The 144,179-nt window shown below is 41.2% G+C and overlaps 1 protein-coding gene and 1 long non-coding RNA gene across 6 annotated transcripts; one reads left to right on the forward strand and one right to left on the reverse strand.

Moving 5' to 3' along the window:
- Nucleotides 1–50,755: 50,755 nt before the first annotated feature.
- Nucleotides 50,756–116,045, forward strand: GRAMD2B (GRAM domain containing 2B). Of its 5 annotated transcripts, none has more exons than XM_072141473.1 (15): nucleotides 83,591–83,928; nucleotides 104,370–104,486; nucleotides 104,686–104,765; nucleotides 105,688–105,772; nucleotides 106,047–106,116; nucleotides 106,317–106,420; nucleotides 106,511–106,606; nucleotides 106,994–107,065; nucleotides 108,700–108,777; nucleotides 108,908–109,019; nucleotides 109,901–110,008; nucleotides 110,090–110,168; nucleotides 111,423–111,527; nucleotides 113,991–114,081; nucleotides 114,609–116,045. In XM_072141473.1, exons 3-15 carry the CDS (start codon nucleotides 104,734–104,736, stop codon nucleotides 114,648–114,650), a joined length of 1,074 nt encoding a protein of 357 aa, XP_071997574.1. In that variant the 5' UTR covers nucleotides 83,591–83,928; nucleotides 104,370–104,486; nucleotides 104,686–104,733; the 3' UTR covers nucleotides 114,651–116,045. The 5 variants fall into 5 exon arrangements, with proteins under 5 accessions (XP_071997558.1, XP_071997574.1, XP_071997567.1 ...); XM_072141483.1 differs by lacking the exon at nucleotides 83,591–83,928 and adding an exon at nucleotides 103,415–103,520; XM_072141457.1 differs by lacking the exons at nucleotides 83,591–83,928; nucleotides 104,686–104,765 and adding an exon at nucleotides 50,756–50,960.
- Nucleotides 69,752–84,070, reverse strand: LOC140121648 (uncharacterized). The gene is made up of 3 exons (XR_011854147.1): nucleotides 83,835–84,070; nucleotides 71,144–71,258; nucleotides 69,752–69,954 (listed from the first exon to the last, which is right to left on the reverse strand). It is a non-coding gene; the product is annotated as an uncharacterized lncRNA (long non-coding RNA).
- Nucleotides 116,046–144,179: the final 28,134 nt, after the last annotated feature.

A 144,179-nucleotide genomic window follows, 5' to 3' on the forward strand; every position in this document is an offset into this window, starting at 1 on the left:
ACATTTTTCATGGCAGGGAATGCCACCTTCTTTAGGTGCTGATTTTTAGATTGTGTGTTGTTGTTGTATATTACTACTAAATAAATGATGTTTTTGATATTGGTCAATTGATGCATCACTTTTTTTTTTAATTTTTGTACTATTGTTTGATGCATGACCGTGGTAACTTCTAGCAGTGCCGGCCTTACATTAATTTAAGTATACTCTACAGAACTGCCGCATGGGCTCTGTAATAGAGATGACAGAGGATAAAGCTGGCAGACAACATTCGGGGCACTGGCCAAAATCTTTAGACCTAACAATGCCCTTGCCATAATGGAATAATGTAACTACTGTTTCCTCTGTTTAGACTAAGACTTGTGCACTGGAAGACAGGGAAAAGATAGGGGTGACTTTATTTTGTTTATATCACTGCCTCCTCTCCCTGATGTTCCCCATACAATATGTCATTAGCGGCGACACGACTGCATCATAGACGCATGGAAACGTCTCTGCCCGCTGTTGCGCGCATGCAAAGAGAAGAAAGAAGAGGCGCCACAGGGAGCATTGGGCAGCCGTGCGGAGCATCGAGAACAGTGGAAGGTGAGTATGTAAGTTTATTTTTTTATACACTTGAGTTGGGGGTTTTCAGCACATTTTTTGTGATGAAAAACTTGGCTTATACACAAGTATATACGGTAAGTACATTTAATTACAGACATGTCAAGATATATTTTCCAATTTTAAAGTTGTTGACACAGGTCCATGAAGTCCAACCTATAATCAGGTTAATTAAACGAAAAGAAAAATAAAAAAACAAAAGGGTGGTACCAACTGGAACATAGTGGGTAAAAAAAAAGTGACAGTCGAGATCTTTGCATCAACATCTCATAATAAAAATTCTAGTTGTGATATTTTTACTTTTAAAGTAGGGCATCTAGACAACTTCTTGTATTTATACAATGTATCAACCATCACAACATCCAGTAGTACCAAGTTGCATTATTTGCACAGATTTACACTGCTTCAAACAGAAGCTTCTGTCATTACCATAAGATTCTCCCCTTTAAGCTCAGCTTAACCTGGTAGAAATGCAGGACATGTCTTCTGGGGCACATGTAAGTTGTTGTGATTTGGTATGCCGCTGCTCTCACATGTTTGTTCCCTTATGTGCAGTTCCTGAAGTGAATGCTATATGTATAACTATGGTAACAACACTCCAGTCCCCCTACAGCACAGATCTCCTCTGGCATTTCGAGTGAGCTAGCTTTCAAATAAATTTATGCTTGATGTTTTCCCATACATTTTTGTATGGCTAACAGTGGAGAATTACATCAGTCTTAGCTGGCAGTCATTTCAGCTGACACTTGTCAGAATTGTGAGATTTGGAAATATGGAATATAAAACACTCATTAAATCCACAGAGAATCAAAATTGTGAAGAGAAGGAGCAGGATTTGTGATAATAAAACCTGGCAGCAGTTTAATGCTTGTCTGGCTGTGGAGTACACTATTCCGTTTCTGCCAAATACGCAGTTTCATAATATCTGTATTTTGTTCTTTGTGTGTTTTTTCTATATGTATACATTGCAGTAGTAGTCTTATAAATGGCGTATTAGTGCAGTAAACTATTGTAAACCTTTCTTCTTTATTTTGTCATTTAAAATATATAACTTGTACTAATATAGTTATTGTTATTAAGGGAAGCTATGAAGTTTTATTATGCAGCCTTATCTAATGGAATCCTGTTATATTGCTAAGAACTTTAATATATGGTTTTTGAGGGAAAGTTAACCAGAACTTCCTTAATATAAATCCCTTTCTATTCTTGGAAAAGGAAAGGTGTGGAGCGGCACCGTGTAAAGGCTGGTCGGGTGCAGGTCTTCGTCGGGGGTCCGACAAACCCCGTTGAGCATGCTTGAAAATGTCTTCATAAAGACGACGAAACGTCGCATCCATGGTGGAATAAAAGTTTTTCACTTTATCCTTATGGAGTGCTGCTTCATCTGTTGTTTGCTCTATTCTATTCTTGGGTGTCCATTAGGTGGTCCTATTTAGCGATAGTCAGATAAAAGTGACGTTCATTCCTAAAGGAAAGGCTATCAATCAAGAAACAGGGATTTTAATCCACTAAATTCAAGTTATACCAAATCTTTTTCCCACACAACTATATATATATGTGACAGGCTCATTCACACTTGCAAAATTCAGTTAATATTTGTATGTTGATTTGGATTATGCTGTATTACATTTGACAATAACCTTCTGGGTTCCCAAGTAATTAGATTTAACCAGATGTGGAATCTCATGTTAAACTCCAGCCCTTTCTCAACCCATCATACAGTTGTGGGACAGAGAGTAGAGCACAGTTTTTATCAGTCCCTATCGCTGTATGAGAGCTTGTTATTTGCAGGTTATAGACATAATTTCATGTACAAATAACTCACTAACTTTTATTGAACCTATCTTGAAGTAGAACAGCAAAAAAGCAAGTCTTTATTGCATTTTAAATGTAGTGCCATTCACATACTGAAATAAATAAAATAATAAAATCATAAATAATTCCTTTATTTATATAGCGCACACAGATTATGCAGCACCGCACAAAGCTTGCCAAATCAATCCCTGTTCCAAATGGGACTCACAAGCTAATCAACCTACTAGTATGTTTTGGAGTGTGGGAGGAAACCGGAGGACCTGGAGGACACCCATGAAAACACTGAGAGGACATACAAACTCTTTGCAGATGTTGACCCTGGTACTTGAACCCAGGTTCCAAAGTAATAAAATATTAATTTTGATCAGTAGATTAACCCCTTAGCATGATTTTTTCGTATTTTTTCTCACTCTCTTTTTAAAATTATGCTAATGAACTAAGACCTCCTGCGGTTGTTACTAGAGGCCCTCTGTGATGCAGCTTCACAAACTGTTACACTGTCTCCCCCTCTGCTCCTTCAGCACTTCATTCCTCCCTCTGTCTGATGTAATCTCACTGCAGCAGAGGAAGTTTCAGCACACTGAGGGAGGGGGAAGTGCTCCTGCACAGTGTAACAGTCTGTGAATCTGTAGAATGGAGGGGCTCTAGTAGCAACCCCAGGAACCCTTCAGGCTCACTAACAGAATTTTAAAAGTTGATTTTAGAAGGAATTATACCTTGGATAACAAATATAAGAGGTTTATTGCAGTTGTTGTGGATGGATCTATGAGTAAGTGTCCCTGGTTTATCAGGAAGATTTCCTTTAATATTAGGGTTTGCAAAATACTAAGCTCTACCTATGTAGTACATTATGATGTCTGTGAGGAAACAAGCAGGAAATACCCTAGGACTTGTGTGTCCCGAAGCTAGTTGTTGTAACCTCTATTGATTGTGCATCTAAAAGGCTGAATTCCAAGGGCCCTGCTCACAAGAGCTTACAGTCTATGAGGATGAGGGGTGACACAAGAGGTACAAGAGCTTGTATAATGTTCCAGCCATTCTTTATAACATTATAAAATAATTTAATTAAAAAAAATGCTGCTGCTAGAACCAGCCATCAGCCGCTATGTTATCTACAAGGTTAATGTGACTGCAGAGAAGCCTGGAGCTTTGTATATATCTGGTGATTGCCAGATAACAGACCGGAAGAGGACATAAGATGTGTTAGGAAAGAGAGTTGACATTTCACATTGCAGTTAGCAAGTGTGATAGGCTTGTCTTAAGAGATGGGTTGTAAGAACACGTTTGAAACTTTGAAGGTTGGGTATTAATCTGAAAGTCCGGGGAAGGGCATTCCAGAGAATTGGTGCAGCTCAGAGGAAATCCTGGAGACATTCGTGAGAGGTTCAAATTAAAGTAGAGATTCATCTAAGATCAATGGCAGATCAAAGAGCACAGTTGGTTGATAGACTGAAATGATAGAACAGAGAGGGAGGGGCAGCACTATGCAGAGCTTTGTGGATGAGGGTTATTATTTTGAACTGTATTTGGGAGACAGGAAAAGGTCTAAAAAGACAAGCCTGGCTTCTGCATGAAATAGATTGGAGAGGAGAGAGTTTAGTAGATGGAAGACATATAGTGTTGAGTTTACAAGTTTAGTTCAAAATCCCCTACCCATGACTCTGCTTCACAAAAAATGGCACATAATTGTTTTTCAAGAAATTGGGTTTGGTGAAATTAAGCAGCCAATTCATTGTAATCCAAGGTCCTTTGGAACAACATTTTACTCAATAAAAGTGACTTCTGCAGACATGAGAAATGATATATATTTTCCCACATTCTACCATTACATGGAAAAATAGGAAATAAACAGATATCCAATTAAAAAGCAGCATAGTGACTTCCAGTTTTACAACTGTTCAGCTGCCACTGGAAGCAAATAGAGCGTCTAAAAAGAAATGCAGAAATAAGCAATCACAAGTAAATTCTGCCTTTCCTTGGCAGTTATAGCTTTGTGGACTACAGCCAAATTTCAGATTGTTCTGCCAGCACAAACAGGCAAGTATTAAAAAGGAATACTAATTAGGAAAATTGACTAGCTCATGCTCACATTGTCCTTGGACAATTGCTTTTAGGGACTGAATGGTATTATCACATATAACAAAAGGCAATTTTATACTGATGAATACAAAGCTGTAAGGTAAAAGAAGCTCAACTATGAATTCAAATGTAAAAAATGCTATAATGTAAAAAGAAAGAAATTGCTGAGAAAATCACATAAAGCCACAAGTAATAAAAGAAAAATACGATTTTCTTGGTCCAATGTCCATTGATGCTCTATGCAGCCTTCAGGAAGATAAATATTAAGTGTTGCATAAAAGTGTATTTAATGTCAAAAATAGTACAAACTTCTGGTTATAGGGGATATTTGGTTAATAGAGGATATCTGAGAGGGTCATCAGTTCATGAAAGATAATATTACAAAATGCTGGGCTGCCATGGCGAATATGGAGCTTCCCCCTCCCCTGCACAAACTACACTTTACCATCCTACGCCATATTGTAGACATAACTATGATTATTGAGGCCAAAGACAGACGCCTTCCCCCATACAATATGGGTTCTAGGATTCCATAATCCAAACAATTTCTCATTATACTGCATCATGTCCTTCAGATTTGCAAATCTAAAGAAGTGCTTTCCACTCTGGTACCACCACCCTGGATATTAGGTAAGATACAGGATCTGCACATCTACACTGAAAATCATATAGACCAAAGAAAAGAAGTGTGTCATGAAAAGGCTACTATAATAAACACTGTAAATCTTTATTCAGTACATAAATGCAACACACAATGCAAGAGAATAATATCAAAAACAAGATCAATGTTGAAGTTGATTCACTCAATAATACCCTCAACTGCTACTTGGCAAATGGACATTCCTGAAGCCCATAGTAGGACACATGAAATCAAAGCAATGTGCTGTAAAGTTACTCAGTCATATGAGCAAAGGAAATAAGTCCTAAGTGCTGCAAAGATGAGTCAGGCATAAGGCAAGGTATACAAAGACCAAGTCTAAACAGTGTGTATATCATTGTCTAGAGAGAGATGATATAAGGAGTAAATTTAAAAGGGAAAGCATAGCACATGCTGGAGAGCGAGCAGTTGGGCTTTACCCTATTGGAGAGTGGGTCTGGCCATTCTCCTGGCCATTACTCATCACTGCCGAATTTGCAACCAGAAGTATTCATATATTTGTAGCACATCTCCATACTACAGCCCTTACAGTACCACCTACAGTATAAAAGGCCCCTGGATAACAACTGTGTCCCAGACTGTGGTTCTAAATAATATATACCCCTCACAAACAACTATGAAACAGTCTGACCCGGCTCCATACAGATCAGGTGTGTCAAGAATTATGCAGCCAATATATATATATATATATATATATATATATATATATATATATATATATATATACACACTCACCGGCCACTTTATTAGGTACACCTGTCCATCTGGTCGTTAACACTTAATTTCTAATCAGCCAATCACATGGCGGCAATTCAGTGCATTTAGGCATGTAGACATGGTCAAGACAATCTCCTGCAGTTCAAACCGAGCATCAGTATGGGGAAGAAAAGTGATTTGAGTGAACGTGGCATGGTTGTTGGTGCCAGAAGGGCTGGGCTGAGTATTTCAGAAACTGCTGATCTACTGGGATTTTCACGCACAACCATCTCTAGGGTTTACAGAGAATGGTCCGAAAAAGAAAAAACATCCAGTGAGCGGCAGTTCTGTGGGCGGAAATGCCTTGTTGATGCCAGAGGTCAGAGGAGAATGGGCAGACTGGTTCGAGCTGATAGAAAGGCAACAGTGACTCAAATCGCCACCCGTTACAACCAAGGTAGGCAGAAGAGCATCTCTGAACGCACAGTACGTCGAACTTTGAGGCAGATGGGCTACAGCAGCAGAAGACCACACCGGGTGCCACTCCTTTCAGCTAAGAACAGGAAACTGAGGCTACAATTTGCACAAGCTCATCGAAATTGGACAGTAGAAGATTGGAAAAACGTTGCCTGGTCTGATGAGTCTCGATTTCTGCTGCAACATTCGGATGGTAGGGTCAGAATTTGGCGTCAACAACATGAAAGCATGGATCCATCCTGCCTTGTATCAATGGTTCAGGCTGGTGGTGGTGGTGTCATGGTGTGGGGAATATTTTCTTGTCACTCTTTGGGCCTCTTGGTACCAATTGAGCATCGTTGCAACGCCACAGCCTACCTGAGTATTGTTGCTGACCATGTCCATCCCTTTACGACCACAATGTACCCAACATCTGATGGCTACTTTCAGCAGGATAATGCGCCATGTCATAAAGCTGGAATCATCTCAGACTGGTTTCTTGAACATGACAATGAGTTCACTGTACTCAAATGGCCTCCACAGTCACCAGATCTCAATCCCATAGAGCATCTTTGGGATGTGGTGGAACGGGAGATTCGCATCATGGATGTGCAGCCGACAAATCTGCGGCAACTGTGTGATGCCATCATGTCAATATGGACCAAAATCTCTGAGGAATGCTTCCAGCACCTTGTTGAATCTATGCCACGAATGAATTGAGGCAGTTCTGAAGGTAAAAGGGGGTCCAACCCGTTACTAGCATGGTGTACCTAATAAAGTGGCTACTAACCTGAAATAATAGTTAAAAATGTAAAAAAAAGTCTGACGTCCAAATCTAAGGCTCCATCTAAAACATGTTGATCGCTTTACATATGTTTTTAATGGATGGTGTAAGAAGAAATTGAAATAAAGTTTTCATGGAAGAAATACCCTGGTGAAGTCCCGGATGTTATTTTTTCATTTATGAACAAACCTTGACTTTTACATGCACCACAGGACTCTTCTGGTGGCAGATCATGTTTGAGCAGGTGTCTATGCCATAACAAGTAATGCAAACGTTTAATATGCAAGTGGACTTCATACTTGTTCTTATCATGTTTGGCTATAAAAGTCCATTTCTTTATCTATTTTATCTTTTATCTTTGCTATTACACATAAGTGATATATTTAATTACATTAATCTGCTGAGAATAAGCAGGGCAATTGATTATTTCTTAAAACTTATTGTTTTTACGAAACACAATGCTCATTTCTGCATGGATTGCTATATATTAGATTAGAAAAAAATGAAATTTTCGCTGTGTGAACTCTGCTATATAACTCACATGCTGTTGACAGGTTGTGAGATTTAAAATGCAGCCTGGTTTAATCTCTGAAATAAGTGTGACTTGAATAAGAGTGATAGTTATTTTGAGTTGTCATTAAAATGCTACACCAGGGGGTTGATTTGCATGTAGACTGATTACATTTAGTATCTTCTCATGTATCTCTGCTGAATCAATGTCACTTCATCAACACTTTGAAATTGCCTCTCCTGTTTCTATTAGAATAACCTCTTCTTTTGCATAGAGATGTCTAAGCAATCAAATACCCATGAAATAGGTCGAAACAACATCCCCTCTTTTGCCAACTCTCATTTGCATGCAATAAATTTGAATTTCTGCCAGGAAATGTCACTTAAGAATTAAAAAATATTTTAACACATGATTTGACCTTCATGTTTATGAAAGGGGAGTGCTACTAATTTGCCATATTATTTGCAGGAAAATACCTCATTTGAAGTTAGAATACATTGTTCAAAAATTGTTAATTTATACGAGTCTGAAAACACATACAAAATGTCACATTCGGAAATTGAAGAAATGTTTACCCGATAAATTATGCATGAACTGAAAGAAAGGTTTTGACTAACAAGTGACTGAACATGGCTGGTATTGTTATATTGCCTAACAACCAACCTATCAAATAACACACAACAACGGCAGACAGAGGAAATTAGTCCATGCATTAGCCATCAACTAACACATCTCTGCAAGTAATGGCCATGGCCAGAACAGAGCTAGGGAAAGGGCAGATGTACACACTCTGAAAATAGTGAAAATGTGCCATTATACTATAGTTTATGAACATCCAGGAAGAACAGATGCCAAACAGATGCAAGTCAGCCATGAAAAATGGAAGAACTTGTCTGGTTGAGGTTTGGTACATTCATCTGCATGTAGCTTAATGTTATACAAGTTGGCCATAAAGTTGGTGATATAAACATATGTGCAGGGTTTTATTATTTTTGATGAATGATGTTTCCTCAAATTTCTCCAAACAGAGCAGTCCTCAAAAGAGACACCTAGTATTGTTGTTACTACACTGTATATATCTCAAAACAAAACTGTATATACTCCAAAACATACTGGTAGGTTGGTTAGCATGTGAGCCTCATGGGGACAGTAACCGATTTGGCAAACTCTGTGTAATCTGTGTGCGCTATATAAATAAAGGAATTATTATTTATTAATTATTATTATTAACCTCTTAACGACGCATGACCTATTACTATGTCATGCAAGATTAATTCAGTGAATCAAGTTGCAAGATTAATTCAGTGAATCATGTCACACGTCAGTTGTGGGTGATTTGAGAGAGCTCACGGGCTGAGCACTCTCTATAGCCAGTGAGTGTTTGCTGCATATTTCAGCAAACACCCACTGGTAACCCTAGGATTGCCGACTAAGGAGGTTTTAATTTTTGTAAATGTTACATTACAAAAACATTACATAAGCTATACAAATTTGGTATCCCCGTTATCGTACCGACCCAAAGAAAAAAGGGGATGTGTCTTTTCTGGCACACAATGCCATAAAATCCAAGCCCACAAGAAAATGGTGCAAATGCATTTATTCCCCCAATCTAACTGCATTCGGAATTTTTTTCCCGCTTCACGGTACATGGTATTATATGTTGATTACTGTCATTTTGAAGTACATTTTGAAGTTTTTTACTCAGAAACAAGCTCTAACACAGCTCTTTACATGCAAAAATAAAAAGTTATGGATTTTTTAAGGTGGGAAGTGAAACATGAAAATGCAAAAATGAAAATGGCCTTGGTCATTTAGGGGTTAATTGTTATATTTCTTTTTGACATGGGAGTCACACTGCAAAAAGTTTGATGAGAAGCAATTGCCCAAGGCTCATTTGTCCCTCTATTTAGTTGATTCAGGTCTTAAAATTACCTAATAACATACTAATAACACAATTCTTGTACTTTTGCTTGACTTGTTTCTACTTATACTCCATTTTGGGACACTATGGACATTATAGTTTTTTTCATCTATGACATTCATGTTATATTCATATAGCATTAATCTGGGACCAGCATACATCTCATAAATGAAAGTAGGGGATTCTTGTCCTATAGTAAATGGAGATGTGATTGGATGTATATACTTCAACTGCTATAGGATGGGATCCTCAACATCCTTCCTTAAGGAAGATGCAGATCCCATTGTCACATTTAGTTATCATGAGGGTTGCAGATCATAAAAAACACACAACTTGTACTGTATGTAAAAACCAAGCCTTATTTTGGTGCACAGCCAGTAACTCACATACCTTGTTGTGTAACATGTATGGCTTAATGTCACAGGTAGCTATAATTTAACACCCTCCATTTTTCCTTATCAATTAAATACAGCATCAAGAAGGGTATGAAATGTCCCGAATTCCCTTCCTAAATTTCAACCAATTACCGATAAACACAATTCTTCCAATGTCATGTGAAAATAAGCATTAAAGAGTCATTTATTGCCTTGTGGCTCCGTGATCTATAGAAATGACGCCCACTGCCAGGCTCTTAAAGTGACTTATCTCAGTAGTTTCAGATCACATGGAACTTCCGGTTCTGTGATCTATAGATCTAACTGCTCGTCTCTTTAGTTCTTCTCTCCTCATTTTCCATTTTTCCATTCATTTTACAGATTCAGGGGAACATACTGAAATAAAATAAGAGTTATTACATAGTAATAACAGTCATATGATACAACGGGCAAGATTATCACCGAAAAGAGGAAAATCAAGAGAGGACATTTCAGACCCTACTTGAGGGTGCTAGATGTTCAATGGGGTAGGATATTTTCCATTTAAGGCACCTTAGTCCTTAATGAAGGGTCCCTTTCAATTTTACATCCCCTTTCATATTAGTTGGGTGGTCAATTGCTAAAAATGCCTAAAAGCTTTAAAGAACATCAATGCCAATAATGGGCTTTTTATATACATACAAATTTACACATAGACACTAAAATGTAACATCAGGCTTATTGGAAAAAATTAAGAACTAGGTCAACTTATCTCTCAAACATTCTGTTCTGTATCATGGGTGGGGAATCTTTTTCACGGATATACAGTGTTCCTTACATTCTCCCATTAGGGGTTACAAAGCCTCTTCTCTAGGTTTTCATTTTAGCAGTAGAACATCTTTACAAATGTATGCATGATTAGCCTTGAGTTCAAAATGAAGTCTAATCTTAATTATCTTTCTGTTTCTTGATTTTAATTAGCTCTCTGAGAGCTTTTCTGTAAAAGAAAAAAGCTGAATGCACATTTTATGAAACTGTGAAATGTGTATTTTTTCCTGATATTTCCTCATAGTAAAAAGAGCTTCACACTTCTAATTGCACTAGAAATGTGTTGATATATGAAAATGTGAAAGGAAAGCTGTCAAAAATAAGATAACCCACTGTTATACATCCAGTAGGAAGAATCCTATTTGTATGCAGATAATTCACTGTCTTCTCTACATTAACTACTTCTTAATATTTAATTATGTTTAAAGTAATCTAAATACGGAAATTGAAAATCTCACATTGTAAGAACCAACTGTTCGGATTTTGTAATATATGCATTGTTCAAAGCATAGGTTAATATAATTGGAACAAAATAATTTTGTATAAATATAATATCAGTATGTTTTTGCATTAACCCCATTTATGCCAAGCAACCATAAAATTAATAACATGACGTAAATAACATTAATTTTCTTATTAATTAGACAGGAAATAAAGAACTGTATAAAGGAATGACAAGCTTTGTCAAGGGTCAAACTGTTTGGGGACTAGGTTAGTCTTCACAAAAGATGGTGTTGTTGGTTGTTCCTGGTATGCAATTGTTCCTACAGTACCAAAAGTGTCTGAAGGAGGAACGAGTGAAACCGTAAAGGGATAGTGGGCATCCAAGGGTTACTGATGTGTGTCCTCTTGTGTAACCCAGTTTGGCCCGCGAACCGTTTTTAACCGCCCCCCGCCGCATCCAGCGCTTGGAGCGCCAGCGGCTCCTGCTGAGGCCCCCGGCAGGTCACGGCACGAGCACTATTATTACAGGTGGAGCGATGTGGGCGGAAGACAACCCCGGCGCTCCTTGAACCTGGGTGCGCGGCCGCGTGATGACGTCATCGCGCGGCCGCGCACCCCTTCCCGGCCGACAGCAGCCCGAAGATAGAAGACTCGGGAGCCGCTGCCAGAGGTGAGTAAAGGATTTTTTTTTTAAACCAGCAGCAAATATATTTTGGCGGCCGGGGGGCCCGGATATAAAAAAATAATTAATTATGGGGACATTAAGTAAAATGATTAATGATGGAGGAGCAGTATAGGGAATAATTAATGATGGAGGGGCAGTATAGGGAATAATTAATGATGGAGGGGCAGTATAGGAAATAATGATGGAGGGGCAGTATAGGGAATAATTAATGATGGAGGAGCAGTATAGGGAATAATTAATGACGGAGGAGCAGTATAGGGAATAATTAATGACGGAGGAGCAGTATAGGGAATAATTAATGATGGAGGAGCAGTATAGGGAATAATCAATGACGGAGGGGCAGTATAGGGAATAATTAATGATGGAGGAGCAGTATAGGGAATAATTAATGATGGAGGGGCAGTATAGGGAATAATTAATGATGGAGGGGCAGTATAGGGAATAATTAATGATGGAGGGGGCAGTATAGGGAATAATTAATGATGGAGGAGCAGTGTGAGAATTAAATAATGATGGAGGTGCAGTATAGGGGATAATTAATGATGGAGGAGCAGTATAGGGAATAATTAATGATGGAGGGGCAGTATAGGGAATAATTAATGATGGAGGGGCAGTATAGGGAATAATTAATGATGGAGGAGCAGTATAGGGAATAATTAATGATGGAGGAGCAGTATAGGGAATCATTAATGGTGGAGGGGCAGTATAGGGAATAATTAATGATGGAGGAGCAGTGTGAGAAATAAATAATGATGGAGGTGCAGTATAGGGAATAATTAATGATGGAGGAGCAGTATAGGGAATAATGATGGCGGTGCAGTACAGAAAATAATTAATGATAGATGGGCAGCATATGAAATAATAAGTGGTGGGGGGAAGCATAGGAAATAATCAATGATGAAGGAGCAGTATAGGATATGTGCAGTGTACAGAGGAATTTCTTATATTTTTTTTATTTTTTAACTTTAGTCCGGCCCTTCAACGGTCTGAGAGGGACCGTGAACGGCCCCCTATGTAAAAAGTTTGGGGACCCCTGCTCTAGAATACTTTGGTATATTGTAGAGTTCATGGTAAACTCATTGACTACAAAGTACCCAAATCATCTCCCTTCCAACATTATGCTTGACAGTTGGTATGAGGGATGTGTTGTTTTTGGTGGCCAAGCATCAACATTTTAGTCTCATATGTCCAAAGGACCTTTTTTCAGAAGTCTTTCAGTTTGTTCAAATGCAACTTTGCAAACTTAAGCAGAGCTAACATGTTCTTCTTATTAAAGAAAACCCGTCATGCAAAATAACCCTCCTAATCTAAATAGATTTTCATAAACTGCCATTAGAAATAATTGCCTCTATCCCTTCATTGTCCCTCTACATGCCTGTAAACTTAAGCAGTGAAGTCCAAAAGCTGTATGCAAATGGCCTGTGAAATGTCCAATACGCTCTTCTCTCAGACACTCCAAATTATTTGAGCATGTGTGCACTTTTAGTAAGAAGAGACAGAAGACTCAGGTTCTGTTTAGTCTTAGCTCATACTCTTAACTTGCTGTGCAGGAAAGAGAACTGAACTGTACTTTATTTCCTGATACATAACTTTTTATATTCATACAAAAAGGCGTGGTTACATACATTAAAATCATTATAATTGGTTATAGCTAAGCATATATGTCTGGCCTCTGACCCTTGCTGATTGGTCCTCGAAATTAGACCATGGTTGCTATGCTAGAGTAATCTCCTGTCACCGTTGGTTAGGAAATTGACCGTTGGTCCAGAAGCCGGTGCTATCTTTAGGTAACATCTGCTTTTCATCACAAGACTTGAGTTTCGCTGACAGTTGCATATCTGCATATCTGTATTAGCATATTCAAGCTGTCCAGCTTATTCATGAGTGGGAGGTACAGCCACACCCCCAGCGCATGACTGACAGCCTGTATAATGGTGTAATGGCTACTCCGTGTGCTTCCTGGTGCTGGCGATCATACCCCCTACAGCCTGTGTGTGCATGTGTACATATTTGTGAAAGATACAACAGCTCCAGGCAGCCATGATATAGCAGAACATGTCAGGTACTTGTGTAGCTGATGTCTGTGTCTCTGTGTATTAGAAGGATGCATCATGTCAGCAGATACACTAACTATTCTTTACTATACATTACACACAGACATGAGCAGGGGCAAGAGAGGGGGAGGGTAACAGGGGTGACATCACTACCTCTGACCATGTGACCAGCCTCATTTACATGATAAAGAATAGATGATTTTTATAATGATTAATGTATGAAATAACTAGATAAAGGCTGGGATGGGATCCTTGTGAGCTGCTCCAACAGGTAGTGGTGACAGGACTAGTGCCAGAGACCTGATGACAGGTGTCCTTTAAGAAGATGACTTCCTCTGGTAACCCTAAACTATTTGTTTAATCTTTTTCTAATTAAACTAATTATCCTGATTTCGCAGGCTAACTGAAAAATGTACGTGTTATGGGTGCTCTCCACCGGGTCCCAGCACTCCAGCAGCCTAACTTACCCATCCTTGCTCCTGCTCTGGTTCCGGCAGTCTGGCGTATGCATCCCCGTCTCCTAAGGCACGTGTGCTGCGGCTCCCAAAGATTTAAAGAACCAGCGCACCATTGATTGGTGCTGGTCTTTCCCAGAATCTATGATAAGCCAGCCTCTTCCTGCATATCCTGAAGGATCTTTATGTCTTCGTGACTCAGAGAAAGCTTGTTCTTTATGCTTAGTACTTGTCTTGAGAATTTCTGTTGTGACCCCGGTTCTGTCACTGACTACGCTCCTTTGCTGCTTGCCCTGACTTCCTGATTTGCCTTTGAGTTTGATCCTGTGCTGCCTGTCTCGACCTCCTGCCTGTCCCTGACTACAGTTCTGCCTCACGACTTTGTACCTCACCTTGGCCTTAGATTAGAGAAAGTAGTACATGATAAACAAAAAACGTACCACTAAAAGGTGCAGACATAGTTCTGATCCAGGAAGAAGTAGTGCCCTACTTCCAAGTACCACACTTTAAAAAAACACTCAAGTCCCCATATGTCTCTAAAATATATAACCAGTTACATTTTATGCCATTACAGCTACAAGTACAGCATAATTAGATTACTTAATTTCCCCCAGACAGTTTATATCCACAAGGCAAGTTACCAGGCAAATGCATGAAAGAAATTTTACATTACAAAACTGCCTGAGAATTAATGCAAACATTGGTATTTAATAGCTGTGGAATATATACAGTGGGTATGAAAAGTATTCAGACCCCTTTTAAGTTCACTCTATGCGTCATTGCAGCCAATTGTGACACTAACAGTTGACTCTCATGCTGTCCATTTCCTTTTGATCCGATGTTTCTACTCCTTCATTGGAATCCAGTTGTATTGAATTAAACTGATTGGACTTGATTTGGAAAGGCACACGCCTGTCTATAGAAAACCTCACAACTTACAGTGCATGTCAGAGCACATGAGAATCATGAGGTTTCAAGTTTGTACTAATTTTCTAGAACAAACGTATGTACACAACCCATGTTCACAGAGAAGATGCATGCAAACAGATAAAAGGCCTTATGAGCCTTATGACCCATGGTATGTTAATGAGCTTCATATAATTATTTCCTTTTTTTACCAAGTTTGTACAATACACATTTTCAAAAGCTTCTGTACCTGATCGACAAAGAAACAAAACAATAAAAACTCCTACTTTTCTTTCCTTGTACCTTTTTACTATTGCAAAGCCAACCAAATACTTTTTTTCTCATTCAACCCAGCACTCCACCTGCCTCTTGACTTTTTGCTGATGGCTTTGAAGTTTCTATGGAATTTGTCAATCTTATCTTTGAGGAAAGTGGAAACTGATACACTCCAGTGACCTGTCACAAATTACCCCTGGCATTTTTCTTAACGTGCTTCTCCTTCTCGCAGAACATAATCTGTCAATTACCTGGTACAGTTCTTAAATCTGTTTTTTCACAGACACTGCTCTCTACAACTTGGTCCATCAATATATTTCTTCATTGGTCACGTAATGCAATATTAGTTCACTTTGTTGACACTGTGCAGTTCTGACAAAGATTATAATACTTTTTAAAGCCCAAAACTTTAAAGTGGTCCTAAAAGGCCACTATCTATAGAGAAAATGGTTATGTGGACAGGTGAGCAAAGCCATTAGGTTTCGTACAAAGTTTTCCCTAAATGGTGACTGGGATGTGGCTGAGTGGGCAAATGAAAAGCCTGCAAACAATACATGACACATCAGAAAATGGAGCCAAACAGCTGTAACCCACCCCCTACAGTCACATACAGTCACATCTACTATAAATGCCTGATACCACTTGATCTCCACTATTTGCTTTCTGACTGAGCATAGGGAGAGGCACAGTGTGCAGGGACAGAGAAGGCTGTTGAGACAGTGTGGGAACATTTAGAGAAAGTACTGGGTGTGATTGATCACTTTTTGGGTTAAGACAGGCTGTTCATTTCTGCTGCACCGTGATTTTCGGGTCTATAAAACCTGCTGGCTTCTGCTGGGTCTTCTGGCCGGTGCCTGGTGCATTTCTTTCATCTGGTACCTATCTTTGTACCCATGTTTGTACTCATGCTATGGTTCTTCAAATTCTTCCTCTGTATCAATTGTCTTTTCAAAATGTATTCTGAATTTCAACATTTTGAGGGGTGGAAATACTCTTCTGGCCTATATGTAATTCTTCCATTATATTTATCAATTGTCTTTTCTAAAAAAAATTCTAACTCACCATATTTAGTGGTAAAAATACTCTTCTGGCCTGTATGTAATTCATCCATAAAATTTATCAATTGCCTTGTGAAAATATATTCTGAATTTCAAATTTTTTGAGGGGTAGTAATAAGCTCCTAGCCTGTATGTAATTGATGTAATTCATCCATACAATTTATCAATAGTCTTTTCAAATGTTATACTGAATTTTTTTTACACATTGAAATACGCCTTCTGTGGCCTCTATAACACAGTGATGGGAGCCCTTCAGGCTAATTAGTATACTTTTAAAAGTTGATGAAGACCGAAGGAGGCCATAGACATAGGCCAAATATAAGAAGATGTTCACAGTCAACAGTGCCTGGATCTAAGAGCAAGTGCTTCATCATGCTTATAGATGATAATCTGCTCCATCAGGAAGAGGATTTCATCATGACTTCTACCTGCCCTTACTACTGATTTTATCCCCAGTTCTCTTCAGCTCCATGCAACACATCTCTACACCGGGTAAGTATAAATACCACAGTCACTTACAATATTATGTCACCTGGATAACAACACTGTGCTGCTAAATATATATAATCCTCACAGCACGACCCCGCCACGTAAAATCATCTATTTGATGGTCCTGTATATTTAGTACCCTGGAATTAATTATAGCATGTGCAGTACCCCCGTTTATTGTATAAAGAGACCCCTGCAGTAATGTAATACAGAACCAGCTAATTATCATCGAGCCCCCATAATAAAGAGCATTTGTATTTTGTTTTGAAACCAAGTATAAGTGCATCAGGCAAAGCACTTTACCAAATGCATATGTTAACATTATTTATATAAGTACCAACGATAAGTAACAAGATCAACAATGTAAAATACAGGACATAACTGATATCACACCTTTGTGTTTGCTGATCTGTTTTCCCATTTCAAAACGCAAAGCAAACACATCAACCTCTAATAATTTTATATACAGCACCATCCTGATGAATATATAAAGGACCACCCATAATTAATACATAGGCTCCTTCTGACCCACTCCCAGATTAATAAATATCTCACCACTTATATAGACCCCCTCCCATTGAATAAATATCTTCCCACATTTATAGACCCCCTCCCTAATTTATTAAAATATCTGGCCACATGGAGATATCCCCCCTGCAGCTTAATACATTCTGAACCTTAAGCAGATCCCTTCCCCCCAGTTTAATAAATATGTGGCCCCATGTACAAGTCTACACCCCACACACACACACACACACAAACATACACACATACACACATAAACGTCTGTAGATTTAGTCAAGTAATTAATTAAAAAAATATCTGGCCAATTAAAAAAATAAATAAATAATACTTACCTCTATCCAGTCTATGCTTCGTGGTCGCTGCTGTCTTCCATGCGGTACTTCTTCCGCGGCGCAGACAATCGGGTAAGTGCTGGTCTGCTCTGTATATCAATTGCATCAGTGAGACAGTCATAGATGAGATTGATATTTCTGGTGGTAAATTCGGAAGGCCCCCGAATCATTCACTTTAAATTAGAATATTTTGCCGATTCAAAAAGGGCTCTAACATCTGCCACCTGAGGCAAGAAGATCATCTCGCCTCTTGGCAGATGTGGCCCTGCATATCCCTATTAAGTTTTAAGGAAAGTAAATATATAATCTACTCAATGATATTTGAGATTTTATTTTACAAATTGTTTACTTTCAACTGTATGTTATGTGTTTAACAATAAAAAAAATCAGTAAAATGGTTATTACAAAAGAGAGTGCAAATTTTGGTGACTACAACTGGTCAAAAGTCAAAGTCTTGATGGCTGAAAGCCCCCTATCATCTGAATGGTTTACATGATGACAAAGATCTACTGACAGCACTGATCACCATCCTGTCACACTGGTCAGCAAGAAAATGATGAATGGGTCAATTAGCAAAACAGTATTCTAGTGGACAAGGATATGCAGAACAATGTACATTTCCTTGTGCAGGTAAACAACCTTTAATCAAAGCCATAAGATGTGTAAAGGCTGTAGTTTTATGTTCATTACTTATAAGGGGGGAGACGCATGGTCCAGTATTAACCCCCTTTAACAACAAGGCCATTTTGCACCTTCCTGACATGGTCCATTTTTTCAAATGTGAAATGTGTCACTATAAGTGGTTGTAACTTTGGCATGCTTAAACATATACAGGTGAGTTTGAGATTGTTTTCTGGTGACATATTGCACTTCATGTCAGTTGAAACTTTTGGGTTATATATTTTGCATTTATGTATGAAAAAAATTAATATTTGGCAAAAATTTGGAAATATTCTAATTTTTCAAAATTCAAAATTTTCAACTTTTTCCGACAAATAATCATGATACCAAAATAACTTGATAATTAACAGTTACCTAATGTCTACTTTATGATGACATATTTTTTATGCACACTCTAATTTTTGTAAAATGTTATGAGGCTTACAACTTTAGGTGCGATTTTTTACATCTTTACAAAGAATGCAAAATCATAATTTTGAGAAACCTGCTCAGCCACTTCAAGTCACTTTGAGAGGCCTAAATAATAGTAAAAGCTCTTAAATTAACCCATTTTAGAAACTACAACTATCAAAGTATGTAAAACAACTTTTGTTTGTTAACCCTTTAACTGTTTTACAGTGGTTAAAACTAAATTTGGTGCAATTTTGACATTTTAATTTTTGGCTATTCAATAAATTTTTCAAAAAATTTACACTTATCAAAGGATAAAATACCAAAATGCTCCACAAAGTTTGATACCCAATATGTCTTGAGTATGCCAATACCCCATATGTGGTGCTAAACTGCTATATGGGCACACACCATGGCATTGAAGGGAAGGAGCACCATTTAGAGCAGATTTGCATTGTTACATTTTTTAGGCTTTACAGTCATTATTACTTTTTTTGGCCACATAAGGGAGATTCGATGCATACTTGATTTTAGAGGGTCTTTAGCTTTTTTGATGAGATTTAATTTCCTCTTTTGTATTAACTCTTATTAACTCCATGGAGCTTATTTACTAAGGGCCACGGATTGCACTTTCGTCAGACTGTTCATGGCTTTGCGCCGCTGGGACAAGTATTTAGCAGGGGATTGTGTCGCACTCACTGGATTGTGGCACAGCTGCGTTGGCTTTCATGCGACAGAAATGGGGGGGTTTGCCATCAGACGATCCGACGAGCCGAGAAGGTGTATCAGCTAGGAGTCAGCGGGTAGTGCCCAAACATACAAAGTGCTCACCAACACACAGATTGGAATGATTAAAACAGTAATACTTTATTATTGCAAATTACATGAAACCATATAATTATATCCTTATCACTTATTTCTTATAATCATGAGAAGCAAACATCAATATATTTACCGGATATTGTAGCATCACTTCCCTAGCGGGGGACCTTGACAGAGGAAGGCAGTTTCCCGGCTTGCATCATAGACAGAAGTGCGTCCACTTGTCATCTCTGGAAAGTCCATCAAAATCCCCTTGCTTTTATAACATTTAATAAACAAAGGCATTATCTTTATTAGATACTGCCGGATCGTATATGAACATGAAATGAATAAAGGCATTATTGGTATTAGATACTGTCACATCATCATTTTGTAACATTTTATCAAAAATCGCTTTTAATACTGCGTGATCGCATCATGGATGAGACAAAGTTCAAGGTTTTACTCCATTTTGTATATTCCTTATTAGAAACTTAATAGGCCACATTGTCACATTCTAATTTATGTACAGGTTTTCCCCTACTTAGGAACACCCAACTTTAATACGACCCCTAGTTACAAACGGACCTCTGGATGTTGATAACTTACTGTACTTTAGCCCTAGGCTACAATGATGTAGCAGTTATCAAAGCTGCATTGTTAATCCTGGTTCTTATGACAATCCAACATTTTTAAAATCCAATTCTCACATTGACCAAAAGAATTTTGTCTGGGGTTACAATTATAAAATATACAGTTCCAACTTACATACAAATTCAACTTAAGAACAAACCTACAGAACCTATGTTGTACGTACTCCGGGGATTGCCTCCGGGGATGTGTTTTTGGTTAAATCCCCTAACCTCCCCTAACCTAAGCCCAGAAGATGGGAATGGTGATCTTCCTTTAACAGGTGGATCCTCAAACCTAGGCTCATCAACTCCCTCCTGGAATGGAGAAACTGATTTTTTTTTCTAACCTTAGAGGCTATTTATTCGGAATCTGACCATGTAGTACGTGTGGGAACTCAACTCTTAACCATCCAGCAATGTGAGTGCTTGGCCAAGAAGTAATGCATGGTGTTCCACAAGCACTGTGTGGCATTAGTGCTCCCTCCATTTGCTACTTCCGAAGCAGAATCCATGTAACTTGGGGCTACAGATGGTAAGACCAAGAGAGAAAACAGCTTCAAAATCTCCACGTGTTGGTATTGCTATAAACCAAGCCACTTGCAGAACTGCCCCACTAGATTCAGCTCTTCATCTAAAAACTCCAGTTTAACCCCACTACCATTTAGGCAATCAGATCTTCCAAATCAATTACTAAAATTTTGCTGCTAGTTTCTTTGTGATCTGGGTCTATATCAATTTCTGAGCTGCCAATAACTTTATTGATTTTGCATTAGATTAAGTTTTTGTGTTGAAGTTAGCGGAGCTGGTCCATACTTTGGCAGGTAGGGGGGGAAATCTGTTTCAAAGCTCCTAAGTTATACTTGCAAGGTGGCTCAATTCATACATAGTTTGTAACATTTTGTGACTGGGATAGAGGGTAGTTGATTAAATAGAGCAATTATTGCTCCTCACATTATAGTTCATTATTTTGTCTAAATGTCAAACTGAGAAGACCAACTAGCCTAAGTATAACTCAGATTTTATCAATGCTTTAAATTTAAAAATTCTGCACAGTCCTTAGCTCTACATAAGCCTTTATTGTTGTTGATCTCCTTCCAGAGTCAAAAACCTCAAGGTAAGGTTCTTCGATTTATCTCCTCCATCCTTCGGAAGGTATATCCACACATCTGTGGGTTCCTGCTGGTTCTCTAAGATCAATTTGCGAGGGGCCTACATACTGAAGCCTGTGTCTGCACATATCCTCCCCCTCCCCTCTACATCACTCCACTCCTTCACAAATTCCCACCAATACTGTCCTCCACACGCCAACCAGAATCTCTCCCCCAAGACTGGCTTTGGTAAGTGTATATAATGTCTTCTGTTATGTGTAATATATGATTATACTCTTGTGCATACTCCCCTTCATATAGATTTCTAATGTAATTTTTTTTGTGTTTCTGTGAATAAAGGTATCCCTAACAGTACCTTCCTCCTCCCAACTATATGTTTCTATTAACATGTAGGATCTGAAGAAGAGTGAAGTTCTCCTTAGAAACTTATAATCCTTTGTTCAAAAAATAAATACATTCATGCATTTCTCCACTAAGCACCTATCTGTCCGATTTTTTGTCTTTTTGTCTCTGCCCTGATGTACACATACTGGACAAAGTGATTCTGGAATTTAGGACTCTCTGCTGCCTTTATAATAACATTACTACAGACTGTTTCTTAACCTAAATAAGGTAACCCCCACCCTTTGGGTATGGGGACATCAGCGGGCTATTATTATACTGATTTACTACTCTATGGGAGCGCGTTTTTTTTTTTTTGTATTCTGTTTTAGTACATTCTGAAGAGGGAGATGAGTAAAAGACTCTGTTTAATGACCCAAAGGGTGGGAGCTGTTTTGCCCCAGGGTCCTGAATCTCACCCTTCATCAACCAGTGGCCTTTTTCTCCAGGAAATTCTCCCCTTCTGAATGCAACTACAACATAGGTAATTGTGAACTTTTGTAGACACTTCCTTGAGGGGAGCAAACATCAGATTACTCTGATGACTGATCAGAAGAATTTGCTATATTTGGATAATGCTAAGCATCTTTCTCCTTGGCAAGCTCATATGACATTATTCTTTAACCGCTTCAATTGTCACGTCGTTCTGGCACTAAAAATGTAAAAGCAGATGCACTCTCTCATAGCTTTTGTATCCTCAGAGGTGGATTTAAAAAAAAAAATCTTGTCCTTTGGTGTTGTGATTGTAATCATTGATCATGGTCTCGCAACTTCCATTACTAACTGTCAAGATCTAGCACCCAGGAACACTCCTACTGATTTTTTGTACAGACCCAATTTGAGCTTCTGAATCCTAGAAGAAATTCATTGCTCTGTATTAGTGGGTCACCCTGGTGTTACTTGTACCTGTTATCTATTGTCTTATAGGTCTTACTGGCAGCCGTCATGGTCACATTATGTTGAGGTATGTGCAAGGCTAAATGTGCCCCGAAAGTTACCAGCTTCCTCTCAGTGGACCAATCTGTTGGATTTTATAACCAATTTGTCATATTTTCGGGGGAACAACAGTAATTTGGGTCATTTGTGAAAGGTTTTCTAAAATGTGCCATTTGGGGCCTCTCAAAAAACTTCCTAGTGCCAAACTGGGATCATAAACCAATCCTTGTTCATAAATCATATACTTCTCAGAAAATATTGTATATGATTGGGAGGTTAGATATCTCTCTGTTCAGTTAATCCATAAATTAATGGCCATACATAGAGACTCCGCCAAACACTAGAATGATTTCTTCCTCTTATTAGCAATGGAGTAAATTCCTCAACAAAAATATCACAGTTCTTCTGTAACTTTGGATTTAATCCTAAGTTCTCATCTTGCTGAGATGAAGAGTCCATTAATCCTACCACCAAACTAGCATTTCAAAAACTGTGCACAATATTGTCAACAACCTGGCTAAAGCCCATGGTAGACAGCAACATCAGGTTAATAGATGTTTTTGGAGAGCAGGTTAATGTTTTTGGAGAGCAGGTGTGGTTATCCATTTGGGAAACTTGTTCCATATTACATCAGTTCATAGAGCTGCAAGTCCCTTTAAAAAAGTAAATTCCATCTGTGTTCCCAGTGTCTTATTTGCCAGCTCCAATTGTTGTCTGGGTTGAGCTGAAATTTAAAGTTGAAAAACTTCTGGATTCCCATCTGGTCAAGAACTCTGTTCAGTATCTTTTATTTGGAAAGTTTATGATCCTAAAGAGCTGACGTGGGTCTCTAGGAACTACCTCCATGGTCCTTCTCTCCTCAAAATGTAACATCACCAGAACCCCACCAAACTTAATATACTCAATGAGGGTTTAGTGGCCCTTTCTAAAAGGGGAGCTTATGTAACATATGTGCCCAGGGCACTGCGTCATTCTCTGTCCATAAAAGTACAGCAGAAGATGCATTGCTGACTATGATTTTATACTTAGTTTGTATTTTGCCTTGCTCTAGTCTGAACTCTGCTCTATTTCACTTCTGGCTTATTAATTGGATTGCACCACACCTGTTTGTCTCCTGTTGACTTGTTTCTGGGCTGCAAACTGTTAAGCTAGCTGAGATAGACAGATGTATTCTCAATTTACATTCCTCCCATGCAAGTCTGTTGTCTAGTCTGGATGTCAGGGGATATTCCAATCACTTTCTAGAATGGGTTTCTGACATCCCATAAGAGAATTGTATGCCAACTTCCCATTGCTTGCTATAACTCTTCCTTTCAGCTTGCTAGCATTTTTGGACTTGTATAGTTTGGATTTCCTGACATTAGCTTCCTGACCTTCTTTGGCCTCTTATTTTGTACTAAGTGGTTCTCTTTGTATTTTCCCATATTTGACAGCTTGATAACTGTGATTTCATTTTGACTTATGAAGTGTTAATGCCTGGAGAGGAATATTTGTTGCATATTTAACAAAACTTGTTTCTTTATTTTTCTTACACCTGGAGGGGACTGGAGTGGAACTGTACATAAATTTGTTAGTTTTGTTCACATGATAAATCTAGAATAATTTGTCTAAAATGAAAAGTGGAGTTGGTGGGCAAATGTGTTGCACAACGGCAGATGCAACAATTATCAGACATTTTGAAGATACACCCCGCACTATGCAATAACACGAACTTTACCACCTTACACCACCTCGACTACAAGTAGGCATGGAAGGGAGCAGACTGGGCAATGCAGGGGTGTGTGCTTGCTTTAGCTAGTTTATAGCGCAGCTCTACGGCAGTGCCTGAGCCTCTTAGTATATTCGTCAAAACTTGCAGGCTGGGTAACATCAAGTGCTGTTGCATGCTGCCTTTACTTGTACAGGTCAAAGATGGCTGACAGGTTACCTTTAGTAAATTTGTGACATTATGCACCAAATTTTGGCAAATTTTTCAAAAAAATCTTGATGCAAACATATTAGTACATATATCAAGTGGTGTCTTTTCCAAATTTAGATAATTCAAATCAGTTTTCCCATGGTGTTTAAAGGTAATCTGCAGAAATTGGTCTAATAAACCACTACCAGTAGTTTTTCAAGTAGAATAACACCTTCTAGATCAATGGTGGCAAACCTATGGCACGGCTGCAAGAGGTGGCACTCAGAAGCCTCTCTGTGGGCACCCAGGCCATCACCAAAGATGACTCAAGGCGACTTGCACTCCCAGGCAACCCAGGACTTGTAACACTCAATGCTATAGTAAAGCAAAAGCGCTGCCTGGGACTACAGTCGGAGTGGGAAAGTGTGCACAGATCTGAATTATCAGTGTAGCTCCTTCTCCAGCCATAAAAATTCTTCTTGTTCAGGGGACCTTGAATATGTCCTCCTTCTATCTACTTTATTGTATATTGGTGTCCACAGGCTGCTGATACAATTGAAAGCTACAACAGAGCATGGAATAAATTGCCACATTGCCAAAATGATAGAAATGTGGATATCCATGTTGCCACTTTGTGATAAATAAGTGGGTTTGGGTTGTAGTTTGGGCACTCAGTCTCTAAAAGGTTCGCCATTACTGTTCCCGATCATGTTTTTTCATGGCCCAGTGTGGTGGTATTATTCACAAAATCAGCGGTTAAGTTACAGTTGAAGTGGTTGTATACAGTTGAATACTCTATCTGCCTCTTAGTCACATAAAGGCTTGGGACACAGAAGTTAGAATGAATGTTGAAGGTTCTGCAGAAATTCTGACCACAACAGAGAGCAACCAAAACAACTGGTTTCTGGCACTGCCTTAGTTCACAATTTTTGTTTTGCAAGAAGGTTGAAATCCCCAGCCCAAACCTGCAGCAATAACTAACTTCTTCAGAACTTATATATAAACAAAATCATAAACATGTTAGATATCCGTGAATCCCAAAATGTTTAATGTATCAAAATATAAAAACAATTATTCAATATGGTGATAATAATCTTTATTTATATATCGCCACCATATTCCTTACCACTTTACAGATATTGGGGGACATATGCAAATAAAATAAGACATACAGTAAAAGCATAGTCATATGAAATAATAGGATTGAGGGCCCTGCTTGCCAGAACTTACAATTTATGAGGTGGGAGAGATTTTATAATGGTCCAGCAATAATTTTAGGAGAACGTAATAAAAATAATTTAATAAGTAAAAAATGCTGAGCCACCATTTTATATACAAAGCCCAAGGTCAATGGAACTGCAGAAAGCCTGTAGCTTGGTATCTAACGTTTGCGGGATAACAGATGTGTTCGGAGGAGCACACATGCATTGGTTATTAAAAAAAGAGTTAAAGTTTCATGTACAAAGGCACGCTTCATAGACCAAAGTATAAAAAAGTTACAGGTGTCAAAATTTGGCAACAATAAAGTTTTTTAAAGGTATCAAGTACATGGCATAGTAGTGGCTTCCCAGTACATGGCACAGAATATTAAATGGTGCCAGAAGAAATTTTACTTTTTCCTGCAGATAATAATCAAAAAGATATGGTTTCTGGAAGATGCTGAGAGAAAAACAAAGAAAGCAAACCCTGGAAAAATCTGGTCTTGAAGGAGGTTAACATTTCTAAACCCACAGCGGAAAGCGGTTTGCTGGTGGCAATAAACAACCTGTTTCTGTTTACCTTTGGCTATGTGCATAAAGCTTTTTTGCTATTTTTGGCATGAAAGAAATCCAATAAGTATTTTCCACATGGATAAGCCTTATCAATGGGATTGATACTAAGAAGAATAAGAGATTACGGGAAGTGTTGGGAAGTGGAATGTGAGGCAGATAGCTACTCAAAGGATGCCCACAAACGTGTGAACACACCCAAACTTTTTTTCTTTCTTAGAGAAGCACAAGAACCAGTAAGACCACAATTACTGCATTTAAATTCTAAAACTCTCACTTTAAATTTGTGCAACCTCATCACGCTCCTGTACTTTACTTCTCTTCATAAGAATTCAGCAAGCTTTATCTGAAATTTAAGCTATACCGTGAAATATTCATATTACTGCTTAATCCAACATAATATTAATGATATTCACTTCTGTAGATAATTATGGAAGTGAATGAATTATCAGAATAATATAAAATTTACTGGGATACATTTGCATTAGAATATAGAACATAAATGAAAATCTGATTTGGTAGCTGTTGCCTTCAGCATTTCATGGCTTAACGTCTCCACCTACTGCTAGTGAATCTACATTTCACATCAGAAATACTTTATAAGACCTTAATTATTTTTTGTTCTTTGAGAAAGGAAAGCGGCAGCTGCAAGCTTTTATAGAGCAATTACAAATCAAATTCATGTTACAATAAGGCCAAAATGTGAAACCTTAATTCTTTCTATCTATTATCAGCTACACTTCTAACTCTCTGCGCAAAGTGTAAATATATGTATAAATAACAAGTACAAATGCTAAACCTATTAAACAACAAAGTACAGAGAAGAAGAAAAACAAATGTAAATCGGGCCACACATTACGAGTCATCATTGTTTTAACCCTAAATAGGGATATTGAACCTCTTTAGATGGCACCAAAAGTGGCATCTAAAATTGCAAGGAGATGTAAGGGCCTTCTTCATCTTTACAATTGCCACCCCCGCACTGCGATTGCAGCTCACCTATGATTGTCATGGCAATGAGGGCGTCACAGAGGTTCCCAGGGCTGCCATAAATTAACACGTCCTAATAGTCGCGTCTGTATAAGCTGCCAGTTATGATGGTTTTTATGCTTTGGTACACATATTATTATTGTATTTCTGCTGCCACTTTGCAATGTTATCTGCTGTCTTCACGCTTGTGTGTTTTTTTTGTATCTCAGTCTTAGATGCATAATAATTTTGTGAGACTTTTTATGGAAAAGTGGGTCAAGTTTATTTTGATTAGCTCCTAAAAAGTCTCTAATTTGCTCAAAATAGGGGGTGAAGAAGGCACAAATAAAAGCAAACATCTGTCTTACAAAGATAAATTAGGAACACTATAACACACAGACACTGGTGAATTTCTTAAGAATCGAGCATAGACACAAAAAAATGTGCAAATGCTCCCAAAAAGACACAAAAAATAAAAGTAATGTGCAGAGAAAAGAAAAAAAAAACAAGTCCAAATAAAGATACATGCCACCCATAGTGAAGATAAGCAATACATTAGTGATCGAAAGATTGCAAAAGAAAAAAAACACACAACACAGTGACAAAAGCACAACATCATTTTTAACACCCAACATTAAAATTATTACACTCAGAGTGCTATAGGAAAGCAGAATAATGACAATTTACTTACAATATATTGTAAATATATTGCTATATTGAAGAGCACTGAGACTCACTATAAAAGTAAAAATATTAAAATTACAAAAAGATATACAGCAGGTGAAAGTATTGAATATGTCATCAAGTAAATATATTTCTAAAGGTGCTACTGACATAAAAGTCATAGATGTTCATGACTGAAGTTATGTGTAACATAAATCCAAGGGAAATCTATCATTAACGGTCAAAATTAAGCAAGCTTAACCAGGGACACTTACTGGTAGATCCAGGCAGTGTAAGTTATGCTAATGAGCTAAAAGGGCTACTAGAACCCATAAAAGCTGTATCTTTACAGGCAGTTACACTGTGCAGGACTAATTCCCCCTCCCAATGCTGAGGGAGCAGGTGGATGGGTGAGACAGTGTAACAGCATGTGAGGCTATAGCATGGAGGGGCTCTACTAATGCTCCCCAGAGCCCCGTAATAGTGTGCCATCAGCACACTGTAACAGAAGTTAAGCAATCACTCCCGATAACATCACAGGAAGCGCCAATCAAAGCCAATATGGCGATCCTCTTGCGTCGCAGGCTTTTGAAAGGGTTAATCAGTGCCAGCAGCAATTGAGCCCTCTTCATACTCCCTTCAAAGACTTGTTAATTGTCACGGGTGCTCCCGCGATCCATGTCACGGATTGTGGGTACACCCGTGCTCCACTGGCTGCCTGTCCCCGTCCCCCGGCCCGCACTTACCTCTCCTGGCTGTGCTCTGAGTCCCGGAGTGTAGGCCGCACGTCTCCTGCCTCCTGGCCGCGCGCTCCTGCTGCTAGGGCATGCGCGCTTACTTCTCTGAACTCAAAGGGCCAGTAACCTTTCCATTGGCGCTAGTCACTTCCAGGTTTCCTATATATATATATATATATTCAAGTCTTCCCACTGAAGTGAAAGCCCCCTGTGTGTATCCCGAGGTCCCGTTCCTGTGTGTTTCCTGAGGTCCTGTTTCCTGTGCGTTTCCAGATGCCTCCGTGTTCCTGTGCGTTTCCAGATGCCTCCATATGCTGTGGTCTGTGTCCTACAGTCCATATCCTGTGGCCCGTGTCCGGTAGTCCGTAGCCTGTGGTCTGTGTCCGGTGGTCCATATCCTGTGCTCCGTGTCCTGTGGCCCATATCTTGCGCTTCAATTCCAGTGGTCCGTATCATGTGGACCATGTCCCGTGGTTCATATCCTGTGGTCCGTGTCCGGTGGTCAATATCCTGTGGTCCATGTCTGGAGGTGGGTATCCTGTGGTCCGTGTCCTGCTGTCCATATCCTGTGGTCCGTGTCCGGTGGTCCATAGCCTGTGGTCCGTGTCCAGTGGTCCGTAGCCTGTGCTCCGTGTCCGGTGGTCTATATCCCGTGGTCTGTGCCCCGTGGTCCATATCCTGTGGTCCATGTCCGGTGCTCTGTATTCTGTGGTCTGTCTCCTGTGGGTTCCAGCCCAGCGGTGTCTTCACTCCGTATCAGCGTTACCAGTGCTCTTCTGCGTTCCTGCTGTCATCTCAAGTTGTGACTGTTTCCCTCATTCTGTTGCCTTGGCTGCCACTGCGGGTCTCATATCAACCCCCGCGGTGGTGCAGAGGGTCCACAGACTCTTCCCAAAGAGACTCTCAGGTGGTTCAGCCCCTCACAAACCGTGACATTAATAAATGTTTATTATTATTTTTTTTTTATTAACTGAGCTAAAATGCAGGTAGGAAATGGAACATTAAGGTTCATGCTGTGACTGCCATCAGCAGCAATCAAAAGGTTAATTCCTGCAATAGGTACTAGCACCAATTGCGGGTGTTACTGGTGGGTGTTTGCTGCAATATCCGGTAAATACCCACCTTGTAATGGAAAGGGCTCAGCCTGTGAGTCTTCACCATACACCCGCAGCCAACTTGTGCTAATACATCACATGTCGGTAAGGGGTTAAAAGGATAAGAGGGGCAGAGCTGACAGAGGCAGGAGGATCACACAATGTGTAAATGGTGGCATGGAGAAAATGGAATACAGGAAGTGGCATAGGAGAGTAGGATACTGGGGGCAGGGGCTTTGAGGCTAAATAAATATGCTGTGCAGGTAGGCAGCCCCCTACCAGTATACTGTATAGATACTGACCCACTGACATGTTTTTTCAGGCATGTTTTCCCTCCTCTTCTCTAGTTCCGCTACTCTATTTACTCCTCAATGTCTCTTCTGTCTTAGCAGGAAGTAGCAGCAGATAACTATGAGAACTTACCGACAGCCAGCAGTGTCTTCCACAGCACAGTACAACACTAAGTCCTGCAGTGCTGCCAACTAGTGTCAGGAGGTGCCTGACAATGGGCCCCTCTCCTCCTAAGGGCCTTGTAGCAGCTGCTATGTCTGCTACATTGGTAGTTACACCTCTGTATACCACTATAACTTTGATTCAGATTTTCATGTTAAGTTAGTCATGGAGCATAAAACAGGCAATTGAATAATTTGAAATAAGCAAATTATACATAAATCATATCACATTCACAGATCTTTGTAATCCAAGTTTGATAACGCTTCCATTTCCATGTCAGACAACAGAACAATCAGGTAGTAGGGCTTGTAAGAAGCCCATCCAAGCTGAAAAGCAAAGAAATGCCACAGGAATAATAATCCAAAAACCAAAACAAATTTACCTCCAAATTCCACCAGAGCAAATTACCTGCAGAGGCTTCTTGGGGAGTGGGGTAGCCCCTGTGAGATCCCCGGGCTAAGGCTACTCCGTATCCTGAGTAGTCTATGTAAAACAGCCCCCTTGTATGTCCATGCTGCTTGAAAATGAGGAAACACACCCCTCGCAGGTCCGGTTGTTCCTGGCACAATGCCAGCTAGAGAACTCATGGTCCTCTGCAGGCTAAAAAGACAATAGGCAGCTTTACAAGAAATAGTAAAACATGTACAAAAATCTACAGTGATCTACTAAAAAAAGGATCTAGACAGTAGATTTCTTTTAAGTCTCCCTAATGTACCCTTCAAGTCTTCCAGCTGTTACAGCCTTGTATACTGTACTATAATCATTAATCTGTTATTCTTTTCATTCCTGAAATCTTTCAGGAAGCACCTGTCATGGCTGGTTTATTAAGAAATAATGTTCTTTTGGATTATGGCCTTAACAATGCTTATCAAAATTTAAAGGGGACCTGTCAGCAGAAATTGACCTAATAGACCACTACCAGTATGTTGCAAAGCAGTTGACCACATTCCAGATCATGTTTCTTTTATGACCAAGTGTTGTGGTATCATCCAGGAAATCAACTATGAAGGGAGATGTAAATTGGTTGTATAAAGTCAAGGAGGCGGAGATTTTAACATTATAGTCAAGCTCTCTCTTCCTCAGAAATCCCCCTTCGCTGTAACTGATGGTCCTGCATCCAGAGACATCACTATCTCGATCTCCATATAACAGACGCACTTATAAAGATTCTTACTTTACTGAAATACCAAGTGTTTCAATTGCTCTGTTAGAATTCATTCACATGAGACCATTCACGTGTGTTGCACTGCACTTATTTCACAATTTTCGCCTAATTATGTTTATATAGTCTTCCCGGCACCGATGTATGTCCACCGTAGTGCGGTAGTTTTGGTGTAAGCAAACACCAAACATGTGTAGGTTTTCTTGTCACGTTTACTACTTTAGCAAATAAATACCTCTTTTTGGGTAAAACTCATATATAAGTATATACACATAACTTTTTAATCCCGCAATCGAAAGAGCTTTATCAGAGCTTGTTTATTGAGGAATAACACGTAGGCACCACCATCTTGTATCTGATCGCTGCCCCTGTGAGGTCATCGGGGCGTGGCAATCAGTTGCCATGACAGCCTTGGGTCTTATGAAGATACCCCTGGGGTGTCTGAAAAATAGTAAAAATATAATTTAAAAAAGTTTTAAAAAAAATTATGTACCAAAACGTACACAGCATGGAATATTAATTATTACTGTCACTGTCATGAAGTGCAGAAAACAAGCCATTATACAGCTCTTTACATGGAAAAATAAAAAAAGTTATAGATATTTGATGTTGGGGAGTAAAAATTGGAAACAGAAAAAACGAAAAAAGGCCTCTGGGGAAGGAAAATGACAATTTTTAAAAATACATTTTTAAACCTATATTTACACTTGGGGCATCATAATTCCTAATATAATACCCTGTGGTACCTATTTTTAAGGAGAACCTGTCAGGCAAAATAACCCCCTAAATTAAATATATTATTATAAACTGCAATTAGAAAGTATTAGAAAGCATTGCCTCTATCCCTTTATTGTCCCTCTACATGTCTGTAAACTTAAGCAATGAGGTCCTACAGTTGTATGCAAATGACCTGTGAGATGTCAAATAAGTCATTATCATATTAAAGCTGTGCAGCTTATTCATGAGTGGGAGGCACAGCCACACCCCCCCACCTCCAGTGCTTGACTGACCGCCTGGCTCCTCCATGTGCTTCCTGGTGCTAGTGGCCACGCCCCCTGCAGCCTGTGTGTATGAGATACTCCTATACACATGACTGACAGTCTGTATAATGATGTGAGGTATAATGGTGTAATGGCTCCTCCATGTGCTTCCTGGTGCTGGCGGCCACACCCCCTGCAGCCTGTGTGTATGAGATACTCCTACAAACATGACTGACAGCCTGTGCGTGTATAGGAGAGATACAACAGCTCCAGGATGCAGCCATGTTATAGCAGAACATGTCAGGTACACGTGTAGCTGATATCTGTGTCTCACACATGTGTATTAGAAGGGAGAGCATGTCAGCAGATAAAGCACAAACACTAGCAATGCTTTACTATACATTACACACAGACATGAGCAGGGGGAGGAGAATGGAGGGGTAACAGTGGTGACATCACTGCCTCTGACCATGTGACCAGCCTAATTTACATAATAAAGAAAAGATGATTTTACAATGATTAATGTATGTTTTGACTAGATGAAGGCTGGGATGGGATCCTTGTGAGCTGTGTGGGGAATTGCTCTGGTAGATTCTTTGTAGCAGTGCAGGAAGCAGGGACACACGCAGAGTTAAAGTCCAAAAATCAAGTGTTTATTCACACTTCCTTGTCAAAACACAAATTCAGCCTTGGCTTAGGCACATAACAAAATACAAAATAAACCCTGCCCGGCCTGGCACTACCTAATACAACAACAGCCCCTAACTATACATGTACCAGGCTGCCTGGCACACGCTCTTGGCCAGCAGAATATCAGGAGGCACTCAGTTACCTTTGCTGTGTGAACACGGTCCACAGCATTCAGCTTTCCTACTGCTTCTGGCCTGCAGACTAAATCAGGCTCTAACGAGGTCTGTGACCCGCACCTGTGGGCTATACAGAAACCCAGGACTGAAGCCCGGGTGAAGTAGGAGTCCCACTACCAGCATACCCCTACTCCATAATAAGCAGGCCCAGTACGGACATTACAAAGGTGTCCTTGCTAGCTAGGCCAACATAGACCAAACAGACTTCTCCTGCTTACCACATGTCTGCATTAACCCTTGGGTTACTGCAGACAAATCCAGGGCTTTTACCACACACCCTTCATCTGCCTGTATGACAGATAGCTGTTTTCCCAAATGACACCTCTCACTTTCTCACATACCCTCCCCCTCAGTTCAGACTCACCGGGGCAAACTCCTGACATGCAATGACATGCAATGCGTTCAGGACAAGGCATCCACATTGCCCTGCAGTTTCCCAGCTCTCTGCTCCACCGTAAAGCTGAAATTTTGGAGGGACAAGAACCACCTAGTGAATCTGGCATTCTTCTCCTTAAGGAGAAGGCCATGGGCCAAGTTCATGACAACCGCGGCCTCATGTAGCATCTCTCCACAGGAGGTCTGGAACTTAAAAACTGTGGTGGGGTAGTCCTTTACATCCCCATGGATGCACAAGACACCGATTGTGCGCCCTGTGACTGTCTTGGGGTCTATGAGGGACCCATTAATCAAGGTCACCCGACTGCCTGAGTCCAGCAGGGCCAACACTGGATGCCCTGCCACAATCAACCGGCACAGGTGGCGCTCATCAGCAGAGTCGGGGGTAGTACCCTGTTTCCCCTAAAATAAGACATCCCCCGAAAATAAGACCTAGTACAATTTTGTTCAGGCTTAGAAATATAAGGCCTCCCCTGAAAATAAGACCTAGCGTCCGCCATTGCAGCAGCTCCCTCCACGCCGTACATGAGTATTAGGAAATCTTTTAGATGCCGCAGAAGGTTGTGACATAGGGAAGAATTCATGGAATAAGACCACTGGCTGTTGTGCTGCAAATGTGTTCCTAGCAGCTTCCAGGATAAGAAGGGTCATTTATGGAAAGTGTTTTTACTAAACATGAGAGATCGGGGCCAATGATTCCAATAGAAATGGAGTCACAAGAAATACAGCAGGAAATTCAGAGTTTGGAGAGTCATAAGGAGGTTAGAGAAGTAGATTTTTTTGTTCAACGTTAAATGTGAATTATTTTTCATGGATATATAAGAAATCCCCTGAAAATAAGACCTAGTGCCTCTGTAGGAGCAAAAATTTATATAAGACACTGTCTTATTTTCGGGGAAACAGGGTAGCTGTGTAGATAGGGGCAGCATAGAGAGAATCCCTTCTGGCGGAACAGCAGTCCATGGGCTCTGAGGAATTGGGGCAATGGGCTGCAATATGACCTGGCTCATGGCCGGTCCAACAGGTGGGAGCCCCCCCCCCCTCCTCCCCTGGGGTACATCCCAGACATGGGAAGTTGTCTTGACCTGAGGACTCATGGGTGACAAGACCTTCCGTGCCTTAGGGCCCACCCTAGTATAGGGGGCTCCCTTTTTTTGGGACTGGGTAACACAAAATCTCTCTACCAACCCCACCAGTGCCTCGGCATCAGACGGGTCCCCGTGTCCCACCCATTGCTGGATCTCACCCGGCAAGACGCTCAGGGAACGGTCCAAAACAACTTTCTCCACAATCTGGGCTGGGGTTGATGTCTCCGGCTGGAGCCACTTACAGACCAAGTGAATCAGTTGGTGCATCTGTCCCCTCAGTGGTTGCGCCTCCTGGTAACTCCAGCTGTGCACTCTTTGAGCGCGTAGATGCAGATCCACTCCTAGCCGGGCCAAGATCTCTGCCTTTACCTTGGGGTAGTCCCGGGCATCCTCCACGCTCAGATCATAGTATGCCTACTGGGGATCAGCGACGAGGAACGGTGCCAATACCTTTGCCAAGTATTGCTGTGGCAACCTCTCACGGGGTGGCCACCCTCTCAAACCCTGTCAGATAGGCCTCCAAATTGTCCTCTGCTGTCATCTTTGTCATGGCTTTACGGACCCCTTTCCTGGCGTCCTTCACAGTCATCGCTGGGACAGCCCTTTGCTGAGCAGCTGCCAGGGCTGTCACCTGCTGAAACAACAAGCTGTTGTTGTTGAGAGGTTGGCTTGTTGCTGCTGCACATTGGACTGGACAAGCTGCTTTATTAGCTCTTCCATAGCTGTGTCTTGCATCTTCAGGGATGTCGACATCCAGGACATGCAACTAGTGTGTACTTCCCTGCACTTTACCGCTCCAATCCACCGTGTGTGGGGAATTGCTCTGGGAGATGCTTTGTAGCAGTGCAGGAAGCAGGGACACACGCAGAGTTAAAGGGGTTGTCCGAGTTTAAAAAAAATATATATATGTGGCCGGGAGCGGGGTTACTAAAACAATAAAGCTGTACTTACCTCCCGGTGCCCTCCCGTATCCAGCGCTGCTGTCGCTCCGGTCCGGGGGCCATGTAAACAAACATGGCCGCCGGAGCAGCGCTGGATTCAGCTTCCGGCCGGATGCGACAACCTTCCGGTCCCCATACACAATGCAGTGTATAGGGACGGATAGGCGTACCCGGCCACGGCCGGCCGGAAGCTGAGTCCAGCGCTGCTCCGGCGGCCATGTTTGTTTACATGGACCCCGGACCGGAGTGACAGCAGCGCTGGATACGGGAGGGCACCGGGAGGTAAGTACAGCTTTATTGTTTTAGTCACCCCCCTCCCGGCCACATATATATTTTTTTTTTTAAACTCGGACAACCCCTTTAAAGTCCTAAAATCAAGTGTTTATTCACACTTCCTTGTCAAAACACAAATTTAGCCTTTGCTTAGGCACATAACAAAGTACAAAATAAACCCTGCCCGGCTGGGCACTGCCTAATACAATAACAGCCCCTTACTATACATGTACCAGGCTGCCTGGCACACGCTCTTGGCCAGCAGAATATCAGGAGACACTCAGTTAAATTCAAACCATAGGATCTTGTATAGTTATAATATTTGGTCACTATTAGAAACAGGTGTTTTCTCAAAAAAAGAATTTAAAGCACAGCACTCTATGTTTGAATTGATGAATTGGGTTTGGGAAAAATCTAAAGAAAAACTACATAATAAAGGATATTTAGACTGTTCACCGCTGTGGGGTTACACAAATAGAAATTTAAAACCTTTGAATTACTCTAAATTTTGGGTGGGGAAAGGAGTGTGTTTCTTTGTTCAAATATTAAATGATGGTGGCCTAAAGCCTTTTGAGGAGATGGCCAAAGAATTCAATCTAGATGGAAGAGACTGGTACTTTTATGTGCAACTTAGGAGTGCCTTTAAAGAATATAGAAAAAGAGATAAATATCTAATGTAAAAGCATCCATTGGATTTTCTTTTTGATAGCAAAGTAAGGAGAAAAGGTATAGTGTCTAGAGTATATAAAGCCCTATTAAATAAGCAGTTGATTCCACCTCCAATAAGAGAAGACAGCATCTGCTCCAATTCTGTTTTTCATTTTTTTCCATACAAATTGCATCAACAATTTTTGTAAATACTTTAAATGAGACATGTTTACATTGGTACATTGCAAAAGAAGTATAGGATATTGGGTAGAGTACACATCTTCACTGCAGATATTCTCCCTAACCATAAGTTAGTTAGATCTTTTTGGTATTCAATAGAGCGATATAGTCTTCAAGTTATGGTAAATCATTTAGGACTGACTGAAACTTGTATGTAAAGGACAATTGTTTAGTAACTTTCAAAGTAATTCCCATATTCAAAATCTAGCACTTAGTAGCGTTTATCTTGTAATATGAGACCTTGTTAAAATCTTCAATAAGGATAACAACCAACTGAAGGAATAGTTATAAGAAGTTCCAATATACTGTCAAGCACCTTTTCTAGATTCGCCTTCTCTGCCATTTTTATCCTGGGTTGCCAAATACCATCAAATTTGGACAGTGTTCCGTTCCCCCTACCCTTCCACACCCTTCTCCAGAGGTATTACATAATGATGACAGTTCCAGCTCTTGAAGGTAGGGTAGGCTATCCATTTAGTTGCAAATAAGTTGTATGTCTAATCCAGGATTAGGGAAATACAAATATTAAGAGGGGTAGGTTAGAGGTCATCTTCTAATAAGCCCAGAACAAACATCCTCAGGCTGGTCTCAAGTCTTCTACCATATACCCAAAAAATAAGGTATAGCACCTTACACCAGAACATCTATATTTCAGTACATTCCGAAAACTTGTACATCAGTTGTGCTCCAGGGAGACCACATTTTGGATGACAGGGCGTAGACTTTCTTAAATAAAACTGTTATATACCCAACGGAGCAGCAGGATGTAAATCACAGTGGCATCAAAGCCAACATTGCCAACATAACCTACTGGTTATGAGAAAAGTGATCCGCATCTCCCTCCCACTTTGTTCTAGTCACAAAGGGGTTACTTTTCAAATGTTTGAGTAAAAATGCTTAAATGTGAATTCAACACACCCAACCCCTTTGTCATCAAATGTAGAGCCCATGCTTATATATGTAATGTGCATGTCTCAATTATAGATCTTAACTGTAGATATCTTAAGCATGTGGCATTCTGCAGCCCGAAGGTCATCAAAACTATAAAGGCTGTCTCTGTTCTGAGTCAACTGGGGGTCCTCAATTGTCAGAAACTCTAGCATGACCACAGTCCTTTGTTATCACCCTGAGAATATTTGTGTGCTGACAGGCTTAGGTTATAGTTACATAGTTGGTTTAATATTTGGTATATTGTTGTAAGAAAAACCTCAATAGTATAGTAATGCTGGTAAGGGGTGATGAGGTGAGATCAATCATACAGCATCTGTTACAACCCTAACAGTGAGTAAATACTGTACGGTTAAGCTAATTCTAACCTTATTATGTAATATTACCTAAACAACACTAGATGGCAATATTGCCCTATTTTGTAGAGCCTTATTCTTTATAGGTGTTAATCTAAAATTCTATGACCTCTACTCTATTATGCACTTTTACAGGATTGTTATCTTTCTGGTGATCCCGTGAGACCTCTCTGATACCATTAATGTCATGCGACATATGCTATGTTATGGTTTTTGTATGAAATGTGAAATTTCTAATAAAATTGTACATTGAAGAAAAAACATATTATACTTTGGTATTGAAAACTCAGCACAAACTGAGGACATTGTCATATGCAAAACATTCCAATCCTTTGTTTACATACACTGCACACTAATAATCATTCTACCGAGCATATTAACAATCCTATGAAGGTATACAACAAACAAATAATTATATAAAAGAGAACTTTGTTCCTTACTGGAAATGTTTGGTCATGGTCTAATTTTAACAGCTTAGCTTTTTGCAGATTTGGTGGTTTAACTTCTTAAGGACGCAGCCAGTTTACAGCTTAAGGTTCAGCCCCATTTTTTGGATTCTGACATGTGTCCCTTTATATGGTTATAACTTTTGAACACTATTACTTATCAAAATGATTCTGAGACAGGTTTTTCCCCACATGTTGTATTTCATTTTAGTGGTAAATTTTGGCTGATAAGTTTTGCGTTTATTTCCAAAAAATAAAAATGCAGAATTTTTTTCGAAATCATTGCGTTTTCAGGCAGATAGATTTAACACCTAAATAAGTTGCCGAATAACATTTCCCATATATCTACTTTAGAGATGAGCGAGCACTAAAATGCTCGAGTGCTCGTTATTCGAGTCAAACTTTTCCCGATGCTCGAGTGCTCGTATCGAATAACGAACCCTATTGAAGTCAATGGGAGATTCGAGCATTTTTCACTGAAAGAACACAATGAAAGAACACTGAAGAACACATTGCAGATGTTTGCAGATGTTTTCACTGAAAGAACACATTGAAAGAACACAGTGAAGAACACATTGCAGATGTTTCCGTACATCTGCTAACTTTTCCAGAGACATGAGTGCCAAACGGTGTTCTTCACAATAGTATGTGAAGAACAATATGTGTGAAGAACACATTGCAGATGTTTCCATACATCTGCAATGTGCTCTACACACATATTGTTCTTCACATACTATTGTGAAGAACACCGGTCGGCACTAATGTCTTCTAATAAGTTAGCAGATGTACAGAAACATCTGCAATGTGTTCTTCACTTAAATGATCCTGTGTTCACTGTTTTCACTGTGTTCTTCACTGTTCTTCACTGTGTTTCATTTATAGTACTTAAAGGGGTTTGCCCACAAAAGAAAATTCTCAAATTTCAATCAACTAGGGATGTTTACACAATAGATATCATTTGTAACCTCTTACTTTACAATTTTACTCTTATTATTTACTTTACTTTTATTTTTTTTTGCTCTTTTAGCTCCATCAGTGATGGTCATTCCAGAGACACAAACAGACACATTGGGGCAGATTTACTTACCCGGTCCATTCGCGATCCAGCGGCGTGTTCTTGCTGGATTCGGGTCCGGCCGGGATTCATTAAGGTAGTTCCTCCTCTGTCCACCAGGTGGCGCTGCTGGGCTGAAAAGCATCGGAACGCGCTGGAGTTCACCGGGCCGGGCTGAGTGAAGGTAAGTGCAAGCTCCGCGACAGTTTTTTTTTTTAAATGCGGCGGTTTTTCCGAATCCGTCGGGTTTTCGTTCGGCCACGCCCCCGATTTCCGTCAAGTGCATGCCAGCGCCGATACGCCACAATCTGATCGCGTGCGCCAAAATTCCGGGAAAACGCAAATCGGCCCCTTAGTAAATGACCCCCATTATCATCCATCCATCTAGGGGTTAGATTATCAGAGTACAAGGTTTATATACAATTTCATTTAGCTTCTGTACATTGTATCTGACGTGTAGAAAGAGAGATGAGACAGATCAGAGATGAGATGCATACTACACAGAATGACACAGTCAGCTCTGCTCTGCCACAACACACTATCGGATCTGTTGTACCCCCCTCCCTGGATAAAGAACATATGTGCTTGAAGCCTGCAGCTCTACTCTCGCTGCTGCTGTTGTTTGCCGGCAGAAAGTCAGTGAGTGAGAGCTCATCCAGGAATGAAGGGGGGGACGCTCAGGTAGCAGAGAGCAGCTCAGCTCCACAGTGTCAGACAAGATGGCTGTCGACCCTATAGTCAGAAGATCCAGGGCGGAAACCAGGGGTAACTGAAATTGTGTACACCAGGACTGATAGAGACAGGTTGGAATTATATCTGTGTAATGCCGTATTTTTGATAATAACAGTGGATTAGAGAATGCATTATTTTGCTATCCTGAGTATATTTAAGAAATTTGTCTTCATTGGAATACTCCTTTTTGTACCTATTTTTTGTATTGACACCTAATTGAAACCAAAATAATTATAAACAATGGGTTCTATATTGTTATATGGTCATTTTGAGTCTATATACTTTCAAGCACACTAACAAGAAATGGAGGCATCCCCTTTTCTTTAAATGGGTTCATACATATATCCTTGAATTCCATAGCCCTGTGCAGGAGCCAACTACACTTCATATAAAAGATAGAGAAGGTCCAATTCCTGCACGAGTTTGCTCCTATGCAGCCTTTTTCTTTAGTCATCAACAGGGGTGTACCACCCATGAGGTAATTGATATGCCCCAACCACCTGCTGGTTTCATTGAAATACAACAAAAACTGCAATGAAAAGTATTTATTAAGGACGCTTAGGTGGACCATGCGCCACAATTCTGTCCAACATGCGACAAAATTCTGCAGAATGAACAAAGTTCATCAAAAAAAAGTGTGCACTTCCAGAGCACTGCAGTGGGTGCCAGATTCCTGAAGAATCTGCACCACAATTCATGAATCTGGCACCCTGCACATAGTACAGACCAGGGGTTTTCTGACCTTCCTAGGGATTGCACCGCTGGGACAGGTATTTAGTAAGCGATTGTGCAACACAAATTGGGGGGCGGCCCATCCGGTGATCGGCGGGATTTAACAGAAGGTGAACTTTGGCGGACCTTGGTGCAGCGGCGTGCACCTGCTGGATATCGGGCGCACGACCTTAGTGAATCCCGGCAGACCTGAATCCTCGTCGGACAACGCGCCACGGGATCGCGACTGGACCGGGTAAGTAAATGTGCCCCAGTATGTAACATAGCAACAATGTACAACTATATGCAACAATACTAGTAAAAACATATAGAAAGTATATGAAAAAGTTCAAAGCCACAAAAACAGCCATTAAAATGCAACATATTGCTATAAAAGGACCACCACATCTTCAAAAATGCTAAAGACTAGCTGGTCACGCGTGGTTGCGGCATCATGACGTGAGTGACGCTGCTGCCGGACCTCCCCCCTCAGCCCGGACGCCTCCCCGCATGCCAGGCTTAGTGTCCTCACGGCAGCCCCCGATGGGTTCAAGATTCCGGTGATTACTTCCCTGTTCAGGGATTGAGAACGGGAGGCTGCGCTGTGGCACTTACGGCTCTCGCCAGGATTATCCACAGACCAAGTCGTGGTTCCTGCTGGGTCTGGGATGAGTGGTAGCGGCACGAGCACCCGGCTCGTTCTCTGGAAGGAGAGTGACCTGGATGCGAAGTTAATGGGCTGGAGGGTACGTCACTGGTTGTGCCACCCTATGTGTAAAAATGGGACGTCAGAAAGGCCCTGGTCATCAGGGGTAAGAGGTTTCCTTTTATTCAGAGATATTTTGGACAACGTGTTTCGCACTCCAACGAGTGCTTCCTCAGGTTTAGGCTTGTTGTGCTGGAGTGGTGATCGAAGTTAGCTTCATTTGCAGCTCCCTACGAGGTGGATTGCAAGGCATTTGGTCTGAGGCAGCAGATGAAATCCTATGCCTACTAATGAGAAAAACTGAGGTATTCCTGGCTTGCTCCCCTATCCCAATGGACCTTGGTAAGACACTCTTTTCACCTCTTTTTCGGTGGTACCCTTATAAAAGGGACATTGTATCTTCTTGACTTATGATTTCAATGCCGGGAGCTATGAGACTGCATAATCCACTAACCCTCATGCATTAGGACTCATTCTCCTTATTGAAGACTCTCTGGCCTTCTCCCTCCTAACTATTTATTAACATAAGTGTCCACGTAGCTCGGCAATCTGGAATCCAAATGATTCGCACTAGTATACGTGGAGTATAAAGTGGATATCGTCCTGTTATCATCTTGGACTCCAGTGATCCAAAAAAGCTATGTAATCTACTAACGTCTCTGCCGCAGGCTACTCACCTACATTTAAAGTCATTTGCTTCTTCCTTCTGATTTACTGTATCTGTTTCTCCTAATGGCTAATTAATGCAGGGGTGTAAATGGAGTATTAACATAACTGAACCTAACACTTGCTAAAATACTGCAGATGACCACCATGCGGACAGGTGCCAGAGTTGTGAGACTCTGATCTATCTGGGGCTAATACTAAAACCATTTGATCTTGTAGCAAGATTTTGAGATTTTGTCAGCAGTTAAGGACACCAAAGTATCGGTAGAGGAGTCTAAGACAGCTATTGATAAAATAAACATACAAATTAGCTCCTTACAGCTAGAAGTCACAAGAGTGAGAGAGGAGGTTAATAAGGTTCGGGAAAAAACAAAAGAGTTTGAAAATAGCTGTAACAAGATGGAGACGAGCCTGAAAGAAATGAAATCGGATATTGAGCATAACAGGAAGGAAAATTGTAGATTGCCGGATAAATTGACAGATATGTTAGACAGGGCAAGAAGGGCAAACATAAGAATCATTGGCCTCCCTGAGAACGAAACAGAAAGGGATATGTCGGAACAGATAGAGAAATGGCTAGCCGACACATTTGGTATAGACAGACTCTCAAATATGTTTGGGGTTGAGAGAGCACACCGAGTCCCCTTCAAAAAACCACCCCCAGGGGCTCCCCCCCCGGACGATTCTAGTTAAACTGATTAGTTCTCAGGACCGGGACCTTATATTGAGACAGAGCAGGGACAAGGCAGCCACGTTATTAAAGCAAGCTAAAATCTCGATATACTCAGACTTCTCGAAAGTCACTCAAATGAAGCGGCAAGCTTCAAAGAAGTTAAAAAAAAGGTTAATGGAGGCCAAAGTCCAGTATTCTTTGATGTTCCAGACCAAACTATGTATCACTTAAATCCCCTAAAGAAGTGACAAACTGGCTTGACCAGCAGTGGATATAACACCATCGGGAGGATAAGCGAGTGCGGGTTTGTGGAGACCTACGGATAAAGATGAGGAAGTGGGTCAAATGGGGGGTAGAGGGTCCACTGGCGGGGGGGAGGGTTCTTTCTCTTTCTGTTTCCTTTTTCCCTTTATTTTTTTTTCCTCTCTTACCTCTTTTTTCCTCTCCTCTCTTCTCCATACTATTGCTTAGATGGCAAATGAGGTACGCATACTAACATGGAACATTAGAGGCTCCAGTTACAGATTAAAATGCCTCCAGGTGTTTGATGTTGTTAGTAGACACTTACCTGCAATTGTGTGTCGAGACGCATCTTACGTCAGAAAATACCCAACGTTTTAGGTTGGATAGGAGAGGTGGATAGGAAACGAATTCCATGCTTTCGGTAACATATTCTCTAAAGGGGTATCGGTGCTTATCCACAGAGATATAGATCTTATTGTTAATAGAGCAATGGTGGAAAAAGGGGGGAGATTCATTTTTCTATATGGTCGTTTGAATGGAGTAAATGTTATATTAGCTTTTGTGTACCTCCCCCCTCCAGCATCATTTGAGGTTTTACGTACATTGCTGAATTTCGTTAAAGAATTCGGTAATTGTCCCCTAATGGTCACAGGAGACTTCAACTGATAATGGAGGAGGGTATAGACAGATTAAGACAGGGACAAGATGTATGCTTCGGAAAGGAAAAAAGGGGCAGACTGGCCTACTTATGTGAAGACCTTGGCTGGACAGATGTCTGGCGGAAATTATATGGAAATCGGAGAGCATATTCGTGTATGAGTAAAACTTATCAATCCCTTTCACAAATTGATCTGTGTTTGGCCTCATTCCTTCAGCTAATAAGGAAAATGAAATATGAGAGCATAATGATTTCTGATCATACCCCACAACGAGAAACATGAGAAGGTTTAAACTGAACCCCTATTGGATCACAATCTTGCACCCCAAAGTAGAGATCGAAAATGAAATTGACTGGTATTGGGATATTAATGCCCCCTCTGCGATAATAAGTATTAGAACTTATTGGGAAGAGATCTTTAAGAAGATCTCGGCTACTCTTAAGATATCCTTGGAACCAACGCTCACTACTGCTATTTTTGGCCTTTTGGACCAGGGTTTAGTAAAGAGACAACACGGAAATTTGATTATTAAATTAATGAACATTGCATTAATTTGTATAGCCCATAAATGGGGCTCCAACAAATATCCAAAAATGGAAAGTTGGTACCATCTTTCCTGGCAAATTAAAAAAATATGAAGACATCTGTGTTAAGAACAGGTTATGGGGGCCTAAGAGAAATAAATATTGGGACAAATGGTGCTGAGAAACTAAAATTGTGGGGGAGCAGGGGTGGGGGAGATGAGGGAGGGAAGGTGCTTCTTTTTTCTCTCCTCTTCCCCCTTTTTTTTTCTCTTTCCTTTTTTTTCTTTATGTTTTTTTTTCAGGTACCCAGCGGACTCTCAGGGGGAGGGGGAGGGAGGGATATCTGGTTTAAAGTATATTTATCATAGGACCAAGATGATAAAAGTTTAAGATAGTTCAACGGAAAAATAATACGTTGACGCAATGGTGATATTATAATAAATGGTGATAAATGTAATTTCATCTATTGTACTTGGAAAACGTTGCTTGGTCTGTGTCGTAATGTAATTGTTTTTATTGTCAAAAATTATAATAAAGAGTATCTAAAAAAAAAATGCTAAAGACTATCTGGTTGCAAATGTTTTTAGGCCACCAATTGGCTAGAGGATTCTTCAGGTTAAGTAAAAATGTGTCTTCAAAATAAATCATACTGTGAGATGTCCCTCAACTCTTGCAGAGAAAAGCCTCCAAAGAGACCGATTGTGAACTCAACCGATTCCCTCTTATCTCCATTAGCCATATTTTCAGAAAAAATTCTTGTACCACTGGTAAAAAAAACTGCAAAGAATAATCCTATTCCCCCTGATTTTCCATTGGTAATCTGGGTTGCTACCAGTATGTGCACAGCCATGGAACATGATGAAGGTATCACAGTGGTGGCAGAGATACACCGATTACTCGGGACCCAAAGCAGAAACTTGGTTTCAGCTTCAAGCTCAGGTAACACCCGTGATCAGTTCTGGCATAAGCTGCAGAAGTTAAATGCCTCTGGCAAAGCCAGCATCTATTTCGAGTGTTTGAGTTCGGTTTGGGTTAGATCAGTGATGGCTAACTTATGGCACTGGTGCCAGAGGTGGCACTCAGAGCCCTTTCTGTGGGCACTGAAGCCATCACCTGAGATGACTCCAGGTATCTTCCTGCAGTATCAAAAAAGCCCATGACTTGCTGTGCACACAGCTATTTTAAAATGACAACTCTACCTGGGACTATTTTCTGCTTTATTGGTGTCCTCAGGGTGCTGGTATCAATGAAAACTGTGACAGAGAAAGGAGTATAAATCACAAATAAAATTTCTGTGTTGGCACTTTGTGAAGCCAGATGAAAGTGTATACCCTGATAATCTAACTACATTGTCACCCCACAGAACTAGATGGATCATAATGTGTCTGCTTAGAGAGCACACCCTGATATTTTGCACAGAGCAGCCTAGGGAGTGATAGGAGCTAAAACAGCAATAAAACTGAGTAAAATTGTAAAGTAAGTGGTTAAAATGAACTTTATTGTGTAAACATCATTAGGGGATTGAGATGTGAGAATTTTCTTTTGTGGGAAAACTCCTTTAACCCCTTAAGGATGTAGTCATTTTGTGACCTAAGGCTCAGACCTTTTTTTTTAATATGTTGCTTTAAACTATTAGAAACAGCTTCGTAACCATGAGATTTAAATGGTTATAATTTTTTAACACTTCGACTTACTAAAGTGATTTTGAGATAGTTTTTCATGACATGTACTTTATGTTAGGGGTAAATTTTGGTTGATATATTTCGCATTTATTTGTCAAAATAACCAAAATTTGGCAACATTTTTGAAACATACCATTTTCATTTTCAAAATTCTAAATGATCAGTTTTCAGATATTTTTAACCACCTTAATTATTTACAAACTACATTTCCTATATGCCTGCTTTATGTTTTCATAACTTTTATTTTAATATGATGTTAGACAGTGTCAGGATCAAGGGTAGTCGACTCACTTTAGCACCGCAAGCGATGACGTAAGCCAACACCTGGGAGCAGAATCTAAGTGTCACCCGGTTTTCACCAGAGCCTGTTGCAAAGCGGGTTGGTCTTGCTGCAGCGGAATACAACCAGGTCACTCTACAGGAGCGACTTAGTTCATGTTGGTGGCCAAGGCAAATTACATATTTGTAGAGCAGAATCATGGTCGGGGACAAGCAGCACGGGATGCACGGTCACAACGGGAATTCACAATACAAGCATAGGGCATAAGGAACAAACTTTCTCTATGGCTCGAGGCACAAAGATCCTGCAGGGGACACAGGAAGGAGCCGGATATTTAACAAGGAGGCCAGTGCTAATCATCAGCGCGCAGGCCCTTTAAATCTTAGAGAGAGACAACGCACGCACTCCCTAGGAGGCAGGGACGTGCATGCCAGAGTGTGGAGACCGCCGCTGGACCAAGCACAGGTGAGAGAAGCTGCTGCTGGCATGGAGGGGCACAGGGAGGCACACGGGTGCACCTGCAAATGGGACATGGGTCACAGGAGCACCAGTGACAGACAGCTTACAAATCGATCAGTGATTATCCATATTTTTAATGAAATTTCATAATAGAAGTTTTTGGGACCATTTTAGTTTTTAATTAATAGATCAACCCATTTTCAAAAGCACACCCCTCAAACTATTAGAAACCGCTTGTTTATCATTTGAGATTTTCATAGTGCTATATATACTCATGTATAAGTTGGGTTTTTCAGAATAATTTGAAAAATAATTTGGACTTACTTTTACTTCCGCTGTTAATGTGTTACTACAAAGGAGCCACTTTTGTAGATGGTACAGAGCAGAACACTTTCGGGTAAATCAGTCCTATACCCACTTGGACTTTAGCCATCTATTCAGCTACAACACTTTTTGCACACAACTGCATATGTATGATCTTTATCTCACGCTTAAGAAACGTTGTGTACAGGTCAATGCACTGTGCAGATGTCAGGCTCCAGGGGTAGTGGACCCACTGGACCACCGCGGGCGACACCTGGGACAAGAATCTAAGTCACATCCGCTTTTCACCAGAGCCTGCCGCAAAGCAGGTTGGACTTGCTGAGGCATGGTATCACCAGGTTATTTCACAGGTGCGATTATGTCCGCGGTGGCAGCCGAGGCGATCTACACAGACGTCAGACAGAATAGTAGTCAGTGACAGGCAGGAGGTCAGGACGGGAAGCACGGGATCAGAGTCAGGGATGTAGCAACAGGTCAGGGTAGGCGGAACAGGATCATAATCAAACACAAAACGGGGGTCACAACGGGAAATTGATAAAAAAGCACAAGTCAAAGAGTATGAAGATCCAGCAGGGAATGCTGGTAGAGGCCGGCTTTTAACTATATCCTGGAATGGCCAGCACCAATCAGCGGTGTTCTAGCCCTTTAAATCTTCACATGACGGCAAGTGCCCTAGGAGTCCCCGACGCACGCATACAGCCGCCAGAGCCGGAAAAGGAACGGGTGTGTAGCGCGGGTGCTGCGCTGGCGGGGCGAGAGAGGCACAGGTGAGCCCGCGACCTGCGGAAGCACCTGTGCCAGCAGACTTGTATTGCAGTATATTGTATAAGTTATGGGACTCCCTAGACTTTAAGCATGTTAGAGGGCTAGAAATAATAGTTAAATAAGAAAAGATTTAATATATATGAAAAAATAAATACAGTCAAATCACCCCCTTTCCCTAGAAAGCCTATAAAATAATAAAATCATAAACATTTAAGAAATCCTGATGTCTCATAATATTGGATCTATTAAAATATAAAAACAATTATTCCAGGTGGCAAAACCTGTAACAGAAAATAGAATCCAACTGATAAAATTGTCACTTTTTTCCCATTTCGGCCATTTGTCTCTATGGAGCTCACGGAGATTGCTCGGCGGTGTCCGTCATCTTCACATATTAGAATGGAGCAGAACGGACATGCACAGCCATCTGCACCGCTCATCCACAGGCTTCTCACAATAGAGAGAACTGGTGTAACTGAGCAAGTTTGTATGCCATCTTGCTTACACCTGCCTTGCCCATAAATTGTCAAAAGGATTGAGATCAGGACTTTGTGATGCCCACTTACAAACATTCATTTTGATATCCTTAAGCCTCTTTGTAACCGCTTTGGCAGTATGCTTGTCACGGGTGCCCCCACGACCCAAGTTCCGGGTCGTGGGCACACCCATGCCTCCCCGCAGTCCCTGGCTCCCCTCCCTGTCCTACCTGTCCATGTTGCTGGACATACTGTGTTTCTGAATCCCCGTTGTGACCCCGGTTCCATTATTGCTTCTGATCCCATGCTGCCTGTCCTGACCTTCCGCTACGCCCCCAACTCCAATCCTGTTCTGCCTGTCTTGTCCTCCTGCCTGTTGCTAACCACAAGTTTGCCTAATGATTCTGTACTTCGCCTTGACCGCCACCACTGACAAAGTCGGGCTTCGGGAACGACCTAGTGGTACTACGCCGCAACCAGTCCTACCTGCTTTGTGGCGGGCTCTGGTGAAGACCAGGTACCACTTAGACTCTGGTCCCTGGTGTCGGCTTATGTCATCGTCTACGGAGGTACAGAGGATTCACTACCTCCGAATCCTGATAATGCTTCTGGTCATTGTCCATTTGGAGAACACATTTCCACCAAAGATTTAACTTTCTGGCTGATGTCTTCAGAAGTTGCTTTAGTATTGTCACACAATGTTCTTTCTTCATGATGCTATCTATTTTGTAAAGCTCACCAGTCCCTCCTGCAGCAAAACAACCCCACAACAGGATGATGCCACCCCAGTATTTCACAGTTGGGATGGTGTTCTCAAGCTTGCAAGCTTCTCCTTTTTTCCTGCAAGCATAATGTTGGTCCTCATGACCTGTCTCCAAAGAAGAAAGATTTGTTTCCTGTGTTCAGCCCATCTCAATTCCACACTTGTTTCACTGTGGATAATGATCACTACCGTCCATGAAAATGAAATTAGACCTGTGTTGATAATGTAGAGGCAAAATTACTGGATCAATGATGATTCAAGTATGATGTGCTTGTCACTGTACACAAATTGTAGGGCAATTCTGTAGACACAGCTTTTCACACTGTAACGTCACCAACATCAAAGGACCATCTGACGCACACAGTGGCTTATGCATAGTGCTCTCCTTCGCATCTTCAACATTGTTGATGGCCATCATTTCTGCTCAGCATAAATTGATCTTCATCAGTAAACAGCAATGAGGCCAACTAGTCCTTCGTCCACTGTATATGTTAACCTGTAAACGTTAGAGGGCATCTAAGTTCATCCTAAAATTTCACCCAAAAGCCAAATATCCCTAACTTTTTGCTTGCAGCGCATAAAGTTTAAATTGATTCCAACATCCTTCAAGGCTTCCAAGAGTTGTAACATGACAACATATGTGGATTTAGGAGTTTGTGTCCACCTAGTGAAGCTTTTTTATATATTTAAATTAATAAAATACACTAAATGTTGTATTAGGTTAAAAATTAAACCAATACATTTATTTTACCCTTTACTGTTTCCATTGTTTGAAATTTGATAAAATTGTATGACTATTAATCTACTGGCAGCAGGCATGTTACTGCAGAGGATGACGTAATTCCATGAAGGTAAAATCGTATTAAGGGCCATGAGAAACGAGAAGTTAGTCCTGGAGAATGTGCAGGAATGGTTAAAAACTACTGAGCAAACATTCAGCTCGAAGTCTGCTACATACCGTATATAGAAGTGCAAAATCAATAGCCATACAATGTGGATTAGCCGATCTAGTGACTTTACACAAACAAATGCAAGGATTTTATAATACTCAATGTCACCCTCTCAAAAAAAAAAAAACAGCCTATTAAATATTCGGACAGAATGGAGTACAGGTTGTGCTTTGGCAGCTTGTATGGTTTTTAAGAATGTTGACCTCAAACAAAATCTGCATAATTCGTAAATCTCACTGGTTACTTATTAACAGGCAGAGAAACTGGAGTGACATGTATTTGAGCCTGCTGCGTACAGTATTTCCGGGGCTGTAAAGGCTACTGTTTCACGACATACCTGGCTGGAACACATTCACAACATTCTACCTTGTTAGCTGCTAGTTTTGTTATTTTGTATGTGCTGACAGGAAAATGAAGAAGTCGTCTTTAGAAGATTCTGTTTTCTTAGATAACAGTCCGATAAATTACGCTTCTCCAAATCCCTTGGACAGCCCGGGATCAGTCTTCTTCAGGTAAGTCATGTTCTATTTACTAGTTGCCTGCTGAATCCAAAGCTTGTTAGACAATAAACCGCAATATTAATGCTCCCTTAACATACAGTAGCATATGTCGATACTTATCTTAACTAGTACGTGTAAGAACAATATAGAATATTCAATATCAGTATAAATATGGCCTTTGTTGGATATAAGGTGGGTTGCTACTTTAGTTGAATAAGTCATTTGTTTTTTTCTCAAGTGTGGCTTACTTTAATCTTTTATTCATTATTCTAAAAATAGCTGTGTTGACATGTTAACTTTGCAGCAAGTGCAATGACCTGGTAGCAAAACGACATGAATCATAGTGAGATAGAAGTATATTTTAACTGCAATTTTATAAGGGAATCATATATTTAATGAATATTAGGGCCCTGAAACACAACTTACCTAACTTGAATTACGTGTCTTTCTTGTTTTAATGCTTTCAGTTTGGTGTCAATGTGAACAAATGACTAAATGTATCAATAGACATGGTAGGCCTGTGGCTATAATTATATTTGTGTTTCTTTATGAGGAATTCACAATGGGGGGGGGGGGATCTATTAAGACTGGCATTTTGTACATCAACCTGAATATACCACCCCACCCCCCTCCTCCGGGATCTACTAGGAGGCCAGAACCTCCTAGTAAATACCAGAATCGATCAAAGGAGCCAAACTGGCATCATAATCATTGTGAGCTGTAGCAATTGTCATGATTCTGTCAGAAACAGGTCCATCAAAATTCACATACATAACCAAGCTTGATGTAAGCGGTCAGTCTCGGCGAGTGGTGGCAATATTACCCTTTAACCTCTTAGCAAATAAGGCCTTTTTCACACAAGCGTTTTTCACAGGCATGATCTGCACGTGTTTCTGACATCGGAAGCTGCCACGTATATATGCCATCTATCAGTGCCGAGACTCTGCCGGCGGGTGCACATAAAAATATGTGATATGTATCCGCGTTTAATAATACACCTTCTATGCATCCATATGCCTCTGATGACACAGCTCCATAATAGAGGGGCTGTAGAAACGCGTCAGGCATAGGGTATATTAGGCAGAATAGGCAGGCTAGTATGGTCCACAACAGGACTTAAACTATAATCTGGCCATGTTCCTTTTCTAAATGTTCGAGTGCAGTGCCTATCAAATCACGAGGGCGAGAACCTGTTTAAATTGTGGATATCTAAGTTTCGCCGATTGTTGCGCTTGCTCTGAACAGAACATATTCTATATCAGCACTTTAGTCCAGCGAGGGGGTAATACTGTGAGAGAGTGGGATCCTTTTGGTCTCATTTCCCCCTTATACACTGGAAGCCTGATTTGACTATTTAATGGCTGAAGAGTGGCCGTATTTTAATAATATACAATAAAGTGTGATTTTTTAAGTGTTCTTTCTCAGGCAGTTACTATATCCATTCACCTGAACACAAACTTTCGTATCTAATTTGAACTCATTTATGCGATCAGGGTTTGGTCAGTGAAAAACTGACATTTCATCAGTTTTCAGCCCCCTTCCACACTTGCGTTTTTCATGCGCATTTTCTGTGCGTGCTTTTGACGTGCAGAACTTGCATTGCACTCTGACCCATTGTAATCAATGGGCTTTTTCAGACTTGCATTATTTTTCACGCACGTTTAAATCTCGACATGTTTTACTTTTGCAAGTCACGCGCGCGAAAAACGCACCATACAAGTCTATGAAGACGCATCAAAAACGCATTGCACTCTGAGACACACGCAAGTGCAATGCAAGGGCAATGCGTTTTTTACGCATCAATTGCCATAGAAAAGATAGAGCTCAGTCCTGAGTCCTTTTCACAAACTCTGACTGAAAACTGATTAATGGCCGATGCAAAATGTCAGTTTTTCACTGACCAAACACTGATCGCACCCTGATAAACTCTGACGTGATCTGCAACGCAAGTGTGGAAGGGGCCTCAGTCAGAGTTTGTTCATTGTCTCAGTTTTTCCGGCACGTGTTTGATCAGTTTTCACTTTGTTTTTCACACGCAGACAGCTAGCATAAAACGCTGGAAAACACTATTGACAGTGGTCTATCTTCTCAATGGCAACTGATCAGTAAATAAAAAAATTCATTGTGCTTCCATGTGTCTCAGAATGCAATGCGTTTTTGATGCATCCCCATAAACTGGTATGGGGCTAGTTCAAACAATTGCGAGAGCATACTGAGAGCTTTACACGCTTAAAAAAAAATTGTATGTGGTAAAAAAAATTTTTTCAGGACTTCTGCAGCACGTCAGTGGCTAGCACTTGCGATTATTTTCCCCATTCCACCACCTTCATGCCAGGGTGGGCAGCAGGGAATAGGCCAACTGGGGGAGTTTCCATCTCACGCCTGTGCATCTGCTCCAGGGACTGGCATAGAAGTATCAAAAACCCTAACATATGTTAATTAACCCCTAATGTGTTAAAGTAAAATGCAAGTTCAACACGTCCAAAAAATGCAAAATTATCACATCTGAAAAACACTAGTGTGAAAGGGGCCTAATTCTTTTCTTAATCCCACTTTAACTTGCATTCACCTCATCGCTTGTTCAATATAACACATTACAATAGTAATCTGACAGCATCTAAGTGCCAGTGGCAGACTGGTGGAACTCCATTAGACAGACAGAGAAAAACTGCCATCTCCAGAAATGGAACAATCGTTGGAAGGAATTATGCAAAATAAATTCCCACTCCCACCTCATATGATATAATTGTCAAAAATTTAAATTGCACCCATATACAGGAAATGGGAAGGTGGGTGTCCATGTATCTATGCTAACCACTGATGTGACTATGTACCAGGTTCCCAGGGATGTCTCTTCTAAAAGTCTTTTAAAGCATGGTAGTGTTATGCTCTGACCTTTTTATATTTTTGGGTACTGGGAATATAGTGGCATAATGAAAATTGCAGCAAAATAAATTATGTTGAATTGAAAAAAAATGTGATTTGATTTAAAGGTAGTTTATCGCCAGTTTTGACTATGTGAAGCTTCAGGCTGTGTTAGATAGCAACCCGTTAAGATCTTTGTGTATGCAATAAGTAGCAGGACAGCGAACAATGTATTTACATTCCCAACCATCCATCTACTGGGACAGTCCCAAATTTCAGGCTCTGTCCAGCTGTCCCAAAGTCATGGGACTTTAAGACAATGGTAAGGCAGGGAGCCACTTTTCAACAATTTAAAAGTTTTCATTATACACAAAGACAAAAATATTAATCTATAACTGGATTGAGCTCTATCCATATAGGGCTGGTACCTGATCAGATTCAACCATGGCAACTAACAGTGCTGCTGGTGGGTGGCTCCATCTTGGATGGTTTATGGACAATCAGTTGTCATGACAGCCTGGAGTCTCATAGAGTCTCCTAGGCCTTTCAGTCAGCACAATCTATAGCGGTGTGTGTCGAGCACACTGTTACAGATCACCGGCAAAATACTGGATGCGATCTATTTTAATTTTTCATGTCTAACTTGAAGACAGTTTTAATTTATCTCCCTTGAGGTGGGTACCCAAAGTAGGAAATGGAAAGGGTGGAGTAGTAAATTAGTACCCTACAAGGACTATATGCCATAGTTTAGAAAAAAAGACAGCTGAGAGATGAAGTACTGACTTTGTAATTATATCGATAAAGGGCAGATCACAACTTTATCAGGGGGCATCTGCAATGTTTAGAAAAAAGAAAGTTTCTCTACCAACACAGAAGAATATACAATAATGTAAGTTGTTTCTGAGAAATCACTAAAAGAATTACCTTCTTGAAGGTTATAGTTACTTCAGTAAACAGCTAGAAATGGGTCGTTAATACCATCCCATGATGTTAAGGATGTACAAAGTGGGCACGTGGGCTTAGCCCTCTTCATACATAATGCAGCAACCACCGTTAACACCTGAGATCTGCACTGGCACCAATTTCGGGTGTTAACTGTTTAAGTACTGTGGACATAGGGGCCCAATGCACTGAAATGGCGGCAGGACATACACGCTGTCTTATTGGCTCCCACTGTGGCATCATGAAGGGGTTATGATTAGGTATGCAGTAATGAGCACCTTTAGGTTTCAAGTACCCAAAAGAAAAAAAAGTTAATGCCATTCTCCTTTCCCCCCAAAAAATTGTTAAGTATCATTAAATCCCAAAATGTTCAATCAATCAACATATAAAAACAATTATTCCTGGCAGTGAATCCCATAAGATAGAAATAACGTCTGAATTAGCCCTTTTTTGCCATATTGCAATACATAAAATGTAAGTGAAAAGTGATCAAAAGGTAGGAAAATTTAATTTCACCCCACAAAAAAATGACACCTTACACAGGTCAGCACACTTAAGTAGAAAAAAGTAACAAAACCTATATGAATTTGGTATCTCCATGATACTACTGGCCCAAAGAATAAAGAGGAAGTACACAGTGGAAGCTCTAAAAACCGAGCCCACAAATGTTTTTCCAGGTTCCCATTGCATTGTATGGAATATTAAAAGATGCCTCAAGGAAGTTCAATTTGTTACAAAGCAAGCCCCTCATACATCTCTGTAAACAGAAAGATTAAAAAAAAGGGCAGGAAAAATTCAAATTATGGAAAAACGGCATTGGTGCTAAGGGGTTAAGATACTGAAGACATTGTATATATGTCACATCACAAATGGGATGCTTCCTCCCTTGTGTAATTAGAATTCCTTAGATCACTGTACGAATAAGGTACACCATGAAATACATTAGTGTTCTGGGTATTCTACATCTGATCTTGGCTAAATGCACTTCTACCCTGGAACATGACTCTCTCTTTCTTACCTTAATTTACATTATCAAGCAGGATCAGTAATGTATACTCTAGAAAACCCACAGGTAATAGTATTCAAGAGTAGGAATGTACAGCAACTTGAATCTGGGCTATTGTACCTAATAGTCTAGAGGTGTCAGTGTGTCTTATGTTGGTGACACAACCTGCATGCAGGTTTCATACAGAATGCAGATTGAAAAGTTATTCCTTAAAATGGTGTATTCATACTGAGTTTGTGACATGCAGCCCAACACAATACGGTACATTTTTTAGGCTAAAAATAAAAATTTCTTTATCTAATTTACTTTAAAGACATATTTTCCATAGTGTTGAAATGGGTACGTTTATAACCGTAGGCAAATCATGCACATATTCTATATCATAAGCCAAAATCTGGATAGGAAAGTGTGAATGTTCCAAATAGGGTTTACTGTAGGTAAAATAGAACCTGAATAAGTTTGTTGTTGAAAGTGTTGCACAGGCATATTTATTTTTCAGGTGAAACCTATAGAAAATTTATACTACAGTGATGTTATATCATAACAGAAGTTTAGAAGCATGCAATGTTGATTTCCTCATATAAAAATGTATTAAAACAAAAGCAAACCAGTGGGGGTAGTCCCCCACAAAAAATGTCAATGTCTGAATAACTTGAGCATCTATTACAGCTTGAAAAGACATCTCATATTGTTCAACTAATTGCCCTTCTGAAAGGACTACCCTTCCAAGATCTGTTACAAAGTGTCATAGCATGGCAGTGTATGATAGGATCACACAGACCATCCGGGGGTATGAAAAAAAAAGAATTATAAAAAAGACCAACATATTCAAATCACCCACTTTCCCTAGAACAGATATAAAAAAAGAAATAAACAGTAAAAATCCTAAACACGTTAGGTATGCCCACATCTCAAACTGTCCATTCTATCAAAATATTCTTGGCTTTGAACCCAAAATGGTAGCTAAGAAAACATCAGCTCAAAAATTTTGGAAACCGATGCACATCTTTCAAATCAAAGACCCGATGCACCCACTAACTGGAGGCTTTCTCACCCTAACGGAGTTATGTGAAGCTCCAGATCGGTTTACCCCTGCAGCCGACTCATATCCGCAGATATACCAATACTGCCAGTGGATAGTGGTCACAGGGAGTCCCTTCCCTTACAGAATTTGAATGTATTAGTCTGAGGGGTTCCGCTTCTAGGGGACTTATCTCTGACCTATACAATCTCCTTACAGCCCAGACCTATCCAGATCCCAATAGACATGCATAAATGACCAGATGGGAAGATTGGTTGGGACGGACATTATCAGCATCACAGTGGAGGAGGATATGGAATAATGCCCCAAAGAGACAGTCCTTGTCTGCCCTTTTTCGAGAAAATCAGTATAAGATCTTGATGAATTGGTAACACACCCTAGCCCTTTTACATAACATAAATAAACCCATCTATCCCTGATATTTGCTGGAGGTGCGATGCCCCCGAGGCCAATCTCTTCCAAATCTTTTGGGACTGTGCAATCATACAACCTTTTTGGTAAAAATACCTGTTCCGTGCTGGAAACGGTCTTAGGGTTTAACTGGACTAGTGATCCAGCTGCATTCCTTTTGGGGATCCCACCTCCAGAATTAGGAAAATTGCATACAAAAATGTTCTTTCACATTTTATGTGCAGCTAAGACATTGATTTTTCTCTATTGGAGACGTACATCCCCGGAGTTCACCAACCTATTCCTGGTGCATGTGAGTGATTGCTTTTGCGACACAATTAGTTTTTTAATTCCGCATTTTTTTCCGAATCCATCGGGTTTTCCAACTGCCACAAAGCCCCCCCCCCCCCATTTCTGTTGCACAAAATCCAGCCAAAATCCGATCGTGGGCGCCAAAATCCCGGTGGAATTCGTTACAAAACTGAAAAAGTCAGGAAAACCAACGAAAGTGCGGCCGCGGAGCCCTAAGTAAACGTGCCCCACTGTCGCGCTGACCGCGGCGTGCAAGGGGCATTACCGGGGGGGTCCGCTGCTCCGATCGCAGCCCCGGGACTGCCGGTGCCCGGGGCTGCGCGATCCTTCTTCCTGTAGCCGGGTCCGTGCCTTCTGACAGGACCCGGCTGTAACACACTGAGCATGCTCAGTGTGTTACATTACACAGTGTAATACATCTGTATTACACTGTGTAATGTGTGTAATGTGTTAACCTGTAAAAGTTAATAAAAATGTTAAAAACATTACATAAAATAATTTTTTAATAAAAATAATTAATTAAATAAAGTTAGAGTCCCCTAAACACAAATATTATATATAATATAAAACACGCCAAAAATGTACATTTTTCATAAAATCTCTACACAAAAATGTTCTAAAAAGTGATCAAAAAAAGTTATGTGCGCAAAAATGGTACCACTGAAAAGAACAACTCAACATGTAAAAAATAAGCCCTAAACCAGCTCTGTCAACCAAAAAATATTAAAGTTACGTCTCTGAAAAGATGGCGATGCAAAAACAAATGAGATTTCCTCTATATTAGTTTTTATCCAGTAAAATTGTAAAAATAAATAAAAAACTATATAAATGAGGTATCACCGTAATCGTAGTGACCTATAGAATGAAGATAATTTAATATTTTTAGTGTACGGTGTACGACCCCCCAAAAATACGAAAAGAAAGTAAACCAAAATTGACAATTTTCTTTTCACCCATACATTCAAGAGTTAATAAAACCTCATCAATAAGCTAATGACCCACTAAAATGAAGTATTTGTAAAGTGCATCTCATGTCGCAGAAAATAAGCCTTTATATGTCCAAATTGACAAAAAAATAAAGATTGTATAGCCAATAAAAATTGACAATGCATAATCTGCTCTGAATGGCGCAGCTCCCTTCGATGCCCTGGCGTGTGCCCATACAGCAGGTTACCACCACATATGGGGTATTATTATACACGGAAGAGATTGGGTATCAAATTTTGTGGAGCGTTTTGGTATTTTATCCACTGTGAATTTGTACATTTTTTGAAAAACATATTAATTTAGCCAAAAAAATTTTACTTTCAAAATTGCATCCGATTTTGTTTTATCCCCTGTAAAACAATTAAAGGGTTAACAAACTTCATAAAAGTTGTTTCACGTACGTTGAGGGGCGTAGTTTCTATAATGGGGTAATTTATGGGGTTTACTTTTATTTAGGTCTCTCAAAGTGATTTGAAACCTGAGCAGGTCCCTCAATAGCAGGATTTAGCGTTTTTTATGAAAATGTGAAAAATCGCACCTAACGTTCAAAGGCCCATAACATCCTACAAAAATAAGAGTATGCATAAAAAACCATGTCCACATAAATTAGACATTTAGTGAATGTTAGTTATTACGTTTTTTTTGCGGTTATGACTTTGTATGGAAAAAGTAGAACATTTTGAAGTTCAAAAATCAAAAATTTTTCCAAATTTTCACCAAATATCTGATTTTCTCATAAATAAATGCAAAACATACCACCAAAATTTTTCAAATAACCTGAAGTACGATGTGTCACGAGAAAACAATTTTAAAATCACTTGGATATGTTAAAGCGTTCCGAAGTTATAACCACTTATAGTGACGCAGGGCAGATTTGAAAAAATGGGCGGTGTCAGGAAGGTGAAAAGTGGCTTCAGCGTTAAGGGGTTAAAGAGAACCCGTCAGGCAAAATAACCCCCCTAATCTAAATATATTTTCATAAACTGCCATTAGAGAGCATTGCCTCTATCCCTTCATTGTCCCTCTACATGCCTGTAAACCTAAGCAATGAGGTCCTAAAGCTGTATGCAAATGACCTGTGAAATGTCCAATGAAGCATAAGCATATTCAAGCTGTCCACTCTATTCATGAGTGGGAGGTACCGCCACACCCCCAGTGCTTGACTGACAGCCTGTATAATGACGTGAGGCTGTATAATGATGTGCTTCCTGGTGCTGGTGGCCACGCCCCCTGCACCCTGTGTGTGCATGTGTGTGTGTATAGGAGGGATACAGCAGCTCCAGGATGCAGCCATGTTACAGCAGAACATGTCACATTCATGTGTAGCTCATGTCTGTGTCTCTCACCTGTATATTAGGAGGATGCAGCACTCACACTAGCCATGCTTTACTATACATTACACACAGACATGAGCAGGGGGAGGAGAGGGGAGGGGTAACAGGGGTGACATCACTGCCTCTGACCATGTGATCAGCCTCATTTACATGATAAAGAATAGATGATTTTATAATGATTAATGTATGAAATAACTAGATAAAGGCTGTGATGGGATCCTTGTGAGCTGCTCCAACAGGAAGAGGTGACAGGACAAGTCACACAGACCTGATGACAGGTGTCCTTTAAGGTATTTTAATAAGAATCCGAAACCCAGAATCCTACCCCTGTACCCTGCTATATTCGGCTACTCAATGTATAGACAAATGTTTAAAAAGCGCCCACACAGTAGGTCAGTTTGTAAAATAGAGACATTAGTGACATATAGTACCTCTCTGGTGACGATCTGTTCCATCAAGAAGAGAACTTTATTAACACTTCTTCCGGCCATGGTTTATCACTGTTGTATTCATCTCCAGATGTCATCAGCTCCGTGGTGCACGTCTCCACACTGTGCCCATAAAAACACCAAAGTCACTTACAGTATGTCACCTGGATAATACAAAGCTTACATACAGTGCAAATAAACAAGGCGAAACACCCCGGGGAAACAGTTCAGATACACCCCCCCCAGACATGGGACAACAACAACAAAATCACAAAAAAAAAATCACTGGAAATCAAATAATTCCCGATTGAGGCCTGAATTTAAGTCACCCACAAAATTAAAGTGGAAAAACACACTACAGGCTGATCCAACTGTGATATAATGTCTGTAAAACAAGACAGAATGAGGCTCAGTATTGTGTATGGCCTCCATGTGCCTGTATGACCTCCCTACAATGCCTCAGCATGCTCCTGATGAGGTTGCAGATGATCTTCTGAGGAATCTCTTCCCAGGCCTAGACTAAAGCATCCATCAACTCCTGGACAGTCTGTGGTACAACGTGGCATGTGGATGGAGCAAAACATGATGTCCCAGATGTGCTCAATAAGATTCAGCCACATGAGGTCTCGCATTGTCCTGCATAAATAGGAACCCAGGGCCAACTGCACCAGCATATGGTCTCACAAGGGGTGTGAGAATCTCATCTCTGTACCTAATGGCGGTCAGGCTACCTCTGGCGGGCATATGGAGGAATGTGCAGCACTCCATGGCGTCTCCAGACACGTCTGTAACGTGTGCTCAGTGTGATTCTGCTTTCATGTGTGAAGACCACAGGGCGCCATTGGAAAATTAGCCAATCCTGTTGTTCTCTGGCAAATACGTGAACACAACCCCCATCTGTGGAGGTTGGACCCTCATTTCACCCTCATGGAGTCTGTTTAGAACCGGTTGTGCAGGGACACGCACATTACTGGCAGGCTGGAGGTCATTTTGCAGGGCTCTGGCAGTGATTCTCCTGTTCCTTCTTTCACAAAGGCAGAGGTAGCGGTCCTGCTGCTGAGTTGTTGCCCTCCTACAGTCCCCTCCATGTCTCCTGGTATACTGGCCTATCTCCTGGTAGTACCTCCAGCCTCTGGACACTATTCTGACTGACACAGCAAACCTTCTTGCCACAGCTCATGTTGCTGTGCCATTCGGGATGAGCTGCACTACCTGAGCCATTTGTGTGGGTTGCCAAAGCATATAGGGAGGCCACACACAATACTGAGCCTCATTATGTCTTGTTTTACAGACATTACATCAAAGTTGGATCAGTCTATGGTGTGTTTTTCCACTTTAATTTTGTGGGTGACTCCAAATCCAGGTCTCCATTGGTTAACAAATTTGATTTCCATTGATGATTTATTGTTGATTTTGTTGTCAGCACATACAACTTTATACAGAACAAAGAATTTAATAATAATGTTTCATTCATTCAGATCTAGGATGTGTCTGTCAGGTTCGCAGGGGAGAACGCTGGGACTTCTGGTCCTTCCTCCAATGCTTCTGGAGTTCTGGACTGCCGGAAGTTGTGGTACCTCTGCATGGTGTCTGCGTTTGTGCTTTGTTGTTCTGCACCATGAGGGGTTAATTCCCAGGAGTTGTCCAGATCCAATCAGGTTCTGGAGGTGGGGTTCTGGCTGCATAAATTGCAGCTTCACTAGTCACCTGTGATAGTGTTTGAATTCCCTTCATCGCTTGCTGTCTGCTATAGGTTTTATCTGCTCTTGTTCTGTATTGTTGTGATCTCGGCTAGTTTTTGACGTTGACCCTTTTGCTTGCTGATTTTGCTCTTGATGTACCCTCTCGTGACTCTAGGTAGTTACTACTCTTTTGTGTTTTATATTTGTTAGTCTGTTGTGTTGTTCCCCTCCTGCACTTAACTAGTGTATTCAGAGTCTTTAATTAGTCGCCCCAAGTTTTTTTTCCCTCAAACAAAAAATGTGATTGCTGGTATGGGAATCACATTTTCTTTGTAAATATCACCTGATATTACACCCTGGACCTAACAATTTATTCCCATTAACCCCTTCACATACCAGGACGTACTATTATCTCCTGGTGCTGCGAGAAACGTATGGATAGAGCTCACAAGCTCTTTCCATACATGGCGGTTGACGGCTGTATTACACAGGAGAAATCTGCCTGTAACTTGGTGCCAGCCAACAGTTAAGTGCCACGGTTGAACTCAACCGCGGCATCTACCAAAGCTGCAGATTCCCCCTCCGTGACATCATCAGGCTTTTAGATTTCATTACCAAAATTGTTTTGTACTGCATTATAGTAATGCAGCATATAGTATGAGCAAACAGATCCTTCAGGGTTAAAGTAGCCTAGAGGGTCTGAAATAATAGTAAAAATAATTTAGTAAAATAATAGTAAAAAAGTTTAAATCACCACCATTCCTTAGAACACATATAAAAATAAATAAAAAGTAAAAAATCATAAACATGTCAGAACGGGCATTTTGGGACGTGGGCGATAAAAAAAAAAGAAAGATTATTCCTGGCCCTGAGCACCCTAATGGAAAAAAGCACACATTTCCCCTTCCATGAATATTTGAATGAAAAGATGCTCAAACAGTTATACAGTATAAGTACCAAATTTATATAAATTAAAAAGCTAGCACGTACCCCTAAAAGTGACACCTTGCATAGGTCCGTATACCAAAGTGTGAAAAAGTTATTGGCCTCAAAATTTGGCAAAATAACAAATATTGCTTTTGGATAAAAGATTTAAATTTTAAATCTAAAATACTAAAACCTATATCCCTTTGATTGTACAGAGTAAAAGAATAAAGGATGTCATTTGGAGTACAGAATTAAATCCATAAAAACGACCACGAGAAAACACTGAAAATGTGTTTTTTGTCAATTTCACTTCACTGTAATTTTTTTCCAGCTTTCGTGTACATTGCGTGGATATAAAATGGCATATTAAATGGCGCCACTAAAAAGTACAATTTGTCTCGCAGATAAAAAGCCCTCACACATCTCGGTAAACGTAAAATTTTTTAAAAAGTTACTCTTTAGGAAAGTGGAGTAAAGGTTAAGGCAGAGCCCAAAATAAAACAAATAATGTTACAATTATTTTTTATTATTATAATTCTGTAATAACGATCTCTAATAATAAGACAGGACTCTGTATTTTATCAGTATTTGGTCAATACTTTACATGGTCAGTATTTCCTCAGTATTTCACCCGTATTTACATTTGTTGATTTTTTATTGTAAGGTACTATAAAAAACAATCTGTTTTTTTGTCCAACAAAACTATGACATGTAGCGTTTTCAAATACAGACATTGGAAAAAAAAGATGATATGTAAATAGAACAACATATTAATATGCTCATCTGAAATAAGCCTTAAGCACATGCATAACAATTCAAGTTACAAGAACCTATTTGGAGAATATATATTTTTCAAAAATAATCATATTAATAATACGGTAGTATAAATAATAATACAGTAGTACAAAATAGAATGCATCAAATAAAATTTAAATGTGATGCTCCAGAAAATATTAGTTTGATCTATCCTAGAAGATACAAAATGTTTTAAATAAATTTATAAAATCACATGTACTGTATATCTGGTATATCTGGTATCCAGTGGAGGACAGTACTATCACTAATGACGCTTTTTTAGCCCGAAACACGTCAGCTTGTCTGCATGCATTTAGTCACTCTTTTAATGTAACCTAATAAAACATTGAAGAACCAAACATGTTTAATCCCTGTGCTCAGTGGTTTTGCTGAAAAAACTATTATAAAAATCAGGACAATGAGGCTCTGTCTGCCTGGCTCGCCGCTTCTGCTCTCACATTAAGTATGCGCTGTTGTCCCTGGCAGGCAGAAGTAATCAATTGCTGCACCATCCCCTAGCTGCTGTGTATGAGTGATCCAGCTCAGGTTGATTAGTCCCATCTCGGCAGTTCAGAAAACTCAGTGTAATGTGTTTATCAACAGCAGGCTGAAGCAATGCAGCCTTCCCATGGTCCTGAATGATATAATTGTTTTTTCAGCAAAAGCAACTCGGCTCAGGGATTAAATACGATAAGATTCTACATCAGTGTAGATACAGTATTCTCAAGGTATGTTAATTTTTTCTCCAGAAACACAAGAGGGTGGGTTGATTTTTCCCCTTTAGATTTTCTTTTAGATCTAGAAAACTTCCTTATGAATATCTTTATGAATTGTCATTGTAAACAGTACAGTAGTGGTGCTTGTTCTATGGTAATTAACCCCTTAATGACCGCCGTATCGGCTTTCTACGGCGGTCATTAAGGGTACTTCCCGAAATCAGAAGAAGATTTCGGGACACCGGGTCTCGCTGGTGCCGGTGTCGGGCTGTGATATCACAGCCCAGACCCGGCACTAACACCCGGGATCAGAAAAACTCTGATCCCGGGTGTTTAACCCCTTACACGCCACGGTCAAGCATGACCGCAGCGTGCAAGTGTGTCCCCCGTGGATCGGACCCCCCGGTGTGCTTACCGGGGGATCTGATCCCTCCTGCTGCTGCCCCGGGTCCCGACGAGTGACCCGAGGCTGTCGGCTCCTCTCTGTGCCGGGTTCCGCCTCCTTGCAGGACCCGACTGTAAGTAACTGAGCATGCGCGGCATGCCTAGTTACTTACACTATAGGTGTATTGCAGTGTAAAGGCTTGAATAAGCGATCGGATGATTGCTTATTCAAGCCAAGAAGTAGACAATGTAAAAAAGTTTTTAAAAAAAATTAAATCTTTTTATAATATAATTAAATAAATAAATGTCCCATAATCTCCCCAGTAACACATAAAATGCAAATAAAGTAAATAAAACACAAAAACACGTACATATTTGGTATCACCGCGTCCGTATTAATCTGTACAATAAATCTAAATCAATATTGAACCCGCGCGGTGAACTACGTAAAAAAAAACTCCAAAAACTTCCCATAATATACAATTTTTCATCAAACACCATCACAAAAAATGTTCTAAAAAGTGATCAAAAAAAGTTACGTTCCCTAATATGATACGACTGAAAAGAACAACTGTTTTCGCAAAAAATAAGCCCTCAACCAGATCTGACAACAGAAAAATACAGAAGTTATGGCCCTGAAAAGTTGTCAATAGTAAAAACAATGCGATTTTCTCCAATATTGGTTTTGCTCAGGAAAATTAAGCAAAAATAAGAAAAACTATATAAATGAGGTATCACCGCAATCGTAGTGAACCAGAGAATAAAGATAAAATATTATTTTTACATTACGGTGAGCGGGGGAAAAAAATGCTAACAATCCAAAATAAAATTTGATGATTTTGTTTGTGTCCCCCTTGAAATAGTTAATAAAATCTCAAGAATGAGCTTTAGACTCCCAAAATAATCTATCTATACATTGTATCTCATCCCATAAAAAATAAGCCCTCATATGTTCGCATTACCAAAAAAAATAAAAATTTATAGGTCGTACAATGTGACAATACAAATCTGCTGTGAATGGCGCCTCCATTCATTCTATACTCGGCCGTGCGCCCGTACAGCAGTCACCACCACATATGGGGTATCAGTACACTCGGGAGGAATTGGGCATCAAGCGTTGCAGTGCGTTTCATCATTTAATTTATTCTGAAAATGTCAGTTTTGGCCTAAATGAATGTATTTTCCAAAAAAATTCTATAGTTTCTAAATCGCAGGTCCATATTTTTTAACCCATGTGAAACACTTAAAGGGTTAATAGACTTAATAGAAGTTGTTTTACATATGTTGAGGGGTGAACTTTCTATAGTGGGGTAATTTATGGGGTTTTACTATTATTTAGGCCTCTCAAAGTCACTTGGAAGCTGAGTTGTCCCTCAAAATGTGAGTTTTGGCAATTTTCATGAAAATGAGAAAAATCGCACCTAAAGTTCTGCGCCTCATAACATCCTAGAAAAATGACCGGAAGCATAAATTATCATCCCAACATAAAGCAGATATTCTGTAAATGTTAATTATCAAACTTTTTGGGAAGTTTTACATCTTGTCTGGAAACCAGAACATTTCAAACTTGCAAAATGAAGATTTTTTTACAAACTTTTGCCAAATTTTAACTTTTTTTCAGAACGAAACGCAAAACTTAATCACTTAAATTTTATAACTAACATGAAGTACAATGTGTCACGAGAAAACATTCTCAAAATCACCGGGATATGTTAAAGCGTTCCGAAGTTATAACCAATTATCGTGAGACAGGGCAGATTTGAAAAATCGAGTCTGGTCATTGAGCTGAAAACTAGTGTCGGTGATAAGGGGTTAAAAACGGGAGTTGGATGACAGACATTTCATGAAGTGTTGAAATCCAGTCCCTTCCTCTAAAAAGGCACAGTGAAGATGTATAGCGTATTTATATGTAGAGTACAATAATGCTGTCATTTGTGATGACAACAGATGTATCATGCATAGTCAGCTATTCATCCTAAATCCACTGTCAACATTCACTCGCAACCAACATTTGGTTTCAATGATATGGCTGTGTGTGCAGAAAAAAAATATTTTGCATGTGAAAATCCAACATACATGAACTTTCTTTATCCTAACCTCTGCCACGGACAGCCCATTAGATAGATAAATAATGTATTGGCATCTTCATTTGCCCACGCTGTAAAGATCACTGTGTAGGGATAAACCTCATGAAAAATGTAATGTTACTATCCAAAAAATATTCATATATTTCTCATGAATCAACAAAGCACAGCCTAGAAATCTAAGAAAACAGACATCTCACAATTGTTGTACATGTACTTCTCACGAAAATATCATGTTAAGGCTAGATTCACACAAACATATGCCCGCAGGGCCGTAGCCAGGCGGACATACGTCCAGTGCGATAGAGAGGAGGAGGGGTGACCCCTCCCCTCTACATAAAAATGAATGGAGTACAGCCGTGCACACGGGGAAAGATGGAACATGTTCTATCTTGTCCCCGTGTACAGAGCCACACGTGTGGCACTGTATCGCTCCGTGTGCCCATTGCCGTCAAGCTTGCAGACGTACATACGCACCCCCCCCCCCATACAGTTGTGTGAATGCGGCCTAAGAGCAGAGATGGATCCTTGAACATTATTCAGCTCCAATCCAGCCGAGTTAAATATATGGAGTGGACAAGAAGCCATAACACAAAGCCTCAAAGCCATAAAACTGAAATATCACTCAAATAAATGTTTCTAAACAACATACATATACATATGTTATTGGTAATGCAAACAAAAAGGTTTATTACCGGTAAATATTTGCATGTTTATAGCGTTTTTATTCCTATTTTGTTAAATGAGAACTTCCATCATTCTTTGGCTGGGCACAACATGCAAGGAAGTAGTCCAGGACATAGGAATAGATTACATTTATTTACTGTAGTTCAATATCTTAAAGAACTGTAGCCATTACTTTCACTGAGCAATAAAACCAAAGTAAACTGTAACTAAGCATTTACAGTATGAACCTTAGTCAGGTATGGAGTATGTGCTGTTGCCAGGTATTTCAGGGTTCATACAATATCACATGATTATGATGGAATACGTGTGTGTCATAAGACTACATGCAGCATATGTTAACAACACATGGACCATATGCTAACAAATCAATGTGTCACAAAGGTACATATCACGTTTTTGTACGTAGAAAATGTAGCATCAAGAATTTTTTTTTCTTTAAAGAATAATCATATGGGGTTTTATAAAAACTGCCTTCTATGGTAGTTACCTGTTTTTTGCACTAGAATCCTTGTGATAGTATTCCAAATAACCATTTGTTTCCATGTTGAAAGAATGGCTTTTGGCCACAATTCTTACATGGAGATTGCTTCTGACCTGACTTCTTCAATTAGTAGATGCATGTACCTGGGTCTCACTGGTTTTTACCAGATCTTGGTTGATAAGATGTTCTGAATTCAAAGGGAAACTGGTTCATAAGTTTCCTTAAAAGGGGTTGTCCCACTCTTTTAAAAATCCTGCAGGCGGGCTGGGGAGTTACTTTTAAAAAAAAACAAAGCTGTACTCACCTCCTCCGTCGCTCCAGGTGTGCCGCACCGCCATCTTGTCAGGCCGTGCCTCCGTTTGCTTACAGGGGCATGGAAGCTTGCAGACGGCCATGCCCACCCCTCACTAGGGGATAGGGACTGGTAAGCGTGGCCCAGCTACCTCGGCCGGCTGGGAGCCAAACTCAGCAAAGCTTCCATGCCCTGTAAACAAACAGGGGCAAGACGAGAAGGCGGTGTGGGACACTGGGAGCAGATCCTTTTTTTTTTTTTTTTAAATTACCTCCCCTGTGCGACTGTAAGATTTTTAAGAGTTTGACAATCCCTTTAATTAAACCAATGTGTCTATGGTTCTCAATGTTGTTTGTTTCTTTGAACACCTTCTAAACCTCTCAAAACCCTTGTCCACCTTAAAACATTTGCCTGGAAGAGACTTGTGTCAAGGTAGAGCAAAAAGTGCAGGCTCTAAGATAATCCTCGACCCCTGCCCCTGCCTACTAGCAAGATCCTGTACTCATCCACAGGCAGAAGCTGGTCGATGTTACTTATTTTGAGTATGTGCTCAGAACAAATAACAAAACGAGCAAAGACAGGCAGAAGGACAAAATATACGGGCACAAGGAAATATGGATAACCTGGTCAAAATCTAGATGGTGAGGGAGTACAGAATTGAGAGGCAAAGAATAGTCAAGAATGTAGCAAGGGTCAATACACAACAATAGCACAATAAAGAATGAAGTAACATATGTAGCAATAGACCAGTATAACCAGTGAAGTGAGGAGTTATATGTGGAGTTCCTGGATGTATTTCAAGGCACTGATGTGGTTTGTGTGATGGACATACATGCCAATCTGGCACACACACTCCCAGCTCAGTAACAAGTACTCACCCAGCTTTCCACAAAACATATACCCAGCTCAGTCAAAGGAATTAACACTGCGTAGCAAGCTGTCATTCACAGCCTCAAGCAGAGCAGCCCTGAGTAGGGTTCGCAAGCTCAGAACACTACAATAAAAACCCATTGAGAGAGGTCTAAAAGCTTGGCGGAGGATTTATGAAAGCTTGCACTAGCTTAAAAGCCTTGATAAAGTTGCAATTCTTGCCATGTCAAATGACCTTTGAAACAAAATGTACCACCTCACCATGGTTGGCACGTAATAAATTTTCAACTATTTCTATTGATTTATTCATTCATTGGTTATAAAGTTTACAGCCATGGCATAATATGATAAAGCATATATACTGGTTTTACTGTTACGTTCTAGTTCATACATTAAGCAACAAGAGCCACACAGTTTTAGTATAAATACATTTATGTAAACAGCCATGTGCAGTATTCTATAGCATGCCGGTAAATCATTGATCTCTACAAATTAAGTACATTGCAAACATTAGTAAATAAGCCTTAAATCCATTCTCGATAAGACTGACATGCACTATTAAACTTAAAACCTTGCTGAGTAGCTTCTACTTACGAGTGTTCCTACTTCCTACTAAGTATAGTACACATATATACACATATGTACACATATATAAAAGGGCATCTGACATGACAATTCATCACTTATCTTTATGCAAGCTTCTTAGTGCACAAAGGGTGTGGCCAAATCTGCAGGTGCACCTGTTTGCTTCTTTCTACACCTTTTTATAGGGGACACCACACCTGTAAGACAACAAGAAGCTAATTTACAAAGGTTTTCTCAAAAATGACAGATAATTGGGACACGCTGAGGTTTTTGTCTGTAAAGTACCCAACAGAATGCCGCTTATTCTTGGAAGGTATCTTAGTATAGAGTGTTTTTTTTTTGAGGAAAAAAAGCATACCAAGATAAATTAAGTATTTTCTACAGATAAACAAATCAGTAAGTACAAATTATTCAGGTTTAATAAACTAAAGATCTTAAAGATACTAAATACAGTTGGAATTCTACAAGATTTCTTTCCTTTTCGTGAGCACTGGTCAAGGCCATCAATGCTCTTTTTTCCAGGGACTATATGCAGTTTTATAGATCTAGGTGTTATTATCAGTTTATGGCATAATTTGGATATTTACCTTACGCTGATAGCTGTCACATGCCTGCTGTTATCAGCCAAGTTATCTGTCATCATAACTGCTCAGTTTGAGTAGGTCAGCGCCCTTCCCTCTTTGCTCACTCTGACAACTGAATTGCTTTTGAAGTTGGTGAGGATATCAGCTAATCTTTAAGACATGTCGGATTCTGAATGATAAGATAGTTAATCACCAAACTCAGGAGCAAAATTAGACACTTTCTATGCTGCATAAAGAAGAAGAAAAAAAATCAACATCCTATAGATGTGTGAACATGTGACATGCTTCTTAAAGGGTTTTTTTGAGATCCAACTATATGCACAGTGCCTCTTGGTTCAGGAGAGACTGGACAAGTGAAGATGAGGTGAATAAACTATTAGGGGTCATTCACATAATGGGGACTGATATCCAGCTGTACGGTTTTCTATGGAGGTGGGAGGGGTGAGCAGAGCTCACTCCTCCAGTCTCCTGCGCGCAGCTGGATGCACGCCTGGGCTATAGTCTGTAACATTTATTGTAGCTTTATCTATGTAATTTATAGTTTAATAAAGTTTTAATTAAACATTTATATGCATAAAAGACATAAAGCAGCCAGTACAAGAAACCCACAGAGCAGGAAAAATGCTTGGGATGCATCCCCATAACATTGTATAATATAGAAACAAAATCCTCATACGCAAGAATAAAGACCATCCGCAATATACCAGAAAGACAAAGTCAGAATAAGACACACAAAGAAGGCAGAATTTCTAAACTGTGTATAATAATTAGTCTTTTAATATCAGAGGCATGTAGTTCTTACGGTGAATACAGTCCAAATCTTCTACCCACATCAATTTGGTTGGTGGGGGTGTTAACTTCCAAAGCCAAGGTATAACTTGTTTCACGGTCACCAAACAGCAGCAGAGATGACCCATCTTTATAATAGAGAACCGAGATGTTAGCATACAGTGCAAAACCATGGCAGGAGATGCCACAAATAGAGGGCTACTTCTCAACACTCCCATCTGATAAGTCAAATAGTCCCATGGGGTCCCTATATCTCCAACATTCAGTTGATACTGAGTGGTAGATCTGGTGGGGTCTAACCTGAATCATCTACCATTGTGTGATAACATTGTAGTTGGTCCCCCATGCACAGAGTTCAGAGAGGAAACAGGTGCTCTCTGGTGCAAATAAGTGTGGGTTTCCCAAGGCTATCGAAAGAATGTAGGAATATCTTTCTCACCTTTGTGGATTGTGCAACCAGGCACAATGCTGTCAATACGCATGTCAAGTGCTGCCTTGTTCCTGCCGGTGGAGGTTTCCCGGCGTAGAAAATGCCAAAATATATCCAGGGTAGTTGGAGAAGAACATCTCCAGAGGTTGAAGACAGGAGGATGAAGAAAGGAACTTGCTACAGCGCAAACCCGTCTAATCAAAGAAGCTATATAGCTATAAAAGTAATTCCATTTAATATCTGGATTAGAAGATACATAAAAGACAAAATAATAAAATCTGGACAACACGTTTGGTGCCTAACACTGGGCGTTTCATCAGGTCAATAAATATACATGTAGTTACAAGGTTTTTATAATGATAACCCAGAAGTGATGTCACGGATTGAAAAAGAAAAAAATAGAAAAACCTTTTTATTTCAAATAACTTAATTCATAGGTGTTACAAATTGGACAAAATCATAATAAATTAATTTTGAGAACCATTATTAATAGTCCCTATTGTCATTACATATTCCAGAGGTAAAAATTCCAAACAAGGAAGCAGCACTCCGTGCCAGTGGGCAGATGCAACGTTTCAGCTGTCTCAAGGTAGCCAATTTCTAAATTGGCCCAAATTGGCTGCCGAAGCCAAATTGGTCCAAATCATAATAAATTAATTTCTAAAACCATTATTATAGTTTGCATTGTATAATACATATTCAAGAGATAATAACAATTATACACAAGAATTATATTTAAAAAACTGACCGCTCTGGTTCCGTAGCTTGGAACGCTAAAAGTGAATCCGATCACTATATGGGTGACTAGACGATATATACTGGGCTTCAAAAATACCCATAAATAGGTTGGCATAGGCAGGTGCTAGTCTCATACCCATCACCCTACCGCATTTTTGGTGGTTTATTGTAGTCCCATATGAAAAATAGTTATTCTTGAGTACTACTGCTAGGAATTCTATTAGGAGTTCTTTAAAGTTGTCTGATATTGTTTGATCTTTTGATAGGAACTTATTTATACATTCTATGCCTTTCTCGTGTTGTATATTTGAGTAAAGTCCATTTACATCTAATGTTAGAAGGGAAAAACAGCAAGAAAAATCTATAGCTTTTAGTTAGCTTATTAACTGGTTTGAATCCTTAAGATAACTGGGGAGTTGCAGGGTTGCAAGTAAAGGTCCACATAATGTGATATGTTGCTAGTGATAATTCCGATGTGTGATATAATCAGGCGACCGAAACACTTTTCTTTAAAACATCAGAAAAATGAAAAATCAATGATTATCAGCTCCATAGACCACATTAAAGAGAATATAATTAATATGTGCCAGACGTTATGTAGGAGAGAATTTTACTGGATATATAAATTACATACCCTCAGTCCGGAGGGCCCTAATGAAATCTCTGAAGCGATAGTGTAATCCTATATCCCTCTCACATGGTCACTCCCTATATACCAGATACAAGAACACCATTGACACATTAGATGCATTTATATGTCTTATTCTCTTTACTCACCTCCTTCTTGCCACTCCCTGAATATGGTAGCCACTTGCGCTCTAAAAACGGTACAGCGTTCCATCCTCTCCGAGTGGTCTTAACGGAGTTAGGTTTTCAAATATCCTTTTTGACCAACTTCGGCTTCCGTAGCCATAAACGTTCCATCAGTGTATCAAAGCCGCCATTATGCTTTCCAAGCTATGGAACCAGAGCGATCAGTTTTTTAATTATAATTCTCGTGTATAATTGTTATTATCTCTTGAATAAGTATTATACAATGCAGACTATAATAATGGTTTTAGAAATTAATTTATTATGATTTGGTCCAATTTGGCTTCTACAGCCAGTAAGCGTTCCACAAGCGTCCATCAGTGCATCAAAGCGGCTATTATGTGCCCCAAGCTATGGAACCAGAGCGACCAGTTTAATGTATAATTTTTATGTATAATTGTTATTATGTACCTCTGGAATATGTATCATACAATATGGACTATTAATAGAGATGAACGAGCATACTCTGGTATTTCGAGTTCGAGAAAATGGCATCGAGTATTTCGCCCGTTTGAGAAAATGGCATCTCGCGGCGTTTAGATTTTTGGCGGCCAGAAACAGAGCCAATCACAAGCCAGGAGACTGCAGTACACCCAGAATCACGTGGTACCCTTACACGTCGATAGCAGTGGTTGGCTGGCCTGATCAGGTGACCCTGGAATATACTAGGCCGTGCCCGCGCTGCTCGGATCATTCTCTGTCTGGATGCCGTTAGGGGGAGAGCTGCTGCTGGTCTGGGATAGCGTTAGGGTGTTCTTGTAGATTACTGTTAGGCTGGAGTGATTCAAGAACCCAACAGCCCTTGTTAGGGCTACATTAGCGTTTTTCAAAAAGTTAAAGTGACAGACTCAGTCACAGCACAGCTCAGCCTTTTGTGTGCTGTCAGTGTAGGTTAGAAACTAGCCATAGCAATCATCTTCTGTGGTTGCTGTCTGATTCCTTCTGCACATTTTTTTCTTTAAAAAAAAAATAACAAAAAAAAAATTTACAGTTTATATTTCTGTTTGGCCTATGAAATAGACTTTAATTTTGAAAATGTTGAACCCGAGGGCTAGGGGTAGAGGACATAGGGTGTGGGCATCCAATTACTGCAGGGGTCAGAGGCCGTAGTCCTGGGTGCTGATGAGGGAGCAGGGAAATGCCACAGAGCTACACTCCGTAGCTTCATGTCTAAAGTTACTGGGACTCATGGTAGAGCACTCTTGAGGCCAGAACAGTGCGAACAGGTGATGTCGTGGATTGCGGACAATGCTTTAACCCCTTAACGCTCTGCGCCGTAGCTCGGGGGGCGGCGATCGGTTGCCATGGTAGCCTCGTGTCTTCTTTTGACACGAGGCTATCTGGCAGCTGCAGATTCGTTACAATGAGCCAGTGGCTCATTGTAATGAATGTGCTGCAAAAATGCCATATATTGCAATACAGAAGTATTGCAGTATATGGTAGGAGCGATCTGACCATCTAGGGTTAATGTACCCTAGATGGTCTAAAAGATAGTGAAAAAAAAAATTAAAAAAAAAGTTTAAAAAATAAAAAAATTTAGAAAATATTAAAAGTTCAAATCACCCCCCTTTCCCTAGAACGGATATAAAACATAATAAACAGTAAAAATCACAAACATATTAGGTATCGCCGCGTCCCAAAATGCCCGATCTATCAAAATATTAAAACGGTTACAGGCGGCGGTGACCTCCGAGGCGGGAAATGGCGCCCAAATGTCCGAAATGCGACTTTTACACCTTTTTACATAACATAAAAAATGAAATAAAAAATGATCAAAATGTCGCACAGACCTCAAAATGGTAGCAATGAAAACGTCGCCTCATTTCGCAAAAAATGACCCCTCACACATCTCTGTGCGCCAAAGTATGAAAAAGTTATTAGCGTCAGAAGATGGCAAAAATTTTTTTTTCTTTTTTGTACACATTCGTTTAATTTTTGAAAATGTATTAAAACACAATAAAACCTATATAAATTTGGTATCACCGCGATCGCACCCAACCAAAGAATAAAGTAGGCGTATTATTTGGAGCGAAGAGTGAAAGTCGTAAAAACTGAGCCCACAAGAACGTGACGCACGTGCGGTTTTTTTTCAATTTTTCCACATTTGGAATTTTTTTTCAGCTTCGCAGTACACGGCATGTTAAAATAAATAACATTACGGGAAAGTAAAATTTGTTACGCACAAAATAAGCCCTCACACAGGTCTGTACACAGAAAAATGAAAAAGTTATGGATTTTTGAAGTTGGAGAGCGAGAAAAGAGCCGGAAAACCCTCCGTCCTTAAGGGGTTAAGTAATTTGTCTGCCCCCTCCCAGGACAATTTGGCATTTGAGCCGGCATACTCTAAGGAACTGTTTTCTGGACCCTTCCCAGAGTCAAACACCACTTGTCAGGTTGCTGCTGAGCTCTTTCCCGATGCCCATGTTTTCCAACGGTCGCAGTCTGTGGGTGATGATGACATTGTTGACGTAGTGGAAGAAGTGTGTAAAGAGGTGTCGGACGATGAGGAGACATGGTTGTCAGACAGTGGTGAAGTTGTTGTCAGGGCAGGAAGTCCGAGGGGAGAGCAGACTGAGGGATCGAAGGATGATGAGGTGACAGACCCAAGCTGGGTTGATAGGCCAGGTGAAGACATTGTTTCTGAGGCGGAGGCGAGTCCTATACAAAAACCGGTTGGAAGAGGCAGTGGTGGGGCCAGACGGAGAGGCAGGGCCAGAGCTGGTGTATCAGTGCCAAATGTTTCACGTAGTGAAGCTCCCGTGGCGAGGGCTACATTTTCTGAAGTCTGGAGGTTCTTTAAAGAAACAGCGGATGACCGACGGACTGTGGTGTGCAACCTGTACCACACCAGGATCAGCAGGGGTTCCACCACTACTAGCTTAACCACCACCAGTATGCGCAGGCATATGAATGCTAAACACCCCACTCAATGGAACCAAGGCCGTTCACCTCTGGCCGGGCACACCACTGCTCCTTCCCCTGTGTCATTTGCTGCTTCTGCTAGTCAGCCCCCTGCCCAGGACCCTGGCACAAATACCTCCCACTCGAAAACCACACTTTCGCCTCCACGATCCTCCACAGCGTCCACCAATGTCTCCATGCCCAGCGTTCAGCTGTTTATACCCCAGACGCTGGAGCGCAAGAGGAAATACGGTTCCACCCACCCACATGCCCAAGTCCTCAGCATCCACATCTCCAAATTACTGAGCCTGGAGATGCTGCCCTATATGCTGTTAGACTGAGGCCTTTCGCAACCCAATGGCGGTGGCCGCCCCTTGGTAAACGGTCCCCAGCCGCCACTACTTTTTCCGATGTGCCATCCCAGCCCTGCACAAGCACATGTCAGACAGCATCATCCGTGCCCTGAACAACGCCGTTTATGATAAGGTCCACCTAACCACGGACACGTGGACGAGTGCTGCCGGGCAAATGCTTATATGAACTGTACTACACTTGATCTTACACAAAAGGTTTTTAGAAATGCTGTTTGTAACCGGAGTACATTCTGGTTATGTCGCCTGGACAATCGCCAGCCTGAGGCTGCAGCTGCTGCCTCCACGCGTCGTCCACATAGCTGCCTCCATACATCGTCCCCTTGGCAAACGAGCTGTGTCAGGCAGAATTTTGGGTTGTTTTAACGGCTTCCACATCAAAATTGTTAACTTTGTCGCCACCCTGCTGTGTTATCCACAAACTATACCACCAATTTTTTATCTTTGACCGATATTATTTCAGCGCTACTTGTGCATCTCTTTACGTTCCCCTCCCCCGCCATAACCAGGCCAAATACTTATAAGAACAGTACTACACTTGATCTTACACAAAAGGTTATTAGAAATGCTGTTTGATAATGAAAATTTTTTCAAAGTAAACGCTTCGGGTCCCCAGGTCCATTTTGGGTGGGGAGGAGCCGAGAAGCAGGGGCTTGGACGAAAGCTCGCCTGGAAGCGGATCGCCAGCTCCATCCTAAGATCCAACTAACATCATTTAGTTGTTTGCAGCAACTTTAATCTACTACTATAATCTTTTACCTCTAAAATCTATCTACTTAATCCTCTTTTCTCACCTCCTTAAGTTCACCTCGGGTGCCATAACTGTCCCCTTTGCCTCCACACGTCCTCTACATAGCAGCCTCCACACGCCATCTTCATAGCTGCCTCCACACGTTGTCTCCATAGCAACCTCCACATGTCGTCTCCATAGCTGCCTCCAAAAGTCGTCTCCATAGCTGCCTCCAAAAGTCGTCTCCATAGCTGCCTCCACAAGTCGTCCCCTTAGCAAACGAGCTGTGTCAGGCTCATTTTTCGGGTGTTTCACCAGATACGTTATGGAACTTTGTCACTCTGTCGCCGCCATGCTGTGTTATCGACTAAATATACCGTCAACCTTTTGTTCACATAGGAAATCATTTCAGCGCTTCTTGCTCACCTCCTTTGGTTCATCTCTGCCGCCATAACCAGGCCAAATACTGATACGTACAGTGCTACATATTATCCTCGCCAAAAGGAATTTTTTAAATTGCTTTGAAGCCTGAGTCCATTTGGGGTATGTCGCCATGCCACTCTCTAGCCTGCCGCTGCCTCCGCATGCCATCCCCTATAGTGTCAGGGTCAATTATTGGCTGTTTTAGATGCTATCTTGCCTCACTCGGTCACTCTGTCATCGCCATGCTGTTGCCCATAATTTTGGCATAATGGTGCGATTAGGCAGCCTCAAAGGCATCCATACATGCTGCCCCTGCTGTTTCCTGTCCATTTCCGTGGTGTTTCCATCATTTTCTGAGGTTTCCAGGTTTTTGGCCAAGCTTCCCTGTGCTGAGCCTTGGTCCCCTTGAAAAATTCTCGAGTCTCCCATTGACTTCAATGGGGTTCGTTATTCGAAACGAGCACTCGAGCATCGGAAAAATTTTGACTCAAGTAACGAGCACTCGAGCATTTTAGTGCTCACTCATCTCTAACTATTAATAATAGTTTTAGAAATTAATTTATTATGATTTTGTCCAATTTGTATCACCTATGAATTAAGTTATTTGAAAGAAAAAGGTTTTTCTATTTTTTTCTTTTTCAATCCGTGACATCACTTCCAGGTTTTCATTATATAAACCTTGTAACTACATGTATATTTATTGACCTGATGAAACGCCCAGTGTTAGACGCGAAACGCAGTGTCCAGATTTTATTATTTTGTCTTTTATGTATCTTCTAATCCAGATATTAAATAGAATTACTTTTATAACTATATAGCTTCTTTCATTAGTTGGGTTTGCGCAGTAGCAAGTTCCTTTCCTCATCCTGGGACCTCCTGAGAAGTTCTTTTCCAACTACCCTAGATATATTAAGGCACAGAGTTTGGTTGTCAGGATAAAAACTTTACTCCATTATTCCCTGGGGAACTATGAAGCTGAAGACATTGGAGCCACGACCCAAGAAAGCTCTCCCTGTTCCCTAGTAAGTCGAAGGGTTGTTGAATCCAAGAGTTGGTGGTTAAGTCTCCTATTTTTCAATGTCATTTAAAGGGCATCTGATGAAAGGATTCAGTGTCATCGATGTGTCAGGTCCGCTCGCGTGCTGTTGACAGTAGAAAAAGTCCACCCGGTCGGCTCACACACGGGGCCATGGAAACCACCGCCATGCCCATGAGGGGCATCACTAGATCAAAAGATCCGGAGCCCATGCCCTGAATGTCCCAGGTCAGCGGGACATTCCCCACTCTCATCGCCATCTACGTCCTTAGGATGAGTGCTGTAGTGGAGAATGGAGTCATCAGTTCCGTTCTTCACTGCAGAGAGCAGGAGACGCAATTACACAGCGTCTCCTGCTTCAATCAGCTTACTATAACTGCTGGGAGCAGGAGATGCCAGGTGATGACATCACTGCTCCTCAGTCCATAATTTTTTTTTATTACGTAGTGGAAATGGGGCCACATTGAGGAGACTGGGGGCTATGAGGACATGGGGTGGAGAGCTTTGGGGGACATTAATTACTGGGGGCTGTGGAGGAAATTTCAGGGGGCAATGAGGACATTACAGAGTGCTATGGGGGACATTACAGGGGGCATTACGGGTGGCATACGGCCACCAAAGGAGTGACCGGAATGGTGCACACACTTTTGCACACTTCTCCAGCAGTCCTGGCCCAAGCAAAGGATACATGTGTGTGTGAAAGGGATCTTATAGTAAAGGAGAGAAAGTGTTTGGGGTTGCAGCAGAATAAGTGTTAGGGAACCAAGATGTAGGGACAATAAAGAACATAAGGGGGCACAGAAAGTGCATGTCCGATTATAATGCACTGTGCCACGATTCACTAAGCTTGTGCTCACGTTATCATGAATGTGCCGCTTCCCTGCTCAGGTCCGACAGATTTCACCATCTTTTTAGTGGTGCATCTAAGTGCTTCAGCTTGTAACACAATTTGAACGTTAAATCCTGCGCTCACGCCGAATCAGTCAGGCTGCCCTAATTTGAGTCGAATGGAAGCCAGCCAGCGCAGCTGCGGCACAAAAGGGTTGCGTGCGACACAATCGCAGCGCGCCCACTACTTAATTACATGTGCAAGCCATTTTAACATTGAAGAACGGGCACAGTCCAAAAAAAGTGCGTCGCAAAGCTGCACAAAGCCCTGAGTAAATGTGCCCCAACATGTCTGTGTGCTGAACTCCACAGGGATAACACGTGGCTGAAGAGGTGATGCCGGGCATAATGGAGAAGATAGAGAACAACTACACATCACAGGACACGTCATGTGTAGGCGATGGATGGAATAGGTGAGGATTTCTCCTATGTTTTCTGTAGCTGTATATGTTAGGTACAGTTGTTATTGCTACAACCACAAATTAAGGGGTTATGTACAGGAGTGGATACTACTGAAAATTTGGTAGAGAAGCATTGGGCCCGTGCCTCTGATCTTTTGGGACCCTAGCAACACCCCAGCCCATGACCCCAAAGAAATATATATTTCCTTGTATTGTAACAGTTGTGGGCCACAGTTTCTTAGTTCAACAAACTGTTATATGGTGCAACGGCTGTGGACCAATGCAAAAGATGTAGAGATCCCATTTACTTAATACATACACCCAGTTGAGTTCTTATTTTGACACATAACACTAGACTATTCTGTTAGTCTAGGAGTTTACATCCTAGTGTTCTGTGACCAGAAAGCCTGAATACACACCAATCAGTTCTTAAACAAACAGTAGCAGGCATGTTAAATATAATCTGTTGTACTACTGCAAGAAATCAATTGTAATAGGTTATAATCAAGTGATAGCAAACTGTATTAACCTCATAAATAAGTGATTTACCTGTATCAGGCCAAGCTCCATTGTGTCTCAATGTGCAGAATTATAACACAAATATGATATCAAATTCAATGTATTCTTATGTTACCTAAAACTTTCATTTCTGTTGAGGTTTAGGTATTTTCTTAGTGCAATATATCCATCCCTTCTACTTTCAATATTTTTTATTTTATCTAAACCTGATTTTGGGGAGTCCATTTACTTCTTTAAACGGTTCCAGCAAGTCATAAATTAGGGACATACACTATAAAAAGTCAAACTTTTTCCCAAAAGACCGTTGTTTAATATAAGCCGCTGGTCAGCAAAATGGACTAAAATAGAAAAATCTTTTTTTCCAGTTTCCCAATACAGGCGGTCCCCTACTTATGGACACCCGACTTACAAATGACCCCTAGTTAAAGAAGGACCCCCCCTGCCCACTGTGCCCTCTGGTGAAGCTCTCTGGGTGCTCTACTATAGTCCCAGACTGCAATGATCAGCTGTAAAGTGTCTGTTATGAAGCTTTATTGATAATCCGTGGTCCCGTCACAGCAAAAAATTTTGAAATTCCAATTCTCACCGGGGCAAAGGCCGGCGCCACACAGGGCGCTTTGTCTGCGCTTGCAAACGCAAACGCAGACAAAGTCGCGCCCACCGGGGCGCGCCTCGGCCCGATCGCATCGGCGTTTCTATGGAAAGCCTGCGATCGGGAAGGAGCCGCCGGTGTTTCGCGTTAAATTAACGCAAAACACCGGCGGCTCGTTCCCGATCGCAGGCGTTTCCATAGAAACGCCGATGCGAACGGGCCGAAGCCCGCCCCGGTGGGCGCGACTTTGTCTGCGTTTGCAAGCGCAGACAAAACGCCCTGTGTGGCGCCGGCCAAATTGGATAAATTCTAGGTCAGTGTTCCCCAAAGTGTATGACATCCGTATTACCTGGACTGAACATAGTGCGGGACCTAGAGGCCTCAACATGATGACAGGAGTTCATGCGTGTTGGACACATGCATGAAAAACTGCAAATCATGAGATTGTAACTTGAATTTGAAGGACACATTCACACTTGACATTTTTGTTGTGTTGAAATGCATTGGAAAACATATGGTGAAAACACACATGCTTTTATAGGGGGTGTTTTTCCTTGATCCGTTTCAAAACACAGCAAAAACACTACGTGAAGGTAACCAAAGACTTTGCCTGAAGGGTAGTTCCACATGGGTGTTGGCATTGTGCATCCGTTGAGTTTTGCCTTTGGAAACGCCTGCGATCGGGAACAAGCCGCCGGTGTTTTGCATTAAATTAACGCAAAACACCGGCAGCTCGTCCCGGTAGGCGAGGCTTTGTCTGCGCTTGCGTTTTCAAACACAGACAAAGCGGTGCGTGTGGCACCAGCCTATTATTGCCTTCCATGATCTGCATCTGTGAATGACATGTTCCCTATTTTTTTTCTGTGGACAACAGATCAGTGAAAAATTAAGCCAATGTGAAAAGACCCATTGAAAACAATGGCCTTTTGAGGCAGCGTTCAGACAATGCATTGCTTTTTTTGTTGCTTTTTTGACAAATTCCAAAAGCTTGAGGGCGCGTTCATAACGCAACGCTAGCGCACAGGGGGCAGAGTTTGGGGCGATCGCATATGCGTTTCCAGAGAAACGCATGCGATCGGGTTATTAATTGCATGCGTTTCCCGGGAAACGCATATGCGATCAACCCGAGCCCCGCCCACTGTGCGCTATCGTCCCGTTATGAACGCGCCCTCAGCCTTGATCACATGCTGAGGGCGCGGTCCCACGTTGCGTTTGCAAACGCAGACGCAGACCAAACCGCGGCCACCGGGCGGTCCCCGGTCCAATCGCATCGGCGTTTTCAATAGAAACATAGAGAAACGCCGATGCGATTGGACCGCGGACCGCCCGGTGGGACCGCGCCCTGAGAGTGAAAAAACGCAATGTAACCGCAGCATGTGATCAAGGTCCACACCTTTGGAATACGTCAAAAACGCAGCAAAAAAGTTGATGCAATGCATCGTGTGAACGCGGCCTGAGGGCAGTTTCCCACCTGGCGTTTTTTGTCGTATTTTTAAAAACGCATCCAAAACGCGGGTGGAGGGGGTTTGGCCAAAATGTAAATGTTTTTCAGTGGAAACGCATATGCGTTTTAGACAAGCCCCCTCCACTTGTGTTTTGGATGCGTTTAAAAATGTGACAAAAACGCTAAATGAGGAACCGCCATCAGGGCGCGGTCACACGTTCCGCTAGTGTTGCGTTCATAAGGCTAGTGTTGTGTTCAGACAAACGCATGCGACCGTGACCGCTAACGTCGGGTTATGAACGCAACACTAGCAGAACGTGTGACCGCGCCCCGAGGGCGCGTTCACACGTTGTGCTTTGGTTGTGTTTTCATTGCGTCTGAGGGCGCGTTCACCCGTTGCGCTTTGGTTGCATTTTCATTGCGTTTTAAAATGCATTACAACAGCTGAGGTGAGGTAATTAGGCAAATCACCTCATCTCAGCAGTTGTAATGCGTTTTAAAACGCAATGAAAACGCAACCAAAGCGCAACCTGTGAACGCGCTCCCCAAATCATACAAGTGCCGCTATGTCTGCGTTTGCAAATGCTATTAGGGCGCGGTCCCACGGTGCGTTTGCAAACGCAGACGCAGACCAAACCACGCCCACCGGGGCGGTCCGCGGTCCGATCGCATCGGCGTTTCTCTATGTTTCTATGGAAAACGCCGATGCGATCGGACCGCGGACCGCCCCGGTGGGCGTGGTTTGGTCTGCGTCTGCAAACGCACCGTGGGACCGCGCCCTTAAACAAGTCATTGCATGGAAGTGTGATGTACTTATGGTATTTGTGGTGCAGTCGCCTATACAATAAATCACCTCATCCTCCCCAAATCATTCCCTCCCCTGTTCTGGAAAGTTCTCCCCTGTGTAAACCATCCTGGCTGCCTCAGGTAAAACAAGGACCTTCTCAATCATCTTCTTGTGAAACATTTAGCTGCTGCATTGTTATACTGCATGGACAAGTCTTCCTGACTGAATAATTTACACTGGCAGGAAATGTGCCCCTCACACCCGCCACATACACATACATGGCAGCCAGTGCCCTGGTTATTACGTAGTTCCAGCCATGAATTGGTCTTTTTTTGTTGGTAAATTAAAATCAGCTGCTTTGCATAGGAAAAAGCAAATGCTTTGCAGCTGACAGACAATTGGCTTCTCCCGCCTTGTAGAGAGACTGGTCAGACTGGTTCCTAACATCAGCAGTATTATTATATATCATTACGGGAATTGGGTCTGTGCTGGAGCGCTGTGTTTTGTTTGCCGTGGGTTTATAGAGCTGAGGTTCCGGTTCTTTAGCAGGGGAAGAAGTTTAGGAAGAGAAGAGTTCCTACAGGAGGAGGAGGGGGCAGAGGCGCGAGTGTCTGGAGGAGCTGGAGACACTTACCTGCTGTGGAAATGGTGGTCATGACTGAGCCCTTGTGTGACCCTGAAGAGCCCAAGAGGCCTCTAAGGAAAGACCCCAAGGGCCTGTCAGTGCTGTAAGTAGCCGGGCAGTGTGTGGCCGGAAGTAGTGTATACATTGTATATACAGACATTGCTTTCTTCTCTGTTGCTCGTTTCTGTGAAGCTTTGTAATGTTTACCTGTTCCTGGGAAAGCTGGATGATCACATCCCTCAGGCTTTCCACACACACAGGTGACTGAGAAGATCCTCATGTTTCGGTGCAGGTTTATAAGAGTTTTGTTACTTAATTGCTACCAATAGAATGAAATTGTGTCACACAGGACATTGTATACAGCAGGTTCTTGGCTCCTTGTGTGGAGCTGTTTCACTTTGCTGTTACTGTAATTCTACAATGCACATTATATAGTGAATATACCCTAAAACCAAGCTCTAATAAAAAATAATGAATATTTTATTACTATAGAACCATTATATTCAGCAGATCACGGGGTACATGTACAAATAATAAGACCTAACAGAGAAATAACAATATCACATGAAATAATAGGAAGGAGCCCTGAAATCTACGAATGTTTTCTAAATATCCTGAATGTAAAAAAACTATAGCTATTTAGTGTCTGGTTTGTGACCTGTAGCTTATCAGTAATATTCTGTTCCATCTCTGTGTATGGAAAGGGCTGGTCAGCTGTCTATAAAATACAGCGGACAACCCATCTGCAAGCTGATGGTGGCCATATTGGTTGTCCCTAGACCGTCACAGAAACAAAATACTTTCCAATATGACAAAACATCAATGACAAGTATTGAAAGTCTGTGTGATAATTGAATTGCTATGTATTACTTTTCCTTATTATTTTGTTTTAAAAAATGTTTTGGCTTTTAAAATGGTATTGTGGTGATGAGATAAATATCAGTAATGGATATTACTGGATAGCCGGAGTCAGGACAGGTCTCATCCAGAGTCGCTCCTCATTAGGGATTGAGGTCAGGGTGTTGGGATTTTTCATGTTCCTGTCTAGAGAAGTATGTGATGACTGGTTGAGCAGATATCTGTAGACAGTAATGTGTCACTGTGCAGGTATACAGAGTGATCTACATATGTTACACCTAACCTCCTACAAGTGCCTGATACAGAGGTGTAATAGCGGGGACATTTTCTGTCTGTACACACTTCTACTAAATGTTCAAACATTCCATATTTGCAGTATCCTTTGTGTGTGTTTGTTTTATTTTTGTTTTTTTGGTGTGCCCATAAATAAAAAGGATTCTGATAAGCTTTGTACAATATGAGATTTGGTGACAAGCAATGCTTATTCTGTAATGACAAGATAGGTCAGGTTGGTGGGATCCTACTGTGTGAACAGAGTGCAATGTGCATTACTTCTCTTGTTTAGCTTCCGTTTACATGTGGCGTTTGCATTATATTTTGAAACCCAATACAACAGCTGAGGAGAGGAGATTTGCCCAATTATATTGTGTTTAATATTTGAGTTTTCAAAATGCTAATTTAACGTAATGTAAATGAGTATATTATAACATTGTGCTTTGCAAATGTTAACAGCTATGTAATTGGGAAAATCTCCTCAACTGTTGTATTGCTTTTCAAAATTCCATGTGTGAACACAGGCCAACACAGGAGACCCTGCTTTTGTCTGACCACTGGGAACCTATAAGGGCGCTTTATCGGAGCTTGTGCATTATTTTTCTGAGATGGTGGCAAAGCTTGGTGCACGTCCGGAGCACTTGCATTATATCCATATGCGGCAGGGTTTACATCATATGCTCATGCATGAATGAATGATTAATTCCCCCCCCCCCCCCCCAATAAAAGTGAAAACTCTTCTTAAAGACTTGTCTGGTTGATTAGGGACACTAATCTATTGTGGTTTAGTGTCCCAAATCATTCCATGGCAAGGGGGAAAAAAATGTTCTTCAGTCATCTCATGGCTTTCACATTTTATATTGCAAAGCTTTAAATCCGAGGTACAACACTGCTACTACAGTATATTCTGCAAGTTGGTCTACCCGCACATGAACTTGTCTATTCTCAGGTGGCAAACAATGGACCTGGTGGACTGGACTAGGAATTGCCTTTGAAACACACAATATGACACGTCCCAAAACAACATTCACATGTGTGAGGCCTTACTTGTTGGCTACGTGGAGCAGCTAAACCACAATGGTAGCATGTGGTCCCAACCGTATACAGTACAGAAATAAACTGTTTTCTCACTCCTATACAGATATATTAGTTTTCAGATTAATGAATTGGATTACACAAGCATAGTCCATGGTATAAGATGGCATATGACACTATAAGGGCCCCTTAATGGGTACTATAATCTATTGTATCTGCAGTCACTTAGAGGTTAAAGGGGTGTCTAGAATTGATGTAAACTAACCTAGGATTAAACAAGTGTTTATTCAGCTGCAGCAGTCTATTGTATGGCCAGTGTCCTTATTGGAGCAGCCCAGTAAACAAATACTGACAAGGAGGACCAGCGAGTGATGCAGTACATATATAATACCTGTTTTGTCCTATTTTAGACTAGTGACAGCAAAACCATTCTAATTGATGGAAACGGATATTTGATATCCTAGATCTCTATTTTAATAACTCCATTTGATACAGACTCCTAATTGTGCCATTCTTTCCTAGGATTTTAGTTTCAACGTTTTTTATTAATGACATGCAGTATAGTAACAAGGGCACAATTCGCCAGGGGATATGATGCATAGGAAAGATGTGTGGCCCGGATTTCCTGGGATTTTAGACCGGATACCTCTGATTTATATTTTATTTTTTATTTTTTTAAAACCAATGCTCTTTAAAAAGTAGACGGGTTTCAATCTTGCACAGAGAACATCCTCATTTATTATTGTTTATGAAAACATTTGGAGAACTTTTGCAGGACATACCATTGACATGCTCATCAGTAAGTAATGAGATCTTATTGCATATCTGCTGCATACTACACAGGGTTAATCTTGGTGTGTTGCAGTACATTTTGACAAAATACTTTGATGCAAAGTAGCGCCCTTACACACTAGTGACTCTCCCATCACACTCCCAGTGTGCGCCTGCTGGAGCATCCGTCCGATACATTATTTTCCGAGTGTGTTAGTGAACCTACGACAGACCGAAAGCTGCAAAAGGATCCACTGTTTGCGGCCTCAGAAGGTACACATTAGTGTGCAGGTATGCTCTTATGACTCTTATAGTGTTACCATCTTGGGAACTTGTATAATATCCCCTATGCTATTTAATTGCACCAGTGGTTACTAGGTCTGTGGTCTTCCTTACCTGCAGGACATTCACTTTACAATCCATCATCTGTGTCCGTGTGATTTATTGTAGGACCGCTTGCCAAGAGTGGATGTAAAAGGAATAAGGAAGAACCTGTGCTTCCCTCTACCTGTTAGATCCATTTCTGTCTCCAACTCAGACTGTATACAGTAGCTATTAATAATCTTCTTGTTTCATGACTTTAGGAAAGGTTTTTTTTGAGCTTTTTGGAAAGCTACATTTTAAAAGCACCTGTTGCTGCTTTTGACATTTCTGTTTATAGTAAGCAATTGTATTACCAATGAGGTAAGAACACCAATGTATTATTTCTTATAACTTGTCCTGTTATTAATTTTATTATTGAATAAAGTGTTTCTATTCCTATTGTCAAAAGAAGATGCCATCACAACTTCTACAGAAGGTTACATCCATAACTCATTTTCTAGACATGTCTTGTGCACTTGCAGGTTAACTTTTTGGCTTCTTTCTGCTTAATAAAATGGAATAGTGTAGTAGACTGCACTTTTTAGTCCTGTTTTCTGTTGGAAAAATCAATCTATGGGGATGGATTGCGCTCTGTAGCATCCTTCGCGGCTGAATGTACACTGTGGTTGTTCCCCAGTGATGTACCATATACACTTGAGTATAAGCACTATTTATTTATTTATTTTTTTGTGTGTGTGCTCAATATGCCCCCCTCAGCTTATACTATAATATATAAAAAATTAATAAACATATACACGCTCCCTGCAGCCCCTCTCCTCCTCCCATCAGTACAGGCAATCTGCCTGTCCACACATTGATGCGGCGGTGTTGCTACCTGGTGACATCGTAGAGTACATGCAGGCAGAGCACATAGACGTACCTCTGCCCACAATGTGCAAGGAGCTGTGCGGGGCGCCGGAGGGTATATGCATTTTATTATTTTTAAGGAGGCCTTGCTGGGACATTTTATTAGTTGCTGCATTTACCACCCTAGTCTGGTGGACACCCTTCATATCGGCAACAGTAAATCCCTGGCTCACACTTTAAATTGAACCTATCACCAAGAATGTAATGTTTAGTTGGTGACAGGTTCCAATAGCTTATGCTATATTTACTTTAAAAATGCCTTTGTCGGCATTCTGGATCCACATGCTGCGGGTAGGGAACTAGATGTAGTGTAATAGTTTTATAAGGTACCGAAATGATTCAAAAGGCTTTGGAACCTGTCACCAGCTAAAAATGACATTCCTGCTGACAGGTTCGCTTATGGTAGACGAGCTAAAAAGGACACAAATACCACAGTATGAGCATTCAATGAGATATGCTGCTGCCCTCCTTTGAGTATTTGTTGAGAATCCTCCTCACCTCTCTTTACAAAATCCTGCAAAAAGCAGGTATGAACGCAGCCTAACCATCATTTTTTGCATTTGCAGATGGTACTTTTCTATTGACTGTTGTGCTTACAATTGTGTAAGAACAAAAAAAGGGGTAAATGACTAGCCCTTTGACATTACAACAGTGTCACCCCACAGTATTATTTACACCTGAGTAGATGGCCAAAAAGCAGCAAATATCCTATTGTACTTCCAAGTGAACCCCTTGGAGAAAAAGCCAGACTAAAATGAAATTTTTTTATACAATTACTAATCTTTATTTATAATACAGATAATGCTGCATAATGGTAAATGCATAGTTTTGTTAAAATGAGATGTAATTTACAAGTGATGGTACAGACTAATGGGTCATACCCAGATAACACTTTGAGATGTATGAACCATAAGGTAGAGGAAGGAAATAATGTACTAGTTCAGTGGGACTGGCAGCTTGTACTATATTCTTTATTCTAATGAAATGGCAGACTTGTTATGGCAGGTAACAGGTCCTCTTTACCATTTTAATGGAGATGTATATCTCAAGGCACTTATTTATCTACACTTTAATTTAGCTTCTGAACATTCACTAGTATCTGAAACGGAAAGGGAGATGAGACACATCAGAGATGAGATGATGAGATCCATGAGCTAGATATAAAACAACTAGATATAATGACGTGCTCTGCTATATGTCTTCCTCAGATAAAGACCTTATCTGTCTGTAGCGTTGAGTATCTAAGGGAGGAGGGACAGGAGGCAGAGAGCACTGCATTGTGCAGACATGAGAAGCTATTCATGAGAAGAATTCCCCCCCCCCCCCCCCCATAGTCGGAAGATTTATGGTTGTATCGAGGGACAACCACAATTGTTTACACCAGGACTGATGAAGACTGGTTGGAATTGTATGTGTGAAATGCTGTATTTTTGTTAATAATGGTGAATTAGAGAATGTTATATTGTTACCCTGAGTATATTTAAGAATCTTATCTTTGCAGGTTTGTCATCTTTTAGTCTATCTATGTGGCCAATTACAGAGCCAAAGTTTTTAATTTCTTGTTTCTGTTTAGTTTAGTACTTGAAATGGCGCCTCCAGCACTTTTGCAGTTGTGGTAACACATGTTTCCAACACAATAGGAGGAGTATTAATACTATATGTTCCCTCCGTGGAAATAATCTTGTTCTAAAATATTTCATCCTGTTTTGATTTGGTAATTCAATACGAGGCCCCATTCATTTTTATCTTGAATAACGCTGCCCAGGTATGTAATCTCCTTATCGGATCTAAACCCAGTATTGTTGTTAACGCGTGTCTTTTCACTAATGGACAAAAGGTGTAACATTTTGTGTAATCCTACATGTCCTCCTGACAATAAGTGCTAAAGATATGACTGGAATACAGTCACATCATATCACAGTGTTGTATATGTATTGTGAAACCATGTAAATTAGTTGGCTGGTTGACTGCCATATCTAGGTGTGTGTTACCTTTACTAACTGTTATACATTCCATCATCTGATGATCATCACGGCTCATCATAACATGTAACCTGATGAGATCATTGCTGCATGTATAGTGTAACCTATGCCTTACACTTTTATAATACATTTTGTGTTACAGTACATAGTCTGGAATGGTGTAGTGGTCATTATGTTAAAATGTGGAGAGTGGGAACTCCAAATGAACCCTAAATCTTATTTTCTCATCTGATAGTTGCAGTCTGGGTATACATTTTTGCCACCTTTTTGGAGATGGAAGGGGGAATTATGTATATTTAATATCTTACAATTTTATTTGCTGTTGAATTAGTTGGATATTGTAAAGGACATCAACCACCAGGATCAATGAGTGTAAACCAAGTACACTGACATACTTTTGTGTGTGTCCCCACTGGCAGGATCTGCTCTTCTTTTAGATTCTTATTCCCTGGATTTTACAAAACGAGGCTGAAGGGCTCTGAGCTTCATAGGTGTTAATAGAGCCTGGAACCCCTCAGACTCATTTGCATAAATTTGTAAAGCTTTTTTTTTTTTTTTTTTCTAAAAAGAAGGGCATAGGCAGCTAAAAGAAGAGCTGATCCTGTTAGTGGGGGGGAGGCACTAACTTTTTTGCTGTGCAGAAATGCAGCATCTTAACTTTCACTTAAATACAAATGTATTATTTAGGGGGAAAAAACACCATAAATTAGTGATCGTGTAGATATTTTTGCTAATTTATTATATAAGAAAAACTGGAATATCACATCTGAATTTTTTTTTTTTTTCAGGTAACTTTTATTAAAGCACTTCTGAATACTTTAAGTACCCACTGTATGTTTACATGAGGTTTAGGCCTAAAACAAGCAACTCGCATTACGTGCTTGCCAGGACCTCTGGCCTGAACGCTCATCTCAGTTCAGTTCCTGACGCTAAGTGTTCAGACCGGACAATGCGAGTTAGTCGCATCCGACACGCTCGTAGGTTTTAGGATTTTGCCAAATATTATACACTGACCATGTGAGGAATCGGGAGAAATGACTGACAGTAAAATGAATGCTTATAACAAAAAAACTACAAATTTTCATAAACAATCTCTTTGCCTATGTTTTAAGCTGTATATCTGGAATTACTAGATATGTCAATCTTAGGCTGAATTCCCACACGCGTGTGCTGTCGTACCGTGGCACGGTGGGCACACGTCGATGCCTGGGAGCACTGCTCAACCCCGCCCCTTTCCATAGAGCAATATGGCATCCGGCACCGCTTTCTGGGGAGAAATAGGTCATGTCCTATCTTTCTCTCGGCTACAGGACTGTGCCGTGCGCCCATTGCAGTCTATGGGGGACGTATATACGTCCCCCATACGGCCTTGTGAATGTAGCCTAAGAATGCACAAACTATGGTTATTTAGATTTGGGTTGCTGTATGGCACTCTGGCAAATGTCCCTGTGGCCATAAAGGAATGTTGTAAAAAAGATCTGTTTTATCTTCTTAGATCCTTTTACCAACCAATAATAGCAGTTGTAATATTTTATTTAAGCACCTAAGCTGTTGTGTAATTAATGACATGGTATGTACTGTACAATAATGAATCACAAATTCCTTCAGTTGAAGTACAACGTGGTATGTAACATGTACTAGAATAAAATGGAGGCACATACTGTCTTTACAACGCGAGATGTACAGTGGCTGAGCAGTGGGGGGGGAGTCATACTGGACGTACTGTGGTGGTCTATAACATGCTGTATGGAGATTGAAGTCCTGTTACCACTCATGAATGTGTCCAGTATAGGATTATGAACGATGTTCTTTGTTACATGTGACAGGGCTGGATAGATTTAAGAATGGTGCTTTGTTTTCCAAATGTTTCCCTTTGGTACAAAGGTAATCTGATCTGTATTTCTCCCAGCCACTAATCTTATTATACCTTGACTTTACTGAAATAAAAGACTCTCTTACAGCTAGGAGGTTAACAAAGTTTTGCTAATGAAGTAACAAATTCGGAATCATTTTTTAGAAATGTAATTTCGAAGAAGCCAGTCACATAACAAGAGTTTCTGGTAGGATTCCCGCTGATCAGATTGTTCATGGTTGAAAAGAGCTCTTTTTAAAGGGGTTGTCCCATCAGCTTTAATTATGTACAGCTCTTCATAGGCCTTATTCCACTGATTTGTGGCATAGTTTGAAATTTTTTCTGTTCTCAAAAACCATGCTTATTAATTTGGGATCTTTACTGTTGTTTGGGTGGGACAGATTCTGTTTTCACTCGGGACCATTTCTTTGGCTCTTTGCTCCAGCTGATGACCATCCACCTGTCGGTGAAGAGCCTGGCTTTGCCCATAGTATACAAGGCTGGAAAAAGACGCAAGTCCATCTAGTAACAACCTCCTGCGGCAGAGAGTTCTATATTCTCACTGCTTGTGCAGTAAAAAACCTGTGTTCGTGGTGATTGTAGAACCGCCTCCCCTCTAGGTGTAGAGGATGCTGCCTTGCCCTGGTCATAGGCCTAGGTATATAAAGATCTTTGGAGAGATATTTCGGGTATTTGTACATTGTAATTAGGTCTCCCCACAGCTGTTTGTTTGTTTTTGTTTTTTTTTTTGTTTTTGTTTTTTTTTTCCCCTAAATGGAATAATCCCAAATTTTGTAATGTCATTATATTCTAGTCCACCAACCCCCCCCCCCCCCAATTCCCCTAATAATTTTGGTTGCTCTCCTCTGCATCTGTTTCAGTTCTACTATATCCTTCTTTATACACTCGCCTGACCATTGATTCGTATAAGGGCAAAGCTACGTTCTCCAGTTTTACCAAGTAATTGACTTTTTAGAACATAATTATACTGTTTGTTTCCATGATCCAAGTGTATAACTTTACATTTATCTACATTAAACCTCATCAAGCTTCCACACAGCCCTCTGTAATGCTAAACAATCAACCTGCAAAAAACTGAATTGTCTACCTTCCTGTTAATTTTGTAATGATCTGGGCAATAAGTCTGAAGTCTTCAAGGACCAGTACGGCAAATGCGGTAAAGAAAATTGGCAAATTTTGCCAAAAAGCACTTAACAAAAAATGTTCTAAAAAGCGATCAAAAACAGGGATGCACTTTGTCGCAAACAAGCTTTGTCAAGAAAAAAAACTTGTGTCTCTGAAAAGAAGGCGATGCAAAAACAAATTATATTTTACTAATGCCTCGACAACTGCACTTGAGAGGAAGGAATCTGTGTCCCTCCAGGACAGGAAACAACTTGGAATCTATTTAAAGGGTTTCCTCCCCCTTGTTCCTCCGTTGTTTCCTGTGTCTGGGATACTTGGAATCCTGCTTCCAAGACCATGCAGAGGAGCACCATTTCATGGCAGCCTATCTGGTTCCAGTCCTGTCAGCCTATCCGGTCCCAGGTTGCAGCGGGGGCTTGTCCTCTTTCCCATTCTTGACTGTAGGTTCCTCTTGGAGGGCAGAGAGCGGACTATGGTCCTCCCGCCGGGGGCTTGCCGCAGGCGCATGGCTAAGATGTCCTATGATCAGCGTCCCAAGCGCTTGTCTTACGGCAGGCACCAGCGTTCCAGTGGAATGCATCGGACCGCAAGTTGAGGACCTGCAATGACCTCACATGCCGAGAGGGAAATGATTTAAAGACCCAGTGTTTAAGATAATGTGTTTAGTTTAGTGGCAGAATGTGACTCCAAGAAGGAGGGACATACCTGGGCAGGGGCTTCAGGGGGCACCACAGATCTGTTGAAGGAATGGTGAGAAAAAATTTTCTGTTGGAAGATGTCAAATATATCCCTAAAACATGTCTCTTTGTAAGTTTTAGGAGACTGCTCCACCAAAAACTCCCTCCAAGAAATGCGGCATTTGTAAGAAAAAGGAGTCGGTGTAGCAGTGGAGAAACGGAAGGAATCTCCCAAACCTTGCACTTCTTCTGCAGCCTAAATGGAGGATACCCTCAGAACAGTGGATTCAATTCCCTTACATTTCCCAAGAGGAAGGTGAATTGGAAGAGATGGCGGAGCAACTGTTATTACATGGAAAATACAGAACATCTCCTTAGGGTGGTGAGGACCACTATGAATCTGGAGGATGCGGCAGAAACGCTTTCTATACAGGATCGCATGTTTCAAGGGTTAGGGGAAAAGTAATCCAAGGTGTTCCCGGTCCATGCGAATATACAAGTACTAATTTCTAAAGAATGGAGAGACCCAGAGAAAAAAAGCTTCCATTACAGAAAACTTCAGAAGCAAATACCCATTCTCTGAAGAAGTGGGTGCCCCTATTGCAGGCATTTCAAGCTTCTCTCCCATTCAAAGATATGGGGCTAAAAGATCCTATGGATAAGAGGACGGAATTATTTATTAAAAAGATCTTGGGAGATTAACTCGGTTATGCTTAGTATAGCAGCAAGCTGTACCACTAGATTAATGTCTATGTGACTGGGGGAGCATCTCTCAATGGAACCTCTCTCCTTAAATTCCTTGATGATGCGATAGATTGTTGGCTGAGGTGCAATCTTTCTAGCTGCAATACTCTTCCCTTTCTTTAGAAATAACCATGGTTAACAGAAGAGGAACAATGATGCCAGGCACCAGCCTCCTTTTAAATTGTCCAGTGATGGGATTCTTAATTAATCATAACAGATTGATCTCCAGCCCTGTCCTCATCAACACCCACACCTGTGTTACTGGAGCAATCCCTGACGCAATGTTAGCTGCTCCTTTTAAGGCAGGCCTGCAAAGAAGTTGAAATGTGTTTTGGGGGAAAAAGTACATTTTCTAGGCAAATATTGACTTTGCAATTGCTGTTAAGCTGATCACTCTCTAACATTCTGGACTATATGCAAACTGCCGTTATAAAACCTGATGCAGTAGACTTTGTAAAAATTAACATTTGTATCATTCTCAAAACTTATGGCCATGACTGTAAATGGTCTGATTGTTCTTCCTAGCATGCCCATCAGCTCCCCAATGACCTCCTTGGAGGGCGTTCAAGGTGATAACTCTATTACAGGTAGCCAAAAAGTTATGCCTCTTGGAAGATGGCTATGCAAAAATGTGCTATCCCCATAATCATATCAACCCATAGAATAAAGATAACATGGTTAATAGGCTATACAGTGAAAAAAGTAAAAAAATCCAGTACAGCATTGATGCTTTTCTACTCCTGACCTCAAAACAAAAAAGTTCATAAAGCCTACAAAAGGGGCCAGTGAGGAAACTAAAATCCTGGCAGCTGCAGGTCCCTCCTTCCCTTCTGCGCCTCGCTGTGCACCCATAAAACAAGTAATGTCCACGTGGGGGGTCTCTGTAGTAGGGAGAAATTGCATAACATATTGTAAGATGGGTTTTCTCATCCTTTAGAAATGTGTAAATTTTAGGTCAAAATAAACGAATAACCGACAAAATTTGACCATTCTTAATTTCACTTCCACTTTGATTTTAATTACTATCAAGATCTCAAGGGGGGGTTAACAATCTCCCTAAAAGCTGTTTTCTGATAGTTTGTGGGATGGAGATAGAATATCTCTATATCTATGTGTGTGTGTGTTATTAAATGATAACTATTTAAAATTTCATTCAAAACAGTAATTATCCCCAAAATAGTCAATTCTGAAAATATGGAAAATCAATATTTGATTTCTAAGCCGCGTGAGATCAAAATAAATTATCCATATATTTCATAAATTCTGAAAATGCGAAGTAGACTATGGGAAATGTTATTCTGCAACTTATTTAGGTGATAAATCTGCCTGAATTTTGAAAATGGCAAATTTTTTTGCAAAAAATTTTTTTTTGTAAATCTCTCAATTTATCAGCCAAAATTTAACAATCTCATAATCACTTCGATAAGGAACAGTGTTCAAAGCTTTATAACCATATAAAGTGATGCATGTCGGAATACAAAAAATGGGCCTGAGTCTTAAGAATATAGCCAGTTTATAGCTTAAGAGGTTAAACGCTAATGGATAAGCCCATACCCAGTAAATGCCAGACTTCTAATCTCTTGCCAGGCAAATCCATTTCATACAAATGGTCACAGAAAACCTCTAATCCTACCTACCTAAATATTCCTATGTGTAGATATCAGACTCTAGATCCTTGTTAATTATTTGTTATCCATCATATTCTGTAGTGCTTTACAAAATCCCCCTGCAGCCACTAAACTAGTTCCAGTTTGTTGAATGATTCTAGTGTGGACATAAATGTAACTAATTTCTACCCAAAAACAAGTGATTATCTGTGTATAGTAAATAAAGTGTACATTTTTTGCCCTACCCCCTTAACCAATCTAAGAAAAGTTAATATTTTATATTGTTTTATGCGCGCTTATAAAATCTGTGCTGTTGCTTTAAAGGTAATGGTTTGGGAAAAATGTAAGACTCCTCCACAACTGAGTCAGTTGCCATACAAGGAAAAGAGTATACTTCATACAGGTTTTTGTTTTTTACACACATCATTTTCTTGCATGATAAAGCAAAATGAGCACAATTTTGCCAACTATAGATTTATCATATGAATTTCCAGAATGTGAAAAAATAATTTGCATACATTCTATCATTTTAGAATATAGTACATGTGTATACTGGGAACATACAGTACCTGTTCCATTAGTCATGGTAGGTTTCTCCACAAGCACACTGAAGGTGTAATGAGTTGGTACCTCATCATGATTAACACTGCATTTTATTCTAAAAATAGCCCTATTGATAGAATCTAGATCAGTATGGTTTGTTGCTTTAATTTTGCATCCATAGAATACAAAAGTTTTATATAAATGTTTTCATTTCTCCAACTCTTAAACAATAGGAACCTGTCACCAGTTTTTACTGCACTAAACTACGAGTTGGGCAATGATGATTCTACTCCAAAATGAGTCGAGTGTAGTGGTTGCAGGTGGGTGGTCACTTCACACCCCTTTCTTTGGTTATCTAGTACCTAGAAACTTGCTCACTGTGATCTGAAAGATGTGTCATATTAAAGATAATAATCTCATCAGGCTTATGGCTCTGAGCTAGAGAACTGACCGTACAGGCAGTTAAATGGGTGGGATCTGCATTTCTAGGTTGCATTTCTGACTCTGTGTTTAGGTGCCTGTATCTCCTGTTATCTAGCTCACAAATCCATATCTTTTAATATGACACAAAATGGTGTTCTATGTGCCCCAGAGGGGCTTTTGAAATGAACCCCCCCCCCCCCCTGCAGCCACTTAACTTGACTGGAATGGGGTGAGAAGTTATATTTTCCCGACTTTAAAAGAAAGATTTCTAGAAAGGACATTTCATACCCTAAGGGGGCTAGTAGTTTAATGGGCTAAATCCTGGTGACAGGTTCTCTTTAAAGGGGTATTCTCGTCTGGGCACTCACATTCAGTTTCACTCATCTCCCATACGTAAACATTTTCTTCAATTAGATGTTATTAAATCTAATGTGTGAAGATAATTTCTCATAAACGTAGCCATGTTGTCCCTTCGAAACGCGATAGCTTCATCGGATACGGCCACCTCTGCTGGAGGGATTGCACAAAGACAAATTGTTTTTGTACATGAAATGCCTGCAGGTCCCACAGCCGTCCTGTGGTAATGATTGCTGAATCCTGGTGGTCTGGCAGGGCTCTATAGCACGTCTGGCCACCACTGCCGGAGTGTGAGGTGGTCGTTTCTGAGGAAGCGGATCTGGTTTCTAAGGGACAACATGACTACATTTATGAGTAATTATTTTCACACAGGAACATTTATTTTTAATAACATCAAATTGAAGAAATGTTTACATATTGCAAATGAATTTAATTGAATGTAAATGCCCAGATGGGAATACCCCTTTAAGGCTTAAAGGGGTATTCCAGAAATATGAACAGACTACAGCCAAACTTTGATCACATGACCTGCCCAGGCAGATGTGAGATGTGGACATGTGACCAGCAGCCATCTTCTGTCCGGTGTCTCCTCCACAGGGACAAAATCAAAGGGCCAGTAGCTTTTTAATTGTCCATTAGTGTATTACTACAGCATTTTTCTGCTAAGGGGAGCACATTTTTAAATAACTAATTACATATTAGCTTATATTTTAATGACCCAGTTGAATATGAGTTAAGCTTATTGCTGCAAAACCCCTTTAAGTTAGAACATGCAAATCCATTTGCCCATAGTCTCAGATTATTTTGAAGAGTTTTTTTATTTCATCATTTTAATATGAATACAACATCTGACAGTTCTTCAAACTCTAGAACCCCCCCAAAAAAATAATTGCACAATAAGAGCTGTTGAAATTGAATGACTGCCTGGTTGCAAATTATTTAAAGAGCGGCTGCCCAGAAATCTCAGTATAGAAAACGAGCACTCCCCAGCTGAATAAAATGCTACCTGGGAACCCTGCTATGAATGAGGCTGATTTGTTGCATCCTATGCAATGGCTATCTAGGTCATCACATCAGTCAGGCATGATGTGCCCCCCCCCCCCCCCCAACCAAATCCTAAACTCTGCCACTTGGTGTGACACCAGACTGCCCAGCACAGCTCTCCTCCCCTTGGTCTTGTTTCTTGCTCACAGGACTGAGGGAAGGTAAAGGAGTAGAGGAACCCCTTCAGTAACCCCAAGGTGGCGGGATGATGTGGACCTGCTTCTAGGTTTTCCCTGGTTTCCTGAACCAGATGCTTAGCAGCCACTCCTGGAAAACTTGCATCTTACCTCGGTCTCCCATTTGCATTGGATGTGTTATGGAAAATTATGCTCTTGCTTAACCACAAGGCTTCCATACTCAAATCTGACCATTATGTGATGCTGACCAGAGCTGGGATTCAATGATAAAGATGATACTGTTCTTGTCCATAGCGGTCTATGTTTCTCTATCACAAATCCTCAAATAAGAAACCACATCTGACTGACAACCTTGTCAAAATTGTGAGATGCTCATACTTGTCAAGGAGTGAATCACTGTCTCCCCATACAAGAATCATGGTGTTGCCTGGTACTGTGGCACTGCCAATCGGTGGCCTGCGTAGCTCTTTGTTGCCCAGTGCTGCAGCGGTATGTAAGTACATGTTTGCTTGCACATGCTTTTAAACACCAGTGTTTCTTTCCAGAAACCTTCTAGAACATGGACCTTAGATATTTATCAAACTTAAAGAAACAAATGCACAAAATGAACTGCAGTGGATTTCATTATTTCACGCATAGGTGGATACTATTTACTAATTCCTGGGCTACTTGCATGCTTTAAAGAGGACCTGTCACCTAAATTACTAAAGTAAGCAGCTCCTAGTGCTTGATCAAACGCCGCAGTGTTAGTGATAGCGTTACCGGAAACCTCCGGTAACGCTATCAAACACTGCGGCGGGGTACAGTGTAATCATCGGACAGCATGCAAAGCTGTCAGATGTATTCATGAGGGGGCCGTCCGAGGCGCTGCCTCTTCCCCGGACCACCCCGCTCGCTCCATAGGCCGGCAGTGACTGCCGCGCGCTAGGTGGCAGTCGCCGTCCCTAGCCACGCCCCAACCCCGCCCCCTCATGAATACGTCGGACAGCTTTGCGAGCTGTCCGACAATTACATTGTACCCCGCCGCGGTGTTTGATAGCGTTACCGGAGGTTTCCGGTAATGCTATTACTCTAACACTGCGGCGTTTGATCAAGCACTAGGACCTGCTTACTTTAGTACTTTAGCTTACTTTAGTAAGCAGCTCCTAGTGCCGATAAATTGGGTGACGGGTCCTCTTTAACGGAATTTGATGGCGATCTATAAATAAACATTTATTATTACTTGTAATACAAATACAGGTACTGTCTGGCAGTTGGTGTATGCTGTCAGACCATACAGTCCTGCAGAACTGGCTTTCATCTCCAGAGAGTACTGGGGCTCATTTCCCCCTTCTCTGCAGTCTTTTTGTGCCTGTTGGGAGTCTATTTTTTGCACCTCATTGTTCTTTGTCGTTTTGGCTCTGTCCAATGTAGGGCTTTATATTTTTTTTAATAAGGCACAATTTGTTGCGCAAATCGTACCATTGCTTTTCCTAAGCATGGTCAGGACTGGTGTGTTATTGCACAATTATTTGCGCTAATATAGGCGCAATAATATAATCTGGTGCAAACATCCTGTAATGAGCCACAATGTAGTGACAAATAGGGCGCAACAACACACTGAGAATTGAGGTGAAACATTTTTTTTTTTTTTTAAACGGCCATTACACAGAAAAAAAGGCGCAAAAAAAAACTGCAAGAGAAAAAAAAATAAATGACCCCCATAGGGTTTAATCTTTACGGAATATATCATGAGAATTTGTTACTGCACTGGAAGCACCTCCGTCTGTTCATCCCGTGACTTCCTAGCAATCGCTGTTTAGTCATGAGACCGAAGTCCTTCATCCTTCAGCCCTAAAATGGAAAAGATTACCTCATCTGTAGCCTATTACAACCAAAGAGCACCCTGTGTATGATCACGCTATTATAACCCAATGACGTCCTTGTGTATGTATGGTCAGACGCAAAAAAAAATATATAATATATATTTTACTTCCCTGTACAGAATAGTTAATGTTTTCTATAATTTATGCACTGAGTATCATAAAATTCTAACATTGGAGTTTTTGGGGGATTTTTGTCACGTTTTGTTGATCGTTTCGCTGTCAAAGTTCGTTCTTCTTTCAGAAGAAAAATTGTACTTTCAGAAATATGTGGTATGGCAAGGAGCAAAGGCAGAATTTCTGTCATTACCTTTTCAGAGATTAATCATAACTTCCTATTTCAATGTCATTTACCGTATATACTCGAGTATAAGCCGACCCGAGTATAAGCCGAAACCCCTAATTTCAACACAAAAAACTTGGAAAACCTATTGACTCGAGTATAAGCCGAGGGTGGGAAATGCATTGGTTACAGCCTCCCAGTATATAGTCTGCCGGCCCCTGTAGCATACAGCCTGCCCAACTCCTGTAGCATACAGCCTGCCCAGCCCCTGTAGTAGGAAAAAAAAAATAACACTGTACTCATCTTTCCGACGTCCCCCATAGGTCCTCTTCTGTCTCAGACAGAAGAGGACCTATGATGTCAGATGATGTCAGAAAGGTGAGTTTTGACTTAATTTTTTTTAGTTGACTCGAGTATAAGCCGAGTTAGGGTTTTTGAGCACAAATTTTGTGTTGAAAAACTAGGCTTATACTCGAGTATATAAGGTATTTTTTTTTTTTTTTTTCCCACCAAAGTTGTTGTTTTTTTTTTTCTTTTATTAGAAAAATCTTTGTCACTTAATTTGTATCTGCTGATATTCACCAAAATGTCAGGGTGTTTTCACCATATAATTTATATGTAGCACATGTGTGGTTATTCCTGGAACATATCTGTATATCTTAGTCATGGAAGGTCACTTTTTTTTTTTTTTTTTTTTTTTTTTTCATACTCAAGCTTTTAATCCGATGATACCTTGTCATATGATTTACTATATTCTTAACCTATTGATTGAATTTAATAGAAACCACTTACTCCCCATTTTCTTTATTTCATGTTACCAATTTGTCTTTGTGGCTTTTTTTTTTTTTTTTTTTTTTTTTTTTTTTTTTTCCCCCCCACTGTTTATGATAGTCTTGTCATGTGACTAGAGGCACTGTCCTAGGTTAGCGAAGTGCTACCGTACATACTTGAGTATAAGCCGACCCGAGTATAAGCCGAGACCCCCCAATTTTACCACCAAAAACTTGGAAAACCTATTGACTCGAGTATAAGCCGAGGGTGGGAAATGCATTGATTAAAGACACCCCGCCCCCAGTAGTATACAGCCAGTCCAGCCTGCCCCCAGTAGTATACAGTATAAACTTATATACTCACCCCCCCGATGCGCAGCGCTGCTCCCCCGATGTCAGTGCGGGTCGCCTTCTATCTTCTTCTGTCTTCCACAGGGCGCCGCCATGTTCTTCCCGGCCTGCAGGCGCATAGTATGACGCGGCCGCTGCTGACGTCATACTATGCGACGGCCGGGAGAAGAACATGGCGGCGCCCTGTGGAAGATAGAAGACAGAAGACCCGCACTGACATCAAGGGGGGAGTAGCACTGTGCATCGGGGCCACCGGAGGGTGAGTATATAAGTGCTGGGCTAGCTATTGACTCGTGTAGAAGCCGAGTTGAGGATTTTCAGCACATTTTTGTGCAGAAAAACTCTGCTTATACGCAAGTATATACGGAAATCTAAATGTAATATATACATTTTTTTTCCCAATTATTTTCATGGGTTTGAAACTGAATGGCTGTTGGGAAGGTGTGTGTGTGTGTGTGTGTGTGTGTGTGTGTGTGTGTTGGTTGTTATGTGAAACTGGCTTGGCATGATACTTTCCAAATGTCAGTGGCTTATTGCTGCGATAGAATATTCTATTCTAAGTTTTTTCGAAACTTCTGTAGAAAATAAATAAATGAAGACTAGTGTGTATCCTGCAGCGCCAATTTGTATTTGGAGTTCCAGAAATGAAGAACACATTGCGTGGCAATAGTGTAAAGAATAAGCATACTGTTCTTGGCAATTTCTTACACTCCCAAAAATTAAATGGAATTGTAGATCACATGCTCAACTCCATAAATTGGTGAGAATGGGACCCCTTTTCATGTCCTAGTGTTGCATCTATGGATAGGAATTGATAATCAAACTTTGCAAGATCCCAATAATAACCTCTTTAAAAGTTTGAGCTTTAATTGATGAATGCAGAGTCTGGCATCGTAAAAATCAGATGATCTTCTACCTCTTCTATAGGTCTGAGCCGGTCACACAGCACAAAAAAAGTTCCTCATCCCGCTCACACCCCCAACAACGATAACCAGCATTATATACAACTCTTGCTTTATAAATTCACTTCACAATGAAGATTTTACCGGGTGATTTAAGAGCTGGTAGACTCCCTTTTAATGGCAAAATTTACAATTTATTTGCAGTGTAGCAGTTGTTTGAAGAAGTGTTTTCTGTGCTTTGTCGTCTTTGTATTACTAGCTTCTGTATTTCATTTTCCATCATGCCTTTTTCACAACAATGTGCGGTATTTTGTAGGTTTGACTTGCGGTTGACTTCTGTTCTACCGCTTGTCCAAATAACCTTTCTCCTTTTTTAACAGTTTGACTTGAGCATATTTGAATAAATGTTTACTGTATAATCGTGTTTACTTCCTGCTTGTTACATTGTTACTGCCATCTTCTTATATAAGGTGTATAGTGTATGTGTGTGTTATCTTGCCAATGGTCAGTATATTGTGTAACTATGAGTAGCCGTGTAGTCCAGTGTCCTGGTTTTATTGTAATTCTGTACTGGACACTCTCTTCTCCTGGAGCCTCTGCCGGGCTCTGTCATAGGTTCAAGCTGTACAGAGAAGTGTCATGCTGCTTTACTCTGTGTGCTAGAGCATTTTTGTCAGGTGATTGGTGGACACGTGAGCTTGTTAGAAAGACGGAGGAAAAAAAAGGTGCTTGGCTCTTGTGAGTCACGCTCTTTAGGGCTACTTCCTCTTATGTCATCGCTTGTGGATATAGCAGGCAGATTCTAGTCTGTAGGTAGATGCATTTCCAAGTGGAGCGGTGTGCAGAAGGTAAGCTCTGCTGCTCTGGAAGCCGTTTTATCAGTACTAGGTGCAAAAGCTGCAAATTAATCTGTACCAGCTTGTAAGTTGTCTGAACAATACTTTGGGAAGGCAGACTCTGCAGAAAAGCTGGATGGATGGAACTCTTCTATATCTAATCTCCTATCTAGCTTATCTGCTATTTATCTATGTATCGCAAATTAACCAAAGCCTTTTTAATTTTTTATATATATATATATATATATATATATATATATTATGCAAATATTAAGCTTGTGCAGTTTAATTTTAATAGTGTGTGTGTGTGTGTGTGTGTGTGTGTGTGTTTTTTAAGTATTTCTTTGTATTTGGTTATTCATTGGTGACTCTAAGAAACCCGGTATATTTTTTCTGTTTTACTACTGCTTTCTGGATCATATTGGTCATCAATACTTGGCACAGTTCTCCATGCTACAAATGTGGATCATATGCTAAAATTCAGTTGTCATTTTTACCGTTGCATCAAGATTTTTCAGTTTGACTGTTATTGGGAGTAAAGTCTCTTCTAAATGTGTGTTTTACTGTGCAATAAAATAGAGAATAGCAAGAGAAGTTTATATTTGTGTGTAGAGAGAACATAGGGGCAGGTCTGATGGTGCCTGTCTACTAGGGTTTATACGTATATGCCGTACAGTTTGTGAGGACTCTGCAATTTAATTTAAATTATTTTGAGAATGAATCAGGACAGCTGTTTTATATTGTTTATGAAAGACATAAGTGCTTTTATTTACTAATATATTTAATGCAAAGTTTTATTTGCCATGTTCTTGGTGTTTTAGTATTTTCGTTAGTTTATTTGGTTTTTATCTTTCTTTAAAGTTCTGAAACAGAGAATGGGTCCGATGAAAATAAGGTTGCTAAGCCATATCCTAGTCCTCAAGTCGTGATTAGCGATGCAGACGTAATTGAACCCCGGCAAAAATTACCTCTATCAAGGTAATAGTTTTTCACTTTTACAAACTTATATTTTGTGCAGCAATAAATGACAGTTGATATAACTCTGTGGAAAGAAAAAAAATGTTGTTGGACTAATGGTAAACTGCAAAATTGCCCCAATGCTATTCGCTTTCTCGCGATTGATCTCGATGCCTTGACTTCGTTATGCAGCCACCTGACATTTTTTCGTTTTGTGCAGATCACAGCAGCGTAGGTAGAGAACATTTTACCTTTTGGATCTGCAAACATGCACAGTTGTCTTTTGAGCTTCCTTCCGAAGTAAGCATACCACACTTGCACCCACACACCGCACCATATGGTTGTACAAGCCTTGTTCACAACATGATATTTTTTTTTTTCTTGTAATATCAAGAGGATCAGTTGCCATATTAACTTGTACATTTGTTGCCCTATAGAAATGGACATATAACTTTTTTTTCTATGTGTTCTGTTCTCGGAGCATACGACCCAGTTCAGGAAAGTATAGAAGATAAAATGTTGCAAATAAAACCAGTAAATCCCGTCTGTCTGCACACACAATACAACTGTTTTAAATATTACCTGAACTTGGCAGGCATGACCCTATATTAAGCATTTGGAAAAAAAAATGTATTTCCTGCTTCCTTACGGTCTTCCCTCCCCCTTTCAAAACCTTAATACAGAATGCATACTGCACATTTCTGCTCTTACATAGAGATGTTCTTAATAAAGAGGTTGTACCGCCATAGCTTTGGGGTAGAACATGGTTCTTCTGGCCTATATAACCCATGGAGAAAACTTTGTTTCTTGCAAATTGATGTTTGTTATACTAAATGTATAAGTTGGATCTGTGTGCATGATATATATATTTTGTAGTGAAGCCTGTGTTTGCTTTTGCATCAGAGCTTGGCTTGTCATTTGACACAACTCTTGTGATGCTGCAACTCCGTGTGTACATACCGTAAGCACTGGGACATCTGGCAATGTTTTTCCTCCACGTATAGAGGTTGCAGAATAGTTTCATAATACAAAATATACACAGCTATTGTTGAGAACAATTGCATCTAAATCAATATAGAACTGAAATTAATTTGGGCATTAGATATTGAAAGTGTAGGGGGATATAAACTGACAATATACACTATATTTGCAATGGCAAGGTGCTGTTTACTAAATAATTAAATTTATTTCTATTTGCCTTTTATTTTAAATTTACTTCAAGGTCAAAGACATATGATTCCTCACTAACCCTCGACATGAAGAATGACACCATGAAGCTTGAAAGAAAAAAATCGACGTCTAGCCAGGTAAACATTTTCATCTGCCAATTAATTTTCCAAACGTGACAGATGTAGAACATCCACCCTTCAGCAAAATTTCTGAATATTTTCTAAATGAGTGTCAATATCTTTTTAACATGACTATCCTTTGTTTAAAAACCTTAGAAATTAGTAATGCAGATGGCATAAATTGCATATAGTTATAACTTGTGTTAGGCTATAAGCAGGATTATAACATTTCTTGTAAGTACCGTAATCTGTTAAATTAAACTTTTTTTTTTTTTTATACGTATAACTTTAGATTTCAAAGACAAATGCACAGTTTCATAAGCTGTTTAAGGATGTACCGAAAGAGGAGATGTTAAAAGAAAGTAAGTATGTCCATAAAATAACATTTGCCACTGTGGAGGTCTATAACCCTTCTACAATGTGAATTAGAACATAATTTTGTTTGCAGATTTCTCAGAAAATTTTATTGTAAATTTTATCTACGTATTTTTGTTGATTTTTGTCTATGTAAAGGCAATATAAGATCACCCTTCACCTTTCCTCCTCTTTATCTCCCTTCTAGATTTCACCTGTGCACTGCAAAAAGAAATATTGTATCAAGGAAAGTTGTACATTTCAGAGAACTGGATTTGTTTCCATTCGAAGGTCTTTGGGAAGGACACAAAGGTTAGGATTTTATACATACCAGTATTTGATGACCCTTTGATTCAGAGACAAATTGGCTTTAACGATAATTCTCACTCTCCTTTCCCCAAGATTGTGATTCCTACTATTGCTGTAACAGTGATCAAGAAAACCAAAACCGCTCTACTTGTGCCAAATGCATTGGTTGTTGCTACAGTAACTGATCGGGTAAGTGACTTGTGTTTTCTTACTACTGATCTTTTATTTCTAATTTATAATGCAAGTCACACATATGATATATGCTTGCACTAAAAAGACGCTAAAAACATGCTAGTTGGCCACTCGCCCTTAAACATTTTTTAAATGCTCATATCCAATGATTGAATCTTCTCTCCCGTATTGCCAAATAAAAATAGTTCCACATGTGCATTGATCACCGACCATACTAGTGGTCAGCCTCCCCCCCCCTCCATCTCGCACACGTTTAACCCCTATTTTATCCCTTTTCGTTTAAAAATGTATATGCAAAGACGTTTGATTTGAATGTGTGTTTTGTCCATGTTTTTTTAAAGATGGATACGATCTAACAATATTTAATTTTTTACATATTTGCAGTTCATTTTTGTGTCTCTGCTGTCAAGAGATTCTACCTACAAGTTATTGAAATCTGTGTGCAGCCATTTAGATGTGAGTATATGAATAAAGTGCCTTTTTTTGTTTGTCTTTTAGGCAGCCTTTGATGAAAAAGAGGTGTGATGTAGGGAAAATTTTTTAAAAATGTATTTACCCGACATAGACTTTTCCACTTCATTTATCATCCTGAAGAGTTAAACAATAGAATTTTACTGTTTTATAGTCTGTTCACTCATACTTGAATTATTTTGGGTGTAAAAGGGTATTCAAATTTATTCCATTTTTTACATTCCATCCTTTGCATCGGATTTAAGCAGTTTTTCATACAAATAGCATACAGTTAATTTTTTTTATTCAAAGGGTTTTTCCAGAAATTCTGCAAACCCCTTGTTTTTGCTGGGGCATAGGGAAGAAAAAAATCCCAAATCCTTTGGTCCTTGCTCTGACGTTTTGCCGCTCTTCTAGTGTCCAGAATTTACAGCTTGGCTGGAAGTTCATGCCAGTCAGTAGCCTCCTCGGACCATGTGATGTTCTTTGCTGTTAGTGGGAAGAAAAATGGTATGAAGTCCATTTAAAACCATGATGCACATGCAAGAAAAACCTGACCTATTAGGTTTTGGTTTTTGTACACTTTCACCTACTATTGTAGTAACTTGCATCCTATTTAATTCTAGTAATCTTGATCCATTTTGTTCCAGTGTAAATAAAACATTTTTGACAGGATTATTCAAATACATTTAATGGCGTATTCCCCTTTTCACATCTATATCAAATCTATACAATATATGTTCCACCTGTAGGATCCGCTCTGACCACAATCTGAGCTGCTGCAACTCTTACGTCCTAGTTTTTTTTTTTTTTTTTTTTTTTTAATTTAAGTTTTAAAACCCCATTAAAGCCGGTCATGGATTGCATGATTGTACAAGTTACACAGAGCTTGTACTACAAGCGGGGATTAGTCCAGACAGGACTAATCAACCTGAGCTGACTCACTCATATACAGCAGCTGGGGATGGTGCAGCAATTAATTATTCTGCCTTCAGGCACAACCCAGGGATTACATCGCCCTGTGAAGCAGTGCAAAACTAATGTGCTTGGAAAAGCACCAAGCCCAGGCAAAGTAGCAAGACAGCTTAATTATCATAATTTTGTAAATGTTTTATCAGCAAAGCCATTCAGCTTAGGGACTAACCAAGATATGATCATGTATCAGTGTAGCTACAGTATTCTCAAGGTATGTTTAGTCCATAATTCTTCATCATAATGCATGGTATTTTTCCTTTAAGGAATGTGCGGCCTACATCTGGCAGATATTAAGGGAAAATTGTCTATATGCTATGAATGTTGCAGATTGTAGTCTGTATTGCATTACTGTCCAATATATGTTTAGATCTAATTCAATTCCAATTAAGAATGGCAGACAGTTGTAAAACTTTGTTGTGCAAGAATAAACCTTCTGTGTTTTAAGCGAAAAATAACACACACTTTTTTTTTTTTTTATTTCTTTTTGGCTGCTTTGTACTATAGTCAACGACAATTCCATGATCTTCACATGGAGGGCACAGTTACAGCCTTGACTTCTATGAATCTCTGTGATATCAATTAGAGTAGAAGTCTATCCATTGTGTCTGGCTTGTTTGTTTCTTGCTCTGTCAGTTATTAATCATGTTTACTTTTTTTTTTAATAGTTTGCTAGTACTGGAAACAGCCCAAATCCTTCGTCTGAACACAGTTATAGAGGAGAGCGTCCTGCATCATTTCCTCTTGTAAGTGAGCGATTTGCATTACTATAATATATAAACAGATGAATGAAATTAAATGTGAATTTCCAGATGGGAGTACCCCTTTATTTTAGTATATATCTATATCTGATATTTTTTGTGTGTATACTTGCAGGACTTCAGTGTAGACTTTTCAGAAATAGATGGTTTGGTGCAAGTGCGGAGAAAGGATTTGGAAGAATATAGTAGCACGGGCTCCCAAACACCAGAGTCTGAAAATTCTCAAGGTTAGTATAATTAAAAAATTTTTGTTCATTTTTTTTTTTTTATGGCTCCAAATGCTAAAATGCATATCCCTTTAATTTCTCACCAGAATTATCAGAGCTTTGATTTTTAATCAAAATAGATATAACTGACTTTTCCAGAATCTACATAGATGGGCAAGACTTGGTGTAAAGCTTATTTTCACAAACTAAAACAACAAACAGCAATTCAACTTGCACACGCAACCAAAAGACAAATCTTTGCATTACAGCAAGGGGATAGACCCTGCCCTGTACAGGAGAGCGGTGTTCCATCTCTCCATTATATTGGACACCCTAAATGATTTCTTCTACAGTGGGAATAGCAAGATGCTCGGAATCTCTAACTACAGTTAGAATATGATCCATCAATCTATCTTATTTTCTTTCGATTTTTCAGTTCTATAGATAACCAAAGATACTTTTTTCCCTCTTCTGTGGGTGTCCCAAGGTACAGCTGATAAGTGAAACGCTGCCTGCCACAGTGACATGCGTTTACATTGCCATCATATGTGTAGTAGGGGTCCCAATGCTGAGTGGCAACACCAGCAAATATTGGAGGCCAAGGGGTAAATTTTGGACTGCTTCTGGGGGGCCTAGTACCACCTATAGAGAAACTTTCTCAATGTTTCCAGATGGTCGACACGGCGGGAAAGCCCATAATCTACTGGCATAAGGGTATATGGACCTTTTATACTAATAATGTAACATTAATTAGTTTATCAAAGCCAACCATTTCTACCAATTGGATGAGTCAGAAAAAAAAAAAAGTTTTATGTAAAGTGTTGAATTGAGAGCTATTTTCCTTTTCGAAATGTTTTTCCTTTTTTTACTGCAGTAGAAATATTTTCTTTCTCCGCTTGTAGAATTCCAGGAGCAAGAGAAGCATCTCATTCCCACATCTTGTACTCCAAGAATTCTTGATAATTCATTGAAGCTCTCAGAAAAAGTTAAATTGACTGAAGAAAGTGTTGGTAATTTATTTAATAATATACAAATACACCGTTTGATAAAATATAATCCTCCAAGAGTAAAAAGTAAATGTTTCTTCTTAGTTCACAGGCGTTTGTTTCGTAGAGTGGACTTTCGGCAAGTTGTGTCTATGAATGGTTTGCTTTTCTTCTATGCATTTCTGTAAGTCTGTTATTTTTTTTTGGTATGGTCAAATAAGTAAACCCTGTTGAACTACACACAATTTTCAAAGGTTAGTCCATTAAGAATTTCAAATTTGAAACATTATTCAGCAAAAATTAGTGATTGAGAATATTCATCATCTTGGATGTTTATTGTTGGAAAAAGCCAAGTTATTATGCTTTAGCGAATGCAAACATTGCCTTGGCACAAACACTGGGGGGGTAGAAGACTGGATAGAGGCTGAGCAGGAGAGCAGCAGTGGAATAGTCTGTAGCTAAATCCCAGTAGATTACACTTGCAGCATGGTGGTATTTTGTTTTTCCTAATACAAATCCCATGCCGTATGCTATGATAAAAACCTGTGACGGAAATGGGGTTTCCTTGTGGGTTTTGAGTCTGCAGCAAGTTACTGCTGCAGATTCAGGCAGAGGAATTCAACCTCTTGCAATGCATTGGTTGAGCTCCGTTCCTTGTCTTGGCAAAAATTGCCCAGCGCTGGAAACAAGTATTGAAAGTTTTGCCAATGTTTTTGTACTGCCAAATTAAAGCTACTGGGGTTTTATTCTAATGTATGGATCTTGGATAGCTTTATCTGGTAGGAGACCGAGCTGCTGTGCCCAATCCATCTAGAAGTGCTTAAACGTATACTGTAAATTTTAGATTAAATTTTCAGATTAAAGGATCACTAAGCTACTGACAGGGCTTAAAATTGGTATACAACACCCTCCAGTACTCTTTAAATATGAAAGTCAGCATTTTAGAGGAAAAAAAAAGCCCCAATTTTTTTTTTTTCCTCCTTTTAACCCTAATGAAAAGATAAAAAGTAGAAATGGGGGGGGGGGGAGACTCTGTTAAATGTTTTTAGAGGACTAGAGGGGGTTATACACCAATTTCTAGGACAATCAGGCTGTCTGAAGGGAATCTGAAAATATTAGGATTCGGTTGTTTATACTGAACCAACAAATTGATTTGCCCATCTCTATCCACTAATATGTTGATTTAAGCTTGTGTTTTATGAAACGGTGTTAGGGAAAAATATTTTTCACTCCTATAAAGAGTTAATTTGTTATTTGACCCTTTTTTTGATGGGATGTGGCTTTGTAGCTGAGGTCTGTTCTATGAGCAGCAATTCAAGATTTTCTCCATTAGCAACAGCAGCACTGGGGTGGGGAAGGAGATAAAAACCTGTCCATACAATCCATCTAACCATGAAACCCTTTTGTATAGGGTAACTATACGTTTCTCTTTTTGCAGTGTGTGCCTCCTGATTTTCTCAACCTTCTATATGCAATCACGAATTCTATACTTGGAGGAACGTCTCACTTATTTGGGCTCTGCAAGAGATGCAGCTTTGAAAGAGTAAGAATGTTCTTGTGTACAGATTTAAAATGGGGTTTAACCAGAGATCATGCAATATTTTTTTTTTCCAGAAGAGTAAAAATACTCTATCATTTTTGAGAAGTATTTTTACTTCTTAAATTGAAAATGTATATAACATTATATATGCCTATGAGTTATGTGATTTACAGAAAATTAATTTTCTTAGAAAAATAGTATAGTATTATTACTGCCAGCTTTTTTTTTTTTTTAAATTTAGGCAACAATAGTAATCTCAAGGGTGCACAATCTTTTTTTGGACTCCCTGGTAACTGCAACCTTTAGGGCAAACTGGGTGACATCACCAGCCCACAACCTGATCTTTTATTTGTACTGTGCCATGTCAACCATTCAGCTCTTTACTACTGCAGCTCTCCACCACTATATCATGGCCGGTACTGTGTAACTGAACTCTGCATAGATAACCCTGCATTTAAGGGTGCGTTCACACGTTGCAGTTAAAACTGCATCGCAATCAGCTTTGAGGTGGTTTTAGGTGCAGTTTTGTCAATTGAACAGGTGAAAGACATGAACTGAATGGGTGAATGACATTTGTGGAGCAGGTTTCTCCTTCAAAATAAAATTCACTCATTCAGTTTGTCTTTCACCTGTTCAATTGACAAAACTGCACCTAAAACTACCTCAAAGCTGATTGCGATGCAGTTTTAACTGCAACGTGTGAACGCACCCTCAGGGTTACTAGCTGCAACAGTTAAGAGAGCTGAATTGGCTGCAGCTTTCAGCCGCAAGTGAGAGAAAATGAGAAGTCTCGTTCGTATTTATATGATGAGACTTTTTATTTTATTTATTATTTTCCGACGTGTAAAATTTCCTATTAAAAGCATACTGATGCTTGTACTGGCGTTAATGCGACTTCTGGGTTTAAACAAAGTTAAATTATATGGGAAACAAAAGGACTATAGGCTTATGAGATATATTACATAGTTTATTGTATTCACATAAACTCGATGTTTGTTGACACTTCTGACAGCAAGTAATTTGGAGAAGATCCCACGGGTGTGTGGTTCTCCATTCAATTGAATAGGAGTTCCAGAAATGGCAGCCAGTTTGGCTATTTTAGGAAATGCCATAAAAGGTCATGGAGAGACTTGGGAATAACCCTATTGGTGATCTTTTGTCCTGATACAAACAGTGGACTATTGCTCTATCCAGTTATATTTCTGATGAACCCTTATTTTCATTTGCAGTAGCTGTATGAGGGCTTGTTTTGTGCAGGTCAAGTTGAATTTTTTTAATGGCAAATTTAGTGCTGAGCTTTTATTTGTCAGTATAATTCTGGGAACTCCAAATTGTATAATCTTTACATTGACTGTCTGTAGTGGGCTGTCCTCCACTACAGGCTTCACCGCATTATTGCACTGTTACTTATTAGCCTATCTCTGCCATTAAAGGAGTTGTACCAACTTTGATTGTTATAACAGTCTGATCAGTTGGGGGCTGACTACTGGTGGGTCTGACTCCTTGGATCCAGCATTATTTCGAAAGATTTTCATACAAATCCAAGGCTGCAAGCCAAGGGTTTCTTTCATGATTGAATGTGAAACCCTGGGTCAGGCAAGGCAGTAAAATGTGTGAAATGCGGATACAAATAAATGTGTAAGCTTCTATGTAGCATAACTATGCTATGTGCGTTTATTACTTCTGATTGAGACCACCCAGTGAAGGAGTTACTCTACAGGGAAGACTTTTTTAGAGTTGGACAGCAGAGAACTTCTGCAAGATCTGTATGAGTTTTTAACATGATTAAATTGAACACAATCTTTTTGAAGAGGTTCCTTCTTTTTGAGAAAAAGTCATTGAACCAAAAATGGGACTCGTGAGACCCACTGCAGTTTTGTTGTAAACTAGAAGCCACATCATATAAATCCTAGAAGGCTGGATGTGCATGACTAAGGGAAGTTTCACACTGCTGTTGTCTGCCTGTGAACCATGGACCAAGTCATGTTTCCGGGCCTGACAACTCTGTTGAGAACTGAACTCCTTACATCGTCGGTCAAGGGTATAGTTTTTTTTTTTCGCAAATGCAATAGGGATAAAGACCCTCCCCTGCAGACTTTTCATTTAAAAATGCAGCATAAATACATGTGAACCCGGCCTAAGAGTTAGTAGTGTCCATGTCATTACTGGTAGCATGATGTGCAACCACATCTACCATGACTGGTTTGGTGGTAGATTGAGATACTCTTCAACTCTACAAACCGCTGTTGGGTGTCTTTCTAATTGAGAACCTCTGGGATGTTATGATGCTGTGAAATTCAAAGAGCATCTCAAAATTGATTCCGACTCCTTTTATTATGAATAACATATGATGTTTTGAACTAGAATGTGTTATTTCTAAAAAGAAAAAAAACATTGTCTAATGGTCCGTTACATTTTTAGGACAGTGAATGTTTATAATTCCTGCTTGCATTTTTTTTTTCTCAGATGGTCTGTAGAACAAGGTGTTGGCAGCTGGCACATAAATGCCAATGCAATTGTTGAAGAGTTAACAGCAAATTTAGCAAAACTAGATCAGGTATTTGCATTCTATTCTAAATACACCTTTTTCTTTTATATTTGTAGCTTGTACCATTTTTTATTCCTGGAGTTTTAATTTGTAGAAGAGCATTTAGCCCCCCCCCCCCTCTGAATCTCCAAAGACCAGCAGAGACTGCTTCCAAATCATCCACTTTAACTATCTGTTTTTGAATATTCGGGGACATTTATTATGACTTGTCGGCTGATTTTCTGGCATGGAATTGCATCCTTTTTGGACCTGCATGCCACTTTCTCTTGGTGAAAAGTGGCTGAGTCTAAGCGGGATGGGGAGACACTGGTTCAGGGTCTCCATCAGCCCAACAGGTTTACTAGAATTAATAACATCTCTCCACTAGAGAGAGGTGCTTGATTTGTGACTAATTTATTAAACTTTTTATTGGTAAAAATTGAATTTTAATTATTTTTATGCACCTTTTAAATGGTAAAAAGAAGAAACTGTTATCTTTTCTATGATGACGGCTGTGACACTTCTCGAATTCTAATTTAATCTTTATGCTATTACAGATTCAACGAAATCTGCAGCAACTCTTGGAAGATGAGAATTAGATCTTAAGATATCTTCTGTTATTTATCTGCATCTTGTATCAATCTCTGCTGGACAGAGTTTTACAAAATGCCTTAAACGAACTTTATACGGAAGCCATTTCTCATCTCAGGAATGTTTTTTACTTTTGTTGCTTTTATTTTTTTCAACTTCTAGCAAAAGCAATAGAAAGGCTTTCTTAACGTTCCTTCGTTCTGAAAATGGAACCTTGCTACATTTCACTGTGAAAGACTGTTTTGCACATCTTCCAGGAATAGTATAAGATGCACTCCTACTTTTTCCTCCTGTCCTAGTTAAAACCAAACTCAAAATGTATAGTGTGTTTTTTTTGTTTTTTGTTTTTTTGTTTTTTTTTTTTTTTTTTTAATATTCATGTTGTGCTGCCACCTAACTTGTATTTGTGACTAGAGGAGGATGAAACAAAATGTGAATTTGCTTTCTGGAATTTCTTATCTCAGTATTGTCTAACTGGTAGTTGTTATGAGCTGCAGGGAGATGTAGTTTATTGGCAGCCATGAGTTGGAGACTACTGAAATAAAGGTGAATATGAGGCATCATAGACAAACACAAAGCTTACATTGTGTGATAACAACAGTCACACTAAATGTAGTGCTTCCTCCAGATATGTTTTTATTGCGGGTTGAGGTGTTGTTTTTTTTTTTTTTTTTTTTTTTTTGGCAACCATTCTTATGAGCACTATTATCAAATGATCAATGACACTGTCCAATGTAGCATTTTAGGTTTTATACTTTCTCAGTTTTATAGTATATATTTCCCAGGATAGATGACTCTTTTCATGGGGCATTGTCTTGTCTGTTTTTGCACAGAAATCATGAAGTCTTTAGTAATAGAGAAACACTGTCTTTATTTATTGTTTGTTTGTTTTTTTCTCTCTCCACATAGCCGGTATGGTACAGTATATATCAATTTTTTGTTTGTTTGTTTTTATTGCCACCAGCTTGATTAGGCACATGTAATATTCTGTATAACGCTGTCAGTAATGGTTAATTTATAGCCTTAACTTGTTTACTCGGTATTATCCAGAATTAAGCAAAGTTGAACCCAGTTGTTTGCAGTGATCTGTGCTATGGTAATAGGTCATTGGCAAGTACAGCACATTATTATTTTTTTCTTTTTAATATTTTTGCTGTGGATTTGTTTTGTGGGGACTTTGTCCCTTTCAGTCAATGAAAAAGAAAAAGTATATTATATTTTTGTAAAGAAAATGTCACTCTTCTTGTAAAATGGGTTGCGTGTATTCTTGCAGATATGCAAGTCATTCTGCCCCAAACTGTTAATGTGATAAATCTATGTGAACTGTACCTTTTTAAACCATTTCTGTGAAATGTTTGTTATAGTGCAAAATGTTAAATAAATATAACTTATACCTTCATAAATGGAGATGGCTGAGGCTGCTTGATATTCAGATATTTATACAGTATGGGGAATATTTATTTAGTTGTGGTGCAGTTAGTGCTGATTGGCCTGTGCTGTCCCATTTTAGTATTTTTGACCTATTCTGTGTCCATTTTATGTTGTACATTTTTCATTAATTTCACCTTTTGCAATACCTAGGGTAAAAAAAAGCTGAAATTTTCAGCAAAATTTGCAACAAAAATGGAATTCTGGCAGATGGACTACATATGGTGCAAATAGTGGAGAGTGGTGTTCCTGTCTGCTTTATCTGCTATCCAGCAAAATACAGTATATTGAGGTTTATGCATACACCACCCTTCTAAGCACCATGCAAATCATTAGGAGCCTCCGACTATGAACTGGCAGGATGTTTGTTCAGAAAAATACTCCACTCTTTGTCTATCTTGCATTGTAATGCTTACACTGTATTGGATATACAACTTAACTAGTTTAAATGCATTCCATGGATCTATAAAAATGAAATGCTTTACGTAGGGTAACCGAGTTTATGATATGTGCTATGTACATTTATAACCACATCTTGTCCATTCCAAAAGCAATCTGCTTTTAAGAAGGCAATGTCGTCTTGCAGTAGGTACACCACACCTTTCCGGCAAACCCGTAGCATAAAGAAATGAAACAAAACTGGTTTCTAAACAAAGCCAGCTACATTAAACAGGACATTCTTTTAGTTTCTCCACCCACTCTTAAGATGATTCATGTCACGAAAGTTTACGGTCATAACTTAGAATTTTTCCACAGTATGTAAAAAAAAAAAAAATAATAATAATAAAGTACAGTCCTGGCATGTGTTTTCACATTGTACTGCTCCTCAATATTGCCTCAATGGTATTGTATAACTATTACTATTAAGACACTAGATGGCTCCTGACCTGACTTGTAGAATGTTTGCATTTCAGTTCTCTACCTCTCTCTATTAAATTTAAGACCTTTTTGTTCTAACAAAATAAGAAATGCATAGTCACTGTGTTTTAGGCTATTTTTTTTTTTCTTTTTACGGAAATCTACTTTTGTATTTATGAATTGTGAACCAAACATACCTTGAGAATGCTGTAGCTACACTGATGCAGAAACATATCTTGTTTAATCCCTGATCTGAGTGGTTTTGTTCAAAAAATCTATTATAAAATTCAGGACTTCCAGGTTATTTCCCAGGTGGGGTTGTGGGGACAACAGGATTGGGCCTTGGCCTCGCTGGACACGCCCAAGGCATTCAATTCTGTAGAATGGCTGTACCTGTTAACAGTCTTGGAAAGATTTTACCACCAAAAACTAGGAAAACCTATTGACTTTAGTTTAAGCCGAGGGAGGTAAATGCATTTGTCACAGCCTCCCCAGTATATAACTAGCCCCCTGTAGTATATAGCAAGCCCCCTGTAACATATAACCTGCCAGCACCCTTTTATTATATAGCCTGCCCAGTATGGCCAGCACATTAAAATTAATGGAGTACTCGCCATTCTGATGCCCCGGGCAGCTCCTCTTCATGTGCGCTGACTTCAGGTCCGCGATTATGGTATTTTTAAGCACACGGGCACATTTAATAAGAACAGTGCAATCTGTACTATGTGCAATTTGCCTGTATAGTGTGCAGGGGGTGCCAGATTCAGGATTTCTGACGCACGTTCTTAATGAATCTGGCACCACCTTTTTTGGCACATCTTTTAACATGGGGCTTGCAACACAATTCTGGCGGACTTTGCTCGATAAATCTTGTGCACGGTCCGACTGAGCATTGCAACGCCACCTAATTTCTGTTGCATGATGCCTAGTGCAGCCAAGCCACAAAAAGGTTACGTGTGACACATATGCAGACACTTCTTTTTAGTGCAAACTGCTTGCAGAGGTATTTAAGAACATGCAAAGTCTGACAGAAAACTGCCGCAAAGGACCTTAGTAAATGTGCCCCGCAGTGTTAAGATGTGCTGATTGGAGCCGAAGATATCTGGTGGAAAAATCTGCAGTGATAAGTTACATCGGGTAGATGTCGTCATGCACATCTGAAGGAGAAGACAGGTTAGGTACTGGAACTTACTTCAGTCTGTGTCTGTTCAGTCCTGTAATCACTGACTAGTTTTCTAGGTTGTGTGAGAACCATCATTATATGTAATGTTATCTCCATAGTGTCAGGGTGAGCCAAATCTGTCTTTGAATGTGGTGCAGTGTTTGTGGGGGGAGGGGGATTATTGTCATCAGTTATCATGAAGATTAACATTTTCTTTGTACCGTATATACACAATTGTAACCTAAGTTTCCAAAACGTCCTCCATGACGGCCCACTTGGAGGATGCCCCTTGACCTCTGTAGGGACAGGAAGCAGAGAGTTTAAAAGCCTCCCCCCCCCCCCCCCCCCGCATCCTCCCGCCAGTGTCTTCCTGTCCCTACAGAGGGCAGGCAAGAGAGGTTCTCTCTCTCCTCCAAGTGGGGGGGGAGGGACGTTTTTGTTTTTTTCTTTTACCTGGGGTTACGACAGCCTATTGCAGGCTGTAGTTCCCCTCCGGATCGGGACCGCGGCCGGATGCTTCCTCCCTGGTCCCGGTGGATCCGGCATCCGTCCTTCACCCGCGGCCGACTTCGGGCTCACGCGAGGACGCGCGGCGCCTGGGGGAGGGTCCGTTCCCAGGCGTCCTTTGCACTCCGTGACGACTTCCGGCCGCGACCGGAAGTGAGGCCGCAGCGTCACGGAAACCACCAGCAAGGGAGCCGAAGGCAGTAGATTGCCACCTGCATGGGGGATGGGCTCCCCGATAAGGTATTTAAAACATCCGGTTGTCTGTTCGGCGTCCGTTTGTGATTGTACAGCGTGCTGTTGGTTGGTTGCCGTCCCAGACTTTGTTATGGCTGATGAGGCAGACTTGGGCCTACTCCACCCTCCTGGTCACGTAAGTGGTGCTGTATGGCATGTTCTTATAGTATCTATGATACATAGTGAACCCCAAGTTAGTTACTTTCCTCACCTTTCCCCCTTAGGATAAGGATCAAGGGTCTAAGGGGAAAGGCAAAGAGGACAGACCCAAAAGGTCTGAGAAATCCAGCAAGTCCGACCGTACTATGAAGAGTAGGACCTCTGCTAGGCAATGTAATATGTGTCTCCAGGTTATGCCCGAATCATACGCAAAACCTATATGCAGGCCCTGTATTGATGAATTTATGCGGGGTGAAAAAGTATCATTTATGGATGAGCTAAAATCCTTTATTGAAGAGAAGGTGGTAGCATCAGTGGCGTCAGCAACACAAAAAGATCCCCTTCCTAAAAAACCTAGACTGGCGGATATTTCTTCTTCTGATGAGGAAAACTATGACTCTGAGGGTCCGTCCTGTTCCCTAGTGGATACTGAGGAGCAGGATCCCCAGGACATTGGTCAGAAATTGGATTCCCGTCACCTGTTTCAGATAGAAGATCTGGATAACCTCTTGAAGGCGATCCGTGAGACACTTAACATTGAAGAGGAGGTTCCCTGTATGTCTAGGGAGGACGAATTGTTCGGAGGCCTAAGGGCTAAGAAACAACGCGTCTTTCCTGTTAACGAAACCTTGAAAGGGTTAATCACGAAGGAATGGAAGGACCCAGAAAGGAAGATCCTAACTTCCAAAAGCTTTAAGAGACGTCTTGTCTTCGATCAGGTCGTCTCCAGGGTTTGGGACTCAGTCCCGAAGGTAGACGTACAGGTGACGAAGGTGGTCAAAAAAACAGACCTTCCCTTTGAGGATTCTGCACAGCTCAGGGATCCCATGGACCGGAAGTCTGACGCTCTTCTTAAAAGAGCCTGGGAGACGTCGATGTTTAGTTTAAAATCCAACATATCTGCTACATCCGTTGCCAGGACCCTCTACTTCTGGCTGAATGAACTGGAATCACATATTAGAGAGGGTACTCCCAGAGCATCTCTACTGGACAGCATTCCACTTTTAAGATCTGCTACGGCATTCTTGGCGGACGCCTCCGCCGAAGGTGTTCGCTTCGCTGCAAAAGAAGGGGCTTTAACAAATGCAGCAAGAAGAGCCTTATGGCTCAAACAGTGGGCGGCGATATACGCTCGAAGTCCAAACTCTGCAGCATACCATTCACAGGTGATTTCGTCTTCGGTCCAGAGTTGGACGCCATCTTAGAAAAAGCCTCTGACAAGAAGAAGGGGTTTCCTGAAAACAGAGCATCTTCCAGGAAACCTTCCTTTCGCCCCTTCAAGAACCCTAAAGATTCCTTTCGTGGGAAAGGTAAACAGGGGCGCTGGAGCTACCCTAAGGGAGGCAGAGGTAGGGGGTTCCTGTTCTCTAATCCTCCAGACAACTCGGGGGGGGAAAGAAGCAATGACGCCAGAGTGGGGGGGCGTCTCCTAGAATTCACCACTCAATGGACAGATATCACTTCAAACCCTTGGGTCTTGAATATTATCAGGTCTGGTTACAGAATAGAATTCAGCACCTACCCCCCTTCAAGATTTATTTCTCCATCCCCCTCTACCTCTTCTTCTACCCATTCTCTTATTTGGCAGGAAGTTTCATCCCTCATTCGTTCGGGAGTGGTGGTTCCAGTTCCTCAAGACCAAGAAAGGACGGGCTTCTACTCTCCACTGTTCCTGGTCAAGAAACCCAATGGATCGAATCGGCTGATCATAAATTTGAAGTCCCTAAACAGCTTCATCACCTACAGGCGTTTCCACATGGAATCGGTAAGATCCGCTACTCAGCTTATATATACCGACCATATATGTGCACGATAGACCTTCGGGACGCCTACTACCATGTTCCAATTCACTACTCTTCTCAAAGATTCCTCAGATTTTCAGTCTTTTCTCCAGAGGGCTCTATCCTCCACTTTCAGTTTCGGGCTCTCCCCTTTGGTATTTCCTCAGCTCCGAGAGTTTTTACAAAAATCATGGCGGAGGTTGTTGCCTTCCTGAGGCTACAGAAGGTGTCTATCGTTCCATATTTAGACGACCTTCTGATTATAGGAAGAGACAGATCAGATCTTATTACCGCAAGAGATTTTACCATGAGGAAACTCTCAGATCTGGGGTGGTTAATCAACACCCAAAAGTCAGATCTGTCTCCCTCCACGCACAAAAAGTTTCTAGGAGTAATGTTAAACTCTACTCTTATGATGTCCTTTCTCCCTCAGGAAAAAGCCGACGGTCTAAGACTTCAGATCCGCTCCTTCAGAAGGAAAACCTCCATTACAGTCCGAGGAGCTATGAAGATCCTGGGTCTTCTTACGGCCTGCCTTCCATCCGTAATCTGGAGCCAGAGCCATTGTCGCACTCTACAGAGTTGGATCCTCCGTTCTTGGAACCGGAGGACCTCGGGATTGGACAAAAAGATCACCATTCCATCCTCTGTAAAAAGAGATCTGCAATGGTGGTTGGAGGTAAAGCATCTGGAAAAAGGGGTTCGTTGGCACTGCCTTCCGTGTCTTACCATCACGACCGATGCAAGCAGTCTGGGCTGGGGAGCAGTCTTCCCCTCGCATTACGCCCAGGGATCCTGGACCCCTTCTCTAGCAAAGAAACCATCAAATTACCGGGAACTACGAGCCGTCTGGGAAGCCTTAAGGGCCAACCCTCTTCTTCTGAAGAATCAGCACGTCCACATACTGACAGACAACACCACGGTGGTATCTTACCTGAAGCGACAAGGAGGTACAAGGTCAGTAGCTCTCTCCTCCCTGACTCGCACCATCTTTTCCTGGGCAGAAGAGAACATACTCTCTCTTTCTGCTACTCATCTAAAAGGAGTCCTGAACACGGAGGCAGATTTCCTCAGCAGGAGAGTGGTCTCTCCCAACGAATGGTGTTTAAATCAGGAAATTTTCTGCCAGTTGACAGATCTTTGGGGCACTCCGCGAATCGACCTTTTCGCCACAAGAGAGAACTCATTGTGTCATCTATACTTCTCTCTGGAGGCAAGGGAGCCGAAGGATCGACTAGACGCCTTCAGTCACCCATGGATCGAACCTCTCTCCTACGCCTTTCCCCCTATTCCCTTGGTCGCAAGGGTCCTCAGGAAGATCCTTATGGACCAGGCAAGGGTAATACTCATCTGCCCGAACTGGCCAAAAAAGAGCTGGTACCCCTTGCTGACATCCCTGGCCCTCCGGCAACCAGTGATACTGCCTCCAAGGAAGGACCTTCTGCACCAGGGTCCTATTCTGCATCCAGACCCGGAGAAGCTTCAGTTAGCGGCCTGGATCCTGAGTCCGACTTCTTAAGATCGCAGGGTCTTTCCAGAGCGGTGGTAACCACACTTAAGGCAAGTAGGAAAAAAGTTACTTTTGCCATTTATCACAAAATTTGGAAGAGATTTGTGACTTTTTGTGGGGACAATCCCCCATCTCAACCTAACCCAAATATTTTCCAGATCCTGGACTTTCTGCAGAAGGGATTGGAGTTGGGCCTATCCACTAGCACTCTGAAGGTGCAGGTCTCGGCCCTGGGCGCATTCTTCGATTTTCCCCTTGCAGACCACAGGTGGGTCAAAAGATTTATTGTAGCCTCCTCCAGAATCAGACCGCAAGTCCTTAGGAAGACCCCTACGTGGGATCTCACCTTAGTTTTAGATGCGCTTTCCAGACCTCCATTTGAACCTCTGGATAGTACCAACATTAAAAACTTAACGCTAAAGACTACCCTTCTGATTGCTGTTACTACAGCCAAGAGATTGGGGGAACTTCAGGCTATCTGCATCAGAGAACCCTATATGCGCATTCTTCCTGACCGTATTATTCTTACCTTAGATCCTGGCTTCGTTCCCAAGGTGGTATCCAAATTCCACAGGGATCAGGAGATCACCCTTCCGTCCTTCTGCGAGGGTCCTTCTTCTAATGAGGAAGCCTCGTGGCATCTTTTGGATGTAAGACGTGTTGTGTTAGCTTATTTGCAGGCTACAGAACCCTGGCGCAGGGATCATAACTTGTTCATTCAATTCCAGGGGAAAAATAAGGGGAAAAAAGCCTCCAAAACGTCGATAGCAAGATGGCTGAAGTTGGCTATTTCCACCTGCTACACGCTACAAGGGAAAGAGGTTCCTACCAATCTAAGGGCTCATTCCACCAGGGCTATGTCAGCCTCCTGGGCTGAAAGAAGAGGCGCATCACTGGAGCAGATCTGCAAGGCAGCCACCTGGGCCTCGCCTTCGACTTTCATAAAACATTATCGCCTGGACCTTCCAGGGTCTCAGGACCTCTCCTTTGGAAGGAAGGTTCTACAAGCAGTCATCCCACCCTAGAGTTTCTACTTATTTGGTAGATCTCCAAGTGGGCCGTCATGGAGGACGTTTTGGAAATGGTGAATTAGTACTCACCGGTAATTCGGTTTCCATCTAGTCCTCCATGACGGCCTATATATTTTCCCTCCCTATGTTTTGCTATACTGTAAATGTATGTGAATATTTAACATACAAATAAAAAATTTTTCTTTTACCTTCCTCCGGTGTAGTTATTTGGTAGACACTGGCGGGAGGATGCGGGGGGGAGGCTTTTAACCTCTCTGCTTCCTGTCCCTACAGAGGTCAAGGGGCATCCTCCAAGTGGGCCGTCATGGAGGACTAGATGGAAACCGAATTACCGGTGAGTACTAATTCACCATTTTTCAGTACAAAAAATGTGCCGAAAAACCCAAACTTGGCTTGGGTAATTACTGACCTTTCCAATACCCTCCCACAAGTTTTCTCTTTCGGTCCGGCAGTGATAGCTGCTGGCAGGTCCATGTGACGCTGCCGGCTGCAGCAAGCGCACACTTAGATGTCAGCAGAGGCTGTCTTTACAGCTTGTGCTCTTGAGCGTCACACGGGCCTGTCGCTGCCGGCAGCATCACTTGAAGAGAAGACCTCCTGGGGGGGATGGCGGGTGTCGGAAAGGTGAATATTTACTTCCTTTCTTTATGAATTGGCAAACTGCGGCTAGCTTTATACTTGAGTATGGGCTGGTTATATTGGGGGAATGCTAGCTCACTACTTATAGGGGGCAGGGGTCTGGCTTTCTATAGGGGAAATGGGCTCGCTATATTGGGGGAATGCCGGCTTTTTACAGGAGCAGAGGTCTGGCTTTTTACAGGAGCAGGCAGCTGGTTCTATCCAGGGGCAGGGGGTTGGATTTATACCAGAGAAGGGGGCTGGCTATATACTGGGGTCATGGGCTTATATTCAGGCCGGCTTATACTTGAGTATATACTGTAAGTTTGTGCTGAATGCCAACATTTACATCCCTATCAGAAAAGTGTAATTATTATAACATCCCCAGCATGTATATTCTAGCATTACTGTTCGGTTCTGGTATCTTAAGACATTCTATACAGCAGACCTTCTCTATATAGCGATCGTGTTTAAAACTTAAGATGTAAACAAAAACTTTTTGAACTTCCTTCAAATATCCTCAGGTGCGCCTATACTTTACTGTCTGGCATTAAGAGAGGTAGGATCCTTAGTTGATGGCAACCTTGCATCCTTACTTGTTTGCCAAAATTCCTGACATAACGTAACCACTGCAGCCAGGGATGGAGGGATTAAAGAGGTTGTCAACTTTCAGTTCCTTGTATAGAAAGCTTTTGTTTACTTCCAGTGGATAAAATCTGCCCATGGTGGTGTGCTGGACAGGCAGGTGCACAGGCAGCGATTATCATACAGCTCCTTTTACTCTGTGATAATAACGGCTCGTGCACCTGCATGTCCGTCATATTATCCCTGTATGCAGCCATCCCTAATTTGCCAAATGTATAAAAAAAGAAGAAAAATAAAATTTATAAAAAAAAAAAAACCTTTTTATTAAAAAAAAAGACATAAAAAAAATTCCTAGAAAAGAACCTTTCCGGCGCTTCCCACAGGTCTTCTGTCCTATACATACATTTTTTATTGACTCGAGTATAAGCCAAGTTTGGGTTTTTCAGCACATTTTTTGTGATGAAAAACTCGGCTTATACTCGAATACATACGGGAATTACTATGAAGATGAAAAAAATTCCCAAAAGCTGCTTCTGATAGTCTGAGGGGTGCAGATATGAAAATGGGTTGATGTATGTAGGGAGTTTCTAATATTATATACATTTTCAAATTTTATTAAAAACAATGATCCTAAATTCTGGAATCTCTCGGAAAATACGGAAAACCGATCTTCTATTTGGAAGCTGCATGACACTAAAATAAATTATCCAGGTATTTCAAAAATTATGAAAATGTGAAGCAGACATGGAAAATGTTATTCAGCAACTAATGTAGGTGGTAAAACAATGTGCCTGATAACGAGATAATTTCGAATTTTGAAAATGGCAAACCTTTCAAAAAATTCATTTTTTAAAATAAAAGAAAAACTTATCAGCCAAAATTTACCACTAAAATAAATGAAAACATGTGAGGAAAAAAATTCTTAACGTCTTAAAATCACTTTGATAACGAAGTGTTTAAAAGTTATAACCATATAAGTCAGAATACATAAAATGGTGCTGAGCCTTATCTATAACCTGGCTATGTCCTTAAAGGGTTTAATAGTTCTGCTCTGCTTTCTTGATATGTAAAGTGAAGCCACCTGTCTTTTACCTAATCAGCCAGACATTCCTGTCCATAAAATGTCTACAGATTGGAGGGTCATGTGATCTCTAATTGTCCATGAACAATCTCCATTTAGAGATCACATGACCCTCCATCTGCAGACATTTTATGGACAGGAATATCCGGCTGAGGTAAAAGACAAGAGGCTTCACTTTACTTATCAAGAAAGTGGAGCAGAACTATTAATAAATGTATATTGGTAAATTTATACATAAAAGGTGTGTATACTTATGCATAGCAGTGGTGCTCATGCTCTGTGTTACGGAAAGCAGTTGCACACCCAAGCCCGACTGGAGCGCCAGAGCAAAATTTTAAAACTTATTTTCCTAAGAAGAAATATTATGGCCCGTTAAAAGAAAAGTACCATCTGTTTCTGTGAGAAAAATCCGAACAGTAAGTGAGCTTAGCCCACAAATGCATAGTGTAAGTGGTTGATTTCCTTTAAGTTAAATGTAACCAGAACCATTGTAGAACCTTCAGAACTTTCTAACATTCAAGCACCACTTTACAGTATATAAGTGTTTAGCATACCGTATATACTCGAGTATAAGCCGACCCGAGTATAACCCGAGACCCCTAATTTTACCACCAAAACTGGGAAAAACTACTGACTCGAGTATGAGCCGAGGGTGGGAAATGCAAACCCCCCCAGTAGTATACAGCCTGCCAGCCCCCCAGTAGTATACAGCAAGCCCCTAGTAGTATACAGCAAGCCCCTAGTCGTATACAGCCTTCCCCCACGGCCCTTAAAAAAATAAACTTAAATACTCACCCTCCGATGTCAGCGCAGCTCCCCGATGTCAGCGCGTCACGTCTTCTTTCTTCTGGCGCCCATGTTTTCTTCTAGCAGGCGCATACTATGACGCGGCCGCTGCTGACGTCATAGCATGCGCGGCCATGAAGAAAACATGGCCGCGTCCATGCCGGAAGAAAGAAGAGGAGCCGCGGAGAAGGAAGAAGACGGGAGCGCTGACATCGGTAAGTCGCGCTGACATCGGAGGGTGAATATTTAAGTTTATTTTTTAAGTGGGTAATTTTTTTGGGGTAATAGACTCGTGTATAAGCCGAGGGGAAGTTTTTTAGCACATTTTTGTGCTGAAAAACTCGGCTTATACACGAGTATATACGGTAATAGGAAATGCTCCCTTAGCCAATCATTCTCCAGAAACCATTTTATTTTTTTACAACCATAGATTTACGTACTCTGCTATACATTATGTACAGCATATTGTAACCTGCAGCAAACACCTGCCAGTGACTGTGTGTATATGGTGGTTTTATGAGATAACGACTTCATGAATAAGCCGCTCAAAAATGTTTCTCTTGCAATGGATCACAGGAATATAAAGGGATCAATGTACATCTTTACTACTTCCTCTAGAGCTGTCTTGTGACTGCAGTCAGCTATATTTAAAGTCTACATGTAATGTTTGGTATGCAGGACCTTTATCTGGCAATTCGACCGACGCCTGAACAGAAGCCAAATGGAGGCCACTATAGCATGTTACACTTATATCTATTTTTTATTACAATAGCGTGAATCTGACCAGGGCCAGCACTGGACATACCGTAGCAAGTGCTGAGGCCTAGAGCTTCTGGGGAGGCCCACATAAGTCTTTAAGTAAGGAATTCACAGGAGCGAGGGGGGGGGGGGGGTAGTATCTAATCAATCCATAGGGTACGAGAAGGGCTTGTATAAAATAACCATGAGGCTGTTTGGTATGAAATACTAGGGAATATCTTAGGGAACAGGAGTCTGTTTTTGTTTTTGAATTTTTAATGCCGCCCCATGTGTTCACTGCAAAAGGGCCTACTGAGGCTCTGTCGCCCAAGGGCCTACTGAAACCTACAGCCCGCCCTGAGTCCGACCATACGCAATTTTCATAAAAACAAAAGAGCATACCTCTGGTCTACAATGTCAGCCTCAAAGACTTGTCAACGGAGTAGGAACCTAGAGAATTCTATTAGCAGGTTAGCAAGAACACGGGAAGATTCAGGATTTTTTATAACTGATATCAAAATACTTCTACCAGAAAGAGGTGTTTTTTAAAAACCTTTTTATTCTGTAGGTGTTTTTCTATGATTCAGTCATCTCCTTTACCTCGCAGACAGGATTACAGTAGGTAACACCTGTAGTAAACACCATCACTGCCTTTACTATTGACAACAGAAGATGCCAAATCTTCTCTAATAGCACACAGCAAGTTATATTTAAGTTATTTTCGAAGTGTAATTTTTATTCAGTGTTGAGGATGCCAAGAGTAAAACCCAAAGTTGTTCAATATTGTTTATAAGTTTATATATTTTTTTATTAGCAATTACTAAACTATTTAAGGGTAATTTGCCATTAAACGCCTTAACCAGTATGTGAAGACTTTAAAGGGCATGCCTCTCATCTATCCAAACCAATTCTCTACACCAGTGATGGCGAACCTTTTGGAGACAGAGTGCCCAAACTACAAGCTAAAACCACTTATTTAACGTGAAGTGCCAACATGGTTTTTTAAGAAGTGACTTATTGCTTCCTGTTCTTCCACATCAAAACCTTATCACTTATTGAGAGCAGCATCTCTTAAGTCGCCTGGGACTGCAGAAAGGTTTGGTCATATTTGGTGAACTCTGTCCTGGGCCAATGGTCTGAGTGCCCACAAAAATGGTTCCGAGTGCCACTTCTGGCACCCGTGCCATAGGTTCGCCACCACTGCTCTACACTGTGCTGATGAGATGATTTGGCTTTTTTTCCCAGCATTGTGTCATTAGGCTTCCTGCAGGTCATGCTTGAAACACAGGGTCTTACAGGGTCATTTGGGGGCAAGGTTTTCCATATCCCATCCTGATAAAAAGTATCTGCTTCCTACTATTTGTAAACAAATGTCCTAACTTGTCTCACATGTAAACCCCATTCTTTGCTTTATTAGTGCTCAGGAACTAAAATTTACAGTACCCTTTAGACACACCGCAGGTGGAATTCAACAAGACCTCTTCTGTAGTGAATGTTTAATAATAGAAGTGGGGATCATATTACTGTCTGTCAACAACAGTCTTCTTTTAGATTTTTGTTTTCATTTAGCTACAGTTTAATGTTCACAAAGAACTTGCGGCTCTACACAGTGGTGAATAAAGGCTATGATAGGCTTTGGGCTCTTTAGAGATTCTAGGGCCCACACCAGTGTAACCGATGAAGCAGTCATACATAAAAATAAAATAGATAATACCACACCAAAATAGTGGGGCCATCTCACATTCAAAAGAGAGACTCACTGACACTCTGCAAATGACTCTACACATGCTGAGCGTTGTCTTACACATTAGAAGGTTAGTTAGTGACTACAGTACTTGTCAGACACAGGCAGAAGTAGCATCTGCTCCATATTGCTGATGAACAACTAAAAATACCCCAGTCAATTACAGTGTCCTGGATCATTACTGTGTCCCACACTGTACTCCAAAATTATATATATCCTTACATCAAAACTGATCACACTGTGACCCACTGAAAATACTATAACCTACACTATAATATAATAATAATATTAAGAATATATATATATTTTTTTTTTGTTTATTATACAATATCCCTGAATAAATATATACTTTACACACTGAACAAATTATACATAGAAATGATTAACATAATGGGGCTCATTTACTAAGGGTCCTCATTGCGCACTTTCCTCGGATTTACTGACGATTTCCAATTTGCGCCGAATTGCCCCGGGATTTGGCGCACGTGATCGGATCGGATCAGCACTTACGTGCACCGGGACAAAGAAGGTGAACTCCGGCGGACCTCGGCACAGCAGCAACACCTGCTGGATATCAGGCGCACAACCTTAATGAATCCCGGCAGCCCCGAATGAGCATCAGAGAACGTGCCGCTGGATCAGGACTGGACCGGGTAAGTAAATGAGCCACAATATATCAATGAATATATTAATGTAAACATTCTATATGGAGGGTCACCTCTATAAACAGATTACATGGGCTACTCAGAAGGAACATTAGTGATCATGCGAGATTTTAACTTGCCAAGTTTATTGAACTCAATTCAGCTTCGTGTGTGAAGGGGGCACTTCATTAAATTTTTTTAGGATTTTTAAGTTATTATTACCATGTATGCTCGAGTATAAGCCGGGTTTTTCAGCACAAAAAATGTGCTGAAAAAAACCTAACTCGGCTTATACTCGTGTCATGAAAAAAAGTGTACTCGCCTTCCGATGCCCCTGGGCAGGTCCTCTTCTATCCATCATGGCCCTGGCAGGCATTGTGACCACAGCCGCACGCTGACATTCTAATGTGTGCGTTGGCCATGCGCCAACACGGAGCAAATGCCGTTGCCACCAGGGGGTCTTTTTCTTACAGGCATTATATTGGGGGCAGGGGCTGGCAAGTTATATACTACAGGGGCTGACTGGCTATATACTGGGGGGGGCTGTGACCAATGTATTTCCCACCCTCGGCTTATACTCTAGTCAATTGGTTTTTTTCTTGGGTTGGCTAATACTCGAGTATGTAGTTTAAAGCAACTCTGAATGTTTATGAAGGATAATTTATATCCAGAACCCACTCATAAATTAATAGCGCCAAATGTAGTGCACTCCAGGTTGTGTCAGGAGGTAAAATGAGGGAGTAGCCACAGGAGTAATGGCTGCCGATTCCATGCTCTGAGGGAGCTCTCCCTTACCTCCGTATACCCCTATGTAAGCCTGAACCCGGTCCCCTTCCGACTTTCCTTTGGCCTCCGCTCTCTGGTACTGTGGTGTCCCCAATACCGTTGACGTCTTGGTCCGGGGTGCGATAGTGAGTCTGGGGTGCGAAAGTGAGGACTAGGTCGATTCCCAGGAAGGAAGGCTGTTTCATTTTTCTTTCCTGGGAAATAGGGAAACTCTTTCTTTTTTTCCGTGCTTTATTACCGTATTTTCCGGACTATAAGGCGCACATAAAAGCCTTGGATTTCCTTGGAAATCCAAAGTGCGCCTTATAGTCCGGTGCGCCCTATAGGAGGGCAGCGGACCCTACTTACATAGGTCCCCGCTACCGGAGACAGCAGATCTCCAGCGGGAACTGCAGACCACGCTGCACGAACAACTTCTGCCGCGTCGGTCTGCAGTTCCCGCTGGAGATCAGCTGTCTCCGGTAACGGGGACCTATGTAAGTATGCCATTCTCCACCTTCCCCGCTCACCTTCCCCGCGTTCCGCGTCTCGGCTCGGCGTCGCGCCGCGTCTCGTCCCGTCGGGTCTCCGCTCCACCCCCCGGACCTCCGCCACGCCCCCGGACCCTGCGCCTTATAGTCCGATGCGCCTTATATATGGAATTATTACATATATAAGGCGCATTGGACTGATGCGCCTTATATTCCGGTGCGCCTAATGGCCCGGAAAATACGGTAATTATTCTTCTATCCTTTTTTTGTGTATAGTGACGAGAGGTAAAAATCTACTAAAAAAAAAAAAACATGTGACCCTTGCTCAAAATAAATCCTCCTTAAGAGACCCAATCCCGAATGTAGCTAAGGGGGTTGATACTAATACTTTACGCTTTAATTTTCAGCCACGATCTCCGGCCCAACCCTCTTCCTAATCTCAAGTCGAATCTCAACCATCAGATATGGCATTGCCATTGAGAGATGGTTTGAGTATACCCCCCTCTCCTAAGGCTTACATGACAAATGTAAATCAACACTCTTTACTCACAGTAGAAGTGATGCAGAATATGCTAGATGATATGCTAATATGATAGATTTGAAACAAAGATACTATCAAGAATGCAGGATATGATGGGGGAATTACAAAAAGAAGTAAGAACAATTGGCGACAGAATAGATCAGGTGGAAATAAAGCTAACTGAAGTGACATCATCCCATAATAACTTACGGGCCTCGCATAATCAACTAGAAGACAAGTTAACAAACCTTGAGTTAAAAATTGGGGATTTAGAGGATAGATCGAGAAGAAATAATGTCTGTCTGAGAGGTATTCCAGAAGCTATCCCCGATTCAGCTTTGGAGGAATATGCATGGAAATTCATTTCGGCAATAGTACCAGAAGCAAAAGACTTAGTTGTTACAATAGACCGTATCCATAGGATCCCAAGACCAAAACATGTAAAAGCAGACAACCCAAGAGATACAATCTTAAGGATGCATTTTTTTAAAACAAAAAATTTCCTAATACAAGAAACCAGAAAAAATCCCAACTTCCCTCTACCCTATAGAAACATTGAGATTTTCTGTCAGCTACAACATTGAAAAAAAGGAGAGCGCTTGGGGAGATAACTAAGCTCTTAAGAGAAGCAGGTTTCGTTTACAGATGGGGTTTCCCAGTAAAATTAATTGTAACAAAGGATAATGTTAGTTACACATGTTACAATGTGAAGCTGAAAAATTAATTGAAAAACGGGGTTACTCAAACTTAACCCTTACTCAAATCGAGACAGTGGAACAGTTAAAAATGGATCAGGAGTGGTTGGTAGTAAGATAAGGAATGATAGGGTATGGAGGGGGGACTAATCTCTCAATATGGAGTCACCAAGTGGTAGGGCACCCTCTTTACCCCAATACAGGGGTGAGAATACCATTTCCTTGGTGACCCTTTGCCCTGTATGCAAAATGAGAACACTGGATTTGTGAAGGTCTCTTCTAGCTAAAAACTTAGCTGTACAATTAATGTATTTGTATTTAAAGTGTAACCGTCATTTCAAAAAACTTTTGATATGTTGTAGGGCAGGTAATTTTAAGCCATTTTGCATTTGGATAAGTTACCTGAATCTTGCTCCTTCCTCTTGTATTCTGCAGACTTCCCTTAGATGGCAGTGACTGCTCAGATAGCCCTTACTATGGACATTCCGTCTTCATAAAGAAGACTACGGGCAGGAGACACGCCCCCCTCCCCCTGCAATCAGCTGATCACCTCATGTCTCCCTGCACACAGCTCAGCCATGTGCAGGGAGAAGACCTCACTAATATAGTGACCAAACAACTAAACACATATCTCTCCTCAGCTTCCCCTACACCTGTATACTGTATAACAAATAATCCAAACTGCAACCCCCCTCCCCCCCCCCCCATCACACATTAATGTACATGGCTAATTTTCACGGAATAGGTAAAGCTCCTTTTATGTTTACTTGGCAATTTCTGATGCTGATTTTCCAGTGGAATTTTCAGCTTTACTTTCGATCAACATGGCCTTGACACCAAACAGTATCTGCCCGTATTATGCCAGGCAAAAAGAGCAAGTCACTTCTTTATTCCCATCAGCCGACAATTCTACTTGCATAAAGATAAATCTTAATGGAATCCCATTGACTTTAATAACAGACCAGTTTTGTCATGTGATTTGTGAAGTAAATGACTCAGATTCTATCAACTGAGCTGCAGCTCTTACAGAGTGACCTTGAGCTTCTTCGATGCTTCTCTAATTAGCCCCCTTAAGACAGACTTTGAAATAGAAATCTTAAATCTCATTTCATGTTCTTCAACAGCCCTAAAATTCATAGTGACAGAGCTCTCTGTGTATGTAGCAGAGCTGGATGTGTTGAGAACTGTGGATAAAGATGTCTCCTGCACAGAATAGTGATGTACAAGATCTCCCTTGTGCTCTATCAGTCCCTCCATCCCAATCTGTGAATCTTCCTTTGTCTCACCCTGCACCTCATGCTGCTCCCTTCCCCCACTTTGACATTGGCACTTTGTGCACTGTGCAGATATGCTATTAACCATTAGTGCTCACACAACACAGGCTATACACTACATGTAACTGGTTTACTTTTGATTTATTTCACTTATTACATGTTCCCTGATCCTCCATGTGATGGAAGCTGCCAGGCTGGTCACTATATACATCATGTGTGTGCACTGTGCAGGCAGTGTTTAGTGGATTTTCTTGTGGGAATCTTAATGGATTTAACACTAAATTACTTTGAGAGAGAACACAAGGCATCATGGGATCTGTGGGCAGGCTAACTGGCCTCAGCCTGAGGGCATATACTGACAGACATTAGTCTCCATCCACTTCACCTATGGTGAGAAAGATTTTTGTCAAACACTTTCAGAATAGAAAATGCCATAAATTTAGAAGGAAAAGGGTGAGTAGCACAAAGTAGGTATCGTTCTGTTTGTTTTCAAAGGGGGAATCACATATAATTTGGTAAAATCATTATGACTTTAAAGTCACGCTTTCATTTTGTGGCTTCAGTGTTTAAAAAGGACAAAATGTTCAATGGGTATGAATACTTTTGCTGTATACTATATGCTCAGATGTCCTCATCCAACACATTTAATGTGTCACCTGACAAAAAAATAGTACACAGCAAGTTATATTTTAGTTATTTTCTAAGTGTACTTTTTATTCAGTATAGTGTTGAGGATGCCAAGAGTAAAACCCAAAGTTGTTCAATATTGTTTATAAGTTTATATATATATTTTTATTACCAATTACTAAACTATTTAAGGGTAATTTGCCATTAAACGCCTTAACCAGTATGTGAAGACTTTAAAGGGCATGCCTCTCATCTATCCAAACCAATTCTCTACACTGTGCTGATGAGATGCAAAAACATTGCAACAGTACTGCCCACAGTTGGGAGTCTGTTCCTTTTGAAAAATAAATTCTGATTTGGCTTTTTTCCCAGCATTGTGTCATTAGGCTTCCTGCTGGTCATGCTTGAAACACAGGGTCTTACAGGGTCATTTGGGGGCAAGGTTTTCCATATCCCATCCTGATAAAAAGTATCTGCTTCCTACTATTTGTAAACAAATGTCCTAACTTGTCTCACATGTAAACCCCATTCTTTGCTTTATTAGTGTTCAGGAACTAAAATTTACAGTACCCTTTAGACACACCGCAGGTGGAATTCAACAAGACCTCTTCTGTAGTGAATGTTTTATAATAGAAGTGGGGATCATATTACTGTCTGTCAACAACAGTCTTCTTTTAGATTTTTGTTTTCATTTAGCTACAGTTTAATGTTCACAAAGAACTTGCGGCTCTACACAGTGGTGGATAAAGGCTATGATAGGCTTTGGGCTCTTTAGAGATTCTAGGGCCCACACCAGTGTAACCGATGAAGCAGTCATACATAAAAATAAAATAGATAATACCACACCAAAATAGTGGGGCCATCTCACATTCAAAAGAGAGACTCACTGACACTCTGCAAATGACTCTACACATGCTGAGCGTTGTCTTACACATTAGAAGGTTAGTTAGTGACTATAGTACTTGTCAGACACAGGCAGAAGTAGCACCTGCTCCATATTGCTGAAAATACCCCAGTCAATTACAGTGTCCTGGATCATTACTGTGTCCCACACTGTACTCCAAAATTATATATATCCTTACATCAAAACTGATCACACTGTGACCCACTGAAAATACTATAACCTACACTATAATATAATAATAATATTAAGAGTATATATATATATATATATATATATATATATATATATATATATATATATATATATATATATATATATATATATATATATTGTGGGAACTAGCTTGGTAGAAGCGGTAAAATTAGTCCAGAATCGCAGTCAGAGACAGTGACACAAGTGCTTTGGCTATAAACAGGGCTTTGCCTTGCTTTAATAGCAGAAAAAATACAAAATAAAACATAAAGCCTTAACTTCAGGCTAAAATAAACACCTGCTCGGCTGAACTCTAACTAACACAGAGTCTTCCCTGACTACTCGGGTGGCGTACTACCAGCCCCCTGAAACAAAACAAAACGTGGGTTTTACCTCACGTGACACACACAGTCCGTATTAGGCTCGCAGGCCTCAGTGCAGGAGAATAGAGACAGGTTCTGCCTCTCCACATGTTCCCCCCCTTGTGAAGCACAGAGTGCAATCCTTTTAAAGCTCTAGTTGGAGCTGAGCTCCAACACCTGGGTTTCCTGAAGCAACCAGGAAAACCAGTGCTGGACAGGAAGGGAATGACCAGCCCCACTACCAGCCTGCCAGTCATTCCAAAAATCCAGGCCCGAAAATAGGATTTACCAGATCCTTTAGCAAGCTATGTCTTGCTAAGGACATCAAGTCTTCCTGGATCTTCTACATCTCACTCAGCTTTCCCTGGGTGAGATGTACACCTCCTGTCCCCTAGAAGACATATGAGAGAAATCTAGGGGAAATATAGCGATTTCCCTCCACCTTACCAGTCACTATCTCACATACCCTCCCCCTTTGTTCGAACCTGTCGGGGCGGACACACTTAGCCACCAAGCAATGTGTTCTGGACAGAGCATCTGCATTTCCCTGCAGTTTGCCTGACCTGTGCTCAACTGAAAACCTAAAGTTTTGTAAAGTGAGAAACCATCTTGTGACCCTTGCATTTCTCTCTTTAGCCTGGCTCATCCACGTAAGAGGGGAATGATCTGTCACCAACCTGAAGTGTCGACCCAATAAGTAATACCGCAGGGATTCCAAGGCCCATTTGATTGCCAAACACTCACGTTCAACAATGCTATAACTTCTCTCTGCCGGTGTAAGCTTCCTGCTTAGATACGTTACCGGGTGCTCTTCTCCCCTAACCTCCTGTGAAAGGACTGCACCTAACCCTACATCAGAGGCGTCCGTTTGCACGACAAACATTTTTTTAAAGTCAGGAGTTATTAGGACTGGCTGTCTACAAAGGGCAGATTTTAATTCCTGAAATGATCTTTCAGCCTCTGGGTTCCACTTGACCATGACCGTCTTACTCCCCCTGGTAAGGTCGGTTAAGGGTGCTGCAATACTTGCAAAGTTTAGTATGAATCTGCGGTAATAACCCAGAATTCCCAGAAAAGCTCTTACCTGTTTTTTGTTTAAGGGTCGGGGCCAGTTTTGGATAGCCTCTACTTTATTTACTTGGGGTTTTATCACACCTCTACCAATGACATAGCCCAAGTAACGTGCCTCCTCAAGACCCAGAGCACACTTTTTAGGGTTTGCCGTTAACCCTGCAGCCCTAAGAGAATCCAGTATCGCCTGGACTTTTGCCAAGTGACTTTCCCAATCCTCACTAAAAATGATAATATCGTCAAGATAAGCCGAGGCATATCTACGATGTGGCTTAAGGACAACGTCCATTAACCTTTGAAAAGTTGCTGGGGCCCCATGCAACCCAAAAGGCAAACAAACATACTGGAAAAGACCCTCTGGGGTGACAAATGCAGTTTTCTCCTTTGCCCTGTCAGTAAGCGGTACCTGCCAGTACCCTTTGGTTAGGTCAAGGGTGGAAAAATATCTAGCATGACCAAGTCTCTCGATTAGTTCGTCCACCCTTGGCATTGGATAGGCATCAAACTTTGATACCTCATTTAATTTTCTGAAGTCATTACAGAAACGCAGCGTACCATCTGGTTTAGGAATCAGGACAATGGGGCTTGACCACTCACTATTTGATTCCTCAACAACCCCTAGGTCCAACATCTTTTTGACTTCTTCCGAAATGGCCTGTCTACGAGCTTCAGGTACTCTGTACGGTTTTAGGTGAACTCGTACCTGTGGCTCGGTGACAATGTCATGTTTTATCAGCGAGGTACGGCCTGGCGTCTCTGAGAACACATCAGCGTTTCGCAAGATGAACTCTCTAGTTTCCTGCGTCTGAGCCTTGGACAGGGACTCGGATATACGAACCTCGGGTATGCTGTTACCATGAGAGTTTACCTCTACTGCAAGGACCTGCGGAGTAACTTCACAAGGAAAACTTACAGCTGACAAATTTTCTCTGTCCTTCCAGGGTTTTAGTAAATTTACATGGTACAACTGTTCTGGCTTCCTCTTCCCTGGCTGATATACTTTGTAGTTCACCTCTCCTACCTTCTCCAAAACTTCATACGGCCCTTGCCACTTAGCCAGGAACTTACTCTCTATGGTTGGTACCAAAACTAAAACGCGATCACCAGGGTTAAAAGTTCTGACATTAGCCGACCTGTTATATACCCGCCTTTGAGCCTCTTGAGCCTGCTCTAGGTGAGCTTTAACTATAGGCATTATTGCACCGATCCTGTCTTGCATGAGACTAATGTGCTCTATTACACTTCTGTAGGGTGTATGTTCCTGTTCCCAGGTTTCCTTGGCAATGTCAAGGAGGCCGCGGGGGTGCCTACCATACACCAGCTCAAATGGGGAAAACCCAGTGGAGGATTGCGGTACTTCACGAACTGCAAACATTAGATAGGGTAACAGGCAATCCCAATCCTTACCGTCCTTACAAACCACCCTTTTTAACATGCCCTTCAGGGTCTTGTTGAATCTCTCAACCAGGCCATCCGTCTGCGGATGATATACAGATGTACGCAAGTGTTTAATTTTCAAGAGCCTACACAATTCTTTAGTTACCTTAGACATGAAGGGGGTTCCCTGGTCTGTAAGGATCTCTTTAGGGATACCTGTACGGGAGAACATGTGAAATAGTTCCTTGGCTATTAGCTTAGAGGAAGTATTTCTTAGTGGCACAGCCTCGGGATAACGTGTGGCATAGTCTACAACAACAAGGATATACTGATGTCCTCTAGCTGATTTTACCAGGGGACCAACCAGATCCATTGCCACTCTTTCAAATGGTACCTCTATAATGGGTAAGGGTACCAAAGGACTCCTGAAATGTGACACTGGAGCGGTTAGTTGACACTCTGGACAGGTCTCACAATACCTTTGTACTTCAACAACAACCCCTGGCCAGAAGAAGCGCTGCAAAATACGTTCACGGGTTTTTTCACATCCCAAATGTCCGCCTAGCACGTGCTTGTGGGCCAGATCCAGCACCACCCTGCGGAATGGTTGGGGTACTACCAGCTGTTCAACAATTTCCCCACGTACATTGTCTACCCGATATAGCAGTTCCCGATCAATCGCCATGTGGGGAAATACCTTCTCAGCCCCTGGGTATTGTGGCACACCATTTATTACCTTCACATTTTCCCTGGCTTTTAACAATGTGGGATCTCTTAGCTGAGCGGTCCCAAAATTATCCCGGGACACCTCCAACTCAGGCATATCAGGAGCTTCCTCCTGTTCCTCAGTATCACCAGCTAGTACCGCTAGGGGAAAATTCTCGGTTTCATTATTGGTCACCCCTACCGCTGGAACCTCACTGTCAGGGTCAAAGGGTTCAGGGCTAACCACGGAACTTACATTGTCAACTGATACATTTTTATGTCGCCACAAGTCCCAGAAAAGGGGAAAGTCTCTTCCCAATATCACACTGTGCATTAGTGACTTGACCACAGCCACATTGTGGGAAGCTGCACCACAGGGAGTTTCAAACATGACCACGGCTGTAGGGTAATATCTGGTCTCTCCATGAATGCAAAGTACCCCAACAGTTTGTCCGCTGCACAATCCAGGGTCTACCAGAGAGCCATGTACCAGGGTCACTAAGCTCCCAGAGTCCAGCAGTGCATTCACAGAGCAGCCTCCTATTTTCACAGCACACATTTGAGGCTCTGCCTTAGTCTCTGCAGAGTAAACAGGTCTTGCAAACAGAGATACGGGTCCTGCGGTGTTGCAGTCCATGGGCTCGGTCGTGAGGGGAGAAGTCGCAATCACATGTCCGGGTTCTCGGCAGCGCCAACAACGTATGCTGCCCCCATCACCATTTTGAGACCCTTGTCTGGTTCTTAAGGGCTCACTAGACCTACTTGACCCAGCTGCTTGTTCCCCCTCTGAGCCACCTCCCCTGTAGACATTTCTCACCCCTTTAACAGTAGGTACAGTCTTACCAGTTGACCTGGATAACTTGTTGTCCCTGGGGTTGGCACGTCCGGGAGATGTTTGGAGTAGCTCCTCTGTTGCACTGTATCTTTCCACGAGACTCACGAGTTCATCAGCCGTCGTAGGTCCTCCTTGTCCGACCCAGCGCTGGATCCTAGAAGGAAGGGATCTGATGAATTTGTCCAGGACCACCTTCTCTATTATCTGGCCTGGTGTGGCTTCCTCCGGCTGCAGCCACTTCTTTACAAGGTGTATGAGATCATGCATCTGTGACCTTGGTGGCAGTGTCTCAGAGAAAGTCCAACTGTGCACACGCCCTGCACGCACATGCATGTTCACTCCAAGTCGGGCAAGGATCTCACCTTTAAGCTTTATGTAGTTCTTAGCGTCCTGCTCACTCAAGTCATAGTAAGCTTTTTGTGGCTCACCTGTCAGCAAAGGTGCTACCACATCTGCCCACTGGTCGGCTGGCAGCTTTTCACGCTCTGCCACTCTCTCAAAGACCATAAGGTACGCTTCCACGTCATCTGTGGCGGTCATCTTTTTTAGAGAGGCATGTACTGTGGCCCTTAGAGAAGTAGACCCTCCTTGGGTCCCGTGCACACCAGAGGTTGTTCTGCTGGACGACAGTGTCTCACCAAGCAAGGCCATTTTCTCCACCAGGAGGCGATTCATCTCGTCTTGCTTGGCCTGGGCTTGTTGCTGCCTTTCCTCAGCCTGGGCAAAAGCTCGCTGTTGCTGCATAATCATTTGCTGCTGCTGTAGGATGGCTTGTCCAAACTGCTTAACAAAGTCCTCCATCATACCGGACCCTATCGTAGCTTTAATCCAGGAAAAAAAAGAAGAAAAAAAAAAAAATACGTGTATGTCTCTTTAAGACTGCGTTACAATGCCCGCATCCTCTCGCCATATGTGGGAACTAGCTTGGTAGAAGCGGTAAAATTAGTCCAGAATCGCAGTCAGAGACAGTGACACAAGTGCTTTGGCTATAAACAGGGCTTTGCCTTGCTTTAATAGCAGAAAAAATACAAAATAAAACATAAAGCCTTAACTTCAGGCTAAAATAAACACCTGCTCGGCTGAACTCTAACTAACACAGAGTCTTCCCTGACTACTCGGGTGGCGTACTACCAGCCCCCTGAAACAAAACAAAACGTGGGTTTTACCTCACGTGACACACACAGTCCGTATTAGGCTCGCAGGCCTCAGTGCAGGAGAATAGAGACAGGTTCTGCCTCTCCACATGTTCCCCCCCTTGTGAAGCACAGAGTGCAATCCTTTTAAAGCTCTAGTTGGAGCTGAGCTCCAACACCTGGGTTTCCTGAAGCAACCAGGAAAACCAGTGCTGGACAGGAAGGGAATGACCAGCCCCACTACCAGCCTGCCAGTCATTCCAAAAATCCAGGCCCGAAAATAGGATTTACCAGATCCTTTAGCAAGCTATGTCTTGCTAAGGACATCAAGTCTTCCTGGATCTTCTACATCTCACTCAGCTTTCCCTGGGTGAGATGTACACCTCCTGTCCCCTAGAAGACATATGAGAGAAATCTAGGGGAAATATAGCGATTTCCCTCCACCTTACCAGTCACTATCTCACAATATATATATATATATATATATATATATATATATATATATATATATATATACAGGGCCGGATTATAGGCGGGGCTCCCGGGGCTAGAGCCCCGGGGCCCCCACCATCTTGCCCCCCCAGGGGGCCCCCACCAGATCGCGCCCCCTCCGGGCCTTGACTCCTCAGCCGCCACCTCGCTGAGCCGTCCGCCAGACGCCGGCACAGCTGACCGCCTCCCCGCATATCCCCCTGCATGGCCGGCCTGCCCGTCCGCCCCCGGCACAAGTTACAGTCTCTCCGCCCACCCTTCAGCTTCATGGCCGAGGCGTCCTGCCGCCCGGCACATGTTCCCGCCTACCTGCACACCCATCCTGCTGCATGGCCAGACCTTCCCGCCCGCTCGCAATCCTGCTCGCGCTCCCTCCTCCCCTACCCGAGCAAGCAGCCGTCCTCCGCAAGCCCCCCCTCCCCCGGACAAGCAGCTGTCCTCCGCTCCCAGCACCCGCCCGAACAAACAGCTGTCCTCTGCTCACGTCGGCCACGCCCCCCCACCCGCTGGAATGAGCAGCCTTCCTCCGCTCCCCGCCCGCCCGCTGAAATGAGCAGCCTTCCTCCGCTCCCCGCCCGCCCGAACAAGCAGCCCTCCTCCGCTCCCCGCCCGCTCCGCTCCCAGCCAACCCCGCGCTTTCCCCCCCCCCACGCGCGAACAAACAGCCGTCCTGCGCTCATCCCACTCCCCACCCCCCTCGACGGAACCAGCCGCCGTCCTCCGTTGCCGCGCCCCCCCCCCCTTCCCGAACCAGCAGCCGTCCTGTCCCCCCCCCCATGGAACAAGCAGCGGTCCTCCGACCCACCCCCCGTCCGTACACCCCCCCCCCCTCCGAACCAGCAGCCAACTGACCCGCACGCCGAACAAGCACCCCACCGAATACCCACGACGACTGGTCACCCTAAAAGGGTAAGTATACATTACATATGTATTTATCTGTGTGTATATATGATATATATATGCATATACAGTGTATATACTGTGTATATGTGTATATATGATGTATATATGCATATACAGTGTATATACTGTGTATATGTGTATATATGATGTATATATGCATATACAGTATATATACTGTGTGTATATACTGTGTATATGTGTGTATATATGCATCTGCTGTCTATATCTGTATATACTGTGTATATGTGTATATATGCATCTACTGTATATACTGTGTATATGTGTATATATGCATCTACTGTCTATATCTGTATATACTGTGTATATATGCATCTACTGTCTATATCTGTATATACTGTGTATATATGAATCTACTGTCTATATATGTATATACTGTATTTATACATGCATATATTTGTATAAGCCTATATATGTGCACATTTAAATATATATATGATTTATGTTTATATGCGCTGTAGGTGGTATGTATGTATATGCTCTGTATAATGAATTTGTGTGTGTATTTCCCGTATGTGTGTGAAAATGCTGTATATACTGAATGTGTGTGTATTTGCTGTATGTGTGTATATTCTGTATGTATATGGTATTTTTATACTGCATGTATGTGTATATATGGTCAGTGTATACTGTATGTGTAAATATATATACATTTATTGTATATAATGTGTATGCCGTATGTGTGATGTATATATACTGTATGTGTGTATATACTTTATGAGTTTGTGTATCTCTGTACTCTGTGTATGGCTACATTCACACTACCATATGGAGGACGCATATACGGCCGATATAGGTCCTCCATAGACGGCAATGGGCGCACGGCGCCCTACGGGAGCGGTACGGTGCAGCACACGTGCGGCACCGTACCGCTCCGTACACGGGAAAAAGATAGGACTTGTCCTATCTTTACCCGTAGTACGGCGCCGTGCGCCATAACTTCCTATGGAGAGGGGCGGGGGTGAGCTGCGCTCACCTCCTCCTCCTCTTCCCGTGCACTGCCGTTGCCCGGTACGGGCGGGCAACGGTAGTGTGAATATAGCATATTAGTGTATAAATGTATATGGGTACATAAATGTGTGAAGGTGGATATAAACATGTGTTATTGGGGACAAGGTGGCTGTATGTAGCTGTGTTACTGGGAGCGAGGCGGCTGTATGTAGCTGTGTTACTGGGGGCGAGGCGGCTGTATGTAGCTGTGTTACTGGGGGCGAGGAGGCTGTATGTAGCTCTGTTACTGGGGGCGAGGCGGCTGTATGTAGCTCTGTTACTGGGGGCGAGGCGGCTGTATGTAGCTCTGTTACTGGGGGCGAGGCGGCTGTATGTAGCTGTGTTACTGGGGGCGAGGCGGCTGTATGTAGCTGTGTTACTGGGAGCGAGGCGGCTGTGTGTAGATGTGTTACTGGGGCGAGGCAGTTGTATGTAGCTGTGTTACTGGGGGCCAGGCGGCTGTATGTAGTTGTGTTACTGGGGATGAGGTGGCTGTATGTAGCTGTGTTACTGGGGATGAGGCGGCTGTTTGTAGCTGTGTTACTGGGGATAAGGCGGCTGTTTGTAGCTGTGTTACTGGGGGCGAGGCGGCTGTATGTAGCTGTGTTACTGGGGGAGATGCATGTATGTAGCTGTGTTACTGGGGAGGAGGCGGCTGTATGTAGCTATGTTACTGGGGGCGAGGTGGCTGTATGTAGCTGTGTTGCTGGGGGAGATGCATGTATGTAGCTGTGTTACTGGGGATGAGGCGGTTGTATGTAGCTGTGTTACTGGGGGCAGGGCGGCTGTATGTAGTGGTGTTATTGGGGGCGAGGCGGCTGTATGTAGCGGTGTTATTGGGGGCGAGGCGGCTGTATGTAGCGGTGTTACTGGGGGCGAGGCGGCTGTATGTAGCGGTGTTATTGGGGACGAGGTGGCTGTATATAGCTGTGTTACTGGGGGCGAGGCAGCTGTATGTAGCTGTGTTACTGGGGGCCAGGCGGCTGTGTGTAGCTGTGTTACTGGGGATGTGGCGGCTGTATGTAGCTGTGTTACTGGGGATGAGGTGGTTGTATGTAGCTGTGTTACTGGGGGTGAGGTGGCTGTATGTAGCTGTGTTACTGGGGGTGAGGCGGTTGTAAGTAGCTGTGTTACTGTGGGTGAGGCTGCTGTATGTAGCTGTGTTACTGTGGGTGAGGCTGCTGTATGTAGCTGTGTTACTGGGGGTGAGGCGGTTGTAAGTCGCTGTGTTACTGGGGATGAGGCGGTTGTATGTAGCTGTGTTACTGGAGAGGCGGCTGTATGTAGCTGTGTTACTGGGGATGAGGCGGCTGTATG

The sequence above is a fragment of the Engystomops pustulosus genome, chromosome 1, assembly GCF_040894005.1.
Source record: "Engystomops pustulosus chromosome 1, aEngPut4.maternal, whole genome shotgun sequence".
Taxonomy (NCBI): Eukaryota; Metazoa; Chordata; class Amphibia; order Anura; family Leptodactylidae; genus Engystomops; species Engystomops pustulosus.

What these genes read in the sequence shown, in the direction of transcription:
- GRAMD2B (XM_072141457.1), top strand. Translation starts at nt 50,860, where the DNA reads ATGAAGAAGTCGTCTTTAGAAGATTCTGTTTTCTTAGATAACAGTCCG. An exon ending in GTCCTGCATCATTTCCTCTT is followed by an intron (nt 108,778 to 108,907) that starts GTAAGTGAGCGA and finishes GTATACTTGCAG; the next exon opens with GACTTCAGTGTAGACTTTTC. An exon ending in ATTTAGCAAAACTAGATCAG is followed by an intron (nt 114,082 to 114,608) that starts GTATTTGCATTC and finishes ATGCTATTACAG; the next exon opens with ATTCAACGAAATCTGCAGCA.